This window comes from Mauremys reevesii, linkage group 9 (genome assembly GCF_016161935.1).
Source record: "Mauremys reevesii isolate NIE-2019 linkage group 9, ASM1616193v1, whole genome shotgun sequence".
Taxonomy (NCBI): Eukaryota; Metazoa; Chordata; order Testudines; family Geoemydidae; genus Mauremys; species Mauremys reevesii.
Window position 1 is genome coordinate 79,490,275 of NC_052631.1, and position 144,179 is coordinate 79,634,453.

The window sequence follows — 144,179 nt, forward strand, 5'->3', positions numbered from 1 at the left end:
CTCATCTCTAGCCATTAGATGATACTACCTTTCTTCCAGCTAATTACATTTTTAGAGTTTCAGTTGGGTTCTTTCTTTGAAGATCATGGGTCTGCAAACCTGGGCTGGAAATCTCTCAGAAACATAGACCGGCTGTATCACTATGTTTCTCACACTTTTTGCTTCTGATTAGAACTGCAAGCAGCAGCCCAGTCAGTCTTATGGGAGTATTTTGGCACATTCGTTTCTGGTCTTGACTGGATTGAGGCATAGGTGCCGACTTCTACTGGTGCCAGTGGGTGCTCGACACCCCTCTGTCCCCGGCCCCGCCCCAGCTCCACCCCTGCCCCTCCGCTCCCATTCCAACCCCTTCCCCCAAGGTCCCCACCCCAACTCCGCCCCTCCCTGCCACTATTCCAACTCCTTCCCCAAATCCCCGCCACAGCCACACCTCCACCCCTGAGCGCACCATGTTCCCGCTTCTCTCCACTCCCTCCCCGAGCTTGCTACAGCTGTTTGGCAGCAGCAAGCACTGGGACGTAGGCGGAGGGGTGGGGATGTGACACGCTCAGTGGGGGAGGCGGAGGAGGAGGTGAGGTGGGGCAGGGCTGGGAGCTTGGATGCCGGTGTGTGCAGAGCACCCACTAATTTTTCCCCGTGGGTGCACCCATGGAGTCGGCGCCTATGGATTGAGATGCAGCACTGTGTGCCGGGATGTGTAGTCTCCACAAGCCACACCTCTGTATTGAGAATGTGTGGCTACAGTCTGCTCCATTCTCGGCAAATTAGATGCACCACTTGGTCTCCCAGTAAGCAGCTCTCATGCAAAGACCCTGGAAGTTGATGGGAGCCTTTCCATTTACTTCAATGGGTTTGGATCAGACCCCAACCATGCAACTCTGCTGAAGAGAAATTATGCAGACCGGTGATTCCCATTGAATACTATTGTGTCATTATATGTAATCATGATTCAGCTGTTTGTACAGTACTTCAATGATGGAATGCCCATAGCTTCGTTATGCGATAACATGGTCGTTACCACATCACAATCTGGTCAGAGAGGGCCACTCACCGATGGCTAATATAACACCATCAGGTGACTGAAGTTAGCTCCTGCATTTAGATTTCTATAAACAAGATTTTACAAAGCCACAGATTAGACGTGGACCAAAACCAGGATCTTGCCTCCAACTCCTTTCCCCATACCTGGATCCCAGTGGTGGCAGCATGTTTGGGGAAAAATCAACTGAAATAGTCAGATCGTTTCAATTTGAATAATCAAAGGTATCATTAATAACACATGGAGGGGCTTGCATTTTATAGCTGTTGCTTTTCCAAATATGTGGGGACAAATTCACTCCTGATGTAGTCCCATTGCCTGCAGTGGAGTTATACCAGGGATGATGGGATTATTTATTTTTGTAACAGCATCCAAGAGTGTGCTTTCCAAAGCAAATAGAATGAGAAGGAAATCTCCCCGTGCCAAAGAGTTGAGACCTCAATTCTGTACCTGACTGGGAGCAGCTATACTACTGTGCCTATACTGAGCTGATTGATGTCCATGGGCTCTGCATGGGCAACCAGGTGCAGGCCTGAGGCCTACCCTTAGATATGATGCAGTTGCAGTGAGTTAGCATAACAAATATTAGGTGGATGAGAAAAGTTACAAGAATGTGACCACACAGTTACTCAGTTTGAGTACCTACTTACACAACTTCATGGCTCTGTTCCTTTTAAAAGAAATTTACTCCATAGAGATGATGTTCTTAGCCTTTTCTTTGGTTTATATTTTTAATCCGCCAGTATCTATTTAAATAGCGAACAGTAGCCACGAAGATGCAAGGGCTGGATATTCAAGCCCTGACACATAAAGTGTTATTTGGTGATCTATTATTTTATATCCAGCCAACTCTGCTCACAAAGTCCCTGTATGTTTCCCTGAATCAAGTGCTACCTTTTGAGGCATCTCAAATGAGCTACCAGAAGATTTTAACCTTGCTACCCTGATAAGAATAATAACAAAAAGCTGTCATGGAATGAGCGCGAGTTCCCTTGGCATATGAGGTGGACTCAGAAGCTCTTGTAAGAATATGGAATCCTGCTTTCCTGGCTAAACATATTTAATATTTGTGTGGAGGGTGGGTTGAGGAGGGAGCACTTTATGCAAAAGGCAAAGGTGTAGAATTTGAAGGTTGCCATGGATACAGGTCAGATGCCTTTGTTCTTGCATTGTGATGTAGCTTATGGAGATTAGAGACATGCCGTCTTTAAACAAAGATGAGGGGGATATTTTTGATGCTTGAAGGAGAATATTCTCACTTTCCTGTCAAAGACTGAAATGAAAGGCATTAAATAAAAGAAAGCTGTAGACTGAACTCGTGAAGGAGAGTCTAGGAACTGGCTCGGATAAGTAGTGAGCATCAAGGGGAAGGCAAATGGGCACAGGCAGCCGTCTATGGCGTCACAAAGCCACTTGTCTTGCAATAACTCAGCACTGATACCAAGTCTAATGTTTTCATCCATTGTGTCTGTGCGCACATGGGTCTATGCGCGCTTTTTGTTTTCCCCTTTTAAAGTCCCCTCATGGGCTCTTTATACTCTCAGAATATTTGATGCTGAACTAAGGAGGAGGTTTCAAACCAGGATCCATATGGGGCCTGTCACTTGTGACTGGATTCATTTTAAAGTCCTTGTTAAGTCCAACAAAAAGCCAAAGATTAGAACTGATACATTGGCTTTTATCCAAGTGCTGATCCTTGAAAGGCTGCCTCAAGACCGCCAGGCAGCTCACTCATTCCTCCCTCAGTCACTTCTCGCTCTTCTTTTCCTTTCTAATTACTTCCCAACCTTTAGTTTATTGGTATGCTTTTGAAACCTAGGTAACAGAGCCACATACACTTTCTCTTCTGTGTGCCTCCCTGGTACCCGAAAGTCAGTTTCTCTTGGTTGGTTCAGAAGGTCCAAGTCAGCATCTTGACCACCAACATCAAACACTTGGCAGAGCTGTGGCCCTTTGGGATAATGCTTTAAAACCAGCTATTAACTAGCAGACATGTTACTGGCAGCCAAATATCCATGTCTAAAAGAAAATCACCAGGACAGAGTCTGTTAACTTAGAACTGTGCTTCCTGTTCTGTGAGTTCAGGGCTAGCGTTTACTGTTCCTCTGTCCTTGTTCTCATTGTTTCAGGGATGTTTTCATCGGAGTGTAGCTATGCACCTTGAAAGGTCTGTCACTTACAAGTGGGATCTACCTGGAAAATAGGCAGCTATCTGTCTCTAGAACACCAATTACCATGGAACCTCGATAAGCATTAAACGCTAAGGTTACACATATGTAACAAATGCAGGGACAATGAGATTTTCTTGGGCAATAGCAACTCATTTGCAGTATCCCATGTAGATCCAGCAGCATATCCTCACTTGGAATCTGATCCTTCCACCAAGTCCTGAATATATCTGAACAACGGGAGCCATCGACTGAGTCCCCTCTCTCACTTTCTAATCACAAACCAGGCTTCCCTATTTGAAAATAGCTAGTCATGCCCAAAGCTGTGCACTACATCCATGCACGGAAGGGCCGCTGTGACAGATTAGTATTATGTCTGTAAATGTCTATATCAATCTGCAGACTCCATTCTCTTTGAGGAGCACCATGTTGACTGTAAACTGTCCTGCGTTCTTCATTTTTTGCAATGTAGCTTCCATCTTTAACTGTGACACCCCCAAAGTGTTAGAAGAAATCTTTACACCTAGTAGAGGGGCTAACAATGGGAAACCCATCAAGAGTCCTCAATCTTGAGGACCCTCCATTCATTTAGGTCCACCTGAAAACAATAGGCTGGCTGTAGCCCAGAGGAACCGCTTTTCAGAATGTCGACCCAAATGGCGGGGAAGGTGCTGAAGCTAAGCAGCTGATCTCCTGATGAGGAGTCCAGAACTCTATTTAAATGCCAGATCCTTTGAGGCAGGAGGCTGACGGCTGAGCAGGAAGAGTGGAGTGCAAGAGGATTATGGGACCCTGAAAGGACACTAACCAAAATCCAAAAGACTCTTAGAGTGCTGAGGACACTGGAGGGAGACGTTTTGTATTCAGGTTCTTGTTCTTTTTGTGTAGGTGTTTAACTCTTGTGCTTTGTCTGTGAGTAAAGAGTCTATGATTAAGAAGTTTCTTTGCAAAGTCTTTGTGATCCTTGTTGTAACTGTCACAAGATCTCCAAAGGGGTAAATAGTAAGAGTCCCCAGCTGGGTGGAGCTTTGGGGAGAGCATGCTTAACTACTGGGGAGATTAGCACGGGTCTTGATGGTCCACATCCCAAGAAGTGATACTAGACAGGGGGCCTCTTCCCTGGGAGTGTGCCAGAGAGGCTGGATTTAGATAGTGTTTGGACATTGCTTAGACCCAATAAGCTTAAAGGCCTGTGGGATCCAAAGGCTGAGTCCAGTTCAGCAGCCTGGTGACAATCCACAAGGGATTAGCACAGCCAAGGCTGTGACAGCAATTCATTCACATGCTTCCCATATAGATAAGGCTATACACATTCCATATAGTCATTCAGCGTTTGTAGGATTTGTAAAAAGTTACTTTGCACTGCATCTGCCACTGGGGCTACATGCAACAGAAAGCCATAAAAAGACATTTTATATTGTATTGTTCATATATTAATTTAAAATATGTGACTATATATAAAATATTACCTAAGAGGTCAGTGTTCATGCAGTTTAAATTAGACAGTAAACAATATATTTTCAGTATGCTCTATGCAGTATAGTGCATGTTATGAACCGCAGCAGATAGATGTGAAATGTACCTGGGGTGCATCTGAGCTGGGAACAGCTTGCAAAGCTATAAGGTGCCACAGGATTCTTTGCTGCTTCTACAGAACCAGACTAACACGGCTACCCCTCTGATACTTAAAGCCATTCAGTGAACTATCCAGAGTGGCAGGGAGGGAAATAGGTTTGCTGTCTTTGTCTTTTTTTGTGACTACTTTAACTCTAGGCTCTCTGTCCCAGGAGTCCCACAGTATATATGGTGACTCTCCACAGGCAGCATAAAAAGAAGCCAGCCCAGCCCATTCTTTATAGTGCTGTCATCTCACAAGTTCAGTGGCCCTTTAATGACGAAGGGTATTAAAAGGAACCAAAATTTCCATTCACTCCTGCCAGCTTTAGACTCTCTGATAATCCCCCTGTGCAGACGGGTTTGCAAAAAGGCTCCCAGCCGTCATCCAGGAACTGCCAGCTCAGCATGCGAGCACACATAGAAGGGGATTCACATGTACAAAAACGTATGCAAAGTTATGTCCTTCATCCCGACCTGCACACCCCCTATTGTTTCAGTCATGCCCTCCCTACCTCATTCACACACATACAGCTCTGCCAATGGACCCCAAACCCAACCCATAGCAATCTCTTTCTGTTTCAGTCTTGATCCTTGCATAATTCGTTCAATGCACCTCTCTCCTTCCCTGCAGTTCCAGCTACTATGCCAATCTGGGGATCTCTATGCAACTCTCCCCATGTACCTCAATACTGACCTGCAGCATAAATCATTCCAAAGGGGTGTTTTTCTTCTCCACATAGTCAGTCAGCATGTGCTGCATTTTCTCTTTGTTTATATAATTTCTAGAGACCAACCATACCTAAAGCCCAGGATCTGAGTATCCTGGATCTGAATTCTGCACCTCATCTCATCATTTCTTTCTAAAGTGGAATATTCTGCAGGAAGGAAACCTCCCTCACTACCGCACCACAAGCTCAGAAATCCATACTTTCCTGTAAGAGGGCTGACTGCCTCCTGAGTTCCACTTTGTGGCCAGCGGTCACTCTGCAGTGTCCTGACTCTCCCGCAGTATCCTCCCGCTTCAGGGCCTGTTAAGAACTCCTCTAGAGGCGTTCTTGTGACCAACAACACCCCTCCTTGGGGTCTGGATTTATTCACATAAACAGTCCCAACCATCCTCAAGGGCCCAAAAATATAGTCTGTCAACCCAAAATATAGTTCATGGACCCAACACCGATTCAGCTCTGCCAGTCCCAGGGTTATTCTTCAGTCCCTCCTCTTTTATCAAGCAGCTACTCCAGCCCCTTCTAGCTGGACTCCTTCCCTGCTCTTCCCAGCAGGGGCTCCCCAGTCTTCCTACCTGGAGTCCTTTCTTCTCCAGGAAAGGGTCCCACACCCTCCAGTGCTGGATACACTCTAGATATGAAAGGTCAACAGTCAAAAACCTCTACTGTCCTGGCCTTCAGCCTTCTTCAGTGCTTATGCTCTGGCTCTGGCTTCCAGGCCCAAACCCTTCTTCCAGTCTGGGTCTTTTTCAGGAGCCTTCTGCTCACTGCAGCTCCTCTTTGCCACAGCTTCCTGCTGCTCTTATGGGCACACACTGTTCTCCTCCATCAGGCCCCAGCAAAGCTGTTAAGGCGGTGGAGGTGGGCTGGAGCAGTTCCTTTTTAAACAGCCCAGTCCACCCTATGACACAAGCCTAGAGCCACATGAGGCAAACCTCTTAGCAAAATCAAAGGAACGTAGCATGCTGGGGAGTCTTGCATGTGGATTGGTGGGACAGCGGTAACCAGATTTATGATGTAATTTAATCTGTCTAATCATCTCTTTTCTTCTACTTTGCATCACTTTTCATTTGTTCCATGGACAGCCAAGTATGGAGCCCATTTGTTTTTTTTTTTTTGTGACTGGGCCTGGCTGATGCAAGGAGTCTGTTACTAGAGATGGTCCGGAAATGTTTTTTATTTCTGCAGTAATTTTTAATGAAAACTAAAAAAAAAAACCCTAAAAAAAACAACACCGCCTTTTTGTTTCCTTTGAAAGTTTTCTTCAAAAATCTTTGGGATTTTATCAAAACTCCCCAAACATTTGGTTTCAAGCTTTTTTGGATTTTCAATAAAAACCTGGAAAAATGTGTCAAAAATGGACATTTCCAAAGCCAAACTTTTTCACTGAAACAAACATTTGGAATGAAAAATGTCCTGCAGCTCTACTCATTTCAGGCCAGCCAGCACCCTTTCAATGCACTGTGAGGCCCCGGGTCAGCTCCAAAAGACCCAATCTGTGTGCGTGAGGAGGGTACAAACGGGCTTGAATAAAATCCAAAGTGACCCAGACCTTTACCCAAACCGCCTTAAACATCAAAGCCCTGAAATTTGAGTCATTTCACTTCATTTTTTCCCCATTTTTTCTTCCATTTTCGCTCCTACCGTGGCAATCCTGGATTCCCATTGTGACCAGGAACAGCAGCATCACAATACTGCAGGAAGCCCTGTTCTCATTATATTCTCAGGCCAATCAGAAAACCAGAAGCAGAGGAAATTGCCTGGAGAACCCAATCTCTGGTGAGACTTTTTTTTGGCCAGTTTTCCAGGCTGAAAGTTTGGGACTTCACTGGGCTGGCTCCCCAAAATGGCTAAGCTGTGCCCAGTACTAGAGAACCCACGGTGAGTGTGGAACAGGCGGCTTTCATTCCAAACTCTCCCAGTTCAGAGATTAGGCAGCAATGCAAACAAATGAAGCCAGTTGCTGGAGAGGACAGGAAGCAATTACAGACCACCCTGTAAAGGCAGGACAGCAAGCAGCTTGTGTGGCTGCTGCTGCTGTTTAAACAACAACAACCCCCCAGCCCGCAGAGCAGGAACATCTTTGAAGAACAATGCTGGGGCAAAGTGCACAAGAGAAGCCAAGAGGGGGGATTAGCCTGAACGGCCTCAAACCAAGGAAAGGACCTTTAGCTCTCACCTCCAGGGACCAGCAGAGTCTGATAGCTGGGGAGGGGACAAAGCATGATGGGTTAGTGATCTCAAAGTGAATCCAAACCTGGAACACATCATACTAGTGAATCCAGGGAGTGGGCTCATCTTGATCAGGAAGCAGGGTGGCCAGTGGGACCCCTTTCCCATCTGTGGGACCGTTTCCCAGAAGGATTTTTTGCAGGAAGGGGGAAGAAGATGTTTGTTCCAGGATATCCCAGCTTAGCCTGACAGCTGGTTCCCATTGGGCTCTGGACCAAAGGCAGTTAGTAGAAAGGGTGGGAGTGGGCAGGTGGGGAGGGGAAAGGGCACCAATAATGAAGAGGAGGAAGAAGGATGAAAGGCACTTAAGTGAGGAGGATGGAACTGAACCAGGAGGACACACAGTGGGAGAGACAAGCAAAGCTTTGAAGCACCTCTCTATGGGGAGCCCCCTTTAAACACTACACCATGCTGGTAAGGGTGGGGGAGGGGACTCTTGCTGAAAGTTATAAGAGGCTGGGAGCCCTGCTAATGCTGACCTCTCTCTCTCTGTCAATTACCCATGTTAAAAGCTCGCCCCATTTCCCAGGGGCCAGCCAGCCACAGGCCAGGGCCTGCTTCAGTTCCTCTTTTGTTCCTGACGGGAGTCAGATGGGGGCAGTATCGTTAATGCTAAAGGCAGAGTTGCTTCCATAGAGCCTGCAATAGGTCAAGCCACTTCCCCTGGAAAACTAATGCATGTGGGAGACCTGCACTGGGAGAAGGAGCCTTTCAGCCTCAGTCTGGTTCCCGGTGAACAAAATCCACCATCAAATGGCATTAATTGCTCCCCCACTGCTCTTCACAGTCAGCAGACAGGCTGGATAGTCCCTGGAGACTAAGTCCTCTCCCATCCCAGGTTGGAGGCACTCTAGCAAGGCCTACCAGGAGAAGCTTTCACCACTGCCTATACCTATAATAGAGGCATTCAGGCTCCATCCAAGGTTGTCAGTCTGACACCTTTCATCAGTGCCAAATTCACTTATCCTTGCCTCCCCTCCAAAACCAGTTACAGACCGAAAGTAGAGACATCACTCAGTGAACGATGCTTCTGCCTGGGGTTATATTTAGACACTGGAGTGCCCTGTAATTTCAGTTACTTTGTAAGGGGTTATTTCTGTGACAAGCAGCCAGCAGCACAGCTGTTTGGGGGCCATTCACCATCTCTGGCAGCACTGAAACTTCTTAGGAAGATTCACTCAAGGAGAAGATGATGGAGGAGAATACTGCCCGAATGCAGCATCAATGGAGCAGCGAGACATCTGAAGCACCTCCGATGATCTTAGAAGAAATCCAGCAGTGATTTTTCTCGATGACTCTGGTCTCTAATGAGGTTTCCTTGCTTTCATAACCAGTGCAAAGGTTCATTAGTGAGAGCAGGGAATGGACCAACTCTCGGAGTCACCTGATGAGAGACATTTTATAAAGTGATTTTAAAGGTGGTGATGTCAAAAACGTTCAGCACAAAATGTGGCCATTATTCTAAACCACTGGAGAGTGTTGCTGATATCTATAGGCCAGACTGGCACAGCTCCGTGGAATGACTGAACACCAACTTATGCTAGCTGAGGATCCTGGCCTAAAGGTCTGCTAACAAGAATCCCATCACTGAGGAGCTGAGACATTTTTTTAAATACTGCAAATAATGTTGTTGTTGTTTTTAAACTGTAAATAATGTTCACCATTTATATAGGACCAGCAATATAAGCTTGAGATCTACTGATGAAAAGCAGTAGATAAGAGCTAGATATTGTATTAAGTGCTTTGTGATCCTCAGATGAAAAATGATACATTAGTGCAAAACATTATTATTATTTCACTGTACTGAAACAACTATTTCCTGAAAAGAGTTGGTGTCGCTGCTGTTGCTGTTGCACAAACAAGGAAGTAAACCCTGCAGAGACATCTTGCCTTCTGCTCCTAGGGAAGCACAGGGTGAGAAAATAATCAGTGTTTGCCATATGGAAAAGGCCACTATGGCAGGGAGAACAAATGTAATTTTTGAGTAGAGCTGGGTGAATTATTTGCTGTGAATAATATTAATTGATAATTTAGCTCTTGGTTTGCAAATCATTCCCAAACCATCCTGATTTCTGTGAATGTATTTGTTAGTCCTGTTTGCCAAACATTTTTTATTAGATTGTGACCTAATCTTGCAAGAGGGTGCTGCGGGGGCAGAGGGATGAGAGGGTCATGCAAGAAGCCCCTTCCCTCTTGCATAGGCTGTCCAAGGTCAGGTCACAACAGCAATCCCTGTGAGCAGGGTCTGCTCGGTCCCAGCTCACTTCAGGGAACGAATCACCTGGAAATGGGTGGGGAGGAAGCAAGGTATAGGTCAGGGGTCAGCACTGGCACTGATTCTCGCTGGGCACTGGTACTGACTTCTGCAGTGGTGGATTGAAAGTTGGCCAGTCATGTGCTCTGAAGGGGGCTTGCCACAAAAATAACAGCACTGTGATATTAGAGGGCATTAATGGCTGCCATCAAGCGTGCCTTTGATCATTAGGCAATCACAGACCTGGTGAAAGCTGATGCATGTGCTAGGTATCCTTCATTCAGGCTAAATGGAAGGATCAATTAATGTCCCTTTACATAGTGACACAGCTGGAAACAATAGTAGGCTACCACCCAAGCACAGTGAAGCCTGAACATCCCCAGGACTGATAGCAAATGTACAGGTGAGGTTTTTTTTTTGGCTGTGTGTGTATGAGAGAAGTGCAGAAGCCAGCTGAAAGCAAGAGGATCAGTGGGGTCATGAAAGGGAGCAGTGAGACACACCCATCCCTCTGCCCTGACCCCTGCACCCCCTCCACACACACAGCCCTCTGTCCTGACCCCTGCACCCCCCACAACCCCAGCCCTGACTTCTGCACATACCCAGCCATCCCACACCCTGACTCCTGCACCCCCCAACACACCTCCAGCCCCCGTTCTGACTCCTGCACCCCCCACACATACCCAGCCCCCCATGCCCTGACTCTTGCACACACACCCCACATCCCCACCCCCACCCTGAGCACCAAATGGGAGCTCTTGCATCCCCCCCAATTCCCACCTGCACCCCCAGTATGGGGTCCTGGCTGCCGGCCCTGCTCAGCCCGCTGCCGGTCTGGGGTCCTGGCTGCCAGCCCCTTACCAGCCAGGGTCCCGCAGGCCCCGCTCAGCCCTCTGCCAAACTAGGTGAATGGAACCCCAGGCCAGCAGCGGGCTGAGTGGGCCGGCGGTGTAAGATCAGCATTTTAATTTAATTTTAAATGAAGCTTCTTAAACATTTTGAAAACCTTGTTTACTTTAAGTACAACAATAGTTTAGTTATACAATATAGATTTATAGAGAGAGACCTTCTAAAAAACGTTAAAATGTATTACCGGCATGTGAAACCTTAAGTTAAAGTGAATAAGTGAAGACTCGGTACAGCACTTCTGAATGGTTGCCGACCCCTGGTATAGGTCCTGCCCTCTCTCCACACCAGCACAGTAGGGCTGGTGCACCAGGAGGAGCAATCTGCAGTATGCAGTCCCAGCACAGCAGGTATTTCCTCTCCCCTTGTGTCCCTCTTAACAAGGCAGTGTGCCTACACACCCCACCCTGCACAAAGCTACTGACAAACTGCCCAACTGAGCCCTTTATGCCAACAGTTTCCAGCCTAGAGGTTATTTGCGGAGGATTCACTTCAGTTATTGGTTATTCGTGACATGTGATTGGCCACCAAAGTCACATGGTATTGTTTCTTGCTCTCCGGTTGAATGACTGAAACTTTGAAAAGACCACTAAGATAAAGTAACCACTAAGGAATGATACACAGTAGCAAATGGTGAGTAGCGAATAATGAATAAGGCAGCTTAAACAGATGTGTATCAAAACGGAATAACGTTTACAGGATTCACAGACATTGTCTCAAAGAAACTGGTAGCCAGCTGAATATGCAGAACAACAACTGACCTGATCCCATGAATGACAGAAGAGCCGACGCTCCACGGTTCGCCTCAAGAATAGTCTGAAATTGAACCGCAGGATTTATTCTTCTCTTTAGTTCAGCTTCCTAGTGGGTCTCATTAATTATTAATTTGTATTACACAAGCACACAGGGTCTAGTCACACACCAAGGGTTAAAACCGATGTGAAAATGTGCAGTGCTGTCGTTGTTAAAGGTGTGGCAGGTTACTCTTCCCCACTCGTCATCCTCCCCCAGGATCCTGAGTGGCAGTGGGTGCTGCAAGTTCTGGCCAGGTAGCGATGGAGGAAACCCACAGACCTTGCTAGCTTATTTCAGTGAATGTTTTTGTTGCTGTCTTCCTCCGGTTTCTGCCTTGGAACAAACACAAGGGTTTCAGTCAGAGCAGACTCCTGTGTTCCTTTCTATGCAGTGGGAGCAATCATCCCACTCTGGTTTGATTTGATTAAAAAAAAAAAGGGGAGATACCACCCGTAATACCTGTTTAATAAAGAACCCCAGAAGGACTCCCCCCTCCCCAACCATACCCAAATAGCACCCTTGTGGGGAAAACCAGAAGGCAATGGCTTATTAAATTACCACAGACTAATTCAGAATATCAAGGAATAATGTGGCAGTCAGGCAGTAAAGGTATACGATCCATGAAGGAACATGTCCGACACAAACCTGCCATTGGTGTGTGGGACATGTTCCTTCATGGACTGTATAACTTTACTGCACATCTGAAGCATTATTCCCGTTGGGTCTGAATTAGGCCACCAAAATGGAATAATGAATCTTTCTCTAAGGAGCAATGGAAAATTCTGCATCCCACACTAGAGTGAGTAGCTCCACTTCTGTCTGGGTTGCCTGACTCTGAAGTAGCAGTGGGTATGCCTGGAAAGGGTCTGAGTGCTGAGGCCAGGGAGTTGGGTAAGGTAGCTCTGCACTGCGGCTCTCCTCCATAATGGCCTCGAACTCTCCAGAGAACAGGTTTCCTTGTGGTACCTTTGTTGCTTTCAGGCTGTCAGGAAACCACCAGTGCAGAGGCATGTGGTCGTATAGGAGAGCAATGGGAGGAGAAAGTTAAAAATAACCAATGATTTTTTGACCACAAACAGTTTTAGTCTGAGACCTAGTTAGAGGTTCACATTGGTTCTTATAATCCACATTTGTTTGCCTGTTCTGTCAAATGATTCTATAGCAAGAGGTATGTGTTGGCATCCCCAGGACCTGCTTGGTGAGTTCTTTGACTAAGAACTGGGCAATGGGTCACAGAGGCTCCATGGCCTGGTTCCATGTCCATCAGGCCACCGAGCCATAGAACTCCTCAGCCAGAGTCTTAGATGGTCAGAAACAGGAGTGGTTTGCCAGCCATGTTTGTTTAGATTATCCCCTGGGCACATCTCCAGGACTTGGTCTGCAGAAGAGAAATGGCAGCTGGGAAGGGAAGGCAACAGAAGTAACTGAAAGTCTCTCACAAGTACCCAGAGAAAGTCTTGCAAGCATCCATAGACAGGACTATCTAGAAACATGCCTAGGAGTAGCCACATTATATAATCAAACCCAGAAGCAGAGGAGTGCATATCCTCCTTCCCTTTCTCTTTAAGATCAGACCAGGCCCTAATTTGGTGCCTACAATAAGAAGTGAGTTACCTGCTCTTTATGGATCACATTTCATCCGGAGCTCCCAGGTCTTTAAAAGAGTGTGACCAGGTAACTGAAAACAACTGTAGGGCTGAAATACCCCATGCTGTATGGAGCTGTGCTGAATGAGCTAAACATGCACCAGACGTGAGGAGAGGAAAGGGAGCAGCTGTGTGAGTGTAATTGAGAGAGAGAGGGCAGAGGAGGGGTTGAGGAGGCCACAGAGTTAGAATAAATGAGGAAGGAAACCCCATGATTTTTAGTACCCAATGAGACAGTTATAGAGTGGAAATAGTATCTCACATTCTCATAAAATACAGCTATGACATATAGAGGTGGGCCTGAACCAAACCCCTGGACAAAGAGACCTACCAGCTTTGGGGGTGACATCATCTGAGCCTGGGTTTGAGTTTTGGAAAGGGACCAACCTAAAAGCCCCAAATATGAGGTACTCAAAATCAGGTGGCTTGCTCCCATCTCGAGGGAGAAGTGGGTTGGATTTGGATTCTCTCCCCCTCACTTGGGTGAGAGTATGTGGGTAGGGGCTTGGAAACTCAGGGTAGATGTCTCTCATAATGAACAATGGCATTGAGGCCAACTTCCCTAACAGGCTAAATCTTGGTGGTGAAGCTAGAGGGGGGAGAGAGCTGGCTAGAAGATTCACAAACTTACTACTCCACCTGCTAACCAACCTCTTCTGCACATGACTGGGACTGAAGAATAGAGAGGGGTAGGGCTGGACAAGACTTGACTTGCGGTGTGGCTGAGAGTGCTGGATGGCTAGGAGACATCTGGCTGAGACGGATTGATAAGAGCAGCACTGGAGAGGAATCTTGTCGTGCAAGGAATGGATAATCATACCTGTAAGGTGCAGTCCAACAGTGTCCAAGTCAGCATAGGGAGTTACTTTATCCAGTGCATCTCTCTGCTCTCCTGATTTCCCAAGGATATCCCTGACTATACTTTTACTCTCACGAATCCTCTGTATTCTTCATGAATCCATCAAGACTTCTTCTTCCTAATCTCTTTAAGCTCCTGTGTTATAGCTACCATCTTCTTAGATCAAGGTGACTACATAACATATCTTTAGAGCCAGTCAACACCATTTTACTTTTCAGCCAGGGGAGTCTTCCCTGAGCTAAGTGATTCCCTCCCCCTCTTTCATCCTCATTCACTCAGTGCTGAGCATGTGGCCTCTGCATCATGCTCAGCTCCTGCCAGACCAGGGGCCAGATGTGGAATTCAAACCCAGATTCTGTAGATTGCATCTCAGAGCACTAACCAGGCCAGCACTGACTCATTATCATGAGGAAATCTATGCTGGTCTGCCAGGGATGTGGAAAGCTGCAAATGATGTGAGAGCTGAAAAAATATCCTTTCCAGTCAGCCTTCCACACTCTGGTTTGTATAGACAGAGAAGGTTGGATTGAATGTTCCAGCCTTCCCAGATACAGTGTATGAGGCACCCCCTCCCTCCTGCCATAGCCTCCTAGCGCTGTGATTTATAATGAGAAAAGCTGATAGCCCATGCTTACCTCAGAGTGGCGAATGTGCATGGATCAGGCATAGAACATTCAAGAATGTAAGCATGTTCTTCGTATTATCTGTGAATGACTTTCATGCATTTGCTGGTATCGCTGATCACATGGGAGCCCTGAAAGACTGCGACTGGGTGGAGGTGCTTTCAAGGATGAGTGATGTCTTTCAAAATGGTGGCAGGATCTTTTGGAAACAAGTGGCACAGGGTAAAACATCTAGGTTGGAAATTTTCCAAAAGACACTGGAGCTTTATTGTTATGGATTCCTATTACATGGCAGCAAAAAGTACTGTGAGGAACACATGGTTTTCATGCCTCCTCCTCACCTTAGCCTTGTTAGCATCAGTCCCAGGATTTGGTCCTCCTTTGTGTCTGATGAACTGGTTTTCTTTTGGTTGCCAGCAGCAGTCTAAACTCTGTCATCTCTCTCTCCCCCTGTGGAAGTGTATGGAGAGGAGAGATGATCTAGGGGAACTTGTAAGACAGCATGTGCTGAGTGTGCACTTTAGACACTGGCAGGCTAAGCACAACTGATTCAATTGTCATTAATGAAGAGTCTCCATTTAATGCAGGCCATTACCGCCTCAGAGGTTGCTGAAGGGCCAGTACTTTTCCATTTCGCTCTGGCTGTTCTGGACTTATGTGTGAGGAGAACTGACACATGGCTTGAGCGTGATAAAAGCTAGTGGGAGAAATTCATTTCATGCTGTTAGTGAGAAGCTCAGGGCTAAATCCCCATGTACCGGGCTGAAAATATCCAGGCAGGCTCAGTGAGACCCTGCTGTGGGGAAACTTCCTGCTCATGAAAATTTACTGGACACTAGAGCTCTGTTACAGCACAGAAGCTATGTGCTGAATGGGATGGGACAAGAGCTGGATGGGAATTTTCCATTGGAATGATTTTCAGGCAGAAAATGCAATTTCCACAAGATCAAAATTTTTCATGGGAAAATTTCAGTTTTGCAAAAAAAAATCAATTTCAGTTTAATTTAGGTCATTTCAACAAGCTGAAGTGAAGGCTTTCAATTTTATAATATTGAAATTTTAACATTTTCAATTTAAATGAAACATTTTAATTTTGCAATGTTGAAATGTTCCGTTTCAACTGAAAACATTAAAACAAAAGAGTTAGAACATTTTCTTACCAATATTTTTCAGAATATTTAATTCCACTTTTTTTTTTTAATATTTTCAAATTTTCATCCTAATTTTGGACCAAAACTAATGTTGAAATTTCCCGCAGGATGGAAAAACTGAGTTTTCCCCAGCTCTAGGTTGGACACTGTGAAGGTAAAGAGCCAGTGAAATATACTGCATGAAATATGCACTTTATATCTAACGTCCATGATTTAAAAAGTATTAGCCAATATCCCTTTATAAATACCTTGGCACTATTATTGCCTGCAGTCCCACAGGTCGCACATTCCACACCCATATATATATCCGCACCATTCAACGCAGGCACCTCCATATCTCTTCCACCAAAACCCTCAGCACTGTCCCTCACCTTGCTACAGCTCCCCACCTTATCCACATTTCCCTTTGGTTATATACGTGCAATGGCAATTTGTTGCTCGCCCTAAAACATTGCCGCAGAGGTGAACCAGGGACAAAGAGGTTTGGGTTTGCAAAACTAAATCTAAGGAGGGGGAGGGTTTCTTACTCACTTTACCCAAAGCACCCAAATTTTAAGGAGAGAAATGAGTGACATTTGGCTAAAGACTCTGGCTTTGGCCCCGGGCCGGCTCCAGGGTTTTTGCCGCCCCAAGCGGCGAAGAAAAAAAAAAAAAGCTGCCATTGCGGCCGGCGGCACTTTGGCGGCAGGTTCTTCCCTCTGAGAGGGACTGAGAGACCCGCTGCCGAATTGCCACCGAAGACCTGGATGTGCTGCCCCTTTCTGGTGGCCGCCCCAAGCACCTGCTTGCTGCGCTGGTGCCTGGAGCCGGCCCTGCTTTGGCCAGTTTGACTCTTCAGCCTGAACCAGGATGCTTCAACTCACTCCAAGAGTTCTGGGCTGCTTTACCCTAAAAACACTGCATTCCACCCCACCCCCCGAAATTAAGGGCATACAATGGAAGTAGAGGACATAGGACCTGATTCTCCCTGGGCACTGGTACTGACTTCTGCAGTGGTGGATTGAAGCTTGGCCAGTCATGTGCTCTGAAGGGGGCTTGCCACAAAAATAACTGCACTGTGATATTGGAGGGCATTAATGGCTGCCATCAAGCGTGCCTTTGATCATTAGGCAATCACAGACCTGGTGAAAGCTGATGCATGTGCTAGGTATCCTTCATTCAGGCTAAATGGAAGGATCAATTAATGTCCCTTTATATAGTGACACGGCTGGAAACAATAGTAGGCAACCACCTAAGCACAGTGAAGCCTGAACATCCCCAGGACCGATAGCAAATGCACAGGTGAGGGTTTTTTTTGGCTGTGTGTGTATGAGAGAAGTGCAGAAGCCAGCTGAAAGCAAGAGGATCAGTGGGGAGTGAGGTCATGAAAGGGAGCAGAGAGACCAAGTGGCTGGGAGCATGGAACTTATGGAGAGGTGGCCTTGGAAATTGTGAGCAAGGAAACTGCCTGCTGTTGTTTGTTTCTACTGTGTTCAGGGAAACAGGACTTGGTGTACATTCTTTGTAAACAGGATTGCACCAAAGAAAATACCTGACTATCATCAATTTCTCCTTCTAACAAAAACAACCTGGTAGGCCCCAAATATTGGATAAACTGCTTGGGCCAAAGGGGCATCTGTATTTTCCAACATTCCCTTCAGAGAGCAGTCTGGGGGTCTTATACTGTTTTTAATCAATCTGGTCTTTTAATTTGTCCCCAAGCGGCGGCATGAGGCAGAAAGTGAGTATATGTTTCCTGCAGTAAGTCCTGGCTCTGCTCATCTGGGGGCCCTTCTCCACAACATCCTAATGGCTTTTTCGACAAGTTGTTCAGAGGCCCAGGTGGTGGGATTAGCAGGAAAATGTTCTATTGATCCAAGAATCTCCAGGAACACATCTTTAAAAAACAGAAGAAGAAGAAGAAGCAAACAGCCCCAGGCTGGTCTGAATGGGCCCTGCGGGACCCTGGCTATTAGAATCTAAAATCACTTACAGACAGCCCAGGAAGGGGGAGGAAGGGAGTACGTGCTCAAGGGGGGCAGCGAAAGAAAGTTTAAACAACTTCTGTTTCAGTTACTCACATCTCTCTTCCTCTCCCCCTTGCTCTCTTTCTTTGTTTGGTTTTGTATTAAGATCTGCAGGTGCCGGGTACACTGTGACGAATTGGAAAATTGAATGTGATATTAAGTTAATTAAAACTGCCCTCTGTGTGTTAATCTTCTTGTCGAGTTTTAATTAAGTGCTGATAAAGGCTCAGCATGGGGAGAAGGGAGCGGGGAGGGGGGTTCTAGTTTCCCTGCCTGCGAGCCAGGCAGCCTGCAGACACTAAGGTGCTTGTTAGGCTAATGTTTAGCTTACAATGGCTCCCCTAGCGCTTCCCAGTTCACATGCCAGGGGGAGGGAGCCTGGTTATCCAACTAAAATATCTGAGAGGGATGCCCCGTTAGTGCCTGCACCCCCTCAGCAGGTGTTGCCACCTAAGTAGGAGGGGAAGGGGTGAAACTTGAATATCAACTTTCAAACCTACTTGGAAATTGAACCTGCTCTTGTGTGGACAGCACCCTCACTGGAAAACACCCCTGAAATTTGCCAGCAGCCTGAAAATCCCACTTACTAAAAGTCACCTTTTGGGGCTTGGCCTTCCATGTGTTACATCACAGGTCAGCTTGATGACCTCAGAGTTCTCTACTTTGTTGCCAGTGAGCTGGGAGTTTTAGGCCCAGGGTGTGCCGTTTGCTATCAGTAGCCATTGTGATGGGCTAATCGTGAGAATATAAGTGGATGGATGGGTGAGTGGATCTTAAATATAGTGCATGCATATAAACCAAGCACTAAACAGAGAGGAAACTGATTGGGTTATGAGGGTATCCTGGGTAACTGCACTGGGGCAGAACTCATTCACCAACCATTACACAAATGAACACAATGCAGTCTGTGAACGCAGCAAGATGGTTCAGGAAATGGGCTTAGGCAGGAATCCTCTATACTGCTCCCTGGAGGGCATGAAGGCACCAGGCTTTTAGTATTGTCTTTCCCCTCATACGTAGGTCTGAGGGAATCTGGTACACCTGCACACCTTTGCCATCACTTCTTTCTTATGTGTTTATTGCCTTCCCTGCTTTCCATATATAGAATCTGTCTGTCCTGCTGTCTGCAGAGATGGACAGACAAACAGATAATGGGAATAAGAGCTCAACAAACTTGTAGCCAAGGTTATAATTTTACTGAAACAGCTTGGTGGCAAGCTATGCTACAAAAGCCCAGTTAGTACTAGTGTTACTTATAGGGGCCATCTGATGTAATAGGGCAGGCGTATGATGATGTGAGACTCAAGCTACCCAGCATGATTGGGACGTCCATTCCCTTCAGGGCTTTGCGAGTGTTCATGGTACTTGCACGTGTTGTATATCTATCCTTTATAGCTGCAGCACCAGCCAGGAATAGCACAGCATGCATTGCAACAGAGACACTTTCCACAGAGGCCTATCTAACCACAAGCTGCGCTGTTCCCACTCCCGTGCTGTTCCTGCAGTCTGTGGGATCACATTAGTATAACCCATGGCACTTGTTAGATGGGTCCTCTCTTTCTTCCTCCTTCCCATCACTTGAAGGAAAAGCAGAGAAGGCAGATGGGTCACAGCTTGGGTATCTGAACTGAATCCTCTGTTTCCTTGAATCCTGTGCAGTTTCAGAGGCTTCACTGATTCCTATTGGCCGAGGCTGGTGAAATGTTGGGAAAGTCAAAGAATGAAATGCAGGTTAAAAACATCACTACAGAATAAAACAATAACCCAGAGCATAATGTAATTTTCTGGATCCAGTTAAAATAATTTTTTCCTAAACCAAGTCAGTTCCAGTAACACATGTGCTGTGCCCCCGCCATGCATTTCATTTGCCACTGTACTTCTGAGAGAGGTATGACTCATCCAGTCCTACAAGCAGGGCCAGCTCCAGCTTTTTTGCCGCCCCAAGCGAACAGAAGAAAAAATAATAATAATAATAATAAAAAGCCGTAATCGGCAGAACTTTGGCTCTACTGCGCTGCTTCATTCTTCAGTGGCAATTCAGGACCCTCCGCTGAATTGTTGCCAAAGACCCGGACGTGCCGCTCCCTTCCATGGGCCGCCCCAAGCACAAGCTTGCTGCGCTGGTGCCTGGACTGGCCCTGCCAACAAGGGAGGCTGGTATTTCACTACCGTAGCTAGGCTGGACCGTGCTCCAAAGCCTGCATCCCCAGCACCATGGAATGCAGTTGTTCTCTGTCCCTTCCTGGTGGGACTATTTTGTGATCTAAGAAGTGGGGAGGTTGTGTTCTCTGCAGAAGAATACGATAATAAGCTCATTTGAGCTGGTTGGGTTTTTTAATTTTTTTTTTAATTTGACAAATTCAACCAATTTTTTTCGCACAAGTGTTCAAAATGGTTTGCAAAAAAATGTCAACATTGTTTTGACAAGCTGCAGAAGTGGCGTGTTGATGTGCATTGCTGGTAGACTATATCTCATGTCCATGACCTGAACATTCATCCCAAGCCAGAACAAAGTACCTTTTGCAATAGTGAGATGCCAGCTATGTATTTTAGTAAGCATTTCTGTTTCTAGAAATGCTGGCACAACCCTTCATTTTGTAGCAAAGTATTGTCCACCTTACTAATATCTTCCTAAAGTGGTCAAGATGGTCCCAATTTGGGGTCTAACTCTCTTCTTTCTTTATTGCTTTTAAAAATGGTGGATTTGAGACCTATGTTTCTATATGCTCAATTGTCTTTTTTTCAAAGATGGAGAATATCATTTTGCAGCAGTTATCTCAATTATTGACCACAGACAGAGTTGAAATAAATTTTCTCAAATAGCTATTCCTTCCTATATATCATTAGATCATCTTTATATTGTGGAGTGAGCATTACAACTATTTCTTTTTCTCCCCCCTGCCCTGAATCAACAATTAAACTTTGTTCAATTATATCTAATAGAAATAACTTCCGGTAGTCCCATTTTTGATATTTTTACATTGAGTGTATATAAAGTGTCTTTCTCTTGTTCTCATCAAGATTCACCGAGGGCTTTTTCATTATATATTTTAAGGTCACAAACCAAAACATTATTCACCTTAATTTACCACACCTTGTAATGCCTCAACCCCCCACAATTATTCTTTGAAATACTTTAGGACTAGAACTAATACCAAATGGGATTAAAAATTACTGGTGTAGAGCCTGACTCATCTAACATCAATTGCCACAATATGTCTCCTGCATCAGACGTTGTAGACTTAACACAGGTATAGCGCCTGCATTCGCAATGAGAAAGTTATTAAGTGATGCTATTTTAAAAAACAACTCGTAACTGTTACTTACTCACTGACCCTTTGCTGCAGGTTTTGGTGGAAGTTCCTAGGCTACAAGATTATTACTGTATATCCTGGAATATCACTGCAATGTGCTGTAGTATCCAGTTGAAAGGATACAGTTCTACCACCAACCGTTAGCTGTACTTGTCAATCTCGAGCTGTGTGTTCTGGAATTACTGAACCTATAAAGGGCCTTGTCTCACTGCTTTGCTCTTCACCAAGCATGTAGACAGTCCAATACACCTTGGAGAGAAGATTTTTGCCGTTGCACTTATGGCATATTTGCCAAAATGAGCATTCAGCTGAATAGGGATTTTCACATCAGAAATCCTTTCGGACAGATCCTCAGCCTAGTGTAATTTGGTATAGCTCTTTTGCCGTCTAAGGAATTACAGTGATGTATGCCTGCTGAGGATCTCGCCCAATATTCCCATGTTAATTTGTTATTTTGGTTCCCTTCCGTTCTAATTTGCTCTTTTTTAAATGATCCAAGGTGGAGTAGCTGCTCATTTTGTCCCAATAAATAGAGAGAGGCCCCTTAGTTCAGAAATTACATAATTCCCAGAATTCACATACTTGAGCTTTAAAACCATCCCCTTCACCTTGTTCACCCTGCTCGTATTGCTGTATTACTTTCCCCCAACCCTGGTCTGTCTTGTCTTTTTAGAATACAAACTCTTCTGGGCAGGGACTACCCCTCACTCTATCTGTACACTACCTAGCATAAGGGGGCCTAGGCCTGGGTTGGTCTCTAGGCAATAATATTAATAACCAACAACTTATAAGTAACATTTTTCTGGCATTACTGTTCCTCTTAAATGTATTCATAATCTGTACCAAATCCTCTTTATCTTCTTCTTCCTTCCATGTAAAAGCATCAGATACCTGTAACAGTAATGGACCCTCCACACACAGAAAGGTCATTGCCTGCACTTTAGTTGCATTCTCTGCGGCCCCAGTGGAAATGAGGGAAATGTCAAACTTGCGCTTAAACCGACGCCATGTTTCTGCAAGGTTCTCTTGCAAATCCAGTGGCCTTAGAAGAAATAATTATCTTTGGTTTGAGCTAACTTCTGACATTAGGTAATCTTTAATTAGCACCCAGACACCGGACTTGTCAGGAGAGAAGGCACAGCCCTTTTGGTAACTGCATGGTAACTCAGCTCAGCCTGAGTTTGCTCTGGCTTCCAGAAACCATAGTTCACACTCTGTGCATGCTTTTACAGAGATGTTGGCATAATCCCACCCAGCCTAGTAACCTGATACCTTTCTTTACACCAGAGAATGGTGTGACGGGTTGGATCACAGAAACCCTCTTGGGAGCTGCCACCTGATGTGCCAAGACTACTTCGACCCCTGCTTTCCCTCCCAGCTCAGGACTCCAGCACCCTGTCTTGCTGAGCCAGACACTTCCGTCTGCTCCAACAAAGACCCAGGGTCTGAATTCCTTGCCCCAAAGCTGCAGGTTTACCTGAAAGCAACTAACAGAAGTGTGCTTGTCTTTAATACCCAGATGCCCAACTCCCAATGGGGTCTAAACCCAAATAAATCCGTTTTACCCTGTATAAGGCTTATACAGGGTAAACTCATAAATTGTTCACCATCTATAACACTGATAGAGAGATGCACAGCTGTTTGCTCCCCCAGGTATTAATACATACTCTGAGTTAATCAATAAGTAAAAAGGGATTTTATTAAATACAGAAAGTAGGATTTAAGTGGTTCCAAGTAGTAACAGACAGAACACCAAGTCACCAAGCAAAATAAAATAAAATGTGCAAATCTATGTCTAATCAAACTGAATACATATAAGATCCTCACCAGTTCCAGAATGCTCCCTTTTACAGACTAATCTCCTTTTAGCCTGGGTCCAGCAATCACTCACACCCCTTGCAGTCACTGTCCTTTGTTCCAGTTTCTTTCAAATATCCTGGGAGGTGGAGAGGCTCTCTCTTTAGCCAGCTGAAGACAAAATGGAGGGATTTCCCAGGGGGTTAAATAGACTTTCTCTTGTGGGTGGAGACCCCCCTCCTCATCTCTATGCAAAGTCCAGCTCCAAGATGGAGTTTAGGAGTCACCTGGGCAAGTCACATGTCCATGCATAACTCACAGTTTTTACAGGTAGCAGCCATTGTTTACATGCTACCTTGAATGTCCTCAAGTAGACTTCTTATGTGCATTGGAGCATTCCAAGATCCATTGTCCTTTAAGTGTTTCTTGATTAGGTACTTAATTTCAACATTCCTTTCTCCAGGAACTGACCAAATGCTCTACTAAGGTTATTTAGAAATCAAGCCAGTACACAGCCAACATTCATAAATTTGAATACAAAAATGATACATGAATACAAATAAGATTAATACATTCAGTAGATCATAACCTTTGAGATATGTTACATGGCATATGTAGCATAAAACACATTCTAAGCATATTTCCATAAAGCCTTATGGGAGGTACCATCACAAATGGAAATTCAATGCTACAGAAAAAATGGGAAGCTCTGTAGGCGGGTTCCCTGGAAAAGAGAGAGCATGGAATAATTCAGGGAATCTGGAACAAAATGGTGGTGCCCAAGAGACTATATCATTAAAATAAAGACATTACCCCATTTTCTCCCTTCACTGTATAGATGTCTGGCATCTCTAGGATCTTGTTTGTTGGGAGCAGTTTGCTTCAGGGACAAGAAGTGCCCCTCCTGACTAGCCACCAGTAGTCCTTTTTTTTTTAGAATGATAAAGGCAAAGTGTGCCTTTTCCTTCCACCCACATAGACACGGGCACCCTGGTCCTTTGCCAGCTCAGGGAGCAAGAGACCCAGATCAGGATCTGAAGCAATGCTGCCTGCTCAGAAGTTCATAAGGCTTCAGTCTTTAAAAGCAAGGACAGCTATAGCACAATGAGGATGTATTATATTAATACAAACATGGGGTAAGAGACATTGGGTATGAAAAAAATCAGCTGATGGTGTCTGCAAATGAGGAACATGTTGGGTGGCTCTGGCAGCGTGGATAGGCCTCTGCTTCCCTCCCTTCGGGAGTGCCATTGTGAACTGCTCTGTATGTGTGTCAGCACATGCCTCTGTCAGTGTGTTTGTGTGTCTGCATGGATGAGTCCGTGTTCCTGGGGATGGGTCAGTCTGTGCTTGTGGGCCTTCATGGAGATGAGTGTGCATATGGGCCTGTTCCAGTATGTATCTGGATGTCTGCATGAGTGTGTATTCATCATGCAGATGGTTGTGTGTTTAAAGGTCAGGGGTTAAGGTCTGCATAGATCAGAACTTGTCCAGACTTTTGGGGTTGTTAGATTCTGGGAGTTTTGTTCAGGCCTGCCTTTAGTGTCTGTGTGCGCGCATGCATCACATTCAGCTGTGTGCCTACCCAGTGTATCTTGTTCATGTACCTGCATGAGGGTTTAACTCTGAGGCCTTCTGTGTGTTTCAGGCCTACTGGTCTGTCCCCATTGGTTTTCTGTAGTAAGGAGGTCTTTCTCTGTGGTTATAAGCTCGTTTGTCTCCATAGGTTTGTCTCTTTCCCTGTCCTTGTATGTTTGCACTGTGAATGTTTGTGTGTGTGTGTGTGTGCAGAGAATGTGTCCCTACCTGAGTTATGAGTCTGTGTTTGTGTTGGTGTGCCTGCTTAGTGTGTGTGTGTGTTTATGGGCCTTCAGGAGTGTGAGCCTGCCTGTGCCTTAGTGTGCCTGCATGGCTGGGCACCTGTGTGTTTGTGTGTCTTCGTGTGGCTGTGTCTCCCTGTGTGTCTTTGTGTCTGCCAGTTGTTGTGTTTTTGTCTCTGTGTGCCTACCTAGAAGTGGTGTCTGTCCCCTGGGTGTGTGTGTGCGCATGGGTGTACAGTATGTGTTTGCCACTCATCTGTCAGCTCTCACTGATTACCAGAAGGGAAGTGAATGCTGCCAGAGATTGAAGGTCACCAGAAGGACATTTCAATTATTCTGTGTCATCTGCGAGGAACTCGACTCTTGTCGGAGTCCCAGTGGAGTGCAATGAAACAGTAACTCGGCTGGAGGAAAAAAAGGAAAAGGAAAAAAGGAAAGAAAGGAGGGGGGGAAAGTCCCATGCAGTCTGCACAGAAGCTAAGGTCACTGGGATTGACAGCTGCTAGGAGATATCTCTATTTCTTGTGCCGAAAATAACACCTCTCTGGGCTACAGATCTGCGTTTTCAATTAAATATTGGTCAGTGAAGAGGGGGAAGAAAACTCCGAGATAATTTCAGAGGAGGGAAGGAAATGGAAAACAGGCTTATAAGGGAAGTCTGCCTTGCTGGTTCCTTTAACCTTATTTCCTCACTCTCTCTTGTTTCTTATCTCTCACTCTCCTTTTGAAGTCCTAGGAAACACTAAAGGTGGCAAATAGAGAAACACCTTTCTATACAGAGAAAAGAGCGGGAACCTTTCTCCTTATAACACTCTTTGTGTGAAGAATAAGCAAGCCCCAGTGGCAATTTTGATCCCAGTTAATCTCTGAATCAGTTCCATGCCATGTCAGGTGGCAGCCACCATCATATAACCCTCAGCATTTTCCAGCGATTTCTGCTTGTTTCATGCAAACATGATGCCTTCTGTAAGTAGTATTAATCCACAGCCGAGAAGTCCCCTTCTGTATGGATGAGCTTTTCTCACTTGACCTGCATTATCACCGAATCAGAGCAATTAGAGATGAAAGAGACCACTTAGGTCCCAGCTAGTCCAGGATTGTTCCTTACAATCTATTCATGCTGCAGCTGAGTCCAATTTGAAATGTCTTAAGTTATGGGGCTTCTACAACTCTCCCTTACAGTACAGTCTTCAGGCTGATAGACTTCACTGTTCCTTGTATTGACCCTAAATACTTCTTTGCTCAATTTTTTCTCATACTCCTAGGAACCCCCTTGCATTTCACAGTCACTCTAGTGAGGAAGTGGGGAGTGACACACCAAGTGCAACAATCTGCTATAACTACCTTTCAAAATACCATGGTTTATTCCCAGAGCTGGGAAATCATGTTTCTTTTTCTCCACATTTTACTTACGCATGCGCGTACACACACACACACACATGTACACACACACACACACGTTCCTTCAGGAACTGAAAATAATATGTTTGTCTTCATTCGTGCACTGACATGAATTATATCAGCACTACCCAAGGAACAAAAGATGTAGGACTTTATCTTATTCCTGAACAAACCATGACTGTGCTTTGTTTGTTAAGTTGAATCTGGAGGGCATGTCACACTCCACTGCAAAAAAATTCAGGGCAGGTCAGATTTTGATCCTGACGTTCAAGGACACCCTCCTCCACTTCCCTCACATTGCTCTGTTCCCTGCCTGTGGGACTCAAGTCTGAATGCCTTCTGTCCTGCAAAATGGACGGAAAATGTTTCTAGAGGGAGGAGCCCTTGAAAGCTCTATGGCCTGTAACCATCAACAGCTGTCAAGAATCAGAGGGGTAGCCATGTTAGTCTGGATCTGTAAAAAGCAACACAGAGTCCTGTGGCACCTTATAGACTAACAGACGTATTGGAGCATGAGCTTTCGTGGGTGAATACCCACTTCGTCAGATGCTGGTAAGATGCTTTGTCTGGCTGTGCTGGTCCCACAGGTGTCTGGGGATTTTTCTTCAGGTAACTGTGCTGATATTATCAGGAATCCAAGTCCATGGAATCGGGGCTTTGGTTTGTTGTTGTCGTTTACTGGGGATGACCTACTTGTGCCAAAGCCACAGAATCAGGCAGGCCAGTGAGAACACTGGAAGAAATAGCAGGATGAGCTCAGCTCCATCACTAAATAACCAGTAAAATAAATGGCACAGAAATGGCTAGGGCAGTCTGCTCTCCCTTTGTCCTCACTGAGTGTAATCCGATTGCTCCAAAGGCTGGGAAAGCCATCCAGTCTTCCCTGCACCGTGGATGCCACTAATAAATAGTACGTGGCTAGCACAGCAGTGAGTACAATTTGGAAGCAGCTTCGGGAACAGCACAAGGCCAATATCTGTTGCTTATTGCAAGCCGAGAAGCAATTAGAGAGGCATTTGGAGAATGTCTGGAGTTCCTGTCTGGAATTCTTCCTTGATCTAAGCCCCATGCAGGTTGCAATATGTCTCAATTTTCCTGTGACTGTCCCCTGATTCATGAGCCCAAATGAAGTGGCCCATATTAATTTCAGATGTAATGATGAAGCAACACAGCTTTGTAATAGGATGTTCTAATCCATATGACAAATGCAAAGAGGTGGCAACCCTGCCTGCCCAGGACAAGAGAACTGGAATGTGTCAGACCTCAGTGACCTCACATTGTCCCTCCAAGCCTAACTCAAGTGGAAAGGGAAGCACACCAACCTTATCTGAGAAAACTCACTGTAGTAACCAGGCTGTTTCCAGGGGTGCTGCAGGCAGCCAGCCAGCTTGGCTATGGCTGTGATAGTAGCCAGTAAAATATACGGTGTTTATGACTGGTGATAGATTAGTCTGTGAAGCTGCAGCAGCAGGTGGCGCTTCACTGCCTGTTGCATTGCATTCAAGTGGCCGTCTCTCTGTCCCTGGCTTCCCCAAATATGTCAATTCAGTGGGCAGTGGAACTCACAGCAGCACATGAATGCCTAAGTTACTGTGCCTGATAGAGTGGACTCTATGAGGGTGAAGAAAACAGGACAAAGGGTTGTGACAGACTGGTTCTGGGGCACTGGCCACAAAGTCAGAGAGCTGGCGATGCTGCTGATGGTTTGGAATCTGATGTGCACATAAAAAAATTAGCGTACCAAATTGATGATGCGTTGCCTGTCAGCTGATGCCTGGGATGAGGGCCATTACAAAGCAGTAATTCAGTTGGGGGATTCTCTAATAATGTCATAAACTGTCTGAAAGGCATTCAGGACCCATCAATTGGATTACAGCCTCAATCCATGCTAACAGCCCATGCCATGTCACTTAAGAGAAAATATCCAACAAAGAGGAAGCATCTAAAGGAATTCATGACTTCAAACTTGCACACAAAGAGAGAAAGGAGCCACTAGGCACTAGTAGCTAGGTTACACAACAGCTTAGGGTGTTGGGGAATATGGTGTGAAACTTTTCTCCTTTAAGCCACCATTTTGAATCCAAAGAAAGCTGGCAGTGACAGAAAGACACTACCAACTCATGGCTGCTTAGTGGCCTGTGTGAAATTAATTGGTAGGTCTCAATCCAGATGCTTGTGGACAGGTGCACTCAGAACAAAAAACAGCCGCACAGACAAAGTTAATTGGCCTCTTTGCTGGCATTTTCAACTGACAGTATGTCTACACTGCAATTAAACACCTGCAGCTGACATTGGCTCATGGGGTCAGCCTGCAGGGCTATTTAATTGTGCCCCAAGAGCCCGGGCTCCAACCCACACCTGAATATCTGCACAGCAATTTATAACCCCATAGCCCGAGCCCGAGTCAGCTGACCCAGCACAGCTGAATCCATGCTGCAGGTCTTTTATTCCAGTGTAGACGTAACCTGAGAGGCCAGGGATTGGATAGGCCATTATGACAGAACTGCTGTCTCGTTCTTCAAGATGGCCCCTGCAGGTCAGGGTTAAGGTATGTCCAGGCAGGCAGCACACGGGAGCCAAGCCCCCTGCTGCCTGTGCTCGGTGTGTGCTGTGGATAGAGCACTTCCATCTATGAGGCTGTCACCGGGGGGTTTGCCACTGTGTGGGTCAGTGCTGAGAACATCCTGCTCACAAGATGGCAGTCCCCACCAATTCCATGTGCAGAATGGCCAGACACAACTCTCCCTCACTCCTAGTTTAAAATGCACTTTATGTGAAACCCCACATCCCAAACATGATTCTGGGATGCATTAACAGGTGTGTTGTGAGCAAGACACGAGAAGTCATTCCTCCACTCTATTCTGCGCTGGTTAGGCCTCAACTGGAGTATTGTGTCCAGTTCTGGGCACCACATTTCAAGAAAGATGTGGAGAAATTGGAGAGGGTCCACAGAAGAGCAACAAGAATGAGTAAAGGTCTAGAGAATATGACCTATGAAAGAAGGCTGAAAGAATTGGGTTTGTTTAGTTTGAAAAAGAGAAGACTGAGAGGGGACATGATAGCAGTTTTCAGGTATCTAAAAGGGTGTCATAAGGAGGAGAGAGAAAACCTGTTCATCTTAGCCTCCAAAGATAGAACAAGAAGCAATGGGCTTATACTGCAGCAAGGGAGGTTTAGGTTGGACATTAGGAAAAAGTTCCTAATTGTCAGGGTGGTTAAACATTGGAATAAATTGCCTAGGGAGGTTGTGCAATCTCCATATCTGGAGATATTTAAGAGTAGGTTAGATAAATGTCTATCGGGGATGGTCTAGACAGTATTTGGTCCTGCCATGAGAGCAGGGGACTGGACTCGATGACCTCTCGAGGTCCCTTCCAGTCCTAGAATCTATGAATCTTTGTAAGGCTCGGACTGTGGCTCATAAACCTAGTACAAGTTGTGACTGTTATCTAGGGTCCAAAATACTGAGGTGTACTTAATCCATTAGCACAACTGGCCTTGCTTAGGTGTGTGTGGATCCTGAACACTTTCACAGCCAAGACTTGAGCTGGGATTTTACAGCTCAAGAAGGTAGTAACTCTGCCACTCAAGCAGCAAAGGAGGCACTCCCTCTCTGAGTCAGCTGGTGCTGGCTGTGTTAAGATTAGGGACTGGCTAGATCACTTGTTCCTTCATTCAGGATGTCAATAATCTTCCAGTCCATTTACAGCTGGTAGTTTCTGTTCTGAAGCCAACATCAGGGTGATCCTGGACACTCATGACTGGGACTTATCATGTCATAGTGGCTGTCTGTGGGGATTAGGGTGACCAGATGTCCCGATTTTATAGGGACAGTCCTGATTTTGGGGCCTTTTCTTATATAGGCTCCTATTACCCCCCACCCTCTGTCCCAATTTTTTACATTTGTAGTCTGGTCACCCTAGTGGGGATGCTGAACCAAGGCTGGTCAAGAGCCCTGGGGGTAGGTCTGGAGGGAGTTTTCTTTGTCACACCTTGTGCCCAATATTCACATGGCAGTCTCTCAGAAACAAAGGAGACAGAGTAGGAATAAGGTCAGTCCTATACCAGATGCCCGCAGGCCAGCACAGCAGGAACTCTGGATTCCTGGATCCATATCTTTTTCCTGACGGCTAGTCATATCGCCATCCTCTTTCCCCTGAAAGATGCATGAAGGTGAGATGGGAAATTGAAGGGGAGAAAACACAGGATTCGATGCCAAAAAAGGGTTAACGTCAGTTCCAAAGTCTCCTGATGGTTACAGTAATGCTCAGCCCTAGATTCCTTTGTATGTCTATAAGGAGCAGATAGGGGAGAATTGGCCAGACGACACACCACCTTTTAGGAACCCAGGGCAGACTCAAAGCATGCAAATGGTGTAAAAACCTCCCCACCATAATGACTGAGGGGACATTACACATCCAACTCCACAAAAATAGACGCTTAGAGGCCTCTTTATGACAACGACTCTTCCTTCCACTAGAGCCAGTGGACAGCGTGAGCACAGCCAGGAGACGGAGCCTGAGATACGGCACTCCACAGCCCTCTAGTCTAGGCCTTAGCAAGGGGATGTAAGAAACACAGGGGGTTAAGCAGACTAAGAGCACATGAAAGAACAGTCTACCTTGTAAAGCTGGCAGGAATCCTGTGTGAACAACAGACTGATATTTGGGTGCACTGCCCGGGGCACCTGGTTGCTGTAGATTGCTCTCCGAAGAGACCTGATCTCCAGTTGGAAATGCCAGACACAGACCTTAAAGTAATTGCCCTGATTGCTCCCCGGTTTGCCACTTTCTCCGTGTGCCCCACTCTGCTGCCCCAAAAGCAGCACTTCTCTCAGCACCTACAGGTAGCCCTGTCCTTTCAAACGCATCTTTTGTAAGGCCGCATCCTGCAGTCCTTGGCCGGTGGGGGAGGCGAGAGGCAAAAGCACAGCTGCGATTCAGATCATTTCCAACCACAAAACACATCACATTTTTTCTCTCTCACACAGTGCCCATCCCGAACATGCTTTTGCCTTCCAGGGGGGCCTGAGGGAAGGAGCAACCAGATCCCTCCCTCCCTCTCCCCACATCCCCTCAGCTGTCCGCTGGTGAATCATGTGCTTTGGAGACAGCAAGCACCCCCCCCTTGCCTCCATCGCTGGACCCCTTCACTGGGAGTCATGCTCGCACGTCGTAAATCGTGTCAACTGTTACACAGACAGCCTTCCCTGGAACACGGGGCTATTTATTTTATATCCAAAGAAATATAAATGTTTGCACTTAGCGGCAGACAGGATGAGAGCAGATGCAGGTATTTCACCTTTGAATCCTAGCCTCACCGACTTGCTAGTTGCTGAGCAGGGGGCTGATGAATTGCAAACACATTAAGGCCCCAGCTATCTGGCAGCCCCCTTTGCTGGCTTTGTAAGCTGTTTAGCTGATGAGTTGTTTAAGTGGCCTTTTTATGGTGCTTCATTTCCAATTGCTGAGTTTCTCTAATCGTTGCAGACTCTGCTGGGCTCAGCGCAGCATTCCAGGCCTTGCTTTCGCACAAGGAGACTTTCCAAGCATTTTTGGAAGATGCCTGTGGGAAGATGGCCCCCATTACTCCCCTCCACCCACTGTTGGATGCAGGGATTTTATAACCAAGACCACCTAATGTGATTTGACTTTTTTCCCCTCTGTTTTGGATGTGTGAACTAGTTTGCATTCATCCTGAAATTCTGCCCCACACTTAAACAGTTCTCCCTTCCCTTGAAAACTTTTATTGAAATTTGGAAGAATTTAACTGAAATAGACATGATTTCCTGTTCTGGCACCACTACTGAACGTCTTCCTAGCTTTGTTCAGAAGCCGAAATTTCCCATGAAATTTCACCTGGAGCTGGAAACAGGAAGACCTGGAAATCTCATGAGAAATTCCAGTATCATAGGGTCTCTATCTAGTTTTACAGATACCAAAGCTTTGGGAGTTCTGAGGAGCATACACATGAAAGGTGCTTCTCAGGACCAAATCTCTAAGCCTGCTGAGGTTCACCCATCTCTCTCCTGCACCAGCATGGAACAGAAGGAAGACTGGCTGTGTTGCTTTTAAAGTTGGTAGAAGAACCTTGATTGGCTTTCAGGAATGTATTTCTGCTGATTCCTAGTGCCCACTGGACCATAGCTAGGAACATCTCCTGAAGCAGATGTGAGAGGTGGTCGCTCTGAACACAAGCCTCTTTGAGTTCATGGGAAAGTGACATAGGCGCCAGATTCTTCCGGGCCCAGTGGGTGCTCAACCACCTGCTCTGCCCCAGATCCCACCCCCAACCCACCTCTTCCTGCCCCCGCCTGCCTCTTCCCACCCAGTTCCGCCCCCTCCCCTAGCGTGCCCTGTCCCCGCTCCTCTCCCTTCCTCCCAGAGCCTCCAGCATGCCGTAAAACAGCTGATTGTGGCAGACGGGAGGCACTGTTTGGGAGGGGAGGAGCTGGCTGCCAGTGGATGCTAAGCAACTGCTATTTTTTTTCTGTGGATGCTCCAGCCCTGGAGCACCCAGGGAGTTGGTGCCTATGGAAAGTGATCATAATATATGCTGAATTTAACTGCCCCAAACACAATAAAGGCTTGATTTTCAAAGGTGCTGAACATCCACTGCTCCCATTGACTTCAGTAGGAGTTGGGGTTCTCAGATACTCTGCAAATCAGGCCCTAAAGATATTGCTAGTAGCATATATAGGTACTAGGTGTGTGAGGGGAGGGGGTACATTCATCAAGAAAGTTGAGAGGTTCTGCTGCAGCAGGGAAAGGAGGTGGCCTATGAGGAAGAGGAACAGGACAGGGACTGCAGGATGGATGGACTAAGCACCTGGAAAGAATTAGCTGCTTACCCACAACAGCGGTTGCAAGGCAAGAACACAGAGCATCTGAGGAAAGGCTAGGGCAGGAATGAAATGGTGCTAGTGGGAAAAGACATTCTTGCCGATCCATAAGGAGACAGTGAGACACAAAGAGAGGCTTTGATTTTAACACTGTGGTTCTTTCTGGGAATAGGTGTTCAAACCAAAGAGATCACTCACCCTCTCTCACAATGACTTCTCCCCCTCTTCACTTTTGCCTTTCTTCCTCCTCTTTCTGTCTTTCCTTTGCTTCATTTCCTCTTTCCCCCTTTCATTCCCTATTCCTTTCTCACCACTCTCTTTCTAAGCCTACATCTCTCCTCACACACTTCTCTCTTCCCACAATGGCTATGGAGTTTGGGTGCCTCCTTTTTTGTGTGAAACAACTGAGACCTGGTTCTGCAGAGGTGCTGGGCTCCTACAGCTCCCATTGATTTCAGTTAGAATTGTGGGTGCTAAGTATAGCAGCCAGCATGGAACTTGGAGGGAAGAGCACAGGTTATCAGAGGGAGGAGTTTAGAGGAGACACCAGGAAGTCAGTCTGCATGCACATGGCTGGAATGTTAGCTGCAATTGCAGCACCTCTGTGAATAGTTCTCTTAATAAAGAGCCAGTTAATTTTAGAAATATGGAGCCCTTTCATGTTATTAGTTAGCATGTGATACAGGAAACTCTCAGCACTTCTGAAAATTAGGTTCTAAGTATAAGAAGTTACCACCACCCCCCAAAATAGAGGCCCCCCCAAATCACTGCCCACTTTTGAAAGTTTTGCCCATAGTGAACAGCCACTATTTTTGTGGCATGTCTACAAATACTATACATGAGGCCCCCATTGTGCAGTAGTGTGAGTTTCCTTCCATAAGGCTGGTAGGAAAAAGAATTTTACTTCCAAGCTTTTAAGGCATGACATTAACTGGGAAATTAAAAACACTGAATGATTAGGCAGCAGGTAACTCTTGCGCGTCTCTTTAAGGCTCTGGCTGTTATTCTCTGCACTATTATGCAAGTGTGTTTCGACTGCCTTGTCCCATCCAGGTCACATGATACCTGCTTCCCCAAGATCTTCTTCTAAAATAAATATTGCTATTAGCCTCCTGCCTGGCTTCCGCTCGCAATCTACCAGGCCTGATCAGACCCATAACTCAAAGGGCAAGAGGAAATTCATCTTGCAAAGGAGTTTTTCTCCCTTATATCTTATTTGTGCATGTTGTCCTAGATAGAGGCATCCATCCTTCACCCCTACGCAGGACAGGCTGCAGAGCTGAGAACAGGACTTTGCAGAGAGTTTATTCTACTTGATAGTCTTGAATACATTTTTGAGAGGAGTCTGTTTCCTAATCCTCTTGGCTGTAGTGGTAATAACACTTGCAACCCTTCTTGCTCTTCAGTTGTGTAGGAGATTTGGCAGTGTGTACCGCTGGCTCTGTTATTGTGCAAATTCCCAGAGCAGAGAAGCAGAGTAGAGGTTGTGAACTGGAGCTCCCAGTCCTTGTTAGGGTTGGATGAAATGAAAACCCCTCTATGCCCCCCCCCCCGCACATGCTCACACAAAACCATACCTTTCTGTGGTTCCAAACTGTTTCCCTAACCTCTTTGTCCTGTTGTTTTCCGTTCATGCAGCTAAGAGAGATTGGGTCATCTAGTGATGTTTCTGGCCTGACCAGAAACAGGAATCACCTGAGATTTCCAGCAAACGCCTGCTCTCCTGAGATTCCCAGCTCAATTTGCTGGCTCAAGAGTGTTGGATAGTTTGGAGAAACACTCAAACTTTTGGATGTTTTAGCCAAACCTAAACTCCACAGAAGTGAGGGGTGGAAAAAACCTATTAGCTCATCCACTCCATCTCCCTGAAATTCCCAACTCCCTGAGGTTCCCCCACCACCATCTCCTGCCCCAATAGGGTCTGATGTAATAGGGGCAGTAGTAATAAAAAGTTACTAGGTATAAATGAACTGATGGGGATTAAAGAGCCAGCACATGCCTCCTGGAAGGCTTTAAAGGCATCCTGTTTAGAAACAGCTCTGTTTCTCAGTCTCATTTTCTCAGCCATTTTCTTTCTCCTGTTTTTTTTCCCCATTCATATGTAGAAATTACAGCTGGCATTCTGGATCCCATTCAGCCCATCTTCCCAAGGCCAAATGCAGGACTGACCCAGACAATCTCTTCTCCGGGGCTTTGTCCGGTCTAGATTTAAATGCCACAGGAATGGGCTTTCTACCACTCTCCTTGAGAGACTAGCAGATGATTATTAAAGTTTGCCTGACAAGAGGGGCTCAGTTCTCCTGGTGCAGCACAGCCCCACTGCCCTGTACTTTCAGTGGGTCCTCATCATAGTGTTAGTGTAGCCAGCCCAGGGAAGATTACCGCAGTGGAAGGTGACATGGAGCCAGCCTGGAGGTTCCTTCACCATCTCCCCACAACACTTGCTACCAGTGGGAAGAGATGATGGCTGGAGAAAAGAGGATGCATGGCTAGGACCCCGTACACTTTGCTGATCCCCAGCAGCAATCAGCCCCTCAGGGCTACTAACAGCCAGTATATGTGGGAGCAACCCTGCAGTGGCTCTAGCCCAGCTCACTGGGCCCGGCCCTGCAGAGAGCAGCCCCTTACTCAAGGGAATGTACAAGTGAACTTTACACACATACATCCCCACCTGGGCATGCCTCTTCCTGACCTGAGCTGTGTGCAGGTTGGCCAGACCAAAGGATCTTGGGAATTTCAGGTGGAGAGGGAGGGATCGTCTCCGGAGAGGGAGCTGTGGGTGATGTTGCACTCCACATGCTTTATGAAAAGATGCTTATGAATGTGAATATGATGTAACTGGAATATGCTCTATGCAAAACGTCTCTTGTAAGATATCATTACAAAGCTTGTCATCTACCAAGTGTGTTCATCCTATTTGTTTGCATGTATTATTTTTATGTCTGGAGTTAGGAGAATAAGATATAAACTTGTATTACTGATATAAACTTAAGTGGAAGCCATTAAGGGTGCTCCAGAAACAATCAGTTGTAAACGACCCTAGTTACTTGAAAGCCTTCCTATGTACCTGTGGGCCAGCCCATGGGGAATGGAGACTAGGGGTCTTACAGTGACATGTGACCATGTCACCTGATAATGAAATCCAGCTTAAATCTGGTGCTTTTCCATTTAGAAGGAGGGATGGGGACCCATAGAGACAAAAGATTCCCGCCTTGTGCCAAAGCTATAAAAGGGGGTGGAGCAGGACAAAAGGGGCTGCCAGTCATGAGAAAATCCCTGCTTACCACCTGAGATTTCTTCTTGAACTAACAAGGACTGAACCAGGTGAAAGGATTGGGCCCAGACTAGGAAGGAGTCTAGTCTGTGAAAGAAGTTTATTGGAACATCTTTGAGGGTGAGATATTACCTCTAATCAGTTTCTTAATGTATTAGGCTTAGACTTGCGTGTTTTGTTTTATTTTGCTTTGTGACTTACTTTGTTCTGTCTGTTATTACCTGAAATCATTTAAATCCTACTTTTTATATGTAATAAAATCACTTTTGTTTATTAATAAACCCAGAGTAAGCGATTAATACCTGGGGGAGCAAACAGCTGTGCATATCTTTCTGTCAGTGTTATAGAGGGCAGACAATTCACGAGTTTACCCTGTATAAGCTTTATACAGAGTAAAACAGATTTATTTGGGGTTTGGATCCCATTGAGAACTGGGTGCTGGAGATAAGTAACCTGCTGAGCTGTTTTCAGTTTAGTCTGCAGCTTGGGGGGCGTGGACCAAACTCTGGGTCTGTGTTGCAGCAGGCTAGCATGTCTGGCTCAACGAGACAGGGTTCTGGACGTCCCAATATGGCAGGGAAAATGGGCTCGGAGGTAATTTCTGCACGTCAGGTGACAGTCCCAAAGGGGTCTCTGTGACCGAACCCATCACACTGTAGAAAGGGATAAATTTGTGGCGAGGGAGGTACTAGAAAAGTAATAATTATGGTTAAATTCAGCCCAGGATCGGAGCTGGCATCTTGACACTAGGCCCTGAGGTGGAACAACTGCTTGAGAGGAAGCTGTGCTGGAGGAAAGTGTCCGCAATCTCCCATCATCTGTGAGACCAACACAGCCCCTAAAGTAGTTTGCCCTGGTTGGAAAGAAGTTTTCTCTAGGGTAACTGGGGTGGCACTGATTGAGCGCACTTCCTCTACAGCTTCTACCAGGGGCTCCATAGGCGTCCTGGCCACTATCGAAAGCTGCTCCTTTCTGATGGGAAACCTGAATCCTCCTCCTGAGGTGTGTAACAGAGCAACTGGTTCAGAGAGGTGTGAAGTGCACTGCACTTTAAATCCATCTGTGGAGGCTGCCTCTGGTTTGAGGTTAAGAGGAATGTGCTCCACCAAGCAGTTCTGTTCCCACTGCACTTATTATTACTATTATCTGTTATATGTATTGTGGTAGTATCACTGGGCCCCAGTCCGGGCTCAGGGCCTCATTGCGCTGGACGCTCACATATCAAAACAACAGTCCCTGCCCCAAATGCTGACAATCTAAGATAAGAGGCAATAGATAGATGCAGACAGAGAGACGGGATGCAAACAAGATAACTGTGGGAGGTTTACAGCACTGTAGTGCTGGATGAAGTTGCTTGGGTCCCTGCTGTTCTAGTGAGCCACTTTGTATGCTAATGTGGCAAAGTGGGGTTGGACTGAGCGGCAGACAGAAGACCAGCCTGCCCCATTTTTTGCCCTGGTCACGTCCAATGACTTTTACAGTGTTATTAGTGCCACAAGGCTGATGATCCTGGTCAGGAGATGGTGCCAGCCCAGGAAAAAGTAAATGCACACACAAAAAGAATGTGTCTTTCTGTGTAGTGATGGGTCATTTTCATTCAGGGGCCTTCAAAGATGAAACGTCTCTTGGCCACTGATGGATGGAGCTGAGCAAAGAGTTTACAGTGAATAATTACTCATTGAGTTTTGTGAATGCCCAGGTGTAGTGCCTCAAATTTATTCACTTACTCAACATATTTTTGCTGTAAGTATGACATTCTAGCTGTGTCGGGTAGTTGTGACTGGCTATATAAGCTTGTCACATGGGATTGTTTCTGTTCAGGGATTGGATGAGCATGATGTTTATCTTCTGGGAGGAGATTTGAAGAAGCCAGTGGGGGGTTGAGTCTCTTGGGAAGAGAACTGTTTAGTGATAGGGAGCTGATAAGCAGAATTAGGGCATATTGGACCATTTTAAAACTTTTCCGTTCTGGCCCACATGGGCATCATTCCTAGGAGAATCAGGCTACTGTCAGATTTATTGGTGGGTACAGGGTATACACTAATTTAGACTGTAAACTCTTTGGAGCAGATGCCTCCATTTTGTTCTGTGTTTGTGCAGTGCCTAGCACAATGGAATCCAGGTCCCAGGTATTAATTAATTAATTAGTTAAATTTTCTGTCTTCACATTCACACAAAGTAATACTAGGTAGGTGTTTTAGCCTGTTTGTGAAGAGTGTGGTCAGATCTTTCTGTGGCTGATTTAATTACCATTCTGCAACAAGGTTTTCGCCTTGATCACCTGCCATATCCATGTGTCCAGAGCCTAGAAAACACGTTTGTCTTGATGCAGAGGATGTGGTTAGATGCTTGTTTAGGTCATTTAATTGCCTTTGTACCAGGTGTCCGGCAAAGGATTCTGGGAACTCTTGTACTCCTCCTGTGGCAAGCAGTTTACCAACCCCCAAAACATACCGCATCAAATAATTCCTTGACTGTGTGAGTTTTGCATTGGCTCTCCATAAACATTTATGTGATTAAAATTAAATCACTCCAATGTTTGGTGAACACAAAAGCCGAGCGAACTTGGCCAAAGCTGATTTATTTTAACAGTGGGACATTTTTAAGATTCTTGGACATTTGTTTTTGCAGTGTTCAGCAAGTCCTAGTGAATAGGGCCAGATTCTCAGCTGGTGTATATGGGGGAGCTCTAGTGAAGTCAATGGCACTAAACCAATTTACTCCTGCTTAGGATCTGGCCTCAGGGATCACTTGTGAATCCCAAATGAGATGGAACCTTGAATGCCAAGTTTACTGAATCCCAAGTGAGACTTTTAAAGAGCTAGAAACTGGTGCATCTCAAGATGTTTGGAAATTCTGTTCACTTCTGAAAAGTGCCCACCATTATGGAGGCCATCTGAATTTTGAAGGATCAGGCATCCCATGTGATTTCAAGTACATCCTTCTGGTTCCGGTTGGGCTAGAAATACAATACCATGGCAATAAGCTGTCTCAAGCTATCTCACTAATTTAAGATGAAAACCGGGAATCAGAGAGGCTCACTGACTTTTTTAAAATAAAAGCTAACCAAACATTTTCAGACTGCACTGGTTGGGAGTCAGCTTGAGTTACTGGGTGAAGGTCTGGGCCAGTTTTTATTTTATCTAAGCCACTTGGCCCATACCTAGTCCTTCAGTGAAAATTATCTAGCTAGGGAGAAATTCTCTATCAGCACCTCTGGCAGAATTGTTGCATTATGGTTGACCTGAAGCTTTTCCCCCATGACTGTTGGGGGGAACCAGGAAAAAGATGGGCAGAAAACCAGCATAAGAGGAATATTGCTTAGGCATATTATCATCCCTATCCACACCTATTAGCAACTGGCTGCAGCATTCTCAGATCAGCTGGCTGTGTTTCATGCCATATCTGTGTGTCTCTCTCTACCTGTGCAATACACATGTAGATAGCATTAGCAGGAGCCCATTGAAATGAAGTGTGGGGACCATGGTTTGCTGTTTCCCTGGCAAGCTGGAGATGATGAGGTGTGTGTGCTTCTGCAGAGACAACAGTGCTAAAGGAGTGTTAATATTGCAATGAATCCCCCATTCACAGAGGGATGGCCTTTCATCCTGGAATTGTTATAGCACTTTGCTGAGCTCTGCACAAATCTAACCCAGGAGCTGCCTGTATGTCCAGCTGCTGAGTGGCACCTTGTTGCACTCACCCGCTGTCAAACTGTGGGGCTCATCTAGAAGGGGAGACATTTCTGACACAAAAGGTTCTGTTTTAAAGCAGATATGTTGGTCCCATTTAAGTTCTCAAAGTAGCTAAGATGTCCGTTCTTTCCCAGCTACTCTCCTGCCTAATCTCCCTTTATCACACTCCTCACTTCTGTCTTTCTTTTTCTCTCCACACAAGAATTTTAAACATTGTCAAAACTGGCCAATTTGATAATCATGCAAATGCATTTTGCAGATATACCTAGTATAACGTGGCTATGTGAAATCTCTGGCTGGGTTTCTGGGCTGCTTTGCATCTCATCTTCTCCTGCTTGCCTTCAGCTGCATGTGTGTATGGCACAGACTCTTTTTTCCATCTGCTCTTGTGCTGTTTTGCAGATCAGTGGCTGGCCCCCACCTCCCCTGGAGACAAGAATGCTCTGAACCCTTCAGAGTCCTTGGACGTCACCTTCCCAGAAGGAAGGAATTCCAAGGTCTCCAGCTGGGATGTGCAATGAATACCAAATTGCCAGGGATATGATGCTAAACATTAGAGTCTGAGGGCCAACCTCTGCTCTAATTTACACCAGTGTCAGTTCAGAGTAATCCATCACAGGAATTGGCAATGCTTTGGATTTACACTCGGTAATGGAGATCTAAATCTGGCCCAGAGTGTTAGAGGCATTTCAGTGGATCAGCGATCTGAGCTCTGGAGGGAGCAGAAGGCCTTCCCCTTCCACACTGGGGCTGGAAGCAGAGAGCATCTCTTGCTGGCTAGCCACTTCTCCAGCAATCCTTCTCTGCCACCAGCACTCAAGAGATGGGCTCCTGGAGCTCTCCACAGCTACCATCAAGACATTGTCCCATCAAGATGAAGACTGGGTTTCTCCAGACTTTGTGGCTTGAACCATAACTTCTTGGGGGTCTCCCACCCCAGTCTCTAAGTATGTATCTGAGGGCAGGTCCCTTGTATGAAAAAGGTGACTTTGCTTCTACAGCCCCTCACCTCTCATTTCTCTTTATTAACAGAGAAATCCTCTCTCCTCAGTGCAGCAATTCTCTCGTTCCATTACCCTGGCTTGCTGTTATCCCCCAGAATGCACTGGCTTCTGTAAAGTTCAGTGCTGTACTGGGCACATTCAGTGACTGCTTCCATCCATCTGTTTAACTAAAAAAAAAAAAAATCTCAATATTGAGTGAGTGCAAAAGCATATGTGGAGAATTGGCAGCGATCGGTGCCTGACTCACAGCACCTCCAGTTCTGCCTGCGTCTACTGCTCGGCTGCTCTGCGCTGTGACTCTGCCGGCTGCACCGCTCACTACACCTCCTTACACTTGCTCTAATTAACAAGGGCTGAGCGCTTACTGGGAACATGCTGGAAGAGAAGAAACTAGCAAAACAGCAGCTACAGATGGAGGAAAGAATCAGAGAAGTTACAAATGGAAATATCTGTTGGCTGGAATGTTCAAAGCCATGCGTGCATGGTATTGCTACTGCTTATTATTTGGGTTATGGTAGCACCTACCGCATACTAGGTGCTTTCTACACACATGAAGATGCAGTCCCTGTGTGAAAGAGTTCATAGTGTAAGAAACTGTGGACTTGGGGGTGGGATTGTGTGCCTATTTTATGCAGGCACTCATGGTAGCCATGCCAGCAAATGCCCAGTCATTCATCTGACTGGTCACCTGCATAGAGAGTTGCATGGACTATATTGTATTCAAGTAGCAACAACTCCTGGATATACAATTTTGGATCACCCTAAACAACTCCTCTTCCTGAGTGGCCATCCCTCAGATCCTTGTACACCTTTAGCATAGCACCTCTTAGTCTTAGCCAGTGTTTAGCTAAACTGGACTGATTTTATTCTTTTAATCTTTCCTAATAAGTCAAAGGTCCTTCAGAAGTGCTCCAAGAATGCAGCCTACTAGCCTCTTATGTGCTGCCTGTCTGTATCACAGAGCTGCTGGCTCTTACAGCTCCTCAGGCAGAGTAGGAAGGGGCAGTATGTGCTGGGAGTGGGAAGACTCACTCTTTTCCAAAAGGAAGATCAAGGCCATGATAGGCTTTGTTTAAAAGGAAGAAGAGGAAGGAAGATGGAAGTGATGTCTAAAAGAACAGGAGTTGCCTCACTGGCTGCCAATATTGCTTGGAAAAAAACCATCCAAACAAAGCATGGCCCCATCCGGAAGCTGCAGAGTAAGAAACTTGGACAGCACCCTTCTTCCTTGCAAGATCTGATAGAATTGTTTGCTGGTGCAGAATGAAGCACGCCTGTCATTGTTCCCTGTGATGACTTGCTCCGTTCATGGCCAACACCATTGTTCGAGGAGTCCACGCTATCTGATGGAGACAACAGAATCAGAGGAAATCACACCAGATCACACCCGACATTTAACTGTGTCACAGCTTTGGGCAGGGACGGCTCCAGGCACTAGCACAGCAAGTGTGTGCCTGGGGTGGCAAGCCACGGGGGGTGGCAGTCAGGCGGTCCCGCGGCTTTGGGGGCAATTCGGCAGCGGCTACGGAAAGGTGCGGGACCGGCAGATCACCCACTGAATCTGCCTGACTGCCGTGCTTGGGGCGGCAAAAAACATAGAGCCGCCCCTGGCTTTGGGTGTTTTGTTTTATTTTATTTTATTTTATTTTCCCACTGTAGTTTTTGATTCCTCTTGGACATGAGGAATGGTGGAGAATGCAAATATTTTATCCCCAAAATAGCTAGGAACTTAATAATTGCTGGACTTGCATGAGCTGACTAATGTTCCAGCTATACCTATCTCTTCTCTCTGACAGTGATGAATGCCATATACTTCAAAAAGAGGCAAAAACATCCAATGAGTCTCCTAATTGTGCACCCCATGGGAGGACAGTTTCTTCCTGACCACAGTTGCTAATGTTCTGAAGCAAGAGGATGGAGAGCTATTATTATTTATATTCTAGTTCCTGCAACTGCAGGTGATAATTCTTATTCATATTATCATAGAATCACAGGACGGGAAGGGACCTCGAGAGGTCATCTAGTCCAGTCCCCTGCACTCATGGCAGGACTAAGTAGTATCTAGCCCATTCCTGAGAGGTGTTTGTCTAACCTGCTCTTAAAAATCTCCAGTGATAGAGATTCCACAGCCTCCCTAGGCAATTTATTCCAGTGTTTAACTGCCCTGACAGGAAGTTTTTCCTAATGTCCAACCTAAACCATCCTTGCTGCAATTTAAGCCCATTGATCTTGTCCTATCCTCAGAGGTTAACGAGAACAATTTTTCTCCCTCCTCCTTGTAACAACTTTTTATGTACTTGAAAAAATATATAAATGCCTACGTCCTTTCTGCATTTCATTAAGATATCTCAGTGATAATCCCTCACACAAATTTAAAGAAAATCTAGAGTTCTGAGACTGGATTTTCCAACTTTACATCTTTGGTTATTTGGCATATTAAACGTCTGAAGTGTATTATCTGTCCAAGTTAGATTGTAAGAATTTTGAGGCACAAACTGTCTCTTCTCTGCTGTTGTATATTGTGTGATATGAACATGCTGTTGCTGCAGCTTAATATTTAAAACATATTCACTTCCATAATACCTTACAGCAGCCAGTTCCACAGGATAATTATACGCAGAGTGAAAGAATATTTCCTTTTAGTCATTTGAAATATGTTGCATTTTAATGTAATTGAGTGTCTTCTTGTTCTCGAATGATGGGATGTTCACTATACAACCTGGCGCTTCTCTGTACCCTTTCTCATCACCAAAATGCCAGGGAGCATTCAATAACAATGAAGGCAACATTAGTAAAACTGTTAAAAGGAAATTTGTTTATAGGCCACATAATTAACCCGTGGAACTCATTGCCCCAAGATAATTAAGACAAAGACTTAGTAGGATCCAAGAAAGGATGCAACATTTTTATGGATAATAGTCACTTCTAACTTTCCCTGGGGACTGCGCCTTGTCATGGTAGGAAGGTCTGTGTTTTCCAATGATACTGAGAGCTAGGATGGTGGGAGTTTGAATTCCTGGGAGGGCTTCCCATGCTGCCCGGGTCAGAGGGTTGGGATGAGATGAAAAGCAGCCCTCTAGTCCTCCAGACTGAGAACTGAGCGATATGCTGACAACCTAGCCTCAGGAAAGAGCGAAATTATAGAAACAGAACTAGATAACCATTCCCACAAACAGCATTATAGACAGAGGAGCCCTGTTCACACTCTAAGCCATGTCTGACAGCATGGGAAGAATTCAGATTCAGTAACTTCTACATTCCATTATTAGATGAGGTACAGTTTGTATCTGAGATATACATCCTTCTGCTTCAGGGCATGAGCCAATCACTAACATATGTATTGGATGTAAAGGCTTCTTACACCTTTGTCTGAAGTATATGGTAGTGGGTCCTGTTAGAGACAGGATACTGGAGTAGAGGGAACCCGGCCAGGTCTGAATCAATGTGGCAGTTCCTATGTTCTCTGAGCAGACTGTTCTTTCCCCTGCACTGGGCAGAGCTGTGAGAAGAAGTCACTTCGGCTTTCCATGTCTCCTTGCATAGTCCACAAGGGAATGGAATTTCCCTCTCCCCTCGTAAAGTCCCCATAGCGAGGAAACCCAATAATTACCAGTTGGCTCAATTCCAACTTGTTTCTGCTGCTGCTGGTGTCTTATGGAACCTGAGGATCTCCACAGAGGGATTGTGGGAAATAGCCTAACCAGATTCCAGTCTTGGCAGCTTCCCTATGAAATCAATGAGAAGGCACAAGGGCTGAATGCTCCATTTTCTTCATTAAGCCGATTGATCTCCATTCTGGAGAGGCTATGAAATGAGCCCCCGGGGGCTGCTAGATCTCAGCTTACTGGAACCACAGCACTCATTAGAGCCCTGTCCTCTCTTCATAAAACATTCTTCATGGCAGGCAGCAAACAAACTGGGGCAGAATGGGGAATAAAAGCCCTGTTACTGAAAGGCATGTTCATATGCTACAAGAAAGCCCAAGCCATTGGCAGACTCCTTCCCCCATCCAAAGGCAGGGGGCATAGGTAGAAATAGAGGGAACAGAATGAAGTGAGTCCTTTCCTCCTTGGCGTTCACCTGGAGTAGAGGTGTTCAGAAGACAAACTATCAAGGTAAAGGGCATGCCTGCGACTTCTGCAGAGGTCTCGTCAGAGGCAGATGTGTGGTGTACACAGGTTCCTGCATGCAATGCTTCCCCATGCCATACCACGCTCCAGCAGGCATCCCCATAGCACACCACTCTGTGCCTCGCCACTGCTCAGCTCCCCCGGCAGCACTGCGGCTCGCTTTGCCACGCTGCCGCATGACTTGCCTCACGGTGCCACATGCTGCCTTGCCATGCACCTGGCCGCCCTGTTCCACACCAGCCTTTCCATGCTGTGCCTCATTGCCACTCTGCATACATGCCTCACCTCCTGCCCCCCCAGACTTTCCAATTCTCTTGTCATTCACCTCCTCACTTGAAGCCAGGATGCACAAGAATGACTAACAACCCGAGAACCAGACATGCAAGCAGAGACAGCTGCACCCACTTCCTCCCAGACCCTGGATTTATTTTGCTAAGAGGAGTTGGTGGTGTGAGCACTTGACAGCCCCCACTGCCCCATTCCACTGCTTCTTCTGTACCGCAGCTTCTAATGCCACAGTAAAGAATCTCGGTTACCTCCAGGCTAGTGAGCATCTTTCATCAGACTCCACCAAATACCTTGACACATCTTTAAATAACATTTAAACTGCCTTACTTTTCCTTCAGACAGTCTATTTAAGATAAAAGGTCTTCCCTGGACTGATGGGGGAAGAGCCTGATCGATAGCTCTGGCAGCACTTCCTGAATGTCAGGGAGATGGTTTTATTCACTTCAACTGCCCAGAATGCCAACTTGTTTCTGCAGAGAGACAGCGGTTCCTTCGCTTTCCAAGGAAGAACGATGGTTTTGTGGTGAAGGCACATGACTGGAAGAGTCGGGAGATCTGGGGTTTATTCCTGTCTCTCCCACAGACTTGCTGTGTGACCCTGGACAACTCAATAAAGACCTGATTTTCAAACAGTTTAGGCAAGCCTTCTGCATGGGTATGTGCCATGGTAACATGAGTGAATTGGGTAATCCATGCTAATATGCCCAATTAGCTATTTGCAGGGGTGGTTGCCCTGTTTGCAAATGCAATGCATGCATCTGTGCACCTAATTTGTCTGAAAATCTGGCCCTTACTCTCTCTAGTCTCAGTTCGCTTACCTTTCAAATAGGAATAATACTAATGATGATACACACTTGCTCCACCAGCACAGGCTGCGAGTCTTAATTACTGTATGTAAAGCTCTCCGAGAACCCTGACTGTAGGTGCAAGAGAGGAAGGGGGCTATTATAAGCACATGCCCTCACACAACACAGCCCCCCAAAGAGCCAGTCAGGGGAAGGCTCTTAATGCAGTACATTTGCATATTTGTGTCAGTTAGCATTGACACAACGGCATCCTGCAGTCTGTGCACACAGCTCGGATGTACAAATGTTTCCTGACAACAGCTGAAAGCCCCAGGTTCTTTTCAGAGCCTCACAAACTGCCTCCTTTCTGGGAGTAAAATTGTACAAACTTGTGTTCATGTCAGGGCTATCTGAACGTTTACATTAACAAGCAAACTGGAAGCATAAATCTTTTATGTCCGTTCCATAAACTGATTTAAAGTCTCAGTTTCTGCCGATTCACAAGGCATCTACTAATTGATTGATCAGACACAAATCTCATGGAAATTCCCACTTTGCAAGCCCATCAGTAAACTGCAAATATCATTGTCAGCCCACTTTCTGCACACTGACTGAACATCATGGACACCTCAGCAGTAACTCCTCATCACAGTGCAGCATTGGGATCCCCTGGGGTTGAGTGAGCCCTTTATCTCCAGAAAGCTGGCTGGATTCCCTTCCTCCAAATGCAGGCTCCATCCCTGTACCACCTTGGGAAGGATAGAGGGCTGGGGTGATGGGAAAGTCTCCCACGCTCATCAGATGCCTTTGGCCCTAAAGCCAGAATGTTTTGCAGAGCACATCCCTCGAGCATGCTCAGGTGTCTCAGTCAGCATTAGGGTGACCAGACAGCAAGTGTGAAAAATCGGGACATGGGGTGGGGGGTAATAGATGCATATATAAGACAATGTCCCAAATATTGGGCCTGTCCCTATAAAATTGGGACATCTGGTCACCCTAGTCAGCATGCTGGTTGCTGGTGAATCTTTCCAGCCAAATCTCCAAAGTCCTGGCCAAGGCAAAACCACCCTGATTTCTGATGCTTAACGAACAGATGCATTAATGACTCACTCTTCACACACGCAGGGGAGGCTTTCAGAGTATTTGCTCTACATCTGTGCAGCAGTGATCTGGCCACTGCTGTAAACTCTGGCTTGCTTTGTGATCACAGAGATAGAGAATTGTGCAAAATGCTGTTTGGTGAGACAGGCCACACGCTACATAACCACAGACACACACTACACAATACACTTAGCACAATGTGCAACACACACACACACACACTACAAAATGCACATCACATCACACAATATGTAACACAATGCACCCACAGCACACTCCACAGAATACACAATGCTCATCATGCCAGATAAAATACAATATCCCCCAGCACTAGCTCACACAATACACATTATTAGAGCTGAGCAAACAATACCTAATGAATCATTTAACTTATGAATTTCACCTTGGAAATTGCAGTGCTCTGAGATCTCTCTTCAGTGTCTGATAACGTTTTCTCAACTCTTGTGTGCTCTAGGGCTTGCTGTTAGAAAATCAAAATTCAAGTTGCATTACTTAGTTGTGATTGGTACCATCACTCACATACTATTCATTCTGTCCTGTAATTGGATGAGCTGCAGTCTGTTAACCAGCTTTCTGGAGTGATCACAGCAAACTACTTTACAATGCATTCTCCAAGAGTATTTGGCCGGGTTAGTTTAACATTGTCCTTCCACAAGATAAATTCCAAGATAAATTACCAGAAAATGAACGTGCCAGGGCTCTGAGCCTGGGTGAGGCAAACCAATTCATAAAAAACATGTTTGCCATGTTTGTCCAGTTCTACACAACCCACGCCACATACCGGGTGTAACCCCACTTTCATGACAGCAGGGATGGATTTGTTATGACGTCTCCAATATGCTGCCACCCTCAGTGGATATTTCTCACTACCGAAGATGAATCCCCAGGAGTCTCTGAAGCAGTCATCCTGAAAGCAAGTCCCATAGCTCCGCATGCTGCACGTGACCTCAGAGCTGCCTGCATTTGGCCTTGGCTTGTCCCAGAGCTAAAGCAGGCAGATGTGGTAGGTGATGTTTCCTAGAACAGCATCCCACTCTGCATTCAGCTGGCTAAACACAGGCTAAGAGGTCAGCGTTTTTACTCCAGACTCACGGGGCGGCTTGTGGGTGGTGATTGCCAGTAAAACTCAGCCAGCACTGTCAGCGCTCCCCATCTCTGGTTTGGAAGCCCCTGCGATTCCCAGGCAGAAGGCTGCTGTTTAGGGAGAACCTGAAGGGGGATCATGATGCTGCAGCAAGTTTCACTGGGTCACAGACTGAACTGGAAACTGAGTCATCTCCCCAGGGCTCTGGGAGGGAGAGAGGGGGAAGATGTTGAGAGCCCAGGAGTAGGAGTCTGGCAACCTGGGCTCAGTTCCTAGCTCCACTGCAGCCTCTCTACCCTTTGATATGTCACATCACTGCACCTCCATTTCTCCAGTTGGGCTAATGGCCATTCCCTGCCTCCGGGACCGCGTGAGCCTGAATTAACGAGTGTTTGTAAAGCACTTTGAGATCCTCAGCTAAAAAACAGAAGCTGATGGAGACGGGGAAAAGGACCCCCTGCATTTCCAGGAGTTAAACCTCCTTTTCCAGTGCACAGATGATGGCTTTGCAATTATTGCCTGTGCCATCGCTTCTTGCTGGCCTGGGCTTTGTCGCCATACCCAACGCTGTTATTAAAGAAGGGACTAGATCACCCTCCTGCCTGAGTTCTGTCTCTTGCTGCCTGGGCTAGCAAAGGTGTTGGGCTAGGACCGCAGCTGAGTCGTGTCCTCAGGCCACGACATCTTTTGTGGAACCACCTCCAACTCCTTTGGGCCAATGCTCAGAGTGGTGGGAGGGGGTAAATAGGGACCATCCCTAAAATGGCATTGCCTGTGAGAAAGCAGCCACATAACCCTGTCCCTTTGACTTCTGATCCGTGACATCTATGGCTAATTGGTCCTGTAAATCCCCCATCATCGCTGCACAGGGTATAACTGAGCACGCTGCGGGAGAGGGTTATACTGACCATGGAAACAATTGGTACAGCTGAATGGATGGGCCCTGAAGTCTCCATCTCTGTTTGTGGAGGTAGGGGGGCAATTCGGCGGCAGATACGCCAAAGCCACAGGACCAGCGGACCTCCCGCAGGCAAGCCACCGAATCCGCTGGACTGGCAGACCTCCCGCAGGCAAGCCGCCAAATCCGCGGGACTGGTGGACCTCCTGCAGTCAAGCCGCCAAAGGCTGCCTGACTGCCATGCTTGGGGCAGCAAAAAAGCTAGATCCGCCCCTGCGTGTGGGGGGCAAAGTCAAAGCCCCCCCGGATTGTGAATAGCACATTCCTTCCAGACTGCTCTGAAAACTATTCAGTGGAAATTGAAACAAGTCATTGACAAATGATGCATTTTGGTTCTGATCCCCCTGGGCAGACACTGTTGTGTCTAATGCTAACCTGTAACAGTTGATCACAATGGTGGCGGTGGCTGCAGCTTTCATAAAAATCCAGGGGTTACCAAATTATTTCCATACACAACTCAAACTCATAAGCTGTGTCTGTCCTAGCTACTTTTACCTAATGTTTGTTACCAGATTTGCCCATTACTTTGGGGTATGCTCATGTATTAGGGTTACTCTTCTGGGGGAAGGGGTGTTTCTGTAATTCTATCAATGTACTGCTTGTGTCACTTGTGTTTTCATATGGAGTTCTACTTCTGCCTTCTGCAAGTTCTCTCCCAATGGAGCTATTCTGCAGGACCTAGGTTCCCCAGGGCTGGGTTCTCTCTCTCTCTCTCACACACACACACACACAGAGTGCATCTGAGCGGACTGGGTCAATCTGCATTCCCAAGCTGAGCCCTTATATGCCCTGGACTCAGCAGGCTGGGTCGAGCAGCACTTCCAAGCTGCCACACTCCTATGCCACAGGTTCAGCACATCCCTCTCCCCACTTTCATGTTACCATTGTTCTGGTAGTAACCCACTTGATGAGCAAACCACACAGGATTTTTGGGCGCTACAGGATCTTTAGCTTAGGTAAGAGGAGTGTTGCTGCAGAGCAAAGGGGGAAGCCAAAAACACAAAAGAGAGCGGTAGGGAAGCAACCTGCTTAACCATAAAAGTTATTTATTGCCAGGTAATAACCATACAAGGAGAGCCAAGCAAACAAAACCATGACAATATTTAATCTATTTTAAATATGATTACAAAAGTCAGGTTTAGAAAACTAGACCTGATCACACAAGTCAGAGTTATAAAGCTATACCTAGAGTAGAAAAAAACCCAGAGCGCGCGAGAGAGTTGGGTTCTCACCACTCTGTGAAGCTTGAACCGGTCGGGGTTCCCAGGTGGTGGTGGTAGCTGAGGGTCTGGAGTGCTGTAGACAGGCAAAGTCCCCAGCATGATCAGTTAGGGGAAGATGAAGTCCCAATGGAACTGATGCAGATTTTGGATCCAGGCATCAGAACATTTACTTGAGTGTGGGTGGGTGGGTGCTTTTTGTAGGGAAACAATGATAGTTCAAGGGAGAACACTAGATTTGTTTATGGGTAAACTGATGGCTCAAGGGAGTATACCAAAGTTGTTTTGTTCAGGCTAGACAATAGGAACTGATCATTCCTGGCTATGGGCGGTGTTCCTTCAAGGGAGCCCACAATGCAATTAGGGAGCTTCAGTATTTTGGATACCAATAAAGGATTTATTACTAGAATTGGTCTGGTAACTGCTGAGCTGGGTGTGCCCAGGCATGGGTTCATTAACATCTAGAGCAGAGATCCCCCATGATGCAGTGCTTCCCTGATTTTCTGGTCCCTGAGTTCAGTGCGGTTGTTGCCTTGGAATCTCTGTTCTCCATTCTGTATGCTAATTGGGATGCCTCCCTGTCCTATTTTCGATGGAAATGAGGCTGGGGAGTTGCCTTAATCCTGTCAGCCTTGTCTGGAGGGGTTTAGGTGTGTCTCCCGCTGCCTTTTCATTGCTTTTTGTAAGTCGTTCTTCTGATAGGTTTTGGTTCAAGCAGAGGCTGGGAGGAGGGGGTCCTTCGTGAGTCAGACAGGTGGGATACTGCACCCTGGTTCCCCAAGAACATAGAGCTGACAGGTAACAAGTTGCCCACCATTGCTATTACTGGTTCAGCTCTGCCTGTAGTAGCAACAACGGCAGTGCTAGTGTGGACAAGCTACTAGCAGTCCACCGGGTTTCAGTCGCTGTGTTATCTAGACCTGCTCAGAACAGGGTTAGATGATAGAGGGCTGAAAACACCAGCCTCTCATCAACACTCAGGTATCCTCTGCTGGACCTTAGTGGATGACAGCAAGGATGGGAACTTTTAGGGGGGAAACACTCGTGCAGGCAAGGGGTGAACTTTTCCAAAGGTCTGAAGTGACTTTGGAGCCTAAGTCCCATTTCCAGAAGTGATCCAGGCAGTTAGCTCCCCAAAGGTATTCAGGTGCCTAATGCACATTGACATAAATTAGTTAGTTGCCTAAATCCCTTTGAGGATCTGGGCCTTAGGAACCCAAATCCCATTGATTTACAATGAGATTAAGGATCCTAATTCACACCGACACGTTTAAAAATTGTACCAAAGGTCTTGCTGTGCAACAGGCTTTGATGAGACACAACCACATGGAAGGGATGCAGGTTCCTCAGGGGCTGACACATACAGAGCACAGACTGGACAGCTGGCAGAGTGGAAGCCATGGCCTGGCTGTGCACTTGTGGGAAAGCTTTAGTAGAGGAGATGGTGATGAGTAATAGACAAGGCACTGTCTTATTTTTGTGAGGAGGAAAGAGATGGGGGAGCAAGGAATGACCTTGGTGAGTTTTTCTGGCTGCTGTCCAGGTCACACTGATGCCAGAAGGGCTCAGAGTCCCTTCTGGCTGGAAATGCACTCCTCAAGTTAGGGGAATCACAGCTAAATTTCTGGAACATTACATGTTCACAGTTGCAAAGCTAACAGTAATTAGAAAAACTACGAGACCAAGGCAGGAAAAAATATGAGTCACACATGTAAGTGGTGTTCCTGTGCTGAAAGAATATCAATTCTGCATATTTCTGAAAGTTAATGCTTGTCAGCCTCCCGCACTGCGGGAGAGGGGCAACTCTGTTGCTTGGAGAAGGTTCTGGAAGCTCTGCAAGGAAGGAATGGCATCATTGCAAGAAGACAGGATGAGGCTCAGAGCTCAAGAAGGAGATGGCTACTGCAGTGCCAAAGTGCTCACAGCTTGTGGCACTCTCCTGAGAGCCCTTTCTGGGGCATGACCTGTATTCCAGGATGTAACAGAAGTGTGCAGGGCCTTTTATTATACATTCAGTTCAGTGTTGGATCTAGAGACTAAATCCTGGAAAGAAGAGATGGTCCCATCAGATCCACACCCCAGAATTGGTGCAGGAGTGTTCCCTATAGTCTATTCATCAGGTCTTTGGATAGTCCAGTTCCAAATGAGCCAACAGGTAGAGCTGTCATCCTTTCCCTGGGGAGACAGCTTTATCAATATCACCACACAGAACTTTCACCTGATATCCAGCTGATATTTTAATTTGTTCGGTTTCTTCCCCCTATTTGGAGTCAAACCCACTTGGCCTGAGCTAAACAATTCTACAGAGAGCCTGCAGGATCTCCTATTGGGGCAGTGCGGATTTGTCCTTCTGTTTACTGAGAGGTGGCTGTCATTGGATCCATCTCTTTTAATGACCACCCAGCCATCCCCCACTCAATCTATAAAAGGTTTTCTCTAAAACCCCATTAAATTGTCATGACCTTTTCCTCCAATCACTGTTAAATCCACTCTCTGTTCTTTCACCCATCACTCTCTTCCTGCCTTATTCACTCAGCAATGTCCAACATTGATGACATCACATTTCATCACCATGGACTCTACTGTGACATCACAGATGCTGGCCTATGACATCACTGGATAGTTTAGACAAGAGGAGGTGGCTAGTGTCAAAAGAGAAAGCGCTTATTGACACAAAATATCATAGCAAGGTCATAAGTGGAAGAAGATCTGAGAAAGCTTCTTTCAGCCTTATTCACCCCAGTGTAACTCCAATGACTTCATGGATGTTCCTCCTGATTTACACCAGTCTAACTGAGATCAGAATCAACCACATATCTGTGTAAAAATACAGGCACCTTTTAAAAAATCCTGGTGCTGCCACTAGAGTGACCAGATGTCCCGATTTTATAGGGACAGTCCCGATTTTTGGGTCTTTTTCTTATATAGGCTCCTATTACCCTGCCCCCCCCCCCCCGTCCCGATTTTTCACACTTGCTGTCTGGTCACCCTAGCTGCCACTGTCACAGCCCATCACCTCACAGTTGGCCTTTAGCCCAAAATTCAGGCCCTGAGACTCATAGACCTATTGTCTTTCATCAAAGCCCATGTATAAATGATAATCACAGAGTCCTGAGTTTATCTTGGTCTGCATATGTGGCTGGTTATAAAGTAATGGAGTGATACCACATCAATCAGTATAGGATGGTGTTGCATCACAACAAGAGGACACAAGTCATCACACTTTGAAATAACCTCATCCTGTATTGATTGAGGCAATGTTGTGGGCTGAAGAAGCAAACATCAAAACACAGTGTTACAGCATCTTGCAAGACGATTGTTTTGTTTCTTAGGACAAATATGAGTTGGTTGCAGCTCTAATCCTTTGCTCTTGCTTCTGGATTAAGCTGCCTTCCAACTGCACCACTAAGCAGGGGTTGCTAGTGCATTCAGTTTCCGTTCATAAAAGCCAAAAGCTCCAGTGAAGAGTGCATCAGAAGAAGAAGTGAAACTGAGGACATATTGCCCAGAATACGCCATAATATTCCAAGATAAATTACTACATATCTCCGCCAAGAAATCAAACACCCCTGTTATCGTCAGTATTTATACAGAAGCCAAGCCCGAGATGTCCAGAGAGGCCAAGAAAACAACTTGGAGCCTTGTTAGCTAATCATGAGTCCTCTGTGTCTGCCCAGCTGGCAGGACTATCATCGACCTACATGGCCTTGTTGTTCCTGGAGGAACTCCATCACCTTAGCCACAGTCCACTTAATAAGGTAGCTAGAGTATAAAGATGTATCCAGGCCCAATCAAGAAACAGCTGGAGAATATAGGGGTTGACTCAATCCCAGTAGAGTAAAACAGGGAAACTGAGTGGGAGTCAGTTAGGATATTTCTGGCTGAGCTTTGAGCGGCAGCAACTAATAATAAAAAGGAACAAATGTGTTAGGTACGATCTGTCTGGAGCCACAGTTGTTGTTTTATTAACTAATTGAATTTTAGTGCTGGTGAAAAGTACCAGATTGACAGCTCTGGGGGAAAAAGTCCTTTATTTAGAACAGGTACGGCACAGGCAGCAATGTAAGCTTCCCTCCCCCTAGTTCCTATTGCTGTTCTGGCATTGTTCTTCTGGGTGAGAGGGAAGGGCAGTCCATGTCCCATTCAATCATTCGCCCCTCTGCTGACAACTCTAACAAGAGGACCTGTTAGAGCCAATTGGTCTGGGGACACCCATTTGCAGGAAACTGCATTGAGACCCAACAACTCATTTCATGCAGCCACCAAACTGCCATCAGTGAGAATGACTTTGGATCACTGTCCCTATAGACATGAGCTGGCTTTGAACCAGTGACTTATCTCAGGCCATTATTCTGTAGATAAAAGCTTCTTCTTCATAGAAAGTACCTCTAGATATTGTGAAATGGAGCATGGTAGGGCCACTGGTCTGGAGGAGGGCAATGCACTGCCACATAGCTAGGAGACCTCTGTACTCCAGGGTAGGCAGACAGTGAAGATATATTAATCATGAAGCTTTCCCTTTGGTCAGTGCCTGAGGGGTGCATGGGAGGGCCTTGGAAGAAATCTCACCCAGAACTCCCCAGATGGAGTAAGAGTTACTGGGCTGCAAAGTCTAGGGGGGACAGAAGTATAATCTATAACATCAGAACAGCAGGGATGGAGTAGTGGGTAGGACTCTAGCCTTGCACTTAGGCGACCTGGGTTCTATTGCCTTCCTTGCTATATGACTCTTGGAAGGTCCCTTTCCCTTCTTGATAACTCAGTTTCCTAATATAGGGATGATTCTTACCTAGCTTTGAAATGTAAGGATTAGAAATGCTGGGTATTATTGTGACATTATGGCTTGTATATAGAAGAGATTATATGTGTTGGGTCAGGGCTTCAAACATCGCTGTTGAAAACAGGGGCTAGTGTGGGGTTTGAGATAGGTCAAATATTCAGGCTAGCAAACCAGATCCTTCCTTTTCAATCATTCCTGGTGAAGATGGTAGAGAGGGCTGGAATAATCTACCTCTCCCCTTTGCACACACATTCACTTGCTCTCTCACCAGGGCCGGCTCCAGACCCCAGCGCGCCGGGCGGCGTGCCGTGAGAGGGCGGCAGGCGGCTCCGGTGGACCTTCCGCAGGCATGCCTGCGGAGGGTCCGCTGGTCCCGCAGCTCCGGTGGACCTCCCGCAGGCGTGCCTGCGGAGGGTCCGCTGGTCCCACGGCTTCGGTGGAGCATCCACAGGCTAAAGCCTTTGCTAGAGCCGCCCCTGTCTCTCACACACACATCTTTGAGTTGCAGTCAGAGTTGTCCGTGAATGATCTCAGTTGAAGTGACATTGGAATTGTTTGAGTGATGAGGAGTCTCTACACAATGTGGGGAGAGCTGTGAGGAGCCATTACATTTTAGTCTTTAGTGGAGGTTGTTTCCTAGGGGGAATGCATTAGTGGATGCACCCTATGAGCCCAGGTCTATAAATAGCTGGAAGAAGGCCCAGTCAGGAAGCAGTAGTGTTTAGGAAGGGCTTAGGAACAGTCTTAGTTTCAGGCCTGCCAAGTCTCATTCATGTGGGAGGATGACTCCCTCATTTTGGATTAATTCTAAGGCAGTATTGAAAGCGTTTTACTCTTGTGAGGAAGGATTTTGTTGCTAGCTGAAATGAGACACTTAAATGCTCACTCAGAATATTTTTTGCTGTCTCCCTCATTGGGATTGCCACAGCTTGATAGAAAGAACTGCAGCTTAGTTGTTAGGGGCATGTTATGCCTGGGGGTTTTATATAAATACTTGGCTGTCCTTACTCTTAGAGAGGCTTTGGAATTTATTCTGCAGTGTGCAGCTGTTACTTAGGGATTAGAGGATCAGTCCAAACTAAGGTTGGGCTGGACCACACATCTAAAATCCAAATCCAGACTTTGGGGGTGTTTAGATCAAGGTCCTGACAGCCAGAGGCTCAGAGGAAACTCCCCCCCTACCCTGGGCAGGTTATTCCATGATTGTCTGCTGTGTGTACCTCTCTGTGACACACTGGGTACTGTTAGAGACAAGATATTGGATAGACACAACACTGTCTTGATCTGGTACACAGTTTCCATGCTCTGGCCCATCTCTTGTGCAAGTCTAGAGGGAACAGGCTTTCACATGAGACCTGCAGCATGTTGTGTTTCCAGATGGGTCAACCAGATGATGAAAACTACCTTTTAGCAACTTGCATCCCAGTCCCTGAAGGTCCCAGGAAGAAAGAAAATGAAAAATAGAAAATAACTAAAAGAATTGACTAGCCAGCCTTTGTTTCTGAACCTCAAATAAGACTGATTCTATTGAATAGCTGGTTGTAGGGTCAAATCAATTCTTATATTATCAAAACCAGTTTGTTCATCCCTAGCTAAATTCTGCAAAGCCGTGCCATTCTGCATCTCAATGTATAACTCAGCCCACTGTGTTTCTCTGTAGAAGAGACCAGGAGAGGTAGAGTTTCCAGCTTCTGGCAGTGGTTCCATAGAAGATCTTTGGTGCAAGTGGTACATGATGAGGAGAACCAGAGATGTGCATGGATTCCCCTCATCAGTGTGCTGAGAACTATCCATCGCCTCTATATTAAAAATAAATAAAAATGCAACTTCCCACATCCAGTTTCTTCTGTTGAGGGGAATATCTGCGGAAAGAGGGAATCTGTTTTCATGCGTGTTTTTATTCCGTGTTCTATCCGTGGCACTTCACTAGCCAATATCCCACAGAAGAAGCTCTTGCCTCATATGGTGAATGTTCTTTGTGAAAATAACACGTGATATCTTCTCTTCGTCCATTTCTCAGCCTGCTCGGCTGTTCTGCTAATTACTGAGCCTGTGTTCTCTGCGAAGCAAGCGTCCAGCAGGACCGGGAGGATTTAGAGGCGTCGGACTTGAAAACACTGTAAAACGCTGTATTTATTGTTATGTGACTCTCCTCAGCATGGTAGCTAAGCACCTCAGAAACATGAGTGAATGTGACCAAGAGGAATGGACCCCTTCCTGTCCTCAGAGTTCAGCCCCAGGCTAAGTGCAGGATGATAAACTGAATCATGGATGTTAGAGCTAGAAAAGACCTATCAAGTCATATCTTCTTCATCTGTCCTTGCCAGCATGTTCCTGGGCTCTTTGTACCCAGCCAGTTTCCCTGCTGGTGTTCTGCAAGGCCCTGTTAGAGCTAGAGCAATGTTTCTGTGGTGGCCTGTCACTTTCCAGCGTTGTGGCTCTGTGCATGCCTACTCAGGATGTTTCCAATTACTGTGAGTGCCTGTGGATAGGTGTAAATTCCACTGGCCTCTCATCCATTCAATACAGAGTCACTGGCTATCACCACAAAGGCTGCAGGATTACCAGAATCCAGATAAGTGCCACCTGCCCATGGATATGTTCTCCTCCCACTCCCATCCTGCTGGGGCCTGGGAGCATCCAGACTCTGCAGCTAGATAAGAGAACAAGAGCATCCCAGTGGCAGTCAGGCTGTTTGGCACATTTCACACTCAGTGCAGGATGCAAAGGACAGTATGACAGGGGGTCTTCTCATGAGAAGCAAGGGCCAGCGCCGACCATGCCCAGTCCCCACAGTTTTGAGATGCACCTCACTGCTGCTGTTATGAATGACAGAATGGGGAGCAAGATAATATTATTTATGTTTCAGTAACAATCTCACTCCATCTATCTGCCCTGCTGTTTCCCTTCTGGTTTACAGGCTGTGACCTACATACTTAGTGGATAAGAGAAACAGTGGGGCCAGAAGTGTTAGAAAAGGACAGAGCTGTGAAATATGGAAGATTAATCACAAAAAGGCAAAAAAAAAAGGGTTAAAATAATGCTTTCCCCCACCACCCACCCCCAAGTTGCATGCAACAGTCCAGGAAGCGGTTTTGTTTCTGCTAGTGCTGAACTTTCTCCCATGGGTCAGCAGCAGTGGCTTTCTATGCATCCCAGTCCCAGCAGTGCGAGAGGCCAGGGGGACGAGAGAAAGGAATTGAATACATGGCAGAGAACTCTGTTAAAACAAGGAGCCGTGAGCGAGGGGAGTGAAAACATCATTGAAATGCAGACAGTAAACGGTTCCATAGCAAAGTAGGCGCAGAGCAGGAAGAGCCATTCCTGTAAACTGGCCTTGCATGCCACCTATGGTTCCTTTGGTGGAGGTGAGTCTCTGCTCTTTGTTTGACTGGGATGCAGTTTATTTGCAGTCAGACTGAGGTGTCAGTGGCAGACAGAGATTCCCCAATGGGTCTCTATTTATTTGAAGTTAAACTCCAATCTAAAAGCCATGAGAGGTAGTGCCGGTGCTTAGTCACGGCTCTGCTGTGCGTGATGGCTGCTTGTTCTTCCACACGTAACAGTTGCAATGCTAGCACCCATCCCAGGAAGGGGGATATTCAGGGTACACCCAATACAGGAATGGCGTCTCATTAAGATGCACCATTTCAAAAGTGACGAGTGATTTGGCATCCCACTGCTTTGGTGCACTTGAAATGAGACACCCTAAAGGGGGCTGATTTTCAGCACATGTTGAGCATCCACCCTCTGACAATCAGGGCCCCTATAAGGCATCTCAGATTGGGTGCCCCCAAAACAGTGGCATTGCAAATCACTAGTCTGTTTTGAAAATGTAGGCCTGAGTGTGGCTATCTCCCCCATGCTCCGCTGAATCCTCACTCCTACCCACTCCCTTCACTGCCTTCTCCCATCAGCGCCATGCCCTCTTTCACAGCACCCCCTCGCCCCAATGCCTAGGAATTCCTCCCTCTCCCTGTGTGCTGAGACCCTTCCCTCTCCTTCTCCAAATCCAGCCTCGAAACCAAAGATGGGCCTGAGACTCAAAGTCCAGGCTAGAATATCAAATGCTGCCCCCACATTTCCAGAGTGTTCAGACTTGGCCTTCTGGCTATAGCCATGATAGAGAGAGACACCAATCATAGAACTGAAATCCAGGTTGTGGTCCTCTCTGCCACCCTCCCCTGCTCCTGACATGTCTGTTACACGCACTTCTTGCACTTTGTCTCAATTTAGACTGTAAGTTCCTCAGGGTATTTATACAGTGGTGGTCAGCACAATGGGCCCTGCTCTGATTGGGGCCTCTGGCCCCTACTGTAATAAAAAAAAATATTTTAATTAATAATAATGGCTTAGACTGCAAATTGACTTCAATGTTTGGGAGTGTCATGGATTTAGGAATCCAATCTAAGCACACGTCTATTTAAAACACACTTCTTTCCCCAAACCTTCTTACACCAATCTCCTGCCCGGTGCTTCCTGCACCTTCTCACAGCGGGTCTCTTGTCCCATGTATTGTTCGTGACTCACTTCTTTAGACTCTTCAGGACAAGGTGTCAGTTTTATATCTTGTAAAGCACCGTCTCTATGTATAGCCGTATACACAAGTCAATCAATCAATGATTCCTCAAAATTAACAAAAAATCTAGAAAATGATGTGTCTATTTCTCTACATCTGACACAAGCATCAACTTCTCACAGTCTAGAGGTGTCCACCTGCTGAACCAGACCGTGTATGCAAACACATGGTATTTTTGGAACTAGATTGTGATCTGAACTATTGCTTAGGCTCTCAGGGGATCCAGATTATTTCTGGTGCATTCAACATGTAGGGAAGCGCACACCCCTGTTGCAGCAAGGCACGTCCCGGGCCCTCGCAGCCTGGGTGGTAGCAGATCAGTCTAAGCACTGTGCCACCTCAGTAGCCTTTACAGAAGCAATAAATAACTGCTCCTCCAAACAACCCCACTTTCCTGAGAATGAAGGGACCAGCACTAAAAACTGTAGGAGGCCCAGCAGACAGAAACAATGGTTAGTATGTTGTACCATAACCGGGTCACCAGGATATCTGGAGCAACAAACACAGCTAAGAACAGCAAACCAGAGCAGCAATGATAACAAAGCTTTAAGACAAAACAACAAGAGACTGAAGCAGCAATGTGGAAGAAGAACAGCCCAGAGCTACGGCTGTGGACGAGGAGCAGTGTTCCTGAACAGCGAGCTGGTGCAACAAGAGCAGATCAGCAACTGCTTAGGGTATGTCTGTAATGGAATAAAAGACCCATGGCACTGCCATGGCTGGTCTGAGTCAGCTGACTTAAGCTTGCAGGGCTTTGGTTGCAGGGCTAAAAATTACTGTGTAGACATTCTGGCTCTCATTGGAGTCTGGGCTCTGGGACCCAGGTCTGGGTTTCCAGAACATCTATACAGCAACTTTACAGCTCCAGCCCTGCAAGCCCAAGTCTGTTGACCTGAGCCAGCCGCAGGTGTTTAATTGCTGGGTAGACTTACAGTCAGTGACCAAGCAGAACAGCAAACCAGAGCAGCAATGGCCGGACAACACGGCAGCAGAACAGCTCACTGCTGTGTTATCACTCACACTTTTGTAATTCATATGCAAGGTGGCATTGGCAACAATGCATCAAATGCAGCCTTAGTGGAACTGCAACAGCTCCGCGGTTACTAGTTACTAAGGGTGTGTTATTGCCCCCAGATGTGTTATCTCTGGCATAGCTGTCATCTTGCTGTGTGTTGTTATTACCAAAAGGTGCAAGGGTGCCCAGTATCCAGTGAGCGTGCATCTTGTTAGGGGTTACCAACCCCAGCTGGGTGGCTATCTAGTCACTGTACACCGTGCTGTGTGTTATCATCTGTGATGAGGGCAATTCTTCATCTGGTCCTGTGCTACTGCCCTAGTGGCATCCAGATCTTGATCTGAATTTGGTTACTCCCCCGAGGCATATGGATATCCATATAATTCTGGACTTCGCTGGGCTTTATAACCCCTGGAGTGTGCAGGTGTCTGTGATGTAACCAGTTCCTGCCAACCACCCATTCCCTTGTTGGTTTCCCTACAGTGATCTAAACCCCTGAGCTAGCCCAGTGGGCTGTGGAGTTTAAGTCCCATTAGCCTATTCCTGAAGCCAATGATATTCAGATGCCCCTGTATCTTGCAGACCCTCTGAAGCCATCTCTGTCCTGCATTAGGGAACTAAGCTCAAAAAATAAGGGTAATGGACAGGAAATTAGAGATAAGTAGGTGGTTTGACAGGATTAGGGATAAGCAAAAGAAACATAATTATATGATAGCTGCTATCGAACAAGGGCTCATACGAAAGGGAATGTAAATGACCTAAAAACAGCACTAGACCAGATCAAACAGCTATACTTCACAGATAACAACTCAAAAACACAGGGTATAAATATTTATCACCAATGAATTCTCCAAACACTCCCTCCTCATGATCACATTAACAATAGATGGGTTTGAGGATAATACAGGCGGCTTTACAGGATTTGTTTTTTTAATGTTCATGCTTTTATACATGTACAGCTGTGTGGGTGCGAGTTTGTACTGGGGGTGGGGGTCTGTGTTTATGCATATGCATAAGAGTTTGTGTGTTCTTGCACTTCCATTTGTGGTGGGTCCCTGTGGTGAGTCTGTCATGCTCTGCTTTGGAATAGCTCTTTGGGAGCATTCTAAGGGTGCTCTGTGTACAACGGGTAAAGGCTTTTGACAAAGGATAATTCCTCTGCACCTCTGCCAGCTCGAGCAAGGAAGCGGTGAGAAAGGTGCCCTGGATTATGAAGATGGGGTTCCATGGTCAGAGATTGTATAGTTCAAATTTCCTAGCACACAGCTCTGCTGATGCTGTACTCACCTGCCATGTTGCTTGTTATTCCAGTCCTGGACTGCCAAAGACAAGAGCTCTGCCAAAGTGCCATACCCAGGGCTGGTTTTGTCCTAGGCTCCCCACACACTGCTCTGCTGATGGGCCTCAATCCTGAACTGCAGCCCTTCCTCCAGTTCCAGTCCCGTGTGTCCCACTGAGCTGTGCCCCTGCGCCTCAGACCTGGCATGCAGCAGCCCCTGCTCTGGCCACTTGAAGTTTCAAAGCCAGTCAGATAAGATAAGAAGTGACCCAAACCTCTGCTTAGAAATCAGAACTCCAGAAACTCTTTCTGAAGTTCAAATACCTAGGTTAAATTGTTCACCTCCTTATTTTCACACCACTGAGTGTGTCTGGGTTCAGAGCAGGAACAGAAAGAAAGGGCTGTTCCCATGGGACTGCTGGCGTAGGGACTGGGTGTGTCAAGGAGAGAGGAATTTTTCCGGAGCAGGTTTACAGCTGAAGTCTGGCTACAAACTGGACCATTTCTTGCTGTCATCTTGTGGGGGTCAGAGATGGGGTGAAAATGAATTAGCCAGGGGTGTGCTCCCGCTCCCATCGACGCCATTAGCAAAACTCCTTCTGCCTTCAAAGGGAGCTGGACTAGGCATTCAATGTTTGTGAAGCACTGTGAAAATATAAAGCTCCTCTGTATCTAAGTGCTAAGTATGATTATTATTGTCACCGTAACTGAACCTCAACCTCTGCTCCTCCCAGTCCGAGGGAGAACCATCCTTCATGCTCATGTCCCCTCGGAGGAGCTACCCAGCTCTCGTGCCCTCGTTCTCTTGGACAATGAAGGCCCTTCTTCCTCCAGCCGTGCAATTACCTTCCGGAGCTTGTATCTCCCCCCATCCTCCCCTCCCCCTCCCCCCAGCTTTCTCCCTTCCTCCTCTGTGTGTGTGTATATATATATATTTAACAAGAGGGAACACAAAGCCTCCATAACCTGTGCTTGCAAATTACTGCAGCCCAGGAAATGAAAGCTCCGCTGCGGTATTAATTGGAGGGCTTTTTAATTAAAATCAGCTTGTTTCCCGATCAAAGATTAAAGGAAGGAAGAAAGCTGAAAGAAAAAAAAATAATAATAAAACAATTCCCTCTCTGCCCCTCTCCAGCATTCATGAGGCGCGAGCCGAGTGCAGTGTGTCATCCTCGCTGCTTTGCTCTACTCCCTTTTGATTTTTGAAATGTCTTTTTCATCTTCTCTTTCTATCTTACTTTGGGCTCATCTGCTTTTCCATCTGGCAGGGGCCTTCAGAGCATGCGTAGTTGGGCACTCTGGGGGGAGTTCCCTTTGGCCTTTGCCATGTGGCTTGTGGGCACTCCCCACAGTAGGAGGTAGTCTTCAGCCTAACTGGTGATGCCCAGTGGGGAGCTCTCATTGCTCTGGGGATGAGCTTGTTATTTCTCAGGGTGACCCTCCTCCAAGGTCTCCAACCCCCGAGCTTCCCCGCTGTCATCTTCTCCAGTACAGTTGTTCTCAATATAAAAAGTCCATGGGAGTTGAATTTAATATTGGAAACAGTGACCCTAGGAATTCTGTCCTGGTTTGATATTCAGTTCAGTACAAACTTGTGTTTTAGAAAGAACCTAGCACAGAATTCCCAGCGCCTTGGGTTATATACCTACAGAAAGCCACAGGAACCAGGATCCCTGCTACAGAATAGAGGTGTATCGTGCCACTGCGCAAACCAAGCCTTGATTCTAACCTTGGGAGCAAACTGAGACAAATCCCAATCCTATAGTATGTGAAGTGTGGGGGTGAAGCTGAGGATTTCTTATAAACCTTTGGGGTTCCTGAGAATGGGTGAGCCAGAGCCCAGCTCTTATGAGCATCAGGGATATTATTTATGTTCATGAGATGCAGGTTGATTATGAGAAACATATCAGAGGGGTAGCCGTGTTAGTCTGGTTCTGTAGAAGCAGCAAAGAATCCTGTGGCACCTTATAGACTAGCAGACGTTTTGCAGCATGAGCTTGCATCCGAAGAAGTGGGTATTCACCCACGAAAGCTCATGCAGAAAAACGTCTGTTAGTCTATAAGGTGCCACAGGATTCTTTGCTGCTTCATGAGAAACATATTCACTTATGTTTCACAGCTATTGTCTGCAGTAGATACATATCACTTATATCAGAGCCCAAATCCTCTATCAATGTGTTTCTAATAATCAGCTGGCATCTCATTAACATAAATAACTGTCTTCTCCCATTTGGGAGAGATGCTCTGTGACTTGCTAACTGCACATTACAGAAATGCCAATTGCTTATTAGAACAATCTTTCTGCAGGTCTAACTCCCATGGAATGGAGGTGTAATAAGACATCACTTGTTACATAGTTGTTAGACCCTGGTAAATACGTTTCTAATCACCACTTAGCATTTAATTAACATGCTGAAAATATCATTTTCAGTCCAAATGAAGCCCTTATTGGAGAGCTGGAATGGGGTTGGAGGGCGGTAACACAGCTGGGTTGGGATAGGTTAGAATGAAAAATCAAAGATCCAGAACAGAAAGTATTAAAGACTAACCTAAGTGCCAAGCTTTCACCTGATCCTCAGGGTAGACGTTATCCTCATCTGCACATGCGGGGGTAGCTCTAGGAAAGATTGTGTTTGCTGTGGCTTTGCCACCTGAACATGCAGAAAAGATAAAAACTGTCCATGCAGCCCTAACTGCCAGTCGATCATGGCGTTAAACTGGGAAGTGCCTCCCAGGTCTCATCTGGTTCCTCCCATCCAGGAGTCTCTTTGCAGCATGTTCTCATTATTAATTATATGTATTCTGATAGTGCTAGGCACTGTCTGCCCACATTCAGGAAGATATAGTCCCTGCCCTACAGTCAGGAAGTTTCTAGCCAGGATTTTTTACAGTCTGGTTCTAAATGACTCAAATGAAGGGGTTTCCACCCCTTCCTTTGGGAGATTCTCCCCCAGGCAAATTGATCTCACCATCAACAAATGTTTGCTGGTGTTCAATCTATTTTTTCCTTTGCTCTGGGGGTCCAACCTAAGCAGCTCCTCTCCCGTCTCTGTGACAGTTTGAAGGGGATGCTTCTGACTGGGGTCACCTCAGAAGTGGGGACTTTTGGGGTGTCTGTCAGGGAGCTCTAGACCACACCTTGAGGAGCAGAGTTGAGTCCAGATAGAATGGGGCTAAGGAAGGCATGGTCTGTGCTGTGCAGTGCAGCAACAAGAAAGTAAGTCTATCCCGGGAATCTCCTCTGAATAAGAAGGTAAGAGCCAAATGTGGCAAGCGGCAGTATTGCCAATCATGGCCCAAAGGTCCAGCAATGCAGTGCCCTTTAGCATAGCCCGTTCCACAGGTGCAGCACAGCAGAATCCACCTACTGGCCTGTGGCCACAATACTCAGAGCCAGAGAGAGTGACATTCGCATGCTTGCAGGTGTAGATTCAAAGCTTTAATCTCCTCCTCCTCTGTGTGTTTGTCCTTTCATTTCTCAAGTGGTTCAGAGACAATCCTGGCTCAATGGCGGAATCATTAATGCAGAGCAAACAATAGGCCTCTTTAGGTTCTTTTCAGCTAATCACCATTGATCCAGGCTGACCTTTCTGTTTCTCTCCTAATCCTGAAATCTGGATTTTGATTTGCATTAAGCCACCACTGAGGGAAGGTATCAGTATAGATAAACTATCACTCCTGAGAGAGGGCCAGGTCACCCTGATCTCGCTCCAAGCACCGCAACCCATGATGGCAGCAATTGTGTTAAATACGACAACCCCACTTCCCCAAAATTCCCCCTTGAAATCATGTTAACAGGTGTGAGGCGAAGATGGGAAATCCAAGAATGGCACAGGCTTCTGTCCTTCCCTCAGGCTACCCACAGCAGAGAGACCTAGTGCAGTGTGCAGCACACTGAAGGATTATGGGAGGAGCTGGTGCCTTAGCATTCAGGGTCATCTCCAGGAGCTGGAGTAAATCAGCAGAGTTCCACTGATTTCAGTGCCAAGTTACATAGCTGAGAAGCTGTCCCTCAATTTCCTGGCCTCAGTCAGTTTTAGCAACAACGTTTTAAAACTATTTAAATGGGCAGGTTTTATATTTAATTTCCTTTTTTTTTTGTTCATCTTTGTTTTTAATAGAATTAAAGGAAACTCTGTGCTACAAAAGGCACTTGATGAGATGTCCTCCAGGATTTCATCCTCTTCAGGAAGGTACATGTGGAATGACTGCCACAGGTTTGCCATATTGTGTCCCTGCATTTGCTGCCAGCAAGTCTTTCTTTTCCTAGAACTACACTGTAGTCCAGTGGTTCTCAACCTATTGCAGGCATATGCGGCCTGCAATATGTCATGTGGGCCACATCCAATGCTACCTGTATGGCCCCAAGGATGTCACATGGGCTGCAGCTGTGTGTTGATTGGGCCGCAAGCGGAGAACCACTGCTCTAGTCTGTTCAGGAGTCTGCTGGCAATTACCTGTCAATGGGGTTTCTAAATGTGTATTATATCTGCTCAGTGAGTAAATCAGAGGGAAGCTGGGATCCCAAGAAAATGACTTCACTTTGAGTCAGTTACGGAAGCTAGAGATGGAGAAGTCTGATTGTTTCACTAGTCCCAGGCAAGTCAGGATTGTTCCCATTTAGTTAATCTAGTGCTTTGTCCAACCTAGTTTAACAGATCCCAAGTAAAAGCCACTCCATCACTTCCTTGGGGAGATTATTCCACAGACTAACACATCTCACACCTGGGGTCATTTTTAAGCTTAACTTCTTTTTTCTGTTCACTTGAATTCTGTGGAAGGAAGGGAATGGAGGGGCGTGACTGAGGGAATGTAGTGGAGAGACACCAACACCACATATTCCTTGTGCAGATGTTCAGATTGGGCCTCAGGTCAGCCCCAATGGGTTATTTTTACTGTGTGTGGGCCCTTGTTACCCAGTCACTCAGCTACAACCTTCTGGCATTCTGTGTCCCCTCCTAAACCTGGATCTCCAGCACTGGGATTGCTTTGCCTATTAACCTGAAGTAGAGCCCTGCTTTAGAGGGTCATTTGGGCTGATTGTCGTGTTAAAGGTAATGGGATCTGAAATCATGTCATTTTCAGCTAACCTGCTATCTCTAACTGTAGCTCTTTATACTCAGTTCATCCAGCCAGAGTCTGCTTTAAATCCCACTAAATTGAGTGACTCAGTAATCTCTTGTAGAGGTGAATCCTGCAGATTAACAGCTCCCTTCCCTTCCCCTAAATGAAGTGGCAGCACTTCAACTGTGCCAGTTTTGTGGGTGAGGTGTTACCGACTCGGCTGCATTTGTACCAGGAAGTTATTTCTCAGCAGGGGTGAAATGAGTTTTTTGGCTAGTGCCTTAGAGACAGGGCTCTGTATTAAAACTTTAAAAGAGGGCCGTAAAAGCACAAGCTGTTGGTGGTAAAGCGGAGGGAGGGCTATAATTATACAGCGTGCATGACAAACGCCCTGAGGTTTTCATAAGGGAGTGGGGGAGAAAATCATTTCCTTGGTCATAGTTTGAGGAGGTCAAACAAACGTGTTGGGAGTAGAAGTCAGGAAATCCAGGAGGGTGGCATTGACCTCACTACCTTGCAGTAGGCCTGGCATCATTCATGACGCTAGTCAAAGCCACTCAGGTCAAGTGAAACCTTGAAAGGCCATGTGCAGACAAGTCCAGGTTATGTCACCCTCCCATCCACCACCAGCCTCTGTGGTGACAGCTTTCTAGAAAAAGCTTTCTGTATAATGTTTTTCATGGCCATGGTTCCCTGGGGTTTCATGGGTGAGTCCCTGATTTCACAAGCCAGGACAGTCACCCATCCCTCATCGCTGAAGTATCTGATGCCTGTTCAACAAGTGGGACACTTTACCCCTACTGTTCTCTGCAGTTTATTGCTCTCTTGAGGAGAAGGGTCTTTCCTATACCAACCACCACATTCTCCCTTCAGTTCCAGCTCTGCTGCAGTGTCCATCCCTTTGGTGTAGGCATGTTTCCACCCCTCTCTTCTCTATCCATGGAGGAAGACATACTTACTCCCCACTTGCTTGCATCAGGGAATATCTACCCATTCCCGCTCTGGGCGGGGCAGTGTCTGAGCCGCACTGCTGGACCCCCATCTGCATCTCAGCCCCTTTTTCATGCGACAGTGCCTAAGCCTGTTGCAACATCTCCGAGGCCTGGTTCTGAACACAAGCTGGTGTCACCCCACAGGCTTTCCTGGGGTCACACTGGTGTGAGTGAGAGCAGAGCTAGGCCTGCAGTCTCTTTGCCGCTGCCCTGCACCTGTGCTGAGCTAGGCTTTGAGTCTGGTCTCAGTGAAGAGAGCTGGCAGGCTGACATGCTCAGACAGCAAGCCAGCTGGGACTAAAAAAAACCCCTTCCACCAGCCAGCCTGGTGCCAAAACAAGCCCGTTCAGCTCTGGTTTAAAGGCTGAGAAGTGAGCTATTCATCTGACACGCTACTACTGGGACTTGGGGTCCCTGGCATAGGGCTCCATGCCCCCTCCCCAGCTACCACATGAGGCAATGTGTGCAGTGCCAGCCCCTCCCCCCCACACTCACACCAAGCCCTCCCTGCACAGGCCTGAAGAGAAGGTGGCATAATGATCTTAATTAATTGACCTAATTAAGATCCCAGCTGGTAGGAAGCTGGATTTCATGACAGCTGGTCTCACTGCGAGGGAGGCAATAAAAACATCAATAACTGTGAGGGGTGGGAAGTGAGCGACTGAGAGTTCAGACGGCAGAGCAGCAAACGGGGCCATTTAGGCAATTAGATGGTGGCAATGACTTTCCCAATTGTCATTTCCATCCAGGCAAGCGCAAGGCGCCTGCTTCCTCTCCCCGCCCCCCACTTTGCTTGGGTTTGCTTAAGCCCGGCTAGAGTGACCAGATGTCCTGATTTTATAGGGACAGTCCCGATTTTGGGATCTTTTTCTTATATAGGTTCCTATTACCCCCCACCCCCGTCCCGATTTTTCACACTTGCTGTCTGGTCACCCTAAGCCCGGCCCTGGCTCTGGCCAGGCAGCAGAGGAGGTGATTTTCCTTCCCTGCGCTACGCAATCCTTGATTGCAAAGCTCTTGGCTCCCGCTCGCCCAGGTTGCTGCTAGTCTTCTCAGTCCCATTTGGGCACCCATATGCCTACTGCCTCTGCCAAAGCCTCCCCCACCTCTGAGCACAGCACCCATCTGTTCCCCAGCTCCTGCCTGCATCCCCCCTCCAATGCCTAGCATCAGTGGCCCATATGCACAGCTCTGGCCAGGGGTGGGTTGTGGGATTTTTTTATTTTGTGTTCTCTTATCTGAATCGCTCCCCATATGTTTTTCCCACTTCCCGGGTCTGAAATTTTTACAGCAATCTGGTTTTATTGGTTTTGCACAGCCCATGTTGGTGGGCGAAGCTAAAATGAGCGGCTTTAACAGGCGCAATATGCCAGCAAACGGATGCCTGGCACTAGACTTCTCTAGAGTGGAAGGACAGCTGCTTTCTCGAGTCAGTGGCTGGAGATTGATTTTTAACTTAGTCCCTGATAGACTCATCTCTCATTTCCCCCTTTCTCAAACACCCCTGGTAATCAGTCGCTCGCTGTCTTGGGCACTGGTTTAATAATCAGAAGGGGAAGGCGGCTGTTTAGTGTTTGAACGCTGCATCTGAAGTTTATATGGTGGAGGTGCTGGTGGGCTCCCGCAGTGCAACTGCCAGTGCCCAAGATCAGGTCTTTGTTGAGCAAGATGTGGTTGGAGCGAGAGGGGGAAATGGAAGAGGGACCTATGGAGGGTGATTTGATTTATGTGTTCCAACCACTAGGAAGTGCTCTGTGTGATTTTCTCATGAGCTGTGTGGCACTTCCTGAATTTGGCAGGGCTGGTAACACCACAAGGAGAATTGGTATTTACTGTGCAGGACAAAACCACAAAATATAAAAGGGCAGGGGATTTAGGGCCAATTTTTTTTTAAATTATTACACAGGCTCATATATCCTCTGCCTCCTCCTCACAACACAGCCTAGTAGCGGGATTTAATGCTGGATTCTGAAATGGACAACAAACCATTGAACAATAATAACATAATAAGGAGACATTTAATTGAATACAGAAAGTGCCTCTTTTCAAGCCAAAACACATGGGGTGCCACCCAGACATTGAAATCACAAACATAATCTATATCTATAAACAGCAATTATTCAACCATAATAAAATGCAGGCTAAAAGCTAAATCAAATATTAAAAATACTTGCAAAGCTGCTATTAAAACTGTTTTTCTCTCTGTTCATATCTCGGAATGAGCAGTGAGAGAGAGGGGGGATGTCTGTATGAATGAATGTGTGAGACAGTATGAGGTGTATGTGTGTTTAGTCCTATAGAAATGCTGACTATTCTTAAAGTACGAAACATTTCCAGCGGAGTAGTATTTGGTATTGCTTGTTTAGAAATGGGTCTGGTGGTCTGCCAGACATTCCAGACCTGGGAAGTAACCCTGGCAAGAGAAGTGGGCGCTGAGCCACTCACCTATGGAGTGATGGCAGAACCCCTAAAGGATAGGATGATGCGTCGCTAGGTGTTAATGAGCAGAGCTGGGCAAAACATTTTTTTCACTGATAAATGAGGATTTGGGTTGACTGAACCATTTCACAAATACCTGTTGATTCTGACAAATTGTTCTGGTTGAAATGAAAAAAGAAAACAATTCAGAAACATTGAAACAAACTGTTTTGACATTTCCAACATAAAACGTTTGGATTTTTCAGGCTAAATTCAAAATAGGATTTCTAAACTGAGGAGGAGCTGGAGATAGCCGCCTCCCACCTAACCTTTAGTCCAGTGACTAGGGATGTGAGAGACCTGCCCTAAGTCCCTGAGCTAGGCAGGGGAATTAAACCTGGGTCTCCCGCATCCCAAGTTAGTGCTCATGGTTTGGTGAATGTAGCTCTTCCTTTCCCTTTTGTTCCAGGTCAAACAAAACAGTTTGAACTGAAATGAATTTTTTCTGATTTTCAGACTTTGTTTCAGCCTGAACCGAAGATATTAGATATTTTAGATATTTTTGGAACTCCTAGCAAACTGAAACATCAGTTATCCATGCAGTTCTACTAGCGAGGTATGAGCGCCCACATCTTCCAGCGCATGTAACAAAGTCTGGAGCTGTCTCAGCTGCCGTGACAAATCTCACTTCTGTGCCACTTTCAAACCCAGCTTTCTTGTTGTGCAGCTGAAGGATACATTGGAAATAAATAAATGAGCAGACACGAGCGAGCCAAGAGGGACAGCCTTTTGTACATCTGTCTGCAGCTTTCTGCTGATGGAATTAACTGGAGTGGAGTTTTATCAGATTTTAATAACTGGTCGAGAGAGATCTGGAGTGTTCGCTCTGTGAAGGGCTTTTGTGAGGCCAGCTGGGGAATAAATATCCAAGATAACAGTGGTGTCTCCCTTTCAGGCTTATCATTATGGATCTCGTCCTTTTCTGCTTCAATATTAAGAGGAAAACATCACACCCTTCACAGCAGCTGTTGTGGGGGGTGTGGGTTTTTTTGTTGTTGGTTTTTTTTCCCCCCTTCTCTTCAACTTTGCTTTGCATTTAGCCAGGCAGTGGGGAACTTCTCAAGGTTTGGCAGGTCAATTCAGATAAACATATTGCCCTCCTCAGTCAGGGAGCTCTCAGACCAGGGTTTCTCCTGAGCGGTCCAGTGCTCCCTGGATTTGGCGGAGCTGGGAATACCATGGGAAGAATCTCTCTGGTGATACTCTGAGACTTTCTGCTCTCTACAGAACCCACAAGGGCAGAGAATTTAGGGACAAGTTTTGGATTGATTTTATTTTTCCAGTTAGGTTGACGTACTCATTGTCCAATCTTCTCTGATGGACACAAAGGTGCCTAACAACATGGTGTCCAACGAACACACAGGGGAGCAGCATAAGGGTGACATAAGCAATGGTCAGATGGCGTTTCTGTGCTGCTGTCTGTAAGTTTTTATTTCTTGCATCATTCACCTTGCACTGGAGTGGGTCCAGCATCCTCACTCCTCCTTCATCTTCTGCACTGTAGTGCTCCAGGCCTGGGTTCTTTCCCTCAGTCCTATCCCTAACTGACTCCCTGACAGACTGCCCTGCCCTGGGTCCTGCTATTATGAGCCTGGAAGATCCCCACTCCCTCCAGTGGACTTTTTTTCCTAACAGGTGACAAAAATCTGTGTGGCAGAAAATGTATTTAAAAATAAATGAAGGTATACCTTTTCCCAACAGTAAAAAACCTCAAATAAACACCGCCTCCTCTTTTCTTCCCCCCACCCCCAAGCCTGGGACACTGGGGACACTCTGTCTGTGTCTCTCAGTGCACTGTGCCTCATTATTAAAGCTGACGGCCTGGGAAGGCCTTTGAAATTGATCAATGATGCGCTTTTCAGGCGACCGACACAGGATGCAAGTCCAACTCCCATCCCCAGGGTCACTGTCAATTTCCTGTCACCGTGGCAACTTGAAATGTACAGATATCCAGGTTACCCATCCTCAGAAGACAATACGTGCAAATCTGGGAGCAGAGGAGAGAGACGGCAGCAAAGGCTTAAAGCGGGCAAACAGCCAAACAACAGCATTCTCCCCCTTTCAGAGAAAAGGAAAAGAAGGTGCAGAATAAGGGGCAGGAGGAATTGGGGAGGGATACTGCCATTTTCACCATCAGCTGGAACCGAGTGTCAGGTTTGTCAGCAGCAAAACCAAGCCTCTGAGATTGTAGAGAGCAGAAAACAAAGGACGGGGAGCGGGAGGAACTTGCATCTCGATAAACACAAGGTTGAAAAGGCGATAGGTCGAGGGATTCGGGCAATAAGAACTTTCTCAAACCATAAATTTTAAATAGCAGCACTGGAGCCAGGAAACCTGAACTGGGTCTCTGAGATATATTATCTGAGGAGCAGACAAGGTCAGCACTCAGACTCCTGCTGACGTTCCCACCTTGTCTTCATTAACACTGTGCCCCACGCTCGCGCATACATATGGACATGCACACACGGGCATAGCAAGCTTCCGGAAACCAGAATGCAGCTACTTGAACAGGGTTGGTGCCATTCTTGTGTGCATGCTGCCTGGAATGATAGTTCCTTTCTGGGGCTGGGGGAGTGATGAAGTGTCACCTGAGATTCTTAGATCTTTCTATGCTGTAGCAGTCTGAAGCTATGCCTTAGATTCCCCTCTGTACAATGGAAGGATAATTATTGGGACTCACCTCCAGGGACACTGTGAAGATCAATCAGTTAATTTTTATACAATGCTTTGAAGATGGAAATCACTAATAATTAATGATCTATTATTTCTTGATTAAAACAACAAGGAGTCTGGTGGCACCTTAAAGACTAACAGATTTATTTGGGCATAAGCTTTTGTGGGTAAAAAAACCACTTCTTCAAATGCATGGTTTTTCACCCACAAAAACTTATGCCCATAGTCTTTAAAGTGCCACCCGACTCCTTGTTGTTTTTGTGGATACAGACTAACATGGCTACCCCCTGATATTTCTTTATTACGATCACTAGAAAGGCCAATGGTCACCTGCATGCTCTTTGCATGAACTGGTAAAATGGTTCTTAATCCACGAGGTCCACAAAGTAAAAGGAAAGGTCCCCCCCTCCCACTAGCAATGACATTTGCTAGTCCAGAGGAGCCCGAGGAGTGGGGGAGCAAGGAGCGTTGCAGGTCAGGACTGAGAGGTGCATCATCCGAGCCAGGATTGGATGAAAGGCAGGATTGGATTATGGGGGTGCTACACATCAGGACAGAATTGGATTGGGGGAGCTGTATGTAGGGAAACCAGGAGATAATAGATTCACCAATTTTAAGACCAGAAGAGATCATTGTGATCATCTAGTCTGACTTCCCACAGAACACAGGCCATAGGACTTCCCCAGAATAATTTCTGTGGCTGAAGTAGAATATATCTTTAGCACAAGAGGATGCAGGCCAGGTTGAGGGTTCATCAGTAGAGCTGTGTCAGGGCCCAGCAATGAAATAGCAAGGTGATGGCTGAACCCAACCTTAGTTTGAACCCAGGTGTTTTGGCTTGGAGCTTGTGTGCCCAGTCCCAGTGGGTAGGCTGTGAAGGAAAGGTGCATCTCTCCATTGACTGTTTTACTGCCGTGCATCAGGAAATGAGGTCATTTCCCAGGCCTGGTCTACACTACGCGTTTAAACCGGTTTTAGGAGCGTAAAACCGATTTAACGCCACAACCGTCCACACTAGGAGGCACCTTATATCGATTTTAATGGCTCTTTAAACCGGTTTCTGTACTCCTCCCTAACGAGAGGAGTAACGCTAGTATCGATATTACCATATCGGATTAGGGTTAGTGTGGACGCTGATCGACGGTATTGGCCTCCGGGCGGTATCCCACAGTGCACCAGTGACCGCTCTGGACAGCATTCTGAACTCGGATGCAGTGGCCAGGTAGACAGGAAAAGCCCCGCGAACTTTTGAATATTTCCTGTTTACCCAGCGTGGAGCTCTGATCAGCACGGGTGGTGATGTAGTTAATCAGTGATCGCTGTAAGGGCAGGCAAATCTGTTCTATCAGCGCTCCGTTACAGAAGACGACATTCAAAATCATTTTTTAAATATCTCCAGACAGATGCCATAGCAGGACTCAGCACACTGCTGCGTGACAAGCGTAACGGAAAGCCAAAGAATCAAATGGACGCCATGGACTGGAGGACTCAAGCTATCCCACAGTTCCTGCAGTCTCTGAAAAGCATTTGCATTCTTGGCTGAGCTCCAAATGCTTCTAGGGTCAAAACAGTGTCTGCAGTGGGTCAGGGCATAGCTCGCAATTTACGCACCCCCACCCACCCCCAGAAGTGAAAGGGAAAACAATCCTCTCTTGACTCTTTTACATGTCACCCTATCTTTAATGAATGCTGCAGATAGACGCGATGGTGCAGCACTCAACACCAACATCCTTGCTCCCCCCACGCTATGGCTGACTGATGGTACAATACGACTGGTATCCGTCCTCGTCATCAGCCTATTGGCACATGGGGCAGTGCAAAAGGACTGGTAACCATGATGACCAGCATCTGTTAGGTCGATCAAGGGCGCCTGGTCCTAATTTTTCATGGTAGATGGTGCAATATGGCTGATAACCATCATCGTCATAGAAACAGGGGGCTGAGCTCCATCAGCCCCCACCCTTCATGTGTAAAGAAAAGATTCAAGTGCCCCTGAACTAGCAGAGGGATGCTGGGCTCCTCTCCTACACACTCCTTACTGTCCTGTCTGGACTATCATAGCAGCTGGAGGCTGCCTTCCACTCATATCTCACTAACAAATCACTGTGTCTTATTCCTGCATTCTTTATTACTTCATCACACAAGTGGGGGGACAATGCTACGGTAGCCCAGGAAGGCTGAGGGAAGAACGGAATCAACAGGTGGGGTTGTTGCAGGAGCACCCCCTGTGAATAGAATACAGCTCATCATTTCTGCAGGATCTGACACAGAGCAGCTGTGCTCTTTGGTTCTATGATACAGTGGTTCTCTAGTACACTTGCCCATATTCTAGGCAGGACCGATTCTATTTTTAGATACCAAAAAGGAGGGATTGACTCAGGGAGTCATTCCCATTGAATTTTGCACCCTGGCTAAGAGCAGCCAGGGGCACTTATGACAGCAGCAAATGGAACAGTGCAAAAGGACTGGTAGCCACAATCATCTTATTACCAATTTATGGTATGGTAGATGGTACAATATGGCTGATAACCATCCCTGCTATCATGCAAAAGCAAAAGCATGCTGCTGTGTAGCTGAATCATATGTGAGGGAAACCAGGACATAATAGATTCACCAAAAGGCTAAAACAGATCATTGTGATCATGCTATGGCTCTTCCAGGGCAATCCAGAACAAAGGCATGAAATGACTTCCCCAGAATAATTTCTGTGGCTGAAGTAGAATATATCTTTAGCACAAGAGGATGCAGGCCAGGTTGAGGGTTCATCAGTAGAGCTGTGTCAGGGCCCAGCAATGAAATAGCAAGGTGATGGCTGAACCCAACCTTAGTTTGAACCCAGGTGTTTTGGCTTGGAGCTTGTGTGCCCAGTCCCAGTGGGTAGGCTGTGAAGGAAAGGTGCATCTCTCCATTTTATAAAATCTGTTTTACAAAACCGGTTTATGCAAATTCGGAATAGTCCCGTAGTGTAGACGTACCCCCACTTTCCAACATTCCTTCAGGGGAAAGTGACGTTATTGTTGTTAATTGTTGTAGTGTTGGTAACACAGTAGCAACTAGATGTCCCAGGCCTTCAGTACGCTAGGCACTGTACAAACACATGGTGAGACTGCCCCTCCGCAAAGAGCTTCTCTGCCTAAACAGACAAAGGGGAACAGGAGAAACGGGTATACATGAGCAAGTGACTTGCCCAATGTTCAACAACAGCTCCCCAGGTCTCCTGACTCCTGAGCCAGTGCTCTATTTCCTGTGCCTGGATACAAGTCAGCGCTGTCATTTGTTTAATGCCCTCAGAATGCTTTGTAGGGAATACTATGTTGAGAAAAATAAGGTCTCTGCCCGTTGGCACTTGCAGCTGAATTGAGACAGATGATGCTGTACAGGAATATAAGACACTTACTGGGCAAATGAAGGTTCATTCTCAAAATTATTGGTCTTTAAAAAAAGCTGGTTAGATGAGTTCTGTGGTGGGCAATCACCATGGAAGGTACCAACGTTGCCATGTACAAATGACACCACATCCCTCTTAGAATGACAAGCGGTTAAACCACCTCTCAGGGACCCCACAAGGAATGAATTACACTAGCACAGCTTTACTAGAGCAGCAGAGCTCTGGTGAGTGACTGACAGATGGTCTTTTCTGTCTCCCAGTCTGAGGGATTTGGCCTGTAGATCTGGGCTGGGCTGGGAAACACAGAGTGTTGCTCTTTAATTGCACGGTGCATAAAGCCTCTCCTGGTTTCTTTGCTCAGAAGTGGGCTAAGCTGTTCCTTGTGACCTCTCTGTGGCTTGGGTGCCCCTCTCTCCACTAACCTGTTGGACTGATAGCGCTGGGCAGCCTTGAATTCACATCCTAAGAGCTGGCGTGAGAAAAGAGACACATAACGGGATGTGCACGTATATATTTGTTAGTGTGTGAGTGGAAGGAGAGGTGGCTTTAGTGGAGAGGTGGCTTTTTCTATTGTCTGGAAGAGTGAGTTCTTGTAGAGAGAGGTGGCTCAGTGGTTGAAGACATGCCTGGGAATCAGGAAGCCCTGAATTTTAATGCCAGCTTGCTGATTGTGTTTGTGACCTTGGGTCAGACACGTTGCTTCCCTGCCTCATTTTCCCCAGCCATAACAATGGGGAGGATACTTACCTGCTCCATGGGCTGCTGTGAAGGTTCATTAAATAAAATAGAAAGCAGCGCATAAGAGCTAAGTAGAGCTGGGGAATCACCTCTAAAAGGGCTCTGTGAACGTTGCCTGCAAATTGTGTTTTGTGTCACTTTTGAGCTCACTTTCCAGAAATACTCTAGCAAACATGTTCACTGGCAGGAATGTCTACGGAAACAGCACATTTAAAGAGCGATCTGGCCCAGGAACTATTTATTGGAAATATTTGATGAATAATTTAGAATAACAATTACAGTCAAGAAAATTGTAAGTAGTTCCTGGGCAATTCATGAACAGGAAGAGAGGTTAAAGTTGTCTGATAAATGATTTGCTACCAATTAGCCAAACATTTCTAGTGCTGACCAGTATTACTTAGAAGGAGGGACAGCTGTATTTATTAATTGATTACTATTTATTAGTGATAATATTCTCAATGATGTAAAGGTACAATTATGATTGTCCCTGTCCCAAAGGCTTTTTATATAATCTAAAGTCAGACACAAATAAGGCAGGTTGCACTGTGACACCCAGAGGAAGGGTTAGCCCACAATGGTTTGGGGGTGGGTTTTGAGAATCTCCGTTCATTCTTCTCTTTTACTCCCCTGTCAGTTACAATGTGGGGGAAAAGGAAGCTGACTACCACTGCTGGGAGGTCAGGGGCAGGATGTCTCACAGGAGAAGTGGATCGTTAGTAGGGATGCAAATGGAAAAGGCTGGGACTTGGCAGACTGGGTTTGAGAAGCCATTCATGGGGGCAGCATGGTAGATGGTGGAAAGATGGGGATGGAAGAAGGAGACCAAAGAGGCAGTGAGGCCATCACTGGTAAGATAAGAAGCTAGAGTCAGGAGGAGACATGCAAGAACTGAAGGGGTTAGATCCCAGCACGCTCCCTATCCTTCTATCACTAGCTGTTTTCATTTCTAGGGCTCCCATCCCCTTGGCATCCCAGTGTCATCCCATCACTTACAGTCAGACCAGTAACAATGCTTCAAGAGGAAGGCCAATTCCAAGTCATCTCCTCCATCTCCCATACTCTTAAGGGACTTACAGAGAGGGAGTTGCCTCTATAAGCATCAGAGAATGGCACCAACATAGGGGAAGGTCTGAGAAACAGAAATTAGAGCATTTTACTGGTGGACATTCATAACAGGAACTCTGAATAGGAATATCAGCCAATCAGTGGGATATTTCCCCATCCATTTCACAGCTAAGAATCCTCCTGCTGTGTAAAGAGTCCCACTCTCCCACTGTCTGTACTTCCCCAGGGTTTTTGTGTTTCCGCATGGGAGATGACATTGTGATATTTTCCTCCCTGCTCTTGGGCCTGAACAGGGAGCAGCCTTCTCACTAGTGTCTTAGGAGGTGTGAGCACAAAACCAGCCCTCCCAACCACAAACCTGTAATCATCCCTGAGAGCAGCACCCGAGTCCTCAGGGGGGTTTACAGCAAAGCTGCACATTATGATGTTTCTAGAGAAAAGCTTTGGAACCAGGACAAGGATACCACCAGTCGGGGCATCTGGGCTCCTGCTGAGGGCACTGGGATGGGAGTCATCAGGGCAAATTCTCTGGGATTTCTGCTCTTTCTCCAGGCAGTTCACAAATGTCTGGCAGATTCAGCGTGGCTGGTCATGGAAATATTCCCCACCACTACCCACATATTCCAATCAGCTTTGTCCAAGCTAAGCAAAGAAGGAAGTTGAGCAGCACCCCATGTCTTGTTCCTTGGAATCCAATATGCTCCTAATTTCAGTAGGTTTGGCAGTTATTCAGTCCTGGGCAAGGGGGATGGAGACAAAAGTCAGGAGAGCATAAACCAGAGCGGTAGTGGTTTCTGTGCATACAGCAATATTCATATGTATGACTGAGTGTGTGTAGGGTGAGACTGTGTGTGTTCGTTACCCATGTCCGTCTGGATGTGGGGCTGAGGGGTTGGCAAGGTTTGGATCGAGAATGCCATCCAGATGTGCACTACGCTGCAAACCGAACACACAAGGCAAAGTGCAAGTGCCAGGAGAGGCCTGTCCCGGTTCTGTCTCCCCTCTCAGTATATAAAACAGCCTTTCTCAGAGCAGCCACCTTGCCCATCTGCTCTGCAGTTGTGGCCTACGGTGCATTCCAATGAGCTTTCTGTTTCCTACCTCTCCAGCTCTAATGGGAGGATGATGGCCCTCATGCAGCCCTCACGTAGAAGGGGAACATGCCTGGCATATGCCGTGGTGAAGGCCCAAAAATGTGATGGTTTAACAGCTTTTGAGAGATGTTTGTTCATGGTTTCCATCCTCAGGGGAGTTTTCCTTTTAACTCCCCTAGTAAACAGAATGTGTCTATATGTTAAAGATGGATGCCTGCACAAATAAATCTCTGCCAGATGTCTTTGTCCCAATTAAGGCAGAAGAAAAGGGAGAGAAAAAGCAAGTAATTAGCTGGGAATGCAGGAGGTACAGTAGTGCATGGAGCATTACCTCCTCCATAGATGTAATGAGACTCATCATTGGAGATCTGGACTTCAGTGACCTTCCATTTTACCCTTCCCATTGCAAGCTCAGCTGGGCAGTCAGGATTATTCCATACATGTTGTGCCAAAAAGAAGGCATGGCAACAAGAGATGAATGCAGGGATCAGATCCCACCCCCTCCCCATCAAACTAAAAAGTACAGCATGGGAGTGAGGGTGAAGAAACGCTTTGAGTATCCCCCCGCTAGCAGGCCCAGTGGCTGGTGATTCCCTGATGTGGATGTTACCTAAGGAAAAGTGAGGTTCTTATGAAGCGAAGGTGTGAAGCAGGTGGGGTGCATCCAGCCACAGAAACTGCCCCCTCAAGATTTCCACACTGAGTGGGGTGGCTGACATGGGAGCTCACTCTACCCATTGCAAGCATCCCCTTGTGACCTCTCTGGGCTAATGAAGCACCATTGCCATACTGTGATCATGCCATTGCACTTCAGGGGCACATGTCTGTCTCTGTCTGGATCCTCCCATCTCTACTTTCATCTTAGCCACACATCTAATGGCCTATCTCCGCTTTAAGAATCTGCTGGTGCAGCAGCATTATGCAATGGAAGAAGCGCAGGGCTGACAGCCAGGTGCCCCTAAAATGTAATCCCAGCTCTTACTATGATTCTTGCATCACTTAACTGCACCTAGATACCATAGTGATTGCTCACCTGAAGAAAGAAGGAAAGAAAGCACCTCTACCTCAACTTCCTCGCTGTAAGATAGGGCTAACAGTACTCATAGGGGAGTTGTTAGAATTAAATAGTTAATAGAGCTGTCAAATGTTTTTCAATGGAACTGAAAATGCTGTTTTGTTGAAATTGAAATGTTTTGTGGGAATGTGTCGATTTCAACAATTTTCAACAGAAAACTTTCTAAATGATTCAAAATAAGTCATTTCAATTTTCTCATTTCCATGCGACTCTCTCATTTTGTTTTGACCTTAGGCTATACCATTTCAACATTCTCTAGAGGAAACATTTCAATAAGGTCGTTTTGATGTTTCCAACGTCATTTTGTGAAATATTTTGAGATTTTGACTTTGTCCCCATTTAGGATAAAAAAATGGTAAATGGGACAGAAACATGGGACAGAAACAGCGAGGACTCTCGTGGCACCTTAAAGACTAACAGATTTATTTGGGCATAAGCTTTCGTGGGTAAAAAAACCCACTTTACCCATGACAGTTTATGCCCAAATAAATCTGTTGGTCTTTAAGGTTCCACCAGACTCCTCGTTGTTTTTGTGGATAAAGACTAACATGGCTACCCCTCTGATATTTGGCACCAGGGGACAGAAATTGTTTCCTGACAAGTTCTACTAGTTACAGTTCATATCGTATTGTGAAGTTTGTGTGTGATATAAGTACTAAGCCTTATGATTATGAAGATGATGAGCAGTTTGGAAACGCCTATGGGGAAGGACAGATTGTGGCTCCTGGGGTCATTTCCCCTGTTTAGAGTACCAGGAATTGCCCTGAAGAGAAATTTAAAATTCACGTGGCAACAATATAGAAAAAAACAACCCAAATTGTCCTATTTGCATATGTATTTCCCTTCAGCCTCAGAGTGAATAGCTTCCAAAATCACTCTGGTGACAGCATTGGGTTATTTTACAGAGTGCTCCAATATATATGCCGTATGCAGCAATTGATTGGTTATACATACATAAAAAGAACTGGCTTCTGGCTTTACAGAAGATGTCTCCACAAAAGCGTAATCTCCTGTTCCACCCTCTCGTTTAGGGAGAGCTCTGTTGAGCCCTTCACCTAGTGGGGTCCCCAGAGCTTGAAACAAGAGGCAGCCCTGTGAAATCAACATGGCGTGGCTTGCACAATATCTTCCTTCTTTAACCACTCACTTGCTCCCCAGCCAGTTTGCATCACTCTGCCTGACCTGCTGCAGCAATTGAGGCACAGGGACTGCATTAGAAAAAGGGGACCCAGCTTGGGTGGCCTGATCATGGGCACCATGATCCACCGCTCCCCAGCATGTGGTGCCATCTCTAGCTGGTTGAGGGGAATCTCTCCAGCCTCTGCCACCTGCTCTGGCATTAGTGACAGGACTCCAGTCAGCAGATGACACATTTACAGGCATTTTCAGGGTGAGGGTTTATGTAGATTTATGTTAAAATATTCATGCATCTCCCCTCCTCATTTATTTTTATTGATTTGCAAATGTAAACCTTTGTTCTGTGCATAGTCCATAAACCTGACAGTTTGTCAGTAACTTCTGATTGAACATTTTAATATCCTTGTTTTCTCCTCTCGTAGTCTCTCCGTTCCACCCTTCCTCCAGGAATCTCAGATTGGCATAAGAGAAATGTTAGACAATCTTATTTCTCAGAACCCTGGTTCCCTTCTATCACCCCTGCTCTCCCCCACACCCCCTGGGTGCCAAATTCCTGCTCCTTCTGACGCACACACAACCTCCTGTCAGCTCTTGTATTTTTGCCATTTTTTAAAGTTAATTTCAGCCCTTTTTATGATATGAGTCGTACAAGGGCTGAGGGGAAAAAAGAGAAAGAGGTGATCACTGCCTTTGTTGCCTCCTTGATGTAGGCTTGAGTGGGTCTCTGCCTGTCACTTTAAACGGATGTATTTAAAGCAAATGCAGAAATTGCCATCCAGAGCAAGGCTTGTAATAAAGACGTCTCCATTTCCAATATATATTTATATGTATTTTAGGTTTTGTCTGGGGGACTTGAGGAAAGCAACGGGAAATGCCAAGCGTTGACATGTCCGTGATAGAAAATAACTCAGTTCTTTTACTGTGAAATGCATGGCATTTTCCAAAATGACATTTAACTGAACAGATCCTGCAGGCAGAGCTTTTGCTCAGGGCGGCTTTTCAATGGGTGATGCTTCCTGTGTGAGGCAAACAGGGCAGCAAAAGACCTCAGAAGCCTGAGAGTTCGTTCAGGACACATGGCAAAGCCTGAGACCCTGGATGGAGGGTGCTGCTCTGCAGTATGTAGCTCGACTGGTGCCGAGTACATTGCAATTAATGTGCAACCAGAGTGCAGCCACTCTGCAATTAATATGTAGCTATGGAGAACGAGTCCCTTGTAGGCCACATGCTGAACGTGATCCTTGAGGTCAGGTCATCACGTGGGTGGCCTGTTGTTTTGCAGTGATGAGGTAATGGGGGCATTCATCCATCAGGCAGTGAAGGACTGACTTATGAGGAAAGATTTAAAGAGCTAAATATGTCTAGCTTGGCCAAATGACAGCTTCGGGGGAAGGGGCAATATGATAACCATCTATAGTATTGAAAGGGTGTAAGCGCTAAGGAGGGAGAGGAATTACTTAGTGGAATGGGATGAGAAAACATTTAGGCTGAAAACAAAGAAAAGCTTCCTGCCGCTGAGATGTGCAAAAATAGCCTCCAAGGGGAAATATCATCATCTGGGTCCTTTAAATCCAGGTTAGACAAAACACTGTATTGCAGGGAACCATCCTGCACTAGCCCCAGGGCATAGGAGACGAGTGACCTGTCATACTAGGTCTTTCCCTTCTCTGATTTTTTTGATCCTAAGGTGTGGGCTGTGCGCTCTTGGGAGGCCGCACTGTTCTAATCACGAAGAGATCCATTTTTGATGACTGTTCCTTCCCTTCCAGCACCCAGCTCAGTTTTGGGGTGATTGACATCACTTGCTGTTGCTGCTTATGTTCTGCTCTGATACCCTGGCCTAAATCAATGAAGACAATAGCAAGATTCCCATTGACTTCACTGGGCTTTGATTCAGGGTCCTACACTCAGGAGGGCTGGTCTGTCTCCACTATGAGGAGAGGTTAGTGCCTCCAGTTGTCCCACCCCGCACTGTGTCCTATTGTATCCAGGGGAGGGAGGACGTATTGCAGGCTCAAGACTGTGACATTAGACCAGTCAGGAAGGGGGTTCAGAGAGTCTTTAGTTAGACATCAGCCTCTGTGCCCCAACATGAGTAAACGACATCTTACAATCACAGCCACCAAATATTGGGACCAGAGAGATATGACCCACTCATGTTTAATTTTGCAGGCCCTGCCCTGTGGTTATGGTGAAAATCACACCTGTAATAAATACACCTCCACTGAAATAAAGACACCTCTTCTCAAGTTCTGTCCTCATTAAACTTCTCTCTAGTTAAGCAGGAGAGTTATTTATTCATTGACTTAGCGGCCCTCTCTCATACACATTCCCCTGGAATGAGGTTTATATTTAATCAATCTATTAGCAGTGACGGCATCTCCCAAGCTCCAGTTATCATGGATCTTCTTCCAGTCAGCAGCCTGGATGCATCTGTTTAACAGACTGCAGTGAGACACTTACTGAGTTCATTATTTACAAGAGGAAGTCTCTGGTGCTGGTAGCTAGCAGCCCAGAACCATGATCGCTTGTTTCCCAAACACGTTTGTTTGTTGGCTGAACTATTGAGGCAACTGCAGTCCCAGAATCACCAGCATAATAAACCCCAAAGAGCCCTAAATTGGGAAGCAGTTAAACATTATTGTACTTAGAATTTTTGAAGTGATTAATTTGAATCCTGCTTGAATTATCCATTCTTCTTTGCCCAGTTGCCATCATATTTCTTCCAGTGTCTTCCTCTGTCTAGTGGCCAGAGCCAGCTGGACTCAAGCATGGTGTGAATAACTGGCTTGGAGGCCTGGGGAAACTGTAAGAGGAGCTAAGCAGCACAGAGGGAAGACTAGAGGAGGGAGGAGTTCAGAACTTGCAGGCGACGTCTCTGCGACTTTCTAAAAATGTCCCTATTAGTGCCCATGGTGAGCCTCGATCCCCACGCTGCTCAGTGTGCAAGGCATGAGAAAGACCCTGACATCTCCACTTCTGGTGTTGCAGAAAGAGTCTGTAGTGAGAATGTAGCTGGAGGTTCAGTGGAAGGAACACAAACAAGGCTCACTCTCCATAGATGCACTGGTGGCTTGTCAGCTCTGACAGGAACACAAGTGTGTGTCTGTCAGCAAAGCTAACACACAGGGCATAGAACCAGATGGGGAGTAATAAGGTGCCATGTTTATAGTCATGTTTCTTACCCATAATCACGCTTTAAAGAGGTGCAGCCAGGGGCAGTAGGACAGCTCATTTCTCACCGCCCTCTTTTAGGCCTTTAAAACATAAGCTGGCCATCCAGCGGGAGGGTCAGTGGTTTCCCCTTTCCTCAGAATCCAAAGTCTAGCCTTAGCCCTCTCCAGGTGCCCAGGGCTTAACTATCTTCACAGTGCTCCTAACAGAGATGTGATACTTTGAAGAACAGTCTGAGCCAGACACATGGGATTGTGGGACCAGCCTGCAGGAGGCCAGTGAGACAAATAGTGTAACAGGATATTCTGAAGGACTGGATAATTTTATGACCATTAATAACATTTGCAGCTACTGCATGTGAGCAAAATCAGTGTTACAAGATAGCAAGACCTTGTGCTTCAGGGCTTAGGTTGACGGATTGGAGGTGCTGAGGCGGAATCTCTTTGCTCCCTGTGTCACAGCATGGAGCAATTGGCCAGGAGCATTATGGGATGGCTCTCTTTCCTCTAAAGCATCTGGTATGAGACATTGGTGGAGCCAGGATAGCCGGCTAGGGGAACAAATGGAAAGGCAGTAGGCGGCCCAAGGGTATGTTCTGTGATAGCATGAGAAAGGGTTCTAAACCAAGTCCTGGAGCCATAAACTGTTATCTGTCCCATGAAAAGGGAGGGTTATTTTTACAGTCATTGGACAGAATTCACTCTGGAGGGCATGTGGGATTAAGGATATGTTCCCTTTGCTGGATCAAAATGTTGAAGGTCCTATACAAACAGAGGTCATACCGTTTTTTTCTTTATCCCTCTCCAGCAACATGTAGTGATCTCTGTCGGGAGGAAAGGTAAACCTACACAATAGCAATTTTAAGTCCAGTTAGCATTTCCTATCAGACTGTAGCCATGTTAAGCGAGGTGGTTGTAAATGGACTGATGTCTCTCCTAACCTTTGAAATTCCTTACATCTCCAGTTTGCACTACAGCATTTCCACATTGTCCGTAAATTAATGCCTGGCTGGGGTGCGTAATTACCAGCTCCCTAATGGTCCAAAACATCCCGAAGGGCTGACGTTTCCTTTTTGATTTGTGACTCCAAGGCAGAGTTGTAATTACCAAATCGATTTTAAATGCAGTCTCCGCTGACAGACTATTGGCAAACAGCATCTCTGAGTCTTCTGCCATTCATAAAAAAAGAGGAAGCCCTTGATGAATATACCTTGATCTGCGGCTGCTGTTTATTTAATACAATTTGTGGGAGATGGTATTAGGTTTTATCAGGGAGCTGCAGCTTTGGAAACGCTGCTTTGGCAGGAGCAGCTGAGCTGAAAAGTTGGGTTGGAGCTGTGAGCTGCCAGAATCATTTTTTCACGATGACCCACCCCTCACCCCTTCCCACTCCCCCTCCCCCCCGCTCTGCGGCTCAGACATTATGATTGATACAATGGTAATGGGAGAGTATGCCGAGTTCCTGGGCTGCCTGATCATAAGCAGGTAGATGATTGGCTTCCAAAAAATAAATAAATACAGACCCAGCACATTTTCTGGGTGCTGATGCAATGCTGGCAGGTGGCCTAAGAATCAGTCAACATCCACTCGCATGGCGTGCAGGCCCAGAAACCCGCTGAGTGATTATCTCACTGTGCTTGGCACTAGCTGCCGCTTGCTCCAGAGTGAATGTTGCGCATTTGTGCAAGGTGCTGGAGGAGAGATTTAACCGCACACTACTCACAAGTGTTCAGTGCCTTGGCTCCCCTGCTGTAAAATGGGGGTGATAATGCTTCTTTTCTCCCAACCTTTGTCTAGTTAGATCAGTGGTTCCCAAGCTTGTTCCACTGCTTGTGCAGGGAAAGCCCCTGGTGGGCCGAGCCGGTTTGTTTACCTGCCACGTCCGCAGGTTTGGCCGATCGCGGCTCCCACTGGCCGTGGTTCACTGTTCCGGGCCAATGGGAGCTGCTGGAAGCGGCAGCCAGTGCATCCCTCAAAAGAACCGCGGCCACTGGGAGCCGCGATCGGCCGAACCTGTGGACGCAGCAGGTAAACAAACCGGCCCAGCCCACCAGAGGCTTTCCCTGCACAAGCAGCGGAACAAGTTTGGGAAACACTGAGTTAGATGATTGTCTGTTCAGGACAGAGGCTGTCACTAGCTATGGGTTTGTACAGCACCTAGCACAATGGGGCCCTGATCCCAGGTGGGGTCTGTAGGTACTGCCATCATAGAAATTAAATAGTCATAATATAGAAGGCTTCAGTCTTTCCTGCAGAGGCTGTTTAACCCTGAATAGAACCTTCTGGTTCTCCTCCCATCTCCTCCTTCATGGCTACAAGGAGAGGTTGGGGGAACTGGGCTTGTTTAGTATGCAGAAGAGAAGAGTGAGGGGGGATTTGATAGCAGCCCTCAACTACATGAAGGGGAGTTCCAAAGAGGATGGAGCGTGGCTGTTCTCAGTGGTGAGAGATAACAGAACAAGGAGTAATGGTCTCAAGTTGCAGTGGGGGAGGTCTAAGTTGGATATTAGGAAACACAATTTCACTAGGAGGGTGGTGAAGCACTGGAATGGGTTACCTAGGGAGGTGGTGGAATCTCCATCCTTAGAGGTTTTTGAGGCCCGGCTTGACAAAGCCCTGGCTGGGATGATTTAGTTGGTGTTGGTCCTGCTTTGAGCAGGGGGTTGGACTAGATGACCTCCTGAGGTCTCTTCCAACCCTAATATTCTATGATTCTATTCTATGATTCTAACAAGACTAGTGACAGAAGAGGACCAGGAAGACCCAGATTGGCACTCTAGGTTTGGACAGAAAGGTGGCAGGGCTGTCACATCAGGGATATGTTCAAAACAATAGATGCATAATGGAGAGGTTGGGCTTCAGTACGGGGAAGGATGGGCAAAACTTTAGCTGCAAAATTTCCTTTTTGTCCATTGTTTTGCAGAGCCAGGTGAGAGGACACACAGCTCAGCAGAAAACAAGATGTGAGAGGCCAAATTAGTTGTATGTAGTGTTGTTGTAATGAAGTAATGCAGGGATTGAAATAAGAATCACACAAGCATTCTTAAGCTAGACAGAATGGATATAGCTAACATCAGCCAGTCCCGTGGGTCTGTACATACATCTGTCTGAGAAGCACTGTAAATGGCCTTTCCTGCATGGGGCTCTATTGCCCTTCACTAGAGAGAGATGAGATTTTGGAGATCCCAAGAACAACTTCCAGGTACATTTTGCTCTCTTGTTGTCTCTTTCTCTTGCCTACAGGAAGCTTCCTGGTGAGTTCAGCAAAGTTCTGCTATCTGTGAATTTTCTCCCAAACACAGCTGAACACCTTTCAACACCACAATAGTTTTGCTATCCAGAAACCTTGGCAAGAGTGTTCAGGAGAAGACAGAATTTCAGCAATCCTCATTCAAAGAGGGATTGCAGAGATTTTGTTGTCTCAGCACTTTTGTTAAAACTCTCCTTTGGTGTTTCTCAAAGAGCTAAACGTTTTCTAGGGCCTGATGCTGAGAGCTGCTGAGAGCATGCAACACGCAGTGAGCAAGGGGAATTGCAAGTGCTCAGTCATTCTCAGGAAGAGGCCTTTAATGCCTGGATAATGCAGTTATCAAGAGGATTTGCAGGAGGACTTAAGCCAGGTTGGCCTCCACATTCATAGCTGCTGTTTGGAGTGGAAGATGTTTCCTGGGAACTGGCTCTGGCAGAGTTCTACAGTGGCTTCATTTTTTATTTCTGGCTGACACACTTGTCATTCCTGGATTACTATTGGGTTACCCATCCGCAGTAGGGTGGACGAGGTTTATCTCACCTTCAGTCAGCACAGAGAGCTGCTGTCTAGATTAGAAAAATGAATGGTCTTAAAAAGTAAGGTGTGTTGTAATTATCAGCTGCTCCTTTCCCTCTCTTCAGAAGGGAAGGATGAATTGCTTTGATGGCATCCCACTGGTCTGAGATATCGGATATCCCTGAGGGTGACTCAGGGGGCAGGGCTGCACAACACAAGCCATGAGGGTGGAGGGAATTAAATGGAGAATGAAGAGTACCTGGAGTGGAGGTGCAGCAGGAGTAGGAGTTTTTATGGAGAACTATTTCTTTTTTTTAAAAGGTCTGAGTGAACGGGACAGTGATTGTGCGGCCCTGCCCTTCTGAGAGCAGAAGCTAAGGATATGACATAGAGGGTTGATAAATTCATCATGAGAACTGGATGCCAGCCTGATGCAGTAGCTCATGCTGATAGAGATGATTTCAGAGACCAGGAATCTGAGAGCAGTTCAGGGAAACTTCAGGCCTAGATATTTCGAGGAAGGAAAGGTACAAAATGAAGGATGGGCAAACTGGCCCTGCCTGAGACTGAATCCAAGCTTTTCTGAAGATTGAAAACATTGCTCTTTTGTTTTTATTTTTCATTTGCCTGCACTTTGTGGATTCCAGCCAGAATCAGAACCAAAATGGCTGAAATGCCATGAGTATGCGCCAGCAGCAGAGGAAAGCAAATGAGAAGGGCTGTTCTCTGAGGGGTGGGAGATTCAGATGAACTCAACCTCCAGACCTTCTGGGGGTATCCCTTCACAACTGAAAACTGCAGGGCTGACATGGCACTGGCTACTGGGGGAGCAGCAAAGTTGATCAGTGGAATCTGAGGGAGACAGTGTCTGGCTGACTAGTGAGGACAGCTCAGAAGATTAGGAAGTTTTCAGACCGCTGGGTCTAGCGGAGAGTAGAAAGACGCTGAGAGGGGTGTGGGAGAGGCAGGCTGATAGAAGAGCAAATATTTTGGCTGCTACCATGGAAAACTACCTGGCCTGTTTTGTTTCCTAGATTAGTGATGAAGGATAAGGACTTAAGGGAAAGGGAGGGAGAGCAGCAGTTAATCCACTGCTTAACATTAGAGGAGAGAGGCAGAAGGTAAATCAAACAAGAAGGGCAAGGAGAGAAAAGTTAACACTGTATGTACAAACACTAACAGCCAAAGTGCAGAGATGTCAGATCTCAAGGCAGTTAGTTGAGGCAGGGTTTAAAACACCAGGACACAGGCAGTTCATGTGAAGCTCTAGGAAAGGTGATAATATGGGACAGAAGAAACAGAGAGGGGATAGGGTTGGATTTTCAGGGAGAAGTAGCATGAATAAAGCTTATGCCCAAATAAATGTTAGTCTCTAAGGTGCCACAAGGACTCCTCAGTTCTTTTTAATGAATACTTAGGTATTTTTGCTGCTGCAGCAGGGGGCGGATGGGTTAGAAGTTCAGGATATAGTGATGGGGGGCTCACTAAAGGCCATGAGGCAATCAAAACCTGGTGACAGAGTGAAAAGGTGGTTTCCTCCTGAACACTGGCCAGTGGGGACTGGAAAGGAAGATGATGGCAAATTCCCTAGAACACTGATTCTCTCTGAATGCCTGGCGGAGTTAGCAGGGCTCCTTCAGTTTAGGGCCTCTGTTTCACACACTGGGATGAGGGGCAGAGGGGAAGCGGAGACATTTTGCACCTAGCAAAGGAAAGGGAGACTACATAAAAAAGGCTGACCTGCTTCTTACTGCCACGCATATTTATTTACTTGTGAGGTTTGCATAGTGTGTGTGGGGGGTGGGTCCCTTGGGATTCCCTAGCACACTTGAAATGAGGGTGGAGGAGGTGCTTTGGCGTCAGCAGTAACACAGCCCCTAAGGCAGGCGAACAAAGGCAAAGAGCTCTGCCCTTAATAGCATTATTAACCGGGGTCCCTTCCGAGCTGCATGGCTATAAGGATTGCTTGTTGGCAGATCATCCAGAGGTTGCACTTTGTCTGACATAGCTGAGAATTAACCCCCCTCTCCATTCACCCCCACAAACAAATAAATAGAACATACCAGCACCAGGGCCCCCTGAAATCTGTCCCCTGCCTCTTAGCAACACCCCCGCAGCTGCTGCAGGCCTGGGCTGTGCTTCTCTGCAAGCATTTCTTACTCTCTTCCTTTCTGTTTCCACGTTGGGGAGAGGTAGCTATGTCAATCAGCCTGTTCAGGAGTGGAACAGTGTCAGCCCTTGCAAGGAATTTAGCTGCCCTTTTAAGACAACTTAACTAAAGGAAGCAAAAAAAAAAAAAAAGGCAAGCTCCCTGGCACATTGCGGAGATTGAGATGCGAGGGACAGATTCTGCTCTGGGTTACAGTTGTGTAAATCCAGAGTCACTCTGTTGTGTTCAGTGCCGTTGTGGGTCCAGATTACATCCCTGTGTCTGAGAACAGGATGGGGCCTCTAACTTTATTTATTTATTTGTGCTTTGCTCAGGGCTAGAAGCCTTTGAAATGAAACCTAGTGTAGACTACATTTCATGGGAGACTTGGACAGGTTATTTGGCGTTGTGTGGAGGGGCGGGGCGAGAAAGAGGTGTTGTTGGGGATACAGTCTATCAACAATTTGTACAAAGCCTCGTCAGTGCAGGAGACACTAAGAACTTCTCTCCCTTCCTTCTGTAGCACAGCACTATTTCGAACATTAGCCAGGGGATGATGGGATTTGCAGTTTACTCTCCTGGGTTTGCTAAGACTATGGCCGTCTCTTTCCTTGGAGTGGTGGGTTTGAAGGGCAGGGGTCTGTAGTCCCTTGGGAGTGGAAATGGGCCTAATCTTAAACAAACACCCCCTGAACTTTGGGATTATTTGAAACCAGATCTGAACTTTGGGGATCAGGCCCCATGTGTATGTGGGAGGGTCAGAGACAGGAAGAGACAAGGGCATCTCCAGTTTTGTGGGATCTGGAACAGCTTGGGCTGTTCAATGCCCTAGAGTTTTATTGGCTTCAATGCCTCTGTAAGCAGAGTTCTCTCCTTCCCTTAGAGAAGAAGCCTGGCAATTCCACCATTTTAGCGGGAAAGGGCCTTAGCACCATGATTCCACAATGAAATGGGACCTCGGGAGGAACTGGGTTTTCACATTTTGTGCTTATGAATGTGAGGGCTGATTGCACTGGCCAGAGGCAGACATAGTGCCAGAAAGTCCTCCATAATGCTGTCCAAAAGGCCTGTGAGCTCTCTGTCTCAGAACCTGTGTCACGCACTGCACCTCTATTATTCAAGTTCTAGGACTTGGTGTGGAGTGTGTCTGGTATGGTTTTGCACTGTGATTAACTGCTTGACAGCTGCTGAATGTTCCAGGTACGTCCTGGCACAAGACCTGCATTGCTTTTGCATGTGTCAGGTATATTAACATTCCTTTGATTTCAGCGGAATGTACCCGTAAATGACAATGCCTGCACAGCAGGTGCAGCTGGGATCTAGTAGTAAAAGGGTTAAAGAAAGATCTCAGCTGAGACCATCAAACTCGTGTCACTTGCAATAGCCAGTACACCAAAAGTGCTTGAACCAAGAAGTAAAAGCTGAATGCAAGGCACCCTCAAAATCATTTCATACCTTTCCTGGATTAAGTTGCTTGCTTAATGTTGTGTAGCCAGAGATAATTTTAAGCGTGTTTTGTCAAGTGTGTTGAAATGTGTGTGTCTCTGTGTTGTGTCTGGTATGCGTGTGGTGAAGTGTATATTGTGTGGTGAAGTATATATTGTGAATATTATAAAGGGTATGTGATTTGGCCTATGTATGTATCTGTTCAATGCGTATGTGTTTGTACCTGATGCATGTGTGTCAGTAGCATGTGCTTATGCAGAATGTGTTTAGCTGGTGTTGCGTATGATTTGTGCGTGTATGTGCACATATGTTTCTGCTTTGGTTGCTATCATTACAATGTATTTACCACTGTGTGTTCGGCAAATATACTGTTTGTGCTTTGTATTAGTCCAGCCAAATTACAACTTCAAAGGTCTCAAGTTCAGCAGGGCTCTTCGTCTCTCCCTTGACTGAGGAGCAGTCGCAGGGCTGAAAGGTTTCTTATTTATTTTTTTCAGTATGAAGTTAAGGAACCACTTTCCATCTGGAACCATGTGGAATTTTTGCATTTGAGATATTTAACCTGACTTTAATTTGAGTTGAAATGTCTGATATTTCTGATAGTAATAACATGCCCTGGATGTAGAAGAGGGGAAAAAAACACCAAAAAGCTCTTACTGTTCATTTCACAGAAGCATTCCAGCCGGTCCCTGTTAAACGATTCCTGGCATGCTAATGCACGGCAGACGGTAATGGAGAGCCTAATCAGATCTGGGGAGCTCAAAATCACTGGAGCGGTGGCAGAGTAAGTGGGTGTCCATGAGAAACCCAATATTTCTGAATTCATTTTTCTTCTGGCCACCATCCATCTATTTGCTGTGTGCTCGCTCCCTCCTTGTCCCCTTACCAGCCCAATCCCACATAACCACCCTCAGCCTGCTCCCTATGACTTGCAACAGCTGCTATTCCACCTCTATCTATAGATGGTGACAGTGAGCTAACTGTCCATCAGCATTCCTCGGAACAGCATGCAGCCCAGGGCACATTCAGCACACTATGCCAGGTAACTGACAGAAGGCGAGAAAGTGCAATGAGTCCTATTTTTTTAAATACCAGCGAAGAGCCTCTCAGAGGCATTATTTTATCAGGAGAAAATTAGACATTTGCCATTTATATCTTGTTGGGTTCATTACATGGAGATTGCATTTATCTTGTGTGCATAATTTACCTCGCTGCTCGTTTAAAAAAAAATGTTACTGCCAAGGTTGGTAGGGTTCTAAATTTGAGCTGCTTTTCTACCCTGCTTGCAAACTTTGTGCTAGTCTTTCTACATGGGTATCTTAAAAGTAATATTTAAGAAAAATGAATGGCAGCAGTCTAATGCTCTCAGTCAACACTACAATAACTAAGTGGTATGGACAGCTCCCGCCTCTGGGTAACCCTACAATAACAAACTGTGGGGCACTGCCTAATGCTTATCAGCACCCTTACAATAACAAACAAGCATGCATATGTGCCGGAGGAATTTTTCCTTTAGCAAAGACAGAGAGTTTGGTTTCAGCTTTCCAAGGGTTAAACAACAACGGGGCAAGAAAATAATTGTAAAAAAATTAAGAAAATACAGCCTGCAAAGTGGCCCCATTTAAATTTCAATAATGTCTTTAAAAATGTTACTTAAAGGAATATTATGTTATTACAAATCAGATTTCCTGACGCTGGTCCAGACATTGTGAACAACTCAATAATTTCACTGCTGATCCCAAGATAATGAGCAGACTTTAGCACACCGCTCTGCAGCCGGGCTCGAATGTTATAGATATTAAGGCAATCCTCCTTGCACAAACAAAGTGCCCAGGCTGACTTGAGCTCAAAGGTATAGCTATGCCCGCCCCAGAGTAGCAGATCCAGGGACTGAACAAACTCCAACATCCAGCATATGGACACCAGTGCTGAGCAGAAAAAAAAATGCTTTGGGGGTCCACATCAGCTTCTGTACATAGCAGGTCAAGACTGGTCACTCTTACCAAATGCCTGGAGAGGATCCCTGGGGGGTAGAAGATTCTCCAACCTGCTGAGCAAGAATTAGTAGAGCTGACCCACTGTTTCTTGGTTCAGATGATAAGAGCCTGACTTGGGTTGTTATAATCTGTATTACATTTAGTCTATGCAATAAACTTTTCAGTTTATTGATGCCCGACTGCAGTCAATTATAGCTGAAGTCACCAATGGATTAGTGTTTCCAGTGCATGGTGAGTGACCAAATGGATTGGAGAGGGAGATTAAGTGGGGGTGGGCTCCGTGGGCGTGTGCATCAGCCTGTCACCTCCATAGTCCTCAATCTTTTCTTAAATCACAAGTGAAAATAAATCGGGGAGTGTCATTTTAGTCCCTATTACATGTGTCACAAAACCACTATGCAATTCAGCATGATTGGCAGTTTCTGCTTGAGGGAGGCCCAGGACTGGAATAGCAGGGGGTGCTGCAGGTCAGGATTGAGGAGCACTGGCAGAGCTGTTAGGGGGATGGAATGAGCCCAGTTCTGGAATAGGAAGAGGCGCTGAGGGTCAGGAATAAGATGCATTGGTAGAGCTGTGTGTGGGTCTCAGGAGTGGAACAGCAGAGTTTCTGTTGGCCAGGATGGAGGAGCACTGGCTGTGCTGTGTGTGGGAAGCATGCCCAATGCCTGCCTGCATTATACTTGACTTCAGCCAGCACTGTCAGCCTGTCACTTTCATAAAAACTAAAACACTGTCAAAAATTGACTTTGAAAACAAATACAGCAAAGTGTCAGGGCCTCAGTCCCTTTCACATTGCTTTCCCTCATCTCTACATTGCGTAACTCAGGTCTCCATTACACCATCATCTAATTCCTCCCCGCCCCCGCTTCCTGATTCTACTCTGTTCTGCCCGAGCACTCCTCTGACCTTACTCCTTTCCCTAATGCACCCAAGTCCCCTCATCTATTTTCTCTAGCCAAGACTGCACTGACCCCATCACCAGCTGTTTACATGCCCTGAGAATTGAGGGCTCCTCTGGGCAACAAATCTGCCCCTCAGAAAGAGAACTCCAGAGCTGGTTTTCTGCTCTGTTGGGACCTCACGTGAGAGCATCCCGCAGCCTCCTACTGAAGGCAGGGCAGAATCAGGCCATGCATTGCCTCCACTGCTGATACTATTGCCAGAAAGAGGCTGGATGGGCCCATGGCCTGATAAGTCAGTGCAGGTTTGTGGGACACTCTCACAACCACAAGAGATTACTTGTATAGCTTGTGCCTAAAGCAGGCTCTGTCCACTTCTACAGAAAATAACCCTGTCGCAAGACTAAGGGCTCCATTGCTGGCTCACTGTGATGTTTACTAACCTCTCAGGAAATTCAGTATTATCAGCAGAGGACGAGATACGAGCACTCATTTGAGACTTACGCAAACACCTAATTTGGACTGGGCATGCTTAGAGACTTACTGCATGTATCAGCATAGTCACTCCCATACTAACATGGCATCATCGCGCACTTGGGAAGCAGAGTTTATTCATAGGAAGCTGACCAGGCATGAGAGGGAGGGCATGGGATTTGTTTCAAAGATGGTTTACAAGCAGTCCCATTCTCTGCAGCATTCCCAGAGGAAGGTGCTGAAGTGTAGACATCAGCCCCTTTGAATGCTGGTAATAAAAATCCAAAGCAGAACTTGGACTCTCCATTCTAGCAGAACAGACAGAGCAAGCATCTCATTGGGTGCACTAGGCATGGGCCCTGGAAGTAGCCAGGGGCCAGACTGCTCCTTGGCAGAAAGAACGTGCAACTCCATGGACTTCAGTGGAGTTTTAGCTACTCCCAGTCATTTTACATTTTGCTTGGTAACCCTAGGACAAGAGGTTGTGTGTTTCCAAATCCCCTGCCATGAGATAGTACAAGAGCTGGTTAGAGAGTGAAAAAAATCCCTGATTTCTCCATATATTTGACTCCAAGTGCTGCGTTTGTTTTGCGATGATTTATGGGATCATATTATTTGTTATTTGTGAGTAACCGGACAACCACTGAGGATTCATTAAAATGTTCACAAGCCCAAAAGTCTAACACATAATTTGCATGAATAATTAATTGCCAAAAATTGAGATGAGAAAGTGAGTTATTTGCTATTCATTATTCATGATCCTACTGTTTAAAAAGATCCAGTTATCCAATCAGGGAGCAGAAACAGGGCCATGTGATTTAGATGACCAACCCCACAACACGAATAACAAATAGTCAGATTGCAAATAACCTGGAGGCTGGAAATTATTTGTCCGGACTATTCAGCATATCCTTATGAATAATGGATGCATGTGAATGAAATCATGATCAGGTAAAAAACAATTCACAACCCTGAAAACAGGGGCTTAATTCATAATGAATATGACTCAGGCTGAATAGTGTGACCAGCTCTATGTAGCATCATGACTGGCTCACAGCTTGTTTTTTGTCACCTTAAGCTCCATATAAACACCAACCAGACCTACATTAAAGTAACATTAAGAAACGATCCAAGCCACGAGATGAAGGAAATTCCCCCCCCCCCCTTTTTTTTTTTTAATTTCGACTGAGCCTTTTTTGGTGTGAACCCTGGCAAACAAACAACTGAAACCAGTTCCCAATTAGGTAGTTTTGGCCTCTCTGCAAGCTATAAGAAGTGACCTAGCTGAATTTAATCATTTCCCCCATCCCCTCGCAGTGAGATTCTAGCACTTATATAAAAGTGCTTAGTTTGGAAGCACTTAAATTCTGGTTGCTGATTGCTAAACCCAGCTGGATTGAGGCACCGGGTATGCCTCACGCTGCCTGAGTCAGACATGATGTCACTTTCCAGCAAGACCTTTGAAATGCTACTTACCACCTTCATTTTCAAAAGCATCTCCCAGTTTATGCCTATTGAGAAGCACGTCCTCCCCCAGGAATGTTCGGGTTGGGCCACAGAGAGCAACAATGGAGGCAATTGTCTCTTCACATAAATTGCTGAATGAATAAAATGGTACCCTCCTGTGCCGCTTGCCCCCATTCCAGCCTATGCTCTCCCAGGTGTACCAGAAAGAATGTGCTGCTCATTTGAAAGAGGCCCGGCAATTGATATAGTCTGCAGCTATATGGAATATGGCCTTCTCAGATCTCACAAACCTAGCAGCATCGGGTTGGGTCAGTATGTGGATGGGAGACCATACCATGTACTTCAGGAAGCTTTAAATGATTCAGTTGCTGGCAAATTTTCTGCTGAGTCAGCCTTACACCACACTCCCAGCCTGGTACTTGGGATTCTGTGCTGTGGGAGATGCTGTCTTTTAGATGAGGTGTAAAACAAGACTCAATGACTTGTGGTCTATAATGATTCTGGGGTGATTTTTCTTAAGAATAATTATGTTAGCACCGTTGCTATAAATTCAAATGGCATAAATACATTCAGGTTAAAATTTCCCTGCAGTTTCAGTTGGATTTTGTATTCTTATTTGCTTCCTGTTCCCAGATGGCTAAACAGTGTTTTTGTGTGTGTTTAAACAGCTGTCCACTTCCATCCCAGAGGTGGCTGCATTCCAGTGAGGAGTGGATTGATCTCTGTGTATATAATGGCCCTGCCCTATGCTGCATTGTATAGAGCATGAGCCCCCTCTCAAAAGACCGAAAGGGTTACTGAAAGCAGACACTGGAAATGGACTGAAAATTCCGAGGGCATATCACGAATTTCTATCGGCAAAAGGAGGCCGAGGAGAGGCTGCAAAATAAATAATCACCCCAGTCCGAGCTGCAGTAGAAGAGGAAATAAAGCAAAATGAAAGCACCAAGCAAAGCCGTTGTGTCTAACAGGAATCCTGACCCCTGCTCCGTACTCCCCTCTTATATGTTTTTCTGACTTCATCGCTATTGTGGGCAGATGCCTTTGAACATGATTTATTTGTTTGTCTTGGCATCAAAACAAGGAGTCCTGAGACCAGAAAAGACTATCAAGAGCCCACTTCCGAATTCTCCTTCCCCTTTAATCCGTGCACACACACTGCCCTTGTGCTGCTGCAAAGCTTTTGTTACCAGATCCAACAGGGGGAAGGGAGCAGGCAAAAGCTGATGGTCTTAAAACAATACATTTCACTGGCCCTTGACCCGAAAGGTCAGACTCTATTACTGTAACTGTCAGAGGTGATTTTCCTAATGGGTCCAGATTCTGGAGAGGAAAGTGTCTCTCTCCAAACTAATTCATAAACAATAACAATGGGACAAATTCTAAGTTCCTCACTTAGGCTATGTCTATACTGCCCTGGAATTGGACTCCAGGGGTGTGAATAACAGTGTATACCAAAGTGCTGCTCTGTAACTCCCTCATGTGGACACTGCAAGCATGAACTAAAAGGTTCCTATTTGGCAGAAATGTAGTCCTCTTGGAAGAGGATTACGCTAGGAACCAGGGCTGGGCGGGGGGGGGAATTTGCCCTGGGCCCCACAGGGGCCCCGCGAGCTCTGGCCCGGTGACGGTCCGGGTCTTTGGTGGCATTTCAGCGGTGGGGGGCCCTTCAGTACTGCCGAAGACGCAGAGCGACTGAAGGGCCCCCCGCCGCCGAAATGCTCCACGAGCCCTGGCCCGATGGCGGTCTGGGTCTTTGGTGGCATTTCGGGAGGTGGGGTGTTCCGTCGCTCCGGGTCTTCGGCGGCGGGGGGCCCTTCAGTGCTGCCAAAGACATGGAGCGACTGAAGGCCCCCCCTGCCGAAATGCCACCAAAGACCCAGACCGCTGCCAGGTGAGTACAAGTGCCACAGCTCCCCCGCTTTGGCTCAGGCCCCCTGAATCCTCTGGGCGGCCCTGCTAGGAACCTTTTAGTTCGCACCCACGGTGTCCACATGAGGGAGTTACAGTGCAGCACTTTGGTGCACAATGCAATTCACACCCACATAATCCAAACTACAGGGCAGTATAGACAAGCCCTTAGGGTCAGATTCTGTTGCCCATACTTGCATGGAGTAAGTACCTTACTCTGCGAGCAGTCCTATTGAAATCAAACATCCACTGATATCAAACAGAGCAAGGATCAAACTCAGGGTTCAGACCAACAATAATAGCACAAACTAGCCCAAGAAAATATTGGTGTGATTCCAAAGGTCTTCATGCCTTCAAAATTTCTACTGCTGGATTGGGGAAGGGAGAGTTAAAGCCATGGCCAACCATCCCCCAGAGTGGATTAGTTTGCTAGATTTTCAGGCCAGAAGGGGCCATTAGATTACGGACTCTGACCTTCTGCATAATACAGGCCAACATCAGTCTGCCCAGTTAGTACCCAAAAGCTTGCAGTTGCAGCCACCACTATCATCCACCAATATGTTTCCTCTCTGTCTCACCAGCATACAAAATGCCCATCAGTCTTGCCATGCAGAAAGCTATGCTATGAGCCAATGAGAAACTCTGCCTGGTCCCAAGTGAGGCAGCACTGATTGGCTTGCTGCATCCCAATCTCACCCTGATGGAGTTTTATTGTGTGCATATTCCCCTCTTCCATCCAACAAATGAGTTCCCCACATTCTGGGTGGAGCCTGTAGGGTCCCTGGTTTGATAGGTGATTGGCCTGGTATTAGACTATAAATGATATGGTCAGCTCAGTGTTGCATGCAGGGCTGGGTGCATGGTGTATGTATAACTTGTGATGCCCTGATGAGTTCATGAGCCCTCTAATCTCCAAGATTTAGTGTACAGATCTGTAGTGTAGGGAGGAGAGGGCAGAGCTCACCCACCTTGCTGACCTTCTGGTAACGTTCATTCAAGTGTTAAAAGCTTTGCTGAGCCTCTGGCTGCTTCTGAGAATGAGAGAAATTGAGATGGATATAGACAAGCTCCTTCTTCATCTGGTCTGCAAGATAATGAGCTGGAGACCTCACTGGGCAGATACTCTTGGGGGATTTTCAGTCAGTCCCTTCTGGTTTCTTCCAGGTCAGAAATTCTGAGGGAACAGCTTCTCACATTGTATTGGAATTACTCTGAGCCCCAGCCCCGAGGGTACCAGTAGCGAGCCCAAGGTATCACCTCTCAGAGGCAAGCACTGTAGGTTCTTCAGCAGCTAGGCCTTGTAGGCGCAGGGCTGCCCAGAGGTGGGGGCAAGTGGGGCAATTTGCCCCAGGCCCCACAGGAGCCCCGCAAGCCCTGGCCCGGCGGTGGTCCGGGTCTTCGGCGGCATTTCGGTGGCGAGGGGCCCTTCAGTCGTTCCGGGTCTTTAGCAGCACTGGAGGGCTGAAATGCTGCCGAAGACGCGGAGCAACTGAAGCTGCCCCCCCTCCCCCCACCACCAAAATGCCGCTGAAGACCTGGACCGCCACCGGGTGAGTACAAGCACCGCAGCTTCCCAGCTTTGCCCCAGGCCCCCTCAATCCTCTGGGCGGCCCTGTGTAGGCGCTCGCCTTGGTGGCTCCCAATAAGCACTCAGGCACGTGGTTAAAGTAAAGGTATTTATTAGGGCTGGCAGAAAAGGGGAAAAGTGCAGCTACCCTGTGTACAGAGGGTTAACAGTTACTGTTCAAAGTGAGGAACAGCAGTTTCTGTTTGGGTCTCTGAGGCAGCCCAGATGAGAGTCAGGGTTGGTCAGTCCTAGAGCCGGGGTATCCTCTCCAGATCAGTCTCCATTCAATAAGCATTTGCTGGTTTTCAAGTCAAGCTCAGTTAGTGTATCTCACTCGGGTGCCTCCGCATTGGCTTCTTGCCCAGCCACTGCTGCTCCTCCATCATTTGCGCACAGACTTGGACCCAGCTCTGTCATCTGGTAGACACGAGCTGTTCCAGACGTGGCTCTGTCCACAGTCCTTGGGGCTTCCCTCCAGCTCCCTGCTGCCATGCAGCTCCCACTCCCAACCTCCTAGTTCATGAAGTTTCCCCTTACCTGTCCAGGGGAAGGGGATATGCATTGGGAAGGGGGCTGATGGGAGCTGTAGTCCCCTACTGTGCTCATCCATCACAGTAGGGCTATTTCCAGCTCCAGCTGAAGCCCACTGAGGCTGAGGCAGGTTTTGGCATTGCCAGGTGATTCACCAGGGTATTTATAAACCTGAAGGAAAGTCCATTTGGGCTCAGGCCTGGTACAGGGTGATTCCATGATCAGAGATGGGCTGCCAACTGCTAATAGCTGCAAATGAGCAGCAAGGGGCGCAAGCCTATCTGAATCTGAATGCCCATCCAGTGCAGGGGTGTTAAGTTTGGAGTTCTGGGGCATGCCCATTATACAGGCAGGCCTGAGCTACTCAGTGAGGATCTGGATCTGAAACATCTCATCATTCGGGGAAATGATATCCAAGATTCTGGGTCAGGCCCATCACAGCTGACCTCACTCTGTGGAAGGTTTAAGACTTTCTGCTGCTCACACAGCTCCCTCACACCTGCAGCATCTGTATGTTAACCTAGCACAGCAAACTTTCTATGGCCAAGGAAGCCTGCATGGAACTCCCTTTAGATGCCAATGATACTGCTCCCTTCTTGCCTACAGGGGGCTCTGCTGAGTAACAGAGGAGAAAAGCTCTCCTTTGCTGGGGAGTGACTCAGCCCTGGGTGTTTGGCACGGCAGCACACCGCACTAACTCCAAGGCCACACACTAATGCTTTCTGGAAGCCTCTCTCACAGACATGGGAAATGTATATTTATTTATTTTACCCTTGCCATACTGTCCCCCTCCGCTCAGAAACGTGACACTGAATTTTCTACATGGAAAATGCTGAGCTGTTTGAACAGGTTTCTCTATTCCCAACTCACTCACCAACGCCACAGCACAAGATTTATTGACTTTTATTTATTTATTGTGACGTAGTCATTTCTCCTTTTGGGACGGCGCAATGTGCCAAGTGAAGAAGGCCTGGAAAGCCCTCAGTGTGAGTCACTGCTTTAAGCCTTTGAACTGCTTTGTTTCCTTTGGTTTAATCTCCTGGCTGCAGCAAACATGCTGGACAAAGCTACACTTGTTTGGGGAGAGCAAGAGCTGGTGCTTCCTGGAGGCAGATAACAGGGGTGTGGCAAAGGGTGGATGGGAGAATGGAGGAGCATTTCTGCCTTTGCAATGCACACACTTCTCTCTGCCTTTCTCCAGCTCCTGTGGGCTCAGACAATACTGACCCTTGCAGCTAGGGTGGCTGTCTTGGCCACAGGGGATGTTGGTCCATTTCAGTAGCAGGGTGTCAGGGAGTTGCCATGAGCAGCGATATCCCGGAGTGGCCATTTGGAGTGCCCACTGAAAGCAGGGATACGGGCTCTTTGGCTCCCCAGCACTCCCTCCCCCTCGAACGTAGACGTTCCCTTTCATGTCTGCATCACATTGCAGAGGCAATTGCTGAAAGGTGCTGGCAAAGCAGTTCGTGGGGAAGTTTGCTGGCCTTCGTGGAAACCCAAGGGGCTTCCCTTTAATTTTCATAGGTGGGGAAGCGGGAGAGGGAAACAAATGACTGAGTAAATGCTTTGATTGGAACCTGGAGCAACCAAATGGTGGCTGCCCAGGGACTGCCACCCCCAACAGGGGCAGCCCTGCATACTTTCGCCAGTCCCTTGTAAGATGCTCCAGACACAGCTTTTCCTCTCTCTCCTGTTAGAACAGCTGTTGGTGATTCTCTTCCAAAATGGTTGGCTGCTGGCAAATAATCCACACTGGAAGTACCGTGTGCCAGATGTGCACAGCTGCATGTGTGCTACTGCCGCTCCCTCTGCAATGCTGGACGTGCTACATGCCAGGGGGTGCTGAGAAGGGGGTATGGTGTCTGTCAAAGAGACAGTCCACAAGTCTTAAAGCATCTGTCAAACAATGGTATCACCTCATTACATGTTAAAGAGCTGTAGAAATGAGAGCTACTGTGCAGAAGACCTATTAGGTCCATCTTTCCTGCCAATGTGTGCACATTCCTGAATGCAAATTCCCCAAGGGGTTTACACTAACCCTGAGTAAGTCCAGTGAATGGGGTTTCCATGATTTCCTTTGGCAGAGTAACTTACAGTTCAATTAATTTTACTGTTAGGTCATGTTTTTATGTCTAGCCTGAGGTTTCTTTTGCTCTTTTTCACCCCATTGCTCCTTGTTATTTCCCCTTGGGCCATTTGGTGTAACTGGTCTTTCTCCTTCAGCCACTTGCAGTTGTTCAAACTCTTGTTCCCTTCTTAGGACTTCTCGGGTATAGCTATTTTATTTCCAAGTGTAGAGAGTCCCATAGCACCAGCTCCTGAAAAGTGCTTATTGACCTTAACTCTTTGGTCTTCGTGGGATGCTTGACACACAGGCCTGACACGCCGTCCTTTTTGTCTTTCCTCACTGGACGGTGCTTCTAGACCCTTCATCTTCTTTGCAGCACTTCTTCCAAAATATCAGTGAACCGGAGACTACAGGATGTTGTCATCTACTAAGCTATGTAAACTTATATAAAAAGGCATCTATATCACAGGCAGAAACATGGTGTTTTCTTCCTATATCTGATTAAAACAGATCCCTAATGGGAGGGACCCATAAACAAAGTGTCAACTGTTTTGCCAATATTCTCCTCCACAGATAATAAACTGAGCCAACGATAAATCTGGTACAACGTCTTCATCTCTAGAAGAGTACACGGTCAAGTGCATTTGTTTATGAGGGGCAAGGACGCAGGTGTGGGCGGGTGTGACAGAGCATGGGTGAGTGTGGCCAGGTATGAGTGTGCATTTAGAAAGGATGGCTCGTCTCTCCCTGTATTTGTGATGAGCAGAATATTATTCCAGTAATAATTTCTGATCTTGTTCCTATTCCGAAGGTCATAGAGTGTGGGTGGAGGAACGAGTGACCACAGGAAGTTCAAACCACTTCCTTTGGCTTTTCCTTTGGCTGCAGCTTTGTTCTATTTCTAACAAACCTCTGTTGAAACTTTTTAAAAAAAATCCAGTCATTGGATGTGTTCAGCAGTTGGCAAAGGCAGGACGACAAGAGGCCAAGGGGACAGGAAACCCAGCCAGGTCCTGAGCTGATCTATTCCTGATTGCTACCGAAATCAGTGGAACCTACCCCAAACAGGGGGGCAAATTAATGACCTTTCTGAATCACTTCCTGGGGTCGTTCCGCTCCCATGGGCTGAGAGAGAGCCAGCTGTAGAAATTGATGAAATAGTAAATTGTTCTAACTAGTCCTTTGGCTGGACAGACCCTACTCCTCCAGCAGGGTTTTCTAATCGCATTAGAGAGATGCGTTTGTTTTTTCATCTCCGGTTGTTGTGTCCCTTGGGGGCCCCCTCTCTAGAGCCCCTTTGTTTGTGAACAGAAAATACTTCCAAAATCTAAACTTGGCTTAGAAATCCTGAAACAGGTTATAAATCTCCCGAGCCAGCCGATTGACACACACACCTGCTGGCTGCTGTTATGCAGCTGGGGAGAAAAAAGAGAGCAACCTTGCTTTTTCTTTTCTTTTTTTCTTTTTTTTTTTTTGGCCTTTCTAAAACTATTATTATTTCCATTCTCATTTTCAAAAGACATTTTTACAATATGAAGCAAGGGGGTGGGGAGAACCCTGCAGCCTGGTTTGTATTTGATTTGCCTGAGTGACTAGAGACACCAAGTAATGAATGAAACCAGCAGGGGATTTGTGGCAATGGCTCTAGCAGGGGATAGGGGTTATGGGACCAGAAGGAGATTTAGGGTAATGGAACCTATAGGGGAACTTAGTGTGATGAAACTCACGGGACAGTTTATAGGGTGATTTGAGGGTGTTAAAATGAGCAGAGGATATTTTGGGATGATGGCACCAGTGCTGGGGGATCTGCTTTAGGAATGTGAATGAGTTGGGGGTAACTTTGTGATTTTGATTTGATTTTAAATCAAAGGAAAATTATGTTTGTTTTTTTTCTTTCTTTTAATTGTGTGTGGGTAAAATCCTAATTCAGCAAGAGGAATGGGTTTCAAACCAGGGATTTTTATTTAATTGGCGTATTGGTGCCCCAAGAAAGGAAAAGAAACCTGTGCAGAACTGCAGTCCCTAATAAAAGGCTCCTTTTCCACAAGTGATTCATTGACTTTACTAGGAGCGTGTTTAAAAAATAATTTTGAAAGAAAGGACCAAGATTTCCAGTGCCTGTTTGTAATATTAAACCTTCTAAAGCTACAAGGAGAGGCCTGTAGATATAATTGCACGTTACCAAAATCCTGCATCCATATAGCCAATTCCAAACAGCTCTCTGAAGCTAGAGTGGTTTCCCCCAGCTGCAGCAGGGGCAGGAAAGGAAAAAAGTCCAAAGGCCAAACATTTGTGGACCCTTTTCATCTCACTGTGTGTGTAGTATGCAGAGTCATATACTGGCCTGGCTCTCTCCCTTCTGGACTCAGATTAAAACAAAAATATGGCCACAGCCCCATATGTTAAAGGTTCCCATCACGTAGCACTCTGAAACCAGGACTGTTTTCATACAATCCATGCCAGCCGCAGGGCAACTGTGTTTCAGGGTTTTGACAGTGGGTTTTCTAAACATTTGCAGTAAAGACCAAAGGACATGAAATAATAATACCATTGGGGAAAGGTTGCATTCTCTCTCCACCCTGACCTCTGTAGGGCCAGTAGGGAGTAGATGGACTTCTTTCCAACATTGCTGCCCAGCCTGCTACCGACGGCAATCCTTGGAGAGCTCCAAGCAGGGAAGGAGGAAACATGGACGGAGCTGTGGAAGTGGATGAACCTCCCTTTTGTGAGGGAAAGTTGGGATCACTGCATGGCTCAGGGGCTTTAAGTTTTTTTGGTTGTTTGTGTGCTAAGTTCCTCACTCAGCCTGGCTAATACTGACTGAGAAGTGGCTCCTTAGTCTGGTGAGTGGGGATATTCAGCACATCTGATGTCAATGGGAATATACCAATATTGCTTCCAAATCACCTTTACATTGCATGTGAGACAATCCCTTGGGATGATGGTTCCATCCCTGTATGGTACAGTCATTGTGAAGGAGATGTTGAAGGTAGGAGGAAGGCTAAGGAGGTGAGACCCAATTTCTGAATGGTCAAAGAAATTTGAAAAAGCCAAGCAAACGAGTTCGGGTTAAAACAAGCCTCAGTCCAAACCTCTGCCACAAACACAAACCAAAGACTGAAAAGCCCTTCTTGAAATTAAAAAAAAAAAATCAAGACTCTTTTTTGTCATTACTGCTTTCTTTCATGCAACCTCAGAAATTGAGATCCTGATCCACGCTGAAGCAGACCCAGAAAACTGAAAATATCACGAGAAGGGAGGCTATTTGGGAGGAGGGAGCCTTTCCAGCCTGAGCTAAACCCAAGAACCACTGGGATCTTCTAGGAAGGCCTGGCTGAGTAAGATTTCCTGGCCAATTTGCACACCAAAGATGTTACTTAGAAAATTTGGAAAACCACCCAAAGTTTTGGATGCTTCTCTGAATTGAACCTCCCAGCCTTTGAAGGCTCAAGCATCGCTCATTAGAGTACAGAGATTTAACCTGGAAAGTCCATCATTCTCTACCCGTGAATGGTAAAAATCCAGTACATAAGGTTTTAATTTCTGCTGACCTTGCGATGTATCCTGATTTGGTCACGAAACTAATGACGTTAGTTTCAATCCAGTGCCCAATGAAACAATGCAACTTGTTTCAATAGGAGCAATCCTAGGTCCCTAGTTTCTTGTGGATATTTGGCAGCATCACAAAAACACGACAGTTGGCAGAACTGACATTCTTGGGAGAAGTCCAACATTGGAATAGCAGGAGGAGCTGCAGGTTAGAGGTGGTACACTGGCAAGGCCGAGTGAGGAGGCCCAGGTCTGGAACAGCAAAGTGTGCCTCTCTTCTGAAATGAAGTACGTTGGCAGAGTTATGGGAGGGGAGTTTGCCCAGCACCTGCCCATGCGATGCCTGGCACAAGCTGGCATTTTCGTTCTCATGCTTGACTGAACAGTAGAATGTAGCTAGTTCACTGAGGCGAAAATGGATGTGTCTGACACCCCCTTGTTAGCAGTTAGAAAGTCAGTTAAGTGTAGCTTTTACTCTGACTATGGGATGGCTGATAGGACAGAGGAAACTGAGAATTCATGGTACTTGTCATTGTTAATCTTATTATACGGGCACACACACAACAAGAACAACCAAAAATGTTAAAAGAACATTATTATGGTTGCAAAGTCAAACTTCCAAAAGTTAGGGAGTGTCAGAATTAAGGTTGCTTTTGCAACCTTAATTCAGGCTCACTTGTGTGTAATAAAGTCTTTAATTACATGCTCATGTGCTATTTTTTTTCCACGGAGCCCCTGTGTCATTCAGTACACAGGATGGATGCTGCTCCCTTCTGAGCAGCTATTTGGTATTTTGTTTTCTCCTAATTGTTGAACATCTGGCCCTTGGCCTTATTTATTGCACACTCTTCAATCCCTGTTCTGAAGCTAGAACTATTAATTGCCTCCTGATCTTTTCTATGGTGCTCATCACTACAGTAGCCGAGTGCTTCACAAACATGAATTAATTTATCTTCAGAACACTCCTGTGAGGTGAGCAAGTGGCATTATCCCCATTTTACAGATAGGAAACTGAGGCACCGAGAAATGAAAATCAAAAGAATCCATTAATTTTGGGTGCCCAATATGAGACACCCACTACCTCATTTTTCAGAGCAGTTAGCATTACATGGCACTTTATATGTTTAAGTACACCTCCTGTTGACTTCAGTTGTAGCTGAGAGTGCTCAGCACTTCTACAAATCAGACCCCAGGATTTCATCTTGAGCACCTCAGAAAGTGAGGAATACATAGTTAGCTGCCAGCTACGAAAAGTATGGGTTAAGTGAAATGCCATCACGTAGGAAAAAATGAGTCCTCACCCCTGGAAGCTTGCACAGGGAGTAGAGCACTCTCTCTCGCTCACTGGCTGATATTTAGATGGCTGCAAAATGGATTTGTTTTCTCACATTGCGTTATTCCCCTCCTCCCTCTTTTCGGTTTCTGGCTCTTGCTGCCATGTGGCAAAAGTGAAGCATGCCAGGACTTATATGACAAATCTGCCTCTCATAGTGTCTGTTGGGAATTGATAAGACAGAAGCTTGATAAGCCTAAAGCGCTGCTTCTGCCGGACAGTAGAAAGATGTTTTTATCTGTGGATTTGGGGATTCATTTGGCCCCTTGGGTGCAGCAGCCATGGCACCCTCAGGAACTGCACTGGGCTACAGCCAAACACCCAGAGCCGGAAAATCGGGCCTGGTCTTTCGAAGTCATGGGCAGCCTCTGCCATTGACTCTGCTGTTTACTTTCCAGGCTGTTGACTGTTTCACAAGGTTAAACACATATTTAAAATCAAACCACAATCCCAACTAGTCATTCTGCCTTGAATAAGTATCTACAGTTTTTTGGAATAGATAACAATGCCGTCTTTGTTTCTTTCTCTCTTCCCCCTTTCCCACCTCCCGTTTTTCATTCCATCTCTTCTAGCCCATAAACCATAATAGCAACAACCTTTGGTTCCACAAATAGTTAGGAAACTGGGGCTGAGCCTGTGGGGTGGGGTGGGGGAGTACCAGTCTAAAACACAGGCTGAAACATGACTGTATTGTGATGAGTGTAAGATGCTATCATATCGCCCCCTGGCTTAAATGATACACTGTGATTGCTGTGTATGATATCATACAGGTGGCCACGCAATATGATTTGTAGTCTCTTCGGCCATGTTTTGCAGGGACCATTACTACAATGTATGCCTGGATTTCCTGCGACCATAATTGCAACCGAAAATTTTCTCTACCAATAAGATGGGTCCAATCTTGTGAGCAAATTTCCTCTGAATTTTATGGGCAAAACGATCGCCTCAGAATTCAGTTGCATTAAATAATAATAGTCATAATAAAGCCATTTATTAGTTTGACTTGGCCCGGAGTTGTCCCCTGATACTAATATTCAATGCTACCATGCAAAAGATGTCTGTTTTAGTGTCTCTGACTCCTCAGGCCAGGTGTGAGAGTCAAGCTGTCACAGGGTGACTGAGTGGAGTTAGTCCTCCTGGGCCTAAACAGGTGCACTTTAATTAGGCTTGATTAGGGAGGTGGGGTAGCACCAGGGGTAACATAAGGAGGCTTAGAAAGCAAGACCGGGACATGGGGAGGGCCATTGCAGGAGCAAGGAGGCCTGTGTGGTAGTAGCTCCTGGGTCAGGGAAAGTCTGAGAGGTTATGAAGGCCAGACAGAATCTGGAGAGGCCAAAACCAGTGGGGCTGGTCAAGACTAAGCCCAAAAGGAGCTACAGGCTTCGGTTGGACTAGAAGTGGAGGGCAGGAGAGGTGGATTAGGAGAGTGAATGTTAAATAAGGAATCAATCCCAAGAAGGGGCATTGCTGGACTAAAAAAGGTCACAGTGTCATTGCTGAAGAGCTCCAGGGAGCTGGGGAACTAAGGCAAGACCCCTGTCATTGGTCAGCCTGCAGCCAGGGGGTGCCTCCAGCTGAGCCAGACTATTCCACAACACTTTGGTTGAAGTAGCAGCAGCAGCACTGATGAATCGGAAGGGGAGCTGTCAGGGAAACAGTTACTACGATATGAGGATTTGAGGCACAGGGACAATAAAATGGGGGCAGAAATCACAGATGAATGAGAACCCTCCTAAAAAGCTTTTCTGTGCTATGATAAAATAGTATCCTATGTACGCTGGCTCTGGAGGAGCAACCCCATAAAGGATGTTTTAAGAGTGGATGGTATTTCTGTTAACACACATTATTGGACAAACAAGAAGTAAACACAATGACAACAGAGGCTTAATCCCTCTTTCCCTGTGCTGGCAGAGGCAGGATTGTGCACAGTGCATGGTGGGCTGGGCGAGGGAACATCCCACATTGCTTATTATTAGTCCCTTCCACTCATCTGAAGAGTGGTGTTGGGGAGAGTCAAGCGAGAGATGGGCCAGCACTACAGTGTTTGGATCCAGATCTCAACTCTCTCAAAGTTTGGGAGTTTCAGAGCTGAGATTTTGGTTCAGGTCCATCTCTATTAAAAGGTGCCCAGTCCAGCCCTCTTTGGCCTAAAGGATGTATTACTATGATGGGGAACTCTTGGGGAGGATGAAAGGAGACACTGATGACTAGATCCCGTACAAGTATATCCCTGAGCCCACCCAGATCCAGGCAGGATCGGATCCTAATTGGGAGGGATCAGGGATGGAAGACCTGTTATCACCAATAAATGTGTCGATAAGCCAAGAACTGTTCCTCTGGATGATTAAAAAACCCCAAACCCAAACCAAACCCTGTAAAACTCCCAATATTTCACCAAGTCCCTTTTAACACAGTCTGCGAAGTTCATAATGCTCTTCCCTGTAATGGCCATGCTTAATCATTAACCTGCCCCTTTAAATATGTAGCTGTGATCTCATCCTTGAAGATTAGAGTCTGCTAAATACATACCGACTGTGCCAATAAATTTCCTTCTTCCTTCTTGGAACCCACCTACAGAACTAACCAGTCCTCAGCTGTTATCTGAGGTCTGGATTCCTCTAATATCAGACCACAGGCTGAAAGGAAAATGCTCTGGCCAAAGGCCTGGGAGCCAATGTGTTGACAGGGGAACATTAAGCGGGGCATGGGGGACCTCAACACCCTCCAGCTGAGTGTTAACAAAATTGGGCCAGGAGTTTTCAAACAGTCTATCATGCAAACCGCCACCCTTCCCCAGCACTCACCTTCCCCTCCAGCCTGCTCCCAAATGGGCATGTTAACCTCCATCAGCCCCATCTCATGGGCTGCAAACTAAAAGCCCAAATAGAAGAGAACTAATTCCCTATCTTTGCTTCAAATGAACATTAATGAGACAACAGCAGCACTTACAAATAGTTATCAACATCCATTGAGCATCTCTAGCTGCCTGCTGCTTTCTAAACACAACACCTCTCTCCAGCAGCACAGAAAGCGTTAGCTTCTTAAACCTCATGAAGGAAAACTCTTAGGGGACGTCTATGTTGCAATTACACACCTGTGGCTGGCCTGTGCTGGTGGACTTGGGCTCATGGGACTCAGGCTAAAGGGCTGTTTAACTGGGATGTAGATGTTCAGGCTCAGGCTGCAGCCCAGGCTCTGGGACCCTCCGACCTCGCAGAGTCCTGGAGTCTGGGCACCAACCCGAACCCAAATGTCTACACTGCAGTTAAACAGCCCCTTAGCCCAAGCCCCATGAGCCCGCGTCAGCAGGCACAGGCCAGCCACGGGTTTTTAATAGTAGTGTAGACATACTCTTAGGGCTTGTCTATGCTATGACGCAGGGTTGATCTAAGATACACAACTTCAGCTACATGAATAGTGTAGTTGAAGTCAACGTACTGAGATCTACTTACTGCAGTGTCTTCACTGCGGTAAGTTGACAGCTGATGCTCTCCCATCGACTCTGCTTGAGATCCTCGTTCTGGTGGAGTACCGGAGTCGATGGGAGAGTGCTCAGCAGTCGATTTATCGCACCTCTACTAGACGTGATAAATCAACCCCCATTGGATCGATTGCTGCCTGCCGATCCAGCAGGTAGTGTAGACAAGCCCTCAGTTACCAACATACAATCCACCCTCTCCCCCAACACACACATATACCTCACCTTCCTTTCCAGAAAGAAGCAAGCTGTTTGCCCAGATCACACATCTTTCCAGCCAGTTACATGTGCAAAGTTCCCCTCAAGCTGCAGGTTCTCCTTGTTTACAACAAAGCTAGTTCCTTCCTTCCTAGTTTCTGTCTGGTCTGGCCTTACTAAGGGATATGTCTACATTGCAATTAGGGGTGTGAAGGGCTATGAAGCTCCTTAGCTCAGGCTTCCTTTCACTGCTGTGCACAAATTAACCCCCACGTGGGCCAACTGCTCCCTCTACTGGAAAGTAGCAGTGGATGTTCTCAAGAGGCTGTTCAGTGGCTTTTGTGATGTGAGTGGATCTCAGTCCAGGTCCCAGTGCAGAGCAACACTTCAGCACATGCTGAATGCATGTGAGTAGCCCCACTAATATCAAGAAGACCACTCACATCACGTGCTTACAGTTAAGCAAATGCTTAAAAGTTTTTCGGGGTCAGGTCCCCTGTTCGTAGTGTAAAAGTCTCTAGATCACAGCAATTTCCACTGCTACTAACCTATTGACACTAATTGTCCCTGTGGTGGGCAAAGCCCAATAATAAGGACAAGGCTGGGATGGACAAAAAGGATGAACACCCCATGTCTGAACTGAGGCATGTTAGTTGGGAAGGCTTTGGGGAAACTTACACAGCTGCTGCCCTTGCTGTATTGTTCTGTGCAAAGAGGCCTTCAATCACCAGAACCAAGGTCCACTGATTCCTTTGACTACTTCTCCAAGCAGGGGGGGGTTGTCCAGGGTTCTCTGCTCTGTGCCCCCTTCTGTTTCCCTCATTTTGACTTGCACCCCAGTCCCTGCTCTTTCATTTTTATATTGCCTGTATTTATTTAAGTTCTGATCCTGTGGTCCTGCCCTGATCTGAGGGGGTGGCTTTTCATTACTTTGGCTGACTTTGCCACCAATCGCAGAATCTACATAGGCTGGCACTTTGCATGAAATTCACTGTGAAAATAAAGAATAAAAGACTTAACAGGGTCACAAGTGGGATTGGTCAGAAAAGTTCAACCAAACTGTTTTCCATCAAAAAATTCAGTTTCATTCAAACTGAAACATTGCCAGGGAATATGTTCATTCTGATGACATTTTAGACAGGAAAAATGCTAAATGTTTCATTTTGACTTTCTCACTTCATTTTAATAATGTCAAAATGTTTCATTTTGACTTTGTCATTTTGATTCATTTTATTTTGACTTTTCTATTCCATGATAATATGAATTTTAATATTACATTATATTTATATATTATATTCAATAAATCTATATAAACATATAGATATAATATTTTTATTATATTGTTTTGACATTATCAAAATTAAATATTTTTACCTTAGCAAAACCAAATGAATTTGACATTATCAAAATGTCAAAAACAAATCATACCAAACAAACCTAATTTCCTTCTTTGACAGGGTTACTGGCCTAGTGGATGGGAGAAAGCAATAGATGTGATATATCTTGATTTTCACAAGGCTTTTGACACAGTTCACATGACATTCTCATAAGCAAACTAGAGAAATGTGGTCTATATGAAATTACTATAAGGTGGATGTAATGCTGCCTGCAGTGACTCAAGAGCATTGCAACCAATCGTAGGAACCGGGGCACAAACTCCAAATTGATTGTGAGTCCTATATTTAGATTTCACCAACCAATTATCAAGTGGAAACTCCTCTGGCACTATAACAGCCCAACCATGGAGTCACAGACAGTCTTGTTGGATATTCCAATCTATTGCACCACCCAGGTGAGTGTACCTTTGTGATAGATGGTCCCTTACACCAAGAATCACAGCAATATTCAGTTTACTCCCAGTCCCAAAGGACCAGTCACTTACCCCAAGTGAATTGCACCTTAGATCTCATACCAAAGACAAAGTTTGTAGCCAATACTAAAATACGTTATATAACGCTGTATTAAATAGGAAAAGGAAACAAGAGACTTATTTGCAAAGTTAAAGCATGTGAACATATATACACAAATAAGTTACAAGTTTAAGTTTTGAAATGTCACACAACACACAGCCTGTGGAACCCTTTGCCAGAGGATGCTGTGAAGGCCAAGACTATAACAGGGTTCAAAAAAGAACTGCCTATGTTCATGGAGGACAGCTCCATCACTGGCCATTAGGCAGGATGGGCAGAGATGCAAAACAATGCTCTGAAGCGTCCCTAGCCTCTGTTTGCCGGAAGCTGGGAATAGGCGACAGGAAATGGATCCCTTGATGATTACCTGTTTTGTTCATTCCCTCTGGGCCACCTGAAATTGGCCACTGTTGGAAAACAGAATACTGGGCTAGATGGACCATTGGTCTGACCCAGTATGGCCGTTCTTATGTTCGTAAGGTAATAGAAGCTTCTCTGATAAGCAATCTCTATATGTACTTCAGGGCTAACCTAAGCTAAGCCACTGATGATCTCTTGCTTACCCCTAGAAACCCTTGCCCATCATAGCCCAAGCAGCATAGAGATAATCAGGTCATTCTTTTAGGGGTTTCTGAACCCCCACCACACACACACAATATGCTCTGAGCTGCAGGCTCAGCTGATGGGAGGAATCCACTTGCATGACTCATCTTCACAAGAAGAGCAGAACAACAATTGTCTTTTGTCCTCTTTAATGTCTCACAATAGTCCCTGGATGTCAGTGGACCTTTCTTCTGTTGATGATCAGCCCTTCACACAAATTAATTGCTCTCTGCTGTCTGGTAATTTACAGTCATGATGCATCTGCTCAAATATTACCTTACAATATGGGATACAGATGTTATAAATTAGATTAATGCAAGCAACAACTCACAAGCAGTCCATAAAGTCTAAACACATTTTAATACCTGTTTTAAGAATACTAACACAGAGGTGAGCCAGACTGATTCCAGCTATGGATTTGTCAGTGTTCAGATAAGACATGGAGACCTTGGCATAAGATGGCATCTGGTCTACCAATATTACAGTGGGTGCACAACTGGTTGACCATACTGAAACAGTAATTATCAATGGGTCACTGTCAAACTGGAAGGGCAAATCTAGAGGGGTCCTACTTGGTCAGGCCTGGGTCCAGTACTATTCAATATTTTCATTAATGACTTGGATACTGGAGTGAAGACTATATTATAAAATGTGCAGATGACACCAACCTGGGAGGATTAGAATTCAAAACAACTGTGACAAATTGTAGAATTGGTCTGAGTTCAGCAAAGTTGAAATTCAATAAAGACAAGTGCAAAGTACTGCACTTAGGAAGGAAAAATCAAATGCACAACTACCAAATGGGGAATAACTGAGTAGGTGATAGTACTGCTGAAAAGGATTTGGGAGTTATAGTATCTCACAAATTGAATATGAGTCAACAATGTAATGCAGCTGTGAAAAAGACTAATATCATTCTGAAGAGTATTACCAGGAGTGTCATATGTGTCATGGGAGGTGACTGTCCCTCTGTGCTCAGGACTGGCGAAGCCTCAGCTGGAGTACTGTATCTAATCCTGGGCATCACACTTTAGGAAAAATGAGGACAAATTGGACTGAAGCCAGAGGAGAGCAACAAACATGATAAAAGTTTAGAAAACCTGAACTCTGAGGAAAGATTCAAAATCTGGGTGTGTTTAGTCTCGAAAAAAGAAGACTGAGAAGGGACCTGATAACAGTTTTCAGATATGTTAAGGGCTGGTATAAAGAGGACCATGATCACTTGTTCTCCATGTCCACTGAAGGTAGACAAGAAGTAATGGGCTTAATCTGCAGCAAAGGAGATTTAGGTTAGATCAGGGTTTCTCTAAGGGTACGTCCATACTTATGGCCGGGTCGATGGGTAGCGTTCGACTTCTCGGAGTTCGAACTATTGCGTCTAATCTAGACGCCGTAGTTTTCTCTCAAAACGCGCCTCCGACTGAACTCTCCACCCACCGCGGCGGCGGGCGTCGGCGGAGTCGGGGAGAGCGATTGATCCCGATCCGCGGGGCGTCTGGACAGGTAAGGTAGTTGATTTCAGCTACGCTTTTATGCTCTGCTGACGCCTGATGCTTCAGTCCCCCCCCAGTTCACCCTAGTACTAGGCTAGGCGCCCGCTGCTGCCGCTGGAAGCGAGAGCCCCGCCCCAGCAGCCAGTGTGTACCTGCCCGTCAGTAGCAGTAGGTCCAGCCAGGCCGCGACTGGCGCGGATGGCGGCCCCCGGGGGCCGGAGATGCTGATCTGCTGATCGGCTGGACCTGCGGACAAAGGCACAGGCGGCCACGGCCCGGCCTTCCACTTGCCTACCTTCAGACAAGCTTGGCCCTGTTTGAGAAGGAAAGAAAAAAGATGTTAGAAAAAAATAGTTATTATCTGGACTAGACTTCTGGACTAGACTGTGGGAATCCCTGTGGAATCCTGGCTTTTGGTTGGACAAACAAACAAACACCTCTCAGGAATTGTCTAGTTTACTTGGTCCTGCCACAGCTTGAGGGGCTGGATTTTCTGACTTCTCAAGGTCCCTTCCAGCCCTGCATTTCTATGATTCCAAAATTAAACACACTGATATTTCTGAATCACAAGTTTTCAGAATTTTATTTTGGCATGGAATTTCAGTTTTATGTACCTTTTTGGAACAAAAACAAATTTAGAAATGTCAGAATTTCCTATGGAATAGAAATTCCCATTTCCAACCATCTTTAGTAACTAGCTTAATCAAATGATTCTTTCATACTGTTTTTCCTTATGAAGTAATATTCATATGCTATTGATCAGAGGCGTTGGAGCAGATTTAATGCATAAACATGTAAAAAAAAGCTACATTGTTGATCAAATTGACCTGAGTTCTTGTGCCAAAAATATACAGTGTGAAACTAAATATATTTGCCATGTATTTAAAATACAGTAAAATAATCTGAATGAAATCATGCTGATTTAATTTGTGTCATATATTTAAAACATATCCAGCTTTGGAGAGTCCCTTCACTATGATATGAAATCAGGCTGTTTGCATGCACTGAATATCATAGGTATTTTAATAAGATTTGGAACTGGGGATTGCGGTATCCTCATCAATCACTAGGGTGGGCAGGGCGGTTATCAGGACCCTGAGATGGGATTGTGCCAAACTTTTAAAGCTCTCTCACTTTGTTTATCAGTGCAAATGGGAACTTGAGGACTTTTCAGCAAGATTCCAAAAACTGATTCACAGTTAAAATCTCACCATTTGCACTAGAGAACATAGGCTTTGTTAGTATTATTATTTGGATGATGGTAGTATATCAAGGCCCCAACCCAGATCGGGACCACATTATGGTAGATGGTGTGCAAAGAGATAAACAAGACCGATAAAAGGTGGGAGAAAGGGGTTGTTATCGTCTCCATTTTATAGATGGGGAACTGAAGCACAGAGTAAAGTCTGCCTCGTAAAGTCCTTGAGAGAGTTTTGGAGACAAGATGGAGAAATATACATGACAGAGCAACATGGCTTTACGAAGGCAAGGAGTACTATAGATGTAATATTTGCAATGAGACAGAAGTTGGAAAAGGTGATAAATGGAAGGCATAACAGCAATGTAGCATTTATTGATCTTGAGAAAGCACATGACTTGGTTCTGCAGGAGTTGGTGTTTGGAGTATTAAGATAGACGGGAGCAGAACTTTAAGAAGTGGAGATGATAGAGGTGTTGTATTGAGGGTCAAGAGCTAAAGTGGAAACATACATGGAATTTCAGAGAGTTTTCAGGTGATGGTGAGATTGAGACAAGGCCATGTGCTAAATCCACTTCTTTTCATCCTAGTTATGGAGTTAATTAGTAGGAGAATCAAGTCTGCGGAGACACAGAGAAACTAATGTATGCTGACAAACTGACCCTTTTGGCTGACAGCAAAGAAAAATGGTAAATATGGTATTACAGTAAGCATCTATGTTTGAAGATCGTGGTTTGAAGGTAAACACAAAGAAAACTGAAGTTATGCAAGTAGGGAAGGTGGAAGAAGAGCTTGTGATTGACATTTCAGCCCAGAAAAGCTGAATTAGAAGAAATAATTTGCGTACTTGGGAAATACACTTTGTGCCATTGATGAGAGATCTGGACAACTGAAAAGAAGAACTCCATATGCACTGGTGGCAGTGAAAAAGGTGGCAGGAGTCCTGTGGGACCAGTAATTAAGAAACAAACTGAAAGGAAAAGTATATGCTGCCTGCTGTATGGTTTGGAAATGTTGGGACTTATGGAAATGGAAGAAAAGAAAGTAGTAGAAACTACTACATGAAGTAGAAAATAATATGCTGAGGAGAGTGGCAGGCAAGGGGAGTGTAGACAGAATAAATAAAGAAGAAATAAATTCAGGGAAAGATGAACTTGGGACTCTCAGTGATAGATCGGCAGGAGGTGGGCTGGACATGTGATGAGAATGAGAGAAGACCAACCAGCACAGAAAGTATGGGAGGAAGAGGGCAGCAAGTAAGGATGTAGAAGACTGAGGATGCAATGGAAAGAGAAGTCTGAAGAGAAAAGGACTGGAACTCCATGACCTATGAACCTGCGCCACAGGCTGGAAGAAGTGGCAAAGAATCATGAGCACTTCTGTGTAAAGGGGAGTAGGAGTTGAGAAGTGAAATGAAACTGAGGCAGAGAGTAGTTAAGCAGACTGCCGGAAGTCATACAGACAGAATTCATACAATCCAGGTCTCCTTAATCCCAGCCCCATGACTTAAGCACAAGGTAACCCCTCCTTGGATGACATCACGACAGTTCCAAAAGTACATTACAGGGAAATATCACTGGCAAAGTCTGATTTCCCAATGGCAGTGTGCATTTTTTGGGGGGGATGCAGTTCTGGTAGGGCACTGCTTGGCATTATTGAAGAGTCACTTGGATGTCAATCAATCTCATCCACTTATATGGTCCCCATGACTGTAATATCTGTAATATCATCTTTAATGTTTTTATCCTCCTAACATCCTTGTGAGGTAGGGAAGTGCTATTATTCCCTTTTCACAGATGGAGATCTAAAGTACACGGAGGCTAAGTGACTTGCTCAAGGTCTCACGGGAAGTCTGTAGCAGAGCAAGGAAATGCTCCCGGGTCTCCCAACTTTTAGGTGTGTCCCCTAATGATTGGATTATTCTTCCTGTCTGCCCACAAGGTCTCACCCTGGGTTCCAGTTGTGGCAGCGGCTGCGGCTGCTGCTGCATCAATTTCAACTTCACAAGAAGAGTGGGATGCTGGCTTGGAAGCAATTAGGAAAATGCTTAGGCTCCTGGCAGTAGGTGTTGCACTATCCAGAGGCTCAAGCCTTCAAAGCACACAGAACGATAAGCAAAGCGGAAATCAGGCTGGCAGCTGCTAGACTCATAGCCATTTGGTAGCTATTTCTCCAGGTTTGCCATTTATTCCTAACACATATTCATTCATGTGATAGTCTGGGGGGGAGAGGGGGTGTGAGAGGGGGCTTCTCTTTGTTTCAGGCTTGATTATTATATGATTCCAGTTAAATCCAGACTCATTCTGCCCAACCCCAAATCTCTGGGGATCTGAGAGCTCTCAGTGATAAACTGCCCTCTCCTGTTCTCCTCTCATAACAAATGACCTCTGTGCAATGGGGAGGGGGCCCTTTTAGGCTGCAGCAGCGGCTTCAATTTATCACGCTGGGGGAGTTACACCCCCTACCCCACCCTGAGCTTGGGTTTGACACTCCCTTCGCACCAGGAGGATTAGCACATCGGGGTCAGAAGTTAAAGGAGTTTGACAGGGGGTGGGGGAACAAAGGGCTTTTGAGTGGGGTGATTCTGCACATCCAGGACATGGGGGGGGCACTCAGAGAGTAGGGAGCATTAGGGGCAGTGGGAGGCAGGCAGGCAATCTCCTTCTGGCCGGGAGATTCAGTGTGAATGTGGGGCAAGGGGACTCACCCGGTCCTTGCCCAGCCAGCTCCCACATGGGCTGTGTGAGTGAGTGGCACTGGCACTCTTCAGGGAGCTGCGAGTGCTCATGTGACACAATGAGAATGTGTTAGGTTCTTACTTTTATTAGAAATGAACCTTTTTCCCATTCCCAGCTTCCCTGGAAGAAAAAACTGTTCAGTCTAATTAGAGGCAAGTGATCCTATTTAAGAGAAACAAAGGCTTTTCTCCTGTTCTAAGAAACTGCAGACAACTGTTCTCCCCCCCACCTCACTCCTGGCCCCATCCCACACAACATACTGATCCACTATACAACACTAGCCACGTTCTGCGACGCGCACACATGCACACTCCCCCTGGGTGTTAGACACGGTGTGTGCACATAAGTTCTGAGACATGTGATGAGTTGTTCCCTGCCATGGCACTTTGCAACCCTTCACACTCCCGGAGGTGCTGGGCTAACTGACAGGAAAGCCTCCTGCTTTAGTCTCTTCCACGCCCCCCTTCCCTTGAAATGCTCTGTCTTCTCTGCCCACCCCCAGCCTTTAGAAAGTGAAATAAAATCAAAGGCAGAAAGCAATGATGCCTCCGGCTGGTCCTGGTAGGGGCAGCGGGGCCAGTGCAGTGGGAAACCGGTTCGAAATTGCCAGAGAGCTGTGTGGATGAATGTCTGTGTCAGCCGCAGGTGGCGGGAGGACAGCGAAGGGGTTTGAGCCTTCGGCTGGCTTTTATTATGCCTCCAACTGTGGACCCAGCTAAAAACTTGACTCCCTGGGAAATAAATTATTTAAAATCCACAGTCAAGCTGAAAAATATCAAAGTTCTCTTGGGCAGGGGTGGGGGTGGGGGAAGAAACCTTAGTTGAAATAACAATGGCAAAGCCCCCTAACTTGGATTAGCAAAACCAGGCTACACTACCTCATAGCGTCTGCTGGTTGGACTAAAGAAGACCAAAGCTGTCAAGTGAACTATCCCAAAGTTCAGGGGTGGTTGGGCCCGCAGGGATCTGGATTGGGTTCATTTCTGCCTGTGATCTCTCACTGTTGTTTAGCATCTTTCATATGTACTCAGAGTACCCCCCAACTCCAGAGAGTTAAACGATACTGTTAAAAATCACCATACAAATAGAATATGGGGAGAGAAATTAAGAGATATAGGTAGGCAAGCGGGAAAAAGGATTGCAGTTGAGATTTGATATGAGATGGAGATTGAGGCAGAGAGATACAGGAGCTGCAGTTAGTGGTGAGATGGGGCAAAGACACAGGGCAAAGGGGATGGAATGGAAAGACAAGAAAAGAGAGACAAGGTCTCTGGGATAGTTTAGAACAAAGTCTTGTCCATGAAAGGGTTAAAAACAAGATCTTTTTTTAAAAATTTTTTGCAGCCTTATTAAATAAAAGCCAACATTATTTTCATTTATATTACACAGACTCCTATGAAATTCAAGGCTCTCACTGTATGAATACAGAGTAAGAGACAGTCGTTCATTTAAGACCAGGCACAACAAGGGAGTGTAAGAAGGAAAAATGAGGGTGAGAAGACAAAAGAAACAGCAGTAATAAGATCACAAGTTTATACAGGCCATATATGTACACTAGTTGGTTTTGAATGCTCAGTAATTCAGCAACTTTTACAGAGTTCTGTGTATTCAGGTCATGTTAAAAAATACAGTCCCTAATAGAACGTTGCCTACCTTCTCCTTAGCATCTTATCCAAAGGCTTTTTGCAAGCAAGAACTTGTTGCTGTATGCCTCAGACTCGCACACTAGCATGGCACTACCATGACATCAAGAACTCACATTGCCTCTGTTTAAACATTAAAGTGTGATCCTGGTCAGAAAAGTGATTCTGCAGGGAAAATATACCCGCATCTCAATGACAACTCTCAGTTCCACACTGATTCTCTCTTGGCGGCTGGCAGATGAAAATGTGCTCGGTTTGCAGTTGGGAATGTGATTTCTCTAGCTGTGGACTGCACCAGCTCAGTCTGGTGTATGAAAGACAAGCTGTGTTGCACTCTTTCCTTCCTACACCGTCACCCTCTGCCATCAGGAATAAAGATTCTGGAATGAAAACCTGACTCAGCCACTGATGGTGCATGTGACAGAATAGCATCTTGCCTGCTCTTCCATAGGGAGGTCGGCTAGAAAAAAAATTGTCTGTGGCAGTAACCCAAGCACCTAAATTAGAGAGACACAAAGGAGAGCATCCGTGCCAATGGGCTGCTATTACAGTTGCTTTTTCTGGCCACGAGCATACTCGACACAATCCTGTTATCACCTGGAAACACAAGCTACTTGACAAGCTACCAGTGATTAATAGAGAATTGTTCTGTTTAAGTTGGGTGAGAGTGTCGGAACACAGGGGCTGTGGGGATAAGGAGTGGTATTATGAATTTGTCCTTCTATCTAAATAGTGTAGCCTCCTTCATTGAAGCTAATCTATTCCTCCCCAGCACCCAAGTGGAACTCCCATTGACGTGGATTTTTCACTGATAGAAAAAATTGCTATCGTTATTTTTTTGTTATTTAATGGGTGCCCCAGGGTCAACCAGCACCGTACAAACACAGAGGAGGAAACATTCCAGGCACCCATGTGGTGAACGCCCGGCCCTACTGAAGTCAAGGGGAGTTTTGCCACTGATTTCAATGGAGCCGGGATTTCACCCAAGCTGCTCACAGTCTAATTCACACTAGGGCAATAGACTTCAAACAAATGAGGCACATTTGGAGGGGCCAGACAGGTGTGGGAAATATACTGTAACTAACTGGATTGTCCTCTCTGGCTTAGGGCATTGCAGAGGATTGTTTTCAGAAGGGAGTCAATGAAGAGAGGGAGGAAGTTCCATACAGAGTGGTGGTGCAAAAAAAGGGAGTGGGGAAGGAAATTGAAAGTGAAGAGAAGAGAGAAGACTCTGGGCAGCAAGAGAAGGAAATGAGAGTTGAGATGTAGGCAGAGTGGAATTGTACAGGGCTTTGAAAATGAGGATTAGAAGCTTGATTTTTATGAGGAAAGTAAGAAGTCAGATCTTCAATGTATTGATTTTGGACTATGAAACTCTGTATATCTGACAGGTTCTGGCTACCTCAGAGGCCTACCCCTCTCTCCATGATCTCCCCTTGGCAAGTGAAGTTAGCTGAGGTATTTGGGCTAGAAGTCCACAGAAGCATAGAGGTCTCAGGGTGTTCTTAGAGAAGGACCCTTGACTCTGAGATTCACTTCCCCTCACTGGCCGAGCAGAGATGCAGAGCCCATGGTGGAGGATGTTGGGGAGCTAATGGGTAAATTGTAGTGCTGGGGGGGAGGGAGGGAGTCTTTGGGGGTTTGTTTGGAGACTGGCAAGGCAAGTTTCCTCCATATTGTCCTGCCAATGTTCTGTGGATAAAGATAGAACACAGGTCTAAAGGACTGCTATGACATAACTAAAAATACCTCAGAATTAACAGGAAAATGCAACTCAGTGTCCTCCCCCATTGCTATCACAACAAACACAGGAAGGCTGGTCAAAGCTTGTTACTCGAAAGCCTTCCCCCTCTGGGGCTTGTATTCATCCTACACTCATTGTGCTGATGCTCCGTTTTGAAAGCAGTATGTGAGGCGGCGATCATGTACTGGACCTTCACAATACACAGCCCTTTCCATTTGAAAGCGCTAGCGTGGCAGGGATAAAGCATTTATGGCAGGTGCATATACAAGAGGCATGTCATTTGTAAAGGGTATTTTATGCTGACATCAAAGCAAAGAACCATATGGTGCTGAAACTTCTGTTTGTCAAAAAGCTATAGTTTTAGGACTCTTTCCCCCACCTGTTTCCTCAGGCCTGATCTTGTAATACCGAGTGTTACATATGGGGCTGGAGCAATGCAGACTTCGCCTCTGCTCCCCATTCTGCTTTGTTCCTGGAGTTTTCTTGCACCAAAACATTTCCTCCTGTCAAATTCTTTACCTAGAAAAAAGTTAACTGACATTTGCATCTTCCCACTGTGACCTGCCTCTGCACAGAAAGCCCTGCTCAGGGAGGTGCCCCGTTACCTTAGGACTTTCCTTACACTCCAAGCTTGTCCATATTAATCAAAAGGCCTTGCAGCCTAAACATGTTTAGTGGCTGCTATGAAAGAATCCAGAGTGAAAAACATGGCAGTTCCTTGCCTCAGATCCCTCAATGAAGATGAGAAAAAAAATTCTAATAAAACCAAAACACACACATACATTTAATGATCCTCAATATGGAAAAATGCCCAAATGCATCAAGGGAAAGTTGTCTAAGCCAATCACAGAAAAATTAAGGGCCAGATTATTGCCACTTTTACTCAGATTGTGTAGTACCTTGCTTTCTGAGTAGCCCTATTGATTTCAGTAGGACTCTTCACAAAGTGAGTAATGGCAAAGTGTGAGTTATGGTGACAAAATCCAGCTCTAAATGAGCAGGAAATGGACGGACTTCATTATCCTCAGGAAACATGAGACCCAGGATGGCTTGAACCGGTCCAGATGAAATAAGATCTGACCTGATTTCCTACCCCAACCTTGAATTGAAATGGAAACAACTGTATTTCTCAAATCTGAGACAATGTGGACAAGTTTTGTTTGTTTTCACTCTTGCTATAGACTCTCGCTTCGGGACTATAGTCCATGGCAAATGTTCCCAAAGAGCTTCTTTCTCTGTCTCTCCCATCCAATGAGCCTCACAATAAAATCAGAGAACCTACACACATGGTAAGAAAAGCTGTTCTTGTGTTAATTCTGTCCAGCGGGAAGAGAACCAGGAAGTATCAAAACTTTCTCAAGAAAATCTGCAACAAAATTTCTAACCCAAGTTTGCAGAATTACAGCTTCCAACAGTCTGATTTCAATAGGTTTGAATAATGCTCTTCTATACCTAATAATATATATAGTTTTTGCATGAGTGGCCATCACTGGGTTAACACCACTTACCACTGGGATAATGTCACTGTTTAGCTCTGCACATCTGAGAAAGTAATGGAGCAGGCGGGTGTTTTCTGTGGGGGGTTTGGCAGAGAAGACACTGTTGGGTTCAGATTGTAGCTGCCAATTATCTATGATATGAATAATGACTGAAATGTCTTGCAGCTGGTCTTCCAGCCCAGATGTGACCCAAACCTCTGGGTGTTTGGGGCTGGATGGTGAGGGCTGAGAAATCTGCTTTGTAACACCCAGGGGGCAACTTTTGGGAATGTCAGTGACAACTAATCATATTCTTTTCCCTCGGTGATAACACTGTTGGGAATGTTACTAGTGATCAGAAATATGTGTGTATGCAGGTGGAGGGAGGGGAGAAAGGAAGCAGTGAGGAAAAGGGGTGAGATGGAGTTAAAGAGTCTGGCTTACTACAGGTGTAGTCATCGGATGGAAGATTTCCTCTTCTCCTACCTGCCTACCCCCCAAAAGTAAAAATTAAATATCTGTTACGTCTTCTGTTCTTTGAAGGATAACGTTACACTGCACTTCTCTGTAGACATCAAGTACCTGAGCCACAGCCTATTAAAGTCAATTGAAAGACTCCTATTGATTTCAATTGACATTTCAGACCTAATTTCAGTTTGTTTATAACTTTACATACAATGTTGCTACACACATTTCATCATGATATTATTGACCAGTGAGGTATTAATTTTCAAATGATACCCCACAAGGCATATTTTGCAGAGCGATTATTACAATACAGTGTGGGGAGTGAATACCCGGGTGCATTTGGTCACACCATCCCCTGGGAATATGAATGACCAATGGCTCCTAATGGAATGAATAGCGGATCCCTTTGGAACATGACCTGCAAAGCAGAAACAGAAACCAAATCCTCACCCATTGTGCATTGTTGGAGGCAAGCACCTTCATGGAACCTTGCATCCAAAGCCCTTCATCCCGGTCCCTAAGTAAACCCGGGAAGGAAACAGCCAAATGAGCTCCTGAGCAGCTTTCTAAACCCAGCCTTCGGGAGGGCTCTGGGTGCTACAGTGACAGCAGGCTGCTTAAAGAGAGATGCTGGAATCACTGCAGCTTTTGAATAATGTAGTAGTGACATGAAAAATCTGTAACTAGAGCCTGGGGAATCCCATTGGGGGTGGGAAGGGAGTGCCAGTCTCTCTGGCTCTCTCTAGGTTCCAGCTAGCTGCATGCCTGGGGGCAGCCTGAAGGAAGGGACAAAAGAAGGAGCACTACAGTTAAAAATAATAAAAGAAGAAAGTATGAGTTTCATTTCCTGGAGGTTGGATAGAGTCTTAGAGAGCGAAAGCACAGACAGACACAGTGTGGGATAGACGAGAGACTCTATCCCATTCCTCTTCACCGCTGACCTCCAAACCCTGTGTAAACATTTATAACCAAACCCTTCGCCAGCCTTGAGCTCTCTTCTTCCTTCTTTGCCACCCAGGGCTTAACTGGTCCCAGGGGCCAGTACAGTGTAATATAGTTCAGCTATAGTCTAAGAAGAGTCTGCAGACGGGGATTCCTTGCACAGACAGGGAGGGACTCCAGCGGGGAGGTCTGATCCAGGCCAGCAGAGTCTCTGTTTCCGTCAGCCACCCTTCTCCATGGTCCTTTTTTCCATGTCCCTCCTCATTTTGCTCTAGGATCGGACAGTGCCTCATGGATTTCAGCATTAACACAGCTTGGCCCTGGGTGGCGATGTCTGCTTTTAGTATAACTGTGTTGTGAATTAAAATGTGTGGGACTGCTCCCCACCCAACTCAAGATCTGCCATAAGGCAGAATGGGCAAATTAGTTTGAATGAAGGAAGAACCAGCCTTCATCCTAAACCCAGCTTGGGAACTTCTGCGAAGTTTAAGAAATGTGGCTAAATTGTTCTTTCAATTACTTTTGACATCTGTTCTGCCTCTGTACACCTGCATTCAGGCAGGGTCTGCAAGCTGAAGTACCAAAATATCTCCATAGAATGTCTGTTCTTGCTGCATTTCCAATCCAGCTGCAATGCTATAAGCTGCCCTCGTTTCCAAAAGGGACTAGTGATTTGGGGTGCTTCAATTTTTGGCACACAACTTGAGGCATCTTACCAGAGCCTCATTTTCAGAGGGTGGAACCTCAGCACCACCTGAAAATCAAGGTGGTATAAATTGGGCACCCAAAATCACTAGTCATTTTTGAAAATGTAGGCCATGGGGTTTGGCTAGTTCTGATGAAAGCCTAGTCCAGTGGATTTTACGCCAGCCTTGTGATGTTTCCCCATTGCTGGTTCTTACTAGGACAGGCACCAGCCAACTCAGAAAAAAATAACAAATGACTCAACCCTTTGTTCAGACCTGAAATGAACCCAAACTGAACCTTTCACATGGGTCTAAACCATTTGGTTAACATTTTTTTTAAATTTTAAATTGCCCCAGCACTTTTCTGTTGTAGCTGGTACCAGCAGCCAAAGTGCCAAGGCTGCTTTCATGTTATTTCTGATCCAAATGAAACAAAGAAGTACTAGAAACTACGCAAGATCCTGATCTTAGAAGGCTCCCAGAACAATTTCCAGAAAAAAAACAAGAGTTCAGAAAGTTCAGCCAGACATCCAAACTTTTGAGTGCTACTCTAAATGGTTTACATTCACCCATCACTCGTTCTTACACTGTCCATGTCTCCCAGTTTCTTTGCTTCTCTGCTCACTGGAGAGATAAGACTGAATTACAAAACCCAGGATCAGCACTTCCTCAAAGATCCAGTGGTTTAGCTTAGGTCCATCTCTATATAAAGAAGCACCTTTAATAGCCATAAGCCAGGAAGAACTCACCCCGTAAGTGCACAGAGTTGCCAAAATTATTGCTAATAAGACACAGGTGGGCAGCACATGAGCAGGTGGGGGCAGGGGAAAGGGAGTGATGACAGCTCTGTATCCATAATCCATTCATCCTAAAGGGCATTGGTTCATCTGTTACCGATTTAGGACTTTTTTACTGGTAGCGTTAGAGATATTTAAGCAGGTGAGCAATGTCCCACCCTGAAAGAATCCAGACTGGCAGATGAGAGAAATTAACAACGGGCTATGAGAGGTGACAGGACTGGGGGAGTGATCTGCCATCACCATGAGAGAAAGTGGCCAGTCTCACTCCTTTCCATGTGAGCTACTCATATGTATTCACTTTGGATAGCAGGCAGGATCTCTCCTTTTCTAGCAGAGCCACCTCTCTCCCCACTTGAGTCCCGGGCAATTTGTAGTTACTGTCTCTGGGCCAAATGTATATGTTGTTGAATTTGCCTCACTGTCTCCCCATCAATGGCTTAACCTGTTTGAAAGTATTATGGAGGCACTCCATAGTTAAGGTTGCTTTCCAATTTGCACTTACAGCAGAATCAAAATCTCCCCTCCCCCTACATTTAAATGGTTGAATTTCATCTTTGAACTTAACACACTGCCTCTTCATGAGCCAACTAAATGTTCTATAATATGCTTTTGGTCAAACATTTACAAACTTAGGGAGAGGAAACATTTCAAACTAAAGGGTTGCAAAATTTCCACTGAGATTTCAGTGTTTGTTTGGGCTTCTCCAACTACAGAATCACAGTCACTACTAACTGCAAACCTCTCACATGTTTTCATTCCCTCACCTCTCAGACACAGACCACTTTTAAAATGTGAACAGAAAACGAGCTATTCCCCATATTCATCATAACCTACAAGAAAATCCAACTGAACTATTCAGTCCCACCAGCTGCTTCCATCCTCCATTGCTTCTAGCCTACCTGTCTGACACACCAGCTATGGAGAGGCAGACTGGGAAGCAGGGAGAGGGGCTGAGGTGTCATGTTGGACAGATGGAGCTCTGGATACTGGAGGTCTGCAAGGGCTGGGAAACAAAAGTTATGAGGATACAGATAGAGGAGCGGACTTGGATTGCTTCCTCAGCTCCTTGGCAAAACAGGTAATATCTTTGTGGGGAGCTGCATGGAGGTGACTGTGAATGAGGGCATATGAGACGGGGAGTTACCAGGAGTATGAATGGGGGAAAGATGAGTGAGGATTTGGACAGCAACGAGGGCTACCTCTGCTTCCTGTCTACAGATGCTGACTTCATACTTCTCCATCTAGAAATAACATACTATGGACTTTATCAGTACAAATATGCATCCAGAGAATCTAAATTCATCTATCTAGGGTCCAAGTTTAGGTTGTGCATTTAAGTGTGATGAGGGTGAATTTGGTTGGTGCACTGTGCTTGCTTGTACAGTATGTTGGAAGCGTGAGGGTGCGTGCTGGGATATGGACACTCTGAGGATGTTTGGGAGTGGGATGTCTGGGTGCCAAGGCACAGGACAGTGGGTGGCTTTGACTGACGTTTCCCTGGATTTTCAATTATTGTGTTGGTGGCATTTGCCCTGGAGTGACCTTAACATTCAATAAACATTGGGCCAGAGTCTCAGCTGATGTAAGTAGATGTAGCCCCATTGAAATGAAGAGAGCAATGCTGGTTCACCCCAGCTGAGGAGTTGACCCAAAGTTTTTTGTTTGTAGACTATGTTGGAAATAGTCGTGTTGCCATTTCTTTCAGCTGGAGCGGGCTAATGCTCCCTAGGTAACTGTTGCATCGTGAATTAGATTGTGTTTGTAGAACCATGCCTGCTGCTTTGCTGTTGGGAGACTGGGGTTCTGGGCAAAGAGGATGCTAGTCAGAGCTGGAAAGCAATAATCAATTGTTAGTTAATGGAGTGACAGTAAAGATGTTATCCAACCCCCCTGTCTGCCTCATTATTCATAACATCCAGCTGGTGATTCCCCCTTTGGCAAGTTGTGAATCTGCAGCTTTGTTTTAAACATAATAGCAGTGGAAGCACTTTAAATCAGAGGGTACAAAATACCACGCAACCACTCTGCCAATACAGCAACTACTGAGCATTGAATTACACACTAATTTCCATGTAATATCCAGCTTATTACATAATAAGTGCCATGTCATTACCGGCTAAATGAATTATTATCACTACTGCTTGACAAATTTACCTGACAAATTTAGTCTTTTTTCAGCGTATGCAATTTTCACAAGCAGATTACAATTTCCTCAGATTTATCTGTTGTTTGAAAGCATTCGGCAGATATAGTTGTGATTTTTGTTTTTAACTGTATGGATTCCTCATAAACAGCTCACTTTCAGTACTTGAGCTGTGTCAGTTAGTGATGATTGGTCAAATAAGTCATTGGGTCTTGTTTATGATCACTTACTGGATGATCGTGTGCATGCTTCTGGCACAAAATATTGGGATAAGGATTAGAATTTGCAAACATTCATGCCAGTGAAACTTGTTTACTCGAACGTTCCCAGAAAGGAAACACAGGGGCACAAGTGCAGCTGGAGTAGAGTCGTTTAAACTTTTTGAGCAAATATTGGCAGAAAGTTGCTGGCAGTATTCTCCCAGCTGTAGATTGCAGGGTGGATGATACTCTATTTTACTGTACCTGCTAAGTGTAATAAGTGTTACTAGAAAATTAGTGGTACTAGAAACTATTACTATCTGATAGCTGCCAGGAAATCCATAATTACCACGGATCTGATCCAAAGTCCGTTGAAGTCAATGGGAGTCTTTCCATTGACTTCAGTGAGCTTTGGATCAGGTCCCATGTATTTAAAGAGAAGTTACAGAGTTGATAGATCAAGAAGTTAACTGTAAGTATATAGGATTACATTCATTCCTTGTGTAACTCCATTGATTTCTCTGCACTTACACCAGGGATGAGTTTGGCCGGTCATGTCTGGGATATTTAGATGACAGGTCAAGCCTATACATATTTGGGGCTAGATTCTCAGATGGTATAAATCCACTGAATTCTAGGTGCTACAATGAAAAAAAATCCTTATATATTTTTTCAGTTCATTCTCCCATTATTCAAAAACAGACGCTCAGTCTTTCTAAAGTAAAATACAACCAAGCTTTAGAAAGTGCCCAAACGTGGACAATTTCAACCCTAAAGATAAATGTTTCAGACAATTATGAACAGAGAGAAACAGGGGGTTATAATGGCAACTGCTTTGAGACCTTAATGATGGCTGTGCCACCAGGTGGCCTGTGTAACAGTCCCTCTTTAATTTAAAACTGTCATCTATTTCTGAACTGCCGAACAGCTTCCAATGGATTTTCAAGCTTAACTTAATAACAATGTTTTGCTATTTAAAGACTTCAAACAAGGGACTTCTCAGTCACCTTCTCTGGCAGTTAAATAATCTCGGTTTCCTACGTCTCTCCTCAGGTTCTGTTAAGCCTCTTGCTGCGTGCTGTACTCTCCCTAACTTAGCTGTGTCATTCTTCAAATGAGGTGTCCAAAATTGGACACTACTTTATGTATGGTCTAGCCAGGGCACTTTCAATTGATAACACACTTTCTTTGGACTTAAATTATAGAGACTAACATTTTTGATACTGCTGAACTGAACTGAGCTTTTTAACACTGGATCTGTCAATCCAGCCAGATCAGGGGTGGGCAAACATTTTGGCCTGAGCCTATGAATGCTCACAAAATTGGGGTTGGGGTACAGGAGGGGGTGAGGGCTCTGGCTAGGGGTGCGGGTTCTGGCTGGTGGTGCAGGCTCTGGGGTGGGGCCAGAAATGAGGCGTTCAGGCTGCGGGAAGGGGGCTCCGGGCTGGGGCAGGAGGTTGGGGTGTGAGGGAGGGGAGAGGGCTCCAGTTGGGGGTGCGGGCTCTGGGGTGGGGATGGTGATGGGGGGCTTGGGGTGCAGGAGTGTGCTTCGAGCTGGGACCGAGGGTTTCAGAGTGGGGGAAGGGGGATTGGGGCTGGGGCAGGGGTTTGGAGCATGGAGGAGGTCAGGGATGCAGGCACCAGTCCTCGCTTACCTCAACTATCTCCTGGAAGCAGCAGCAGGTCCCCCCTCTGGTTTCTATGTGTGGCGGCTCGGTGTGCTGTCCCTTTTGCAGGCACTGCCCCCGCAGCTCCCAGAAGCAGTGGCATGTCCCCCCCTCCAGCTGTGGTTCCCAGCCAATGGGAGCTACAGGGGCAGCACTTGGGGCGGAGGCAGCATGCAGAGCCCCCTGTCTGCCCCTATGCATAGGAGCCAGAGAAGGGACATGCTGCTGCTTCTGGGAGCCGCGTGGAGCAAGGAAAGCTCCCAACCCCACTCCCCAGTGGGAGCTCAAGGTCTGGATTAAAACTCCTGATAGGCTGGTTGCAACCCGTGGGCCATAGTTTGCCCACCCCGAGCCAGATCCTCTCCCTTTGCCGCATTAATACATCCATTGCCTCTACACTACACTAGTTATGAACAGGGCATCTGCAATAAGTAGTACAGATACTGTATTCCCAAATCTGAACCATTTATGTGATGTCTCCTTCCCGCCCATCACTTAGTGACAAAATGGGACCTGCCCATATCCAAATTCACTTGTGGTTTTGGGTCTGCAAAACAAAACTGCTGCAGTTTAGTGAAACCAATCGGTTCCCCTATCTTTTTGTCCATTGGAAAATGCCGTAGCAACTTCAGTATCATGTAATTATTCTCAGGGTAATTATCCGTTGTTGTTTTGTTTTGTTTTTTTTCATTCTTCTCCACCAGCAAGTACGGGATCATGAGACAATCAGAAGTCTCTTGTCATAATGATAATTATCCCTCAGGGACTTTAAAGATAATCATAAGCTACGAGGACATATAATTTTCCTGAATCTTGACATGGTATCTGTAGAGAGTACATCGCTGGCTGGAATTAAAGAAGGCGTCTGACTAGCCAGGCAGTTATTTTGCACCAGTATATCCAGCATAAACTGTGTAGGTGAGAGTGCACTTTAAGGCAGTCGGTAGAATCCACAGCCTTGCTTGCTATGAGCTAATGAAAGAGCAAGAGATCAATATCACTCTTTAGCATCATTTGCCCCCTGTCCCCACTGGTTGTTTTCAGAGTGGCACTGAGGAGCCTGGTCCCACCTCCTCAACTAGAGGACAGAGTGTCAGGAGCGCAGGTGCGAAATGGCAGAATATAACAAGAGAGAAACAGGAGGGGAGAGGGCAGCCTGTATCGGGTCACTGACCAGGGACAGTGCAACAACAATGATCCCTTGCCCTTCTCTAGCACCCCCCTGCCTGATCTCAAAGCACTATAGGAACATCCAGGTATTTAATTTATAATCCGCCCCCCACCCCCAGGAGAGAGATTTGAGTTATTTTCCTCCTTTAACAGGTAGGAAAACTGAAACACAGAGAACTGAAATGACCTATTCAAGGTCACACAATGAATACATGGCAGAGCTGTTCAGTGTCCTGGACTACAATTCTGTTCCACCCTCTAAATCAGAGCTAGACTGGGAATAGAACTCAGGAGTCCTGACTCTTCTGTTACCACTGGAGTACACGGCTTCATTCAATAGGGCTGGTTGGGGGAGGTGCAGCCACCCCATTAGCCCCCTTTAGCGGTTATCACCCCTCTGTTTGCTCTTCCTCTCAAGGACGAATTCAGCCAGTCCTGAGGATGCTCATATTAATCACCAGGAAACTGAACTGCTGCCATCTTAAAGCATGAACAGAATGAGCAGCCCATTCTGGGAGCCAGGGCTGGAGCCCTCAGCTTCCTTCAGCGAGCAGCAGCAGCATGTTCTTTCTCATTCAGAGTCCTACTACCGAAGATGCTGCTGCAGCCTTTGAGAGAGAATTAGACTTCATCAAGCAGTGCTGACATTTAGCATCAAGTCCCCCCCTCCCATTATTCTGTGTGAACTTCCTTGTTCGCCTTTCAGCTGGGAATAAATTGTGCATTAGAGACAGAGAGAGAGATGAACTTTTATTAGCTGTTTATGGAAGAGATTAAAAATGTTCATTAGTAACCCCAGAACTGGCAGCGCCCCTCCTCCTCACTCAAATCAAGAGACCCAAAGAGCATTGATGGCAGAGCCCCAATGGGCCCCTGGGGGACACTCACCTTGTATTTATTTGGACTGGTATGTACTTGAAGGCTACATGCCCTTCTGCAGATGTGTGTCTAGGGGACTGGAAGGGAAATGTCATTGCTCCATTTCTAATGGGAAGCATCCATTTTTTCTCAGCCTAAATCACTCTGTTTGCTGGCAGACAAGTTGGCTTTACTGCCTGGAAGTCCTGGGTGACTGTCGCACTGCAGAGGATCTGGGGCCTGTGCCACTCGATGGAGTGGACTTGAGATCCCAGTGAGGGGGCAGTGGCAGCCCCACGGACCTCAGGAGGGAGAGAACGTTCACTCTGGGGGCATGGGCACACTAAAGTGCCCTCCCCCAGCCGCAATGGCAGGCAATGTGCAGGCTGGTTACATGCATGGGGAATGTAAGTTGATCTTGGTTCAAAGGGTCCAATCACACTGGGATTTAAAGCTGGGCATATGCTGGTTTTAACAGACCAGAGTATTGTCCACTGAGCCCCAGCCTCCTCCCACGTGATGAGTCATTTTCCATGCTGGGCTTTTGTACTGGCAATTGCTTTAACAGAAGGAACTAAGACGAGCCGAGTTGGGCTGTGGGCATGGCTGGGCCAACCCAGGTCCAAATACAGATCCATCAGAATCTGCCATCACTGGGTGTGTCTGGTGCAACTGGAGTCCCTGCCTCTGCCACACGGAGCTTTCCAACATGTCCTTTCAGACTGGAAAGAGCACAATATTGTGCTTTGCCATGTGCCTCTCATGGGCTGTTACATAGGTTGCTGTACATTCTAATCAAATATTTGACTCGACTCAGACTCAACCCCACTGCCCCTGCGATGGGGAGGAGGTCCCATACAGTTCTGAGAATTAATGGTATGTGGGACAGGGAGAGAGGAAGAAAAACTAGCAGGACTTCAAAGGCTCTGTGTCTCTTCACCAAGCTGCCATAAAAAACAATCCAGGTTTCCGCTGCTGAGTCCCAGGTTGCCCTAGCCAAGGACATCTTGCAGGGCAAACTGATAAATCTTTCATCCCCTTGGTCTGTACTTTATTAAATGCCTCACACATGTATGTGAAAGACTGTACATGTCAAATACTGGCCAGCTACAGGGAGAAGCATATAGAGATTACTACTTACTGCACTAACGGAAGAGCTATTATTCCTTTTAAGAGCCACCATGGGAGTATAGATACCACGAGTCAGTAATGTCAAGAGATATAGAAAGGCTATTCTAGGTGGCATAAACTGCAGAGGAGAAGGCTCTCGCACAGGCCACAGTACATAAAAGATAAAAGCTGGTGACAGCACGAGCAACAGTTCTTTGGTGGGTTCTCATCCTCACCCCTAGGGGCTGCAGGATGCTGCAAAGTACAGGAGCAGTGTTGTGTGTAAAAGTGATGAGTATGGCAGGGAGTATGGGCGGGGAGGGCTGCATTAATAAGACGTTGCTGTGCAGCCGCTATATTACTCCCTGTGGGGGCAGAGAGGGGTGAGCAGGGGGTGGTAGCCAAATGCCTGAGAGTGTAATGAAGATTGTGATGAAACCTGTATCTCCTCAGACATGCCTATTTTCATCATCATACTTGTGAGGAAGGAGCCGGGCATGCTGGGAACGTGAGACACTTGCCATTCTGTAAGATACCTAGTGCTGAGCTTTACTGGAGTCCATAGATAGCGTCTGCTGAAGCACAATAGTATTTGTGTACCCAGTTGCTCACTGTGCGAAGACATGGAAAAATCAAGGCCCATCTGAGCAGCTCATGAAGTCACTTGCCAATTCAGCATAACTGACCGACTCTACACATCACAGGGATGAAACTGGAATAGCAGTGGGGGCTGCAGGGCAGGAGTAAGGGGCATTGGCGGAGCTGCATGTAAGAGAGCCCAGAGCTAGAACAATGTAGGATACTGAAGACCAGGAGGGAGATGTGTTGGCAGAGCTGAGTTGGGGGAAGCTCATGCACTGCCCAGCTGCGCTATGCCTGTCTCATGTCACCATCATTGTATCCATCCTTCACTTTCATGTTATAATTACTATTCAATATTTATACTGTGGCAACCCCTAGAGGCCCCAGTCAGGATAAGGGCCTCATTGTGCTGGGTGCTGTACATACCCCCTGGAAGACACATTCCCTGCCCCAAGGAGCTCACAATATAAGAAACAATTGAGTTACTACATTCAGTTATAGATTTTTAAAAGTAGCAATAGGGAGCAAGAGAAACAATTAGAGAGAAAATTAAAAAAAAACAAAAAAACAAGAAGCCCAAGAATGAACTTAAAATGTCCTCTGGGGAAGCCAGTGGCTCAGGGTTTCTTCCAGTTGGTAACCTATCCATTCCTTTACCCTCTACAGTTGCAGCAAACACTTCTACACAGACAAACCTTCCATTAGGCCAGGAAGAAATGGCAAGCTGCCTTAATGAATGTCAAAGTTAATACCGATTTGTTATAGGCCAAATTGCGACGTGATGGTTTTATAAACCCATTCCTTCATTACTGTTATCAATATTATTCTTAGCTGATCCCAGTCTACGAGCAAACCTCACATCCAGCAGATACTCTTTATCTGTGGACTAGTTTATATGAGCGTTGGCTGCCTCGGTTTCTGTAAGCCATCCTGTGCCAATGTATTTTTAAAACAGTAAAAAAAAAAAAAAAGGAATAAAGGAATAAAATAAAACAAATAAGGTTTGTTGAGTATAGAAAATGTATGTCTGAGTGAGTGCTTAGCACGGAGCGTCGCTGCAGTGGCTGGGACTCTGATTGAAACCAGACTCAGGAAAGAAGGGCTGTAAACGTTTTTTCACTGCCTGTCCTAAGAAATTTATGTCTCACCCACTCCATCATATTCTTCAGGGCTGCCTTTTTCACAGCTGTCTTCAGAGATTGTCCGCTGAGCCCCCTTCTGAAGTCCACTACATGATGTCACCCGGAACAATAACTCACTCACCTCCCGGCATTGTGCTCTGCGGAGAGATATGCCATAAATAACAGGCTGAAGATGGGGGGACATTAGAGAGGAGTCTTTCTTGGTAAAAATCTTCCTGACATCTGAGAGAGGCAATCAAAAAAAAAGTGGGTGGGGGGAGCCAGAAAAGTTTTATGGTGAATACAAAACCATAACTGGGAGAAACAAATGGGGCAGAAAAATCACCAGCATTATACTTAGCAGAACCTGCTTAGGACTTTCTTAGTTTAACTCCAGCTGCATATGTTCCTAGAAAGAAACCAACTCCATCTGAGTTGTCTGATGCCTCATTAAAAATCAGAACCTTCTGTACTGGTAAGTTCAGCCTATTTGCTCTACGTGCCCAGAAAGTCTCTGGCCTAGGGCAGTTAGAACAGGTCAGCAGTTAGGATGAGCTCTTCATTCAGAAACATCACACTGGTTGTGACTAAAAGTTGTTCCCATCAAATGCTTCTTCGGTGGCCCCCAGGTGGGATGAGTGGGCGGGTACCTAACATGTTCCTAGCGAGCCAGTCTCCACATCACCGACTATAAGGCACCATGTAAAGCATATAGGTCTATAATTGGGATGTTAAGTAAAATTGTATCGTTCTGACTGATACCTTGTGGTTTTGCTATATTTATAATACAGAACTATTTAAAAGGAAAAAAAATTAAATGTAAAGTCCCACTGACACAGATAGCTCTAATTGTCCCTATTACATCATTTCCCCCTTCCCCACTCTTCTTTGTTTACTGTCTTAGCAACAAAACCAAGAGATGAATATAGCTGAAAGTCTCCGTAATAGCAACTATAACATAATTAAAACATTATCTGGGGGGACGGGTATCAAAGAAATACATCATAGTAGTATTTAAATTAAAAAAAAGAAACTACACAAAATGAGAAAGCTAGTTAAATGGAAATTAAAAGAAATAGTCACAAGAGTGAAATGCCTGCAAGCTGCATGGAGACTTTTTAAAAACACCATGATGGAGGCTTAAACTAAATGTATACCCCAAATTATATATATATATATATATATACATATACACACACACACACACACAGCAAGAGGGCCAAAAAATGCCACTACGGCTAAAATCAGAGTAAAATAGGCAGTCAGAAACTAAAAAAATCCTTTAAAAATGAGAATTCAAATCCTACTGAGAAAAATAGAAAGGAGCATAAACTCTGGTAAGTCAAGTATAAATGTATTATTATGCAGGCCAAAAGAGAATTTGAAGCGCAACTAGTAAAAGACACAAAAAAATAACATTGGGGTGGGGGAGCGACTAAGTACATCAGAAGCAGGAATGGGGACGCTGGACGACTGAAGTGCTAAAGAAGGAAGACAAGGCCGTTGCGGCAAAATTAAATACTGTTTTTGCATCAGTCTGCACGGCAGAGGATGTGAGAGAGATTGCCACACCTGAGCCATTCTTTTTAAGTGATAAATCTGATGAATTGTCCCAGATTGAGGTGTCAATAGAGGAGGTTTTGGAACAAACTGATAAATGAAACAGTAATAAACCACCAGGACCAGGTTCTGAAGGAAAACAAATATGAATTTGCAGAACTGCGAACTGTGATATGTAACCTATTGCTTAAATCAGCCTCTGTACCAAATGATAGGAGGAGAGCTAACATAAAGATGATCTTTTTTAAAAGGCTCCAGAGGTGATCCTGGCAATTACAGATCAGTAAGCCTAACTTAAGTACCAGGCAAATTGGTTGAAACTATAGAAATCATAGAAATGTATGACTGGAAGCGGCCTCAATAGGTCATTTACTCCAGTCCCCTGGACTAAGGAAGGAGTGGGGACTAAATATTATCTAGATCATCCCTAAGAGGTGCTTGTCTAACCTGTTCTTAAAAACCTCCGATGATGGAGATTCCACAATCTCCCAAGGTAATTTGTTCCAGTGCTTGACCACCCTGACAGTTAAGAAATTATTGCTAATGTCTAAGTTAAATCTCCCTTGCTGCAATTTAAGACCGTTATTTTTTGTCCTGTCCTCAGTGCTTAAGGAGAAAAATGTATCAACCTCCTTTTTATAACAACCTTTTGTGTACTTGATCACTGGTATCATGTCCTCTGTCTTCTCTTCTCCAGACTAAACAAAGCCAATTGTTTTCAATCTTTCACCGTAGGTCATGCCTACTGGACCTCATTTTTGTTGCTCTCCTTTGGACTTTCTTCAATGTGTTCACATCTTTCCCGAAGTGTGATACCCAGAACTGGACACAATACTCCAGTTGAGGCCTTATCAGTGCTGAGTCAAGTGAAAGAATTACTTCTCATGTCTCACTTACAACACTCCTTCTAATACATCCCAGAATGATATTCGCTTTTTTTGCAACAGTGTCACATTTTTGACCCATATTTAGTTTGTGATCAACTATAACCCCAAGATCCTTTTCTGCTGTACTCCTTCCCAGGCAGTCATTTCCCATTTTCTAGTAAAGAACAGAATTATCAGATACATAGATGAACATGATATGTTGGAGAAGAGTCAACAAGGCTTTTGTGAAGGGAAAACATGCTTTACCAATCTACTAGAATTCTTTGAGGGTATCAACAAGCAGGTGGATAAGGGTGGTCCAGTGTATATAGTGTACTTTATCTTTCAGAAAGCCTTTGCCAAGGTCCCTCACCAAAGGATCTTAAGCAAACTAAGCAGTCATGGGATAAGAGGGAAGGTCCTCTCATGGATCAGTAACTGATTAAAAGATAGGAAACAAAGGGTAGGAATAAATGACCAGTTTCCACCATGGAGAGAAGTAAAGAGTGGGGTCCCCCAAGAAGCTCTACTGGGACCAGTGCCGTTCAACACATTCATAAATTATCTGAAAAAAAGGGTTAAAGAGTGAGGTGGCCAAGTTTGCAGATGATACAACATTACTCAATATAGTGAAGTCCAAAGCAGACTGCAAAAAGTTCCAAAGAGATCTGATAAAATTGGGTGACTGGGCAACAAAATGGCAAATGAAATTCAGTGTTGATAAATGCAAAGTAATGCACACTGGAAAACATAATCCCAGCTATATATTAAAAAATTATGAGGTCTAATTTATCTGTTACCACTCAAGAAAGAGATCTTGGAGTCATCATGGATAATTCCCTGAAAGCATCTGCTTAATGTGCAGTAGCAGTCAAAAAAGCTAACAGAATATTAGGAACTATTAGGAAAGGAATAGATAATAAAACAGTAAATATCATAATGCCACTATATAAATCCATGATATGCCTACACCTTGAATGTTGCATTCAGTTCTGGTTACCTCATCTCAGAAAAGACATATTAGAATTGAAAAAAGTATCGAAAATGGCAACAAAAATAATTAGGGGTATGGAACAGCTTCCATGTGAAGAGAGATTAAAAAGACTGGGACCATTCAGATTAGAAAAGAGATGACTATGGGCGAGGGGATACGATAGAGATCTATAAAATCGTAAATGGTGTGGAGAAAGTGTATAAGGAAGTGTTATTCACCCCTTCACATTGTACAAGAACCAGGGGTCACCCAATGAAATTAATAGGCAACAGGTTTGAAGCAAACCTAGGGAAGTACTTCTACATATGGTGCACAGTCAACCTGTGGAGCCCATTGCCAGGAGATGTTGTGAAGGCTAAAAAATATAACTGGGTTAAAAAAATTGGATAGATTCATGGAGGGTGGGTCTATCGATGACTTTGGCCAAGATGGTCAGGGACGCAACCCCATGCTCTGGGTTTCCCTAAACCTCTGACTGCCAGAAGCTGGGATGACAGGAGATGGATCACTTCCAGTTTCCCTGTTCTGTTCATTCCCTCTGAAGTATCTGGCACTGGCCATTGTCAGAAGACAGGATACTGAGCTAGATGGACCATTGGTCTGACCCAGTGTGGCCATTTGTATGTTCTTATGACTGAATAAGCTTCAGAGACTGAACTCTGCATGTAGTGAGAGGGGCTCTCCTAGACAAGATGAAGCCTATTTCATATGTATATGATGTTTGTACTGTTGTTATCTGGTCTGTATGTGTTTAGAAATTAATACGGAAGACTGGTCTCCAGCCAGCGCTGCCAATTCTCCACCTGATACCAACACAGACTTCCCTTTACAGGTTCGAGAAGCACTTCCAGTTCCCACAAACAGCAGGATAAACACTGGGCTGAGTTTATCCTTTGCACAACTTAATAAAAACCAATGACATTACATCAAAGCTGAGTGTTAACTCTCCCCTAGCATCATACAGAGACATCAAAAACTAGGACTACAAGTAGACCAAAGTCTCTGTGGGCTTGTTTTCCTGTCAAAAACAGTCACACAGAGCGAGAAAAGGTTTTCCCTCAGAGCACTCTTGTTCGGCATTTGTTCTCTCACCCTCATGGAATTTTCAGGGGTTGGATTTGCGGTTCCAAGACAATTGTTTAACTAAATAAAGCCCCTCTCTACACGTACAGCTTCCAGGAAAAACCATCTGTGGGACAGTCACCAGTCTACACTGTGGATTGTTCAAGATGAACACAGTAATGTACAGAAGCAAACTTCCCGGATCAGATGGAAAACTGGCTCGGTGGGAACAGTCTACGAGTGGTTGTGTGTTCAGGTGTTTGTTGTTTTTTCCTTAGGTCTGTAACTCTCCTGTGTTTTCTAAGAGTAAAGTGTGTGCGTGCGTGTGTGTGTGTGTGTGTGTTTAAGAGGTTCCTTTGTAAAGTATTCCCTACTTTAACTGGTTCCTGCATGTTGTAACTAGAGAAAACAGAGCTCACTCAGCCAGGTGGACTTTGGAAGGAATGGGTCAAAGTAATGGGGAGCTCAGAAGGGCTGAGCCACTGGTTCCAGTGTCCAGAGGGCCAGACTGCAGGGTTCCACTGCCAAGAGAGGTTTCAGACTTGGGGTCTGCACCTAGGGAATGCACTTGAGAGACCCATAACTAGGAACAGCGAACAGTTACTACTCAGACCATGGGGGCATCACCACATGTAAGATTCAGTGGTTGGATCCCCTCACAATAGATTGGTGCCTGTTCAGAAAGCAGGACTGGCCAGGTTGTGACACACATCATTCCTCTTTCCCTATCCCAAATTCCCTATTCCTCTTCAACTTCAGAGTCATTGACCAGTATCTCCAGGCCAAGGGAATATAATAGAAATGGTCTGGGTGAGGCACTAGTTTCAGCACAGCATCATTTTACCAGGGTAGGAATATGGAGTCCCACTCATCTGTACCCAGTGTACTCTGGGGTCTATGCACATCTCGTGTGAGCAGTCCCAGCTGTAGGAACAGCTCAGGTGAGCAATGCTGGGAAAATACAAAGTTCAGGTGAGCAGCACAGTGAATACACATAACTCAGGACCTTGGTTCTAGTGAGTAATCTCTGATGTATTTACACCTTTCATGAGCAACTCCAAGTATCCACAGCTTCAGTGAAGGATTTGAGGTGTTAAGTACTGCTCAGGTGAGTGACTGTATAAGTATATATAAGGTATAAGCATTGTGACAGACCCAAACCAGTGGGGTAGAGGAGTCTGGTAAAGGGCAAATACACTGGTCACTGGATGAGTAGTTTTCTGTTCCCTGAGTGACCAGAGCAGAGGCTGCACTAGAGTAATCAGGAACCTGCTAGAACCAATTAAGGCAGACAGGCTGATTAGAACACCTGCAGCCAATCAAGGCAGACTAATCAGGGCACCTGGGTTTAAAACGGAGCTCACTCCTGTCAGGTGGGGGGAGTCAAAGGAGAGGAAGTGCTTGTGAGGAGCTGGGAGCAAGAGGCACAAGGAGCTGAGAGTGAGAGGGTGAGGGTGAGGGTGAGGGTGAGGGTGTGCTGCTGGAGGACTAAGGAGTACAAGCGTTATCAGACACCAGGAGGAAGGTCCTGTGGTGAGGATAAAGAAGGTGTTTGGAGGAGGCCATGGGGAAGTAGCCCAGCGAGTTGTAGCTGTCATGCAGCTGTTACAGGAGGCACTATAGACAGCTGCAATCCACAGGGCCCTGGGCTGGAACCCGGAGTAGAGGGCGGGCCCGGGTTCCCGCCAAACCTCCCAATTCCTGATCAGACACAGGAGGAGTTGACCCAGACTGTGGGGAAGATCACTGAGGTGAGCAAATCTGCCAATAAGCACAGGACCCACCAAGGTAGAGACCCATAACTAGGAACAGCATATATATATATATAAGCACAGCTCCAGTGACCTGCAAAGCAGAAGGCAATAGGCTCTTTCTTCCTTTGTTTCTTTAGAACCTGAAAAAAATGTCTGTTGTGCTAGAACGGAAGGTGAAGTCTGCTTAGCCAGAGCAGCAGGGAAAGGGTGGTGGAACATGTTCTAGGTCCCACACGGATGAGCCTACCTCCCAGCGCTGGAAAAGAAGAAATGTGGAAATCAGTGGAGGGAATGGGTTTCCCAATTTTTTTCATACTTCAACACCACTTTGGGACAGATTATTTCTCTTTTATTTTTTATTCTTTCCTGGTTTGTTAGCCCTTAAAAACAATAACTGATGCAGCTTTACAGACTGTCTGGTTGATACAGATGGCCTGTTACGATGGCACAGATCCAGCACGATTTTCTTATTCACTAGGCAGCTCCTGGAGCACTTCACCTATTTATACATTGTTCTTTTTTCCAAGTAAGGTTCAAAAAGTCATGTTATCAGTGAACCAAACCCATGGGCCTGATTCTCCTTCCTGCAGGATATAAGTCATTTCCACTGAAGTCTCTGGGAGTTACTTGTACGCTGAGAGATATGGGGACAGAATCAGGGCCCACAAGGTTCTACTTCTGTGCAAAACTCCTGGCAAACTTTGTCCATCCCTGTTGAACACACAGCTCCACAGCTGAGGTCTGCACACAGCAAAGGCAATTCACTAGCAAACTCTCAAACAAGGAAGAGGAGTTTTTGCTTTGGCCCCTCCCCCGGTGGGCAGCATGAAATGGGGTCTGGGCCTACTTCTTTAGGCACCTCTCTCTTTCTTTCATACCTTTCCCCCAACACACACACTTGCAGCGACCCTCACATATGCATCCCCCATCTCTTCATACTGGGATAATTACTTAAACATTGCCATGGTATTTCATATCAGTGTCTGCAGAACTTCTGGGGTTTCTTACACTCGCTCCTTTCCCTGCACTGCTGTGAGTCCTTTGAGCACAAATCTGCATTATTTCCCCATTCCATGAAACAATAAAGACAATGTTATTAAAAAATAAAAGGAAGGGAAGCAGCTTGTGTTTAACCTTTTCCATGGAGTGCAGCTTCGTTCCCTCCCTGCTTGCTGTTGTCACGGTGACAGGAGTAGGGCTGTTTTGCATGCACCACAATGCAGCCTCCTGAACTTGAGCTGCCTGTTGGAGCTGTCAGCTCCCATTAGGGTC

The 144,179-nt window shown here is 45.9% G+C and overlaps 2 long non-coding RNA genes across 11 annotated transcripts; one reads left to right on the forward strand and one right to left on the reverse strand.

Moving 5' to 3' along the window:
• Positions 1–8,810: 8,810 nt before the first annotated feature.
• Positions 8,811–19,703, reverse strand: LOC120371472. 10 transcript variants are annotated; one of them, XR_005584385.1, is made up of 8 exons: positions 18,522–18,618; positions 18,076–18,147; positions 15,206–15,314; positions 14,877–15,063; positions 14,014–14,202; positions 11,864–12,069; positions 11,703–11,757; positions 8,811–9,165 (listed from the first exon to the last, which is right to left on the reverse strand). It is a non-coding gene; the product is annotated as an uncharacterized LOC120371472 (long non-coding RNA). The 10 variants fall into 10 exon arrangements; XR_005584382.1 differs by lacking the exon at positions 18,522–18,618 and adding an exon at positions 18,619–19,703 and having other exon boundaries at positions 11,703–12,069; XR_005584381.1 differs by having other exon boundaries at positions 11,703–12,069; positions 18,609–19,703.
• On the forward strand, positions 18,705–98,401 carry LOC120371473. Its single transcript, XR_005584386.1, has 4 exons — positions 18,705–18,783; positions 66,529–66,600; positions 93,317–93,429; positions 98,151–98,401. It is a non-coding gene; the product is annotated as an uncharacterized LOC120371473 (long non-coding RNA).
• The last annotated feature ends 45,778 nt before the right edge of the window (positions 98,402–144,179 follow it).